The sequence below is a fragment of the Pleuronectes platessa genome, chromosome 19 (assembly GCF_947347685.1).
Source record: "Pleuronectes platessa chromosome 19, fPlePla1.1, whole genome shotgun sequence".
Classification (NCBI taxonomy): domain Eukaryota; kingdom Metazoa; phylum Chordata; class Actinopteri; order Pleuronectiformes; family Pleuronectidae; genus Pleuronectes; species Pleuronectes platessa.
Window position 1 is genome coordinate 1,197,413 of NC_070644.1, and position 123,273 is coordinate 1,320,685.

General features: G+C 40.1%; 3 protein-coding genes across 4 annotated transcripts; 1 reads left to right on the plus strand and 2 right to left on the minus strand.

Annotated features, from left to right (window-relative positions):
- Window positions 1-8,661: 8,661 nt before the first annotated feature.
- ajm1 (apical junction component 1 homolog) lies at window positions 8,662-42,869 on the minus strand. 2 transcript variants are annotated; one of them, XM_053411869.1, is made up of 2 exons: window positions 42,681-42,869; window positions 8,662-13,834 (listed from the first exon to the last, which is right to left on the minus strand). In XM_053411869.1, the coding sequence occupies exon 2, from the start codon at window positions 13,778-13,780 to the stop codon at window positions 10,514-10,516; it is 3,267 nt and encodes a 1,088-aa protein (XP_053267844.1). In that variant the 5' UTR covers window positions 13,781-13,834; window positions 42,681-42,869; the 3' UTR covers window positions 8,662-10,513. The 2 variants fall into 2 exon arrangements, with proteins under 2 accessions (XP_053267844.1, XP_053267843.1); XM_053411868.1 differs by lacking the exon at window positions 42,681-42,869 and adding an exon at window positions 37,119-37,251.
- Window positions 42,870-50,403: 7,534 nt separating this feature from the next.
- On the plus strand, window positions 50,404-55,502 carry LOC128425091 (major intrinsically disordered NOTCH2-binding receptor 1-like). Its single transcript, XM_053411587.1, has 3 exons — window positions 50,404-50,833; window positions 51,568-51,810; window positions 55,054-55,502. The coding sequence occupies exons 1-3, from the start codon at window positions 50,687-50,689 to the stop codon at window positions 55,252-55,254; spliced, it is 591 nt and encodes a 196-aa protein (XP_053267562.1). The 5' UTR covers window positions 50,404-50,686; the 3' UTR covers window positions 55,255-55,502.
- A 96-nt stretch (window positions 55,503-55,598) lies between these two features.
- slc12a2 (solute carrier family 12 member 2) lies at window positions 55,599-106,641 on the minus strand. The gene is made up of 27 exons (XM_053411585.1): window positions 105,610-106,641; window positions 88,337-88,456; window positions 87,041-87,116; window positions 84,862-84,957; window positions 82,882-83,021; window positions 82,258-82,368; window positions 81,985-82,093; window positions 81,711-81,835; window positions 81,423-81,507; window positions 81,159-81,319; window positions 80,904-81,011; window positions 80,683-80,806; window positions 80,345-80,446; window positions 78,481-78,636; window positions 77,770-77,869; window positions 77,021-77,132; window positions 75,072-75,212; window positions 73,877-73,983; window positions 73,151-73,230; window positions 72,667-72,810; window positions 69,873-69,920; window positions 68,744-68,866; window positions 67,601-67,712; window positions 64,962-65,048; window positions 63,370-63,505; window positions 62,698-62,765; window positions 55,599-60,519 (listed from the first exon to the last, which is right to left on the minus strand). Exons 1-27 carry the CDS (start codon window positions 106,177-106,179, stop codon window positions 60,384-60,386), a joined length of 3,477 nt encoding a protein of 1,158 aa, XP_053267560.1. The 5' UTR covers window positions 106,180-106,641; the 3' UTR covers window positions 55,599-60,383.
- Window positions 106,642-123,273: the final 16,632 nt, after the last annotated feature.

The following is a 123,273-nucleotide window of genomic DNA, read 5'->3' on the forward strand; positions in this document are numbered from 1 at the left end:
TCTCTATCTCCCCTGTTGTTATTGACAGCCAGTATGCAAGGTAAAATGTGTGTTGGAGGAAAGTCTACTGTGGCCAGACCAAGGTCAGATTTAAAAGTCAATGCTCAACCAATTAAACAGCCAGAGGAGCCTTGAAAATGTGAATACATGTATAACTGATTCAAGGTCAGAGTGTGAGTGTCCTTTGGCAAGATGCTGAACCCCGAACTGCAACTCATAGGAAAAAAAAAAAAGTGCTGCTAATAGATGCACTATGTGATTGTTTGTGTGAATGGGTGAATGGCAAACTGTACTGTAAAGCGCTTTGAGTGGTAATCAAGACTGGAAACACGCTATATAAATACAAACCATTAAACCATTGACCAATGACAAAAAATAATTTTAAAGTAGAACCACAAGCCAAGAATACAACTCATTGCAAAAAGGCAGGTTTAGAACAGGCACTGCACTAGTAGGAGAACGCACTAGGTCAATGAAATCACTTTCGCTTATTCTGGGCAAATGATGTGCCCAGAATAATGGCAGGGAAGTTTGTCTAACCTTTGGTGGTTCCATCAAGTCCCACTGAGGTCCCTGAAGGAGAGGGGTGGGGGTCCTATTACTTCATTAAAGATATATTTGAAAGCTTAGTAAGTTTAAATGAGGCTTCAGCAGTTATCATCATACCATATTGTTCTGTTTCAGTCAATTCAAACGGTTTCCAAAATGCCAATCACCGACATTATAAAATGAATCAGAAATTTGAAGCATATTATGAAAACCTATTTAAATCTGACTATGAACTTTGACCCAATTCCACTTCTATAATCAGTTACTTCAAAATGTCTCTACTGAACAAGTAAAAGAAGTCAAAACTGTATAGCTTTGCTATAAAAAAACACTAGGTGGAGAAGATTAGAACTTTATTTTACATTTTGGACACTGATTAGCTCATTCCTTTGAAAGGTAATCAATGCTCTCAATTTAACAAGTACTAATCAATTAGTAATGTGATACCAAATCCAGGACAAAATTATAGACCTATATGTTGAATTTATAATGACAATAAAATTATGAATTGACCAACGGAGCAAGTGAGTGGCATAAATATAGACAGGGAATTTATTTTAATTGTGTTTAGTTGCTTTAGATTTTCTGCTTTATTTCATTGATATCAAAAGATCTCTGAGGCAATATATATCATTAAAAACTTTTTTTAATGGTTAAAATATGAAGATGACACTGACTGAAAACTGAATTGATACAAATTAATGAATGACATGGTAGTATCCCAAAATAATAATTAAAAAAGATGATACTTAGGTTGCATATAAACTTTGAAAAACACAATTATACAAAGATTATTTCCTTTCTCAAATTAATGAACTAAAAAGCAGCATTAACAAATGGTCAGATGTTTTTCCAACCATAACTTCAGTTCCTTCAAAACAATAATTTACGCAAAAATATGTGAGGTTTATAATAACCATGAAGAAGAATCCCTGGATAATTATTGAAAGTATGAAGTCTAACCTTTTTTCATCATTGTTTACACAACACAGCACACATCCAAGCAAACATCCAAAAGCATGCAGGAATGGTTGAAAAGGAATGGTGGACTGTTTAAAAATGGCCAGCAATGAGTCCTGATCTCAATCCGATTGAAAATCTTTGGGGAGAGCTTAAATCTGCAATTGGGGAAAAGAACCCTGCAAACGTTCTAGAGCTTGAACAAATTGCAAAGGAAGAGTGGGAGGAAATACCAGCTGAGAAGTGCAAGAAGCTTACAGATAGCTACAAGAAACGTTTGGAGGCTGTCCTCACTGCCAAAATGTGTGCAACCAAATATTAAAGAGGGGTGCCGTTATTGCATCACATGATGTTTTTTCTGTTTCTTCTTTGAAATTACAATATGCAAGTTGAAAAAACTGTTTTCTGATATAAATTTGGTACATTTCCATTTATTTCTGAAGATATTGTAAAGGTTATTCCAAAAATGAAGGGGTGCCAATAATGGTGAGCAGGACTGTACCTAGAATTCCAAACAATAAAAGTTGTAACAACTACTAGTGCTATCAAAACATAACAAAACAAGGTCAATTTAAATGTTTATCTAAAACATGAAACATTAGTTTAACTGGTAATACTTGACTGTATCCTTCAATTTGTGACATACAGACACATTATGGTAATCTATTAGCCTTTGTAAGATAGGTGTGGACAATGCACTCTCGCAACACAACCATACTTCACATTGAGGGGGTCACAAATGTCAACTGACTGTGGGAAGGGAGGCAGGTGCCTCCTTGTCTTCTGGACACCTTTGGTCTGCTATCATCTGGATCAGTTTCCAGTTGATGGAAGAGGTTGTACCAAATTAAGATTGAATACTCCCGCCTAGCAATCACCCTATTAAAAAGCAAGAACATTTCTGATTGATCAACCATCATGCAAGTGTTGAGAAGAATATGGGTGCTATCTCATTCATAATAGCTTTGAATCAGGTCAAATTTACTTATTTGGGTTGTTAAGTAATGATTGTCTAACTAAATAATAAAAGCTGTATGGTATTCTTTATTTAAAGATTTTTTCAACCTTAATTTGAATAAATGGTACAGACCTCTCTTAAAGAAGTTGGATAAAAACAGAGCATTATGATCCTCATGAAGAGAGGATTTATTGCAGGCCTGTTGTTTTATACTCATTACACTCACATTAGTTTTATCTTTGCGGACCTTATAAATTACATTGGCAAGACTGTTTTATAATTTTAAACTACTTTACATATAACCCTCCCGACTTAAGACTGACCGGAAGTAGAACTTCTGCCTCACAGGACAACTTCAACAAGAGTAAAGCTCTTTCTTAGACCAAACTGATTAGTTTCTTTACGCTTTGTGTGGGATGTACTGCGCCTACATTGCAAATGTAGAAATACAGAGACAACATGTTTTACATTGTCTGGGAATGCAGTTACTCATAAAAAAGAAGTCCTCAATTCCATTTAAGCTTGACCATGATGGTAGCATAAAACAAGTGAAATATAGTTTTTAGGTAGCTTGATAAAAGACCATTTAATGTCCCGCACATGCCTCTGTGACTTGGCTTATTTAATTTTATTATAGCCTATTTAATGTGGATTCTAAGAAATCACTCACCTTTAGTGAAACAGGCTTCACTCAAATAGGAGGGAAGATGACATGTGAATGAATTAATATATTCTTTATATTATTACTCATCCATGTTTATATATATGTATGTTATATTATTATGCTTTAAATATTTATCTTTATTTTATTGAAAAATCATATTTAAATGAGCAATTGTCCATGACCTACCTCTTCGGCATGAGACTAAAGAGAATACCTCAAGCTGGATCAGGACAAATCCACATAGAACAAAGCCACACTATAACTATAAGCAGTTGGCAATGGAACTCTAGGAGCATTATACTGCTACCTTCTGAACTGGAGTGTGGACTTAAATGTTTTGTTACACTAGTTCCTACCAATACTTTGATTTGGCTGGACTTCTTCATATATCCATCTGAGTGCAAAGAGAAAAGCCAACAGTTCCCCTGTAAAAACTCATAAGTGATTGGTAACTTTTTTGTATGACATGACATTGAACTCTGGGATGATAAAAGCGACTCCAGCTCTATTGTTGTATGTTTTTGATGCATCAGTGTATATTTTAAGATACTCAGGATACTCTCTTTCTATATCTATATTAACTTGTCCTCTTTTTTTTTATTCTACAGGGTACATGTCAACCACCAGCTGTTCAGGTACTAGTGTGGGTTGTCCACTAACCAGAACGTTTGGGGCTCAATCCCCGTTTCCCCTCATTGGACAAGCTACTGTACCCCAAATTGCCCCTGACAGCTGTGCTAGGAGTGTATGATTGATGTATGAAAGAGAAGGTGATCCATATATGCACTGTTTGAATATGTGTGTGTAAGAAGGTGGATGGCAAAACCCTACTCTAAAGCATTTTGGGTGGTCATCAAGATTAAAAAAGCGCCATATAAATAGAGACCACTTATATCTTAAACTGCATTTCCTACTGTCCGACTAAAGCCCCTTGATCTCTTTATTTTATATTTATTTTAAACCCACTGAGCTGGATGATATCCATTACAGGCTTTTAGGTTTAGCCAGAATGTGAATTACAACTCCTCTCTTCTAAGTGGCAATTCATTAATCTCTACTTGCAACACTGAAACTGGAGTTGTTTTATGGCACCACAGCAGTCTGATACCGAATTTGATCCAACTTGAAGCAGTTTAAATAATGGTACCATAATCTCCAACTGCCATAATTAATCCACTACATTTAGTTGTTGATGCTGGCTCTCCACTCGCTGCCCTTTAAACATCATACAATAATCAACACTCTTAACACTTTTCAACCTGATTGAATATATCAGTAAAATGTAAACATTTCCCATTAATTCAGGATGTTTCTTAGCAATGGAAATGATCAGAATGTCTTCAGGACAAAGGGCAGTTAAAATATGATTGTTTTTTAAGATTGTTTTTTTAGATCTTGGTCTTGTTTCTCACTTTACCCCAGCTTAGGGGTAAAGGGAGACAGACCAGAGAAATCAAGGGGGTAAAGTGATCCACTTACTTTTTCCACTTTAAAACTACCATAAGAACACATAAATTAAGCACATTTATGATTATTATGATTCATGTGATATCTTGCACACCATAGCTTACCTGCACATTGTTTCTCTGTCCAATTGGCCGGGGCAGGGATATTGTTTTTCTCTGCGAATTCAAATGCCAGTTCACTTGTGCAAGGCCATGGAACTGATCAGCTAGTTGTTTCAAGTGTTTGGCAAGCTCCTCCTCCATCTCATCTGTGAATATTCTCTTTACCTCAGCTACTGCACCCCAGGCTACTGATTTTACTTCCCCTTTCTCTTTTTTCTTTATGAATCTTTTGAGGGTTGTCTTATCAATATTTCTATCCCTTCCAGCTTTTCTTAAGGACTTCTTTCCTTGCATGACCTCAGCGGCTAAACTCTCCATCTCTGGGAGGGGTGCTTGGCCCCAGGTTGTCTTCCTGGTGTAATTTCTTGGCATGATGGCTTTTCTACAATGTTTATGGCATTAAAAATAAAACATATGTAATATAATATAACACTAGAATATGTTTAAGACTAAACTTAACTTGTGCTACATGTCTCACTTTACCCCAGAGCATTTGTCTCACTTTACCCCACAGCCATCATTTTAGAAAAAAAACATCTCTTAGCAATTCAGGCTAATCTTCAGATAGCATCAATCACATGGTTTTATATGTTCGAAGTTCATCAACATATATGATAAAAGTTTTTCTACCTGGATCAATTTTTTTGTACACAACAGTTGATTAAGTTCAAAGCAAGAAAATTTACTTTGTGAAAAAACATTCTAACCACAGCACCAGCACCAACTTCTCCTTCATGGCAAGGGTGGAATGGGGGTGACTTGAAAACATAATCATCACATGACCACAAATGTCTTATGTTGCCTAGATACAGGGGGTGTCTCACATTACCCGATGTCTCACATTACCCCGCTCTCCCCTACCCTTGAATGCACTGATTGTAAATCGCTTTGGATAAAAACGTCAGCTAAATGAATTGTAATGTAATGGACTATGGCCCACTATATTGTACTTCTCAGTTTTGATACTAAGTGGCTCCCAACTCACCCCTGACCTGCCAGCTGTACCCTCAGAACGCCGCCACGCCCCCCCCGCCCTAAGCGACGCGATTGAGGTGCACTGTCAACATTCCGCTCCAGGGCAGGGGGGCGTGGCGGCGTGAGTGGCCCAGACCTTCAAATTTTTTTCTGTATGTGGCCCTCGGGATGAAAAGTTTGGACACCCCTGTCGTAGAGGTAAGTGGGGGCTAGATTGTGGAGAGCTTTATAGGTGAGGAGAAGGTTTTTGTAGTCGATGCGGTATTGTACAGGGAGCCAGTGAAGTTGGATGAGTACAGGAGTGATGTGATCCGATGATTTGGTACAGGTGATGATCCGGGCGGCCGAGTTCTGAATGATTTGCAGTCTGTTGATGAGTTTGGTGGGGAGTCCGGTGAGGAGAGCATTGCAGTAGTCGATGCGGGATGTGACAGATGAGTGGACCAGGATTTCGGTGCTGGACTGGGTCAGTGATGGGCGGAGTCTGGAGATGTTGCGGAGGTGGAAAAATGCAGTTCGGGTGATGTTTTGAATATGGGGTGCAAATGAAAGCGTGCTGTCCAGAATGACGCAGAGGCTCTTGACTTGGGGGGAGAAGGGTACAGGGAATCCGTCGACGATGATGGGTAGAGCTGGGGTGTGTTGGGATTTGGTGATGATGGATTTTGAGCCGATGAGCAGGGCCTCAGTTTTATTGCCGTTTAGCTTTAGGAAGTTCCTGCTCATCCAGCTCCGGATGTCATCAAGGCAGGTGATGAGGGAGGTAGGAGGGATGGCAGCGGTCGGTTTAGAGGAGATGTAGATCTGTGTGTCCTCGGCGTAGCAATGAAAATGGACACCATGGTGACGGAGGAGTGTGCCCAGGGGGAGGAGGTAAATGGTGAAAAGAAGGGGACCCAAGACTGACCCCTGGGGCACTCCGTGTGAAACACCCGAACACCCAGACTTGTGGTTCCTTAGTTGCACGAATTGTTGGCTGTCATTGAGGTATGATGTGAACCAGGAGAGTGCAGTGCCAGTGATTCCAATGCCAGCCAGGTGGTCCAGGAGCAGAGGGTGTGAGATGGTATCAAATGCTGCGCTGAGGTCGAGGAGGATGAGAATTGGGATGACATATTCCCGTTTGCAATAACTTAACACCATATCATGGTATATGCCTTCCCAACATCAAAATCATAGCTATTAAGGCTTCTTTATTAATCTGTGCTTTCCTTATTTTATTATCTAAACACAGGGCTGAGTCAGTTGTGCTTCTTTCTTAAAAAAAAACCACACAAATATTTTTTAACAATTAATCCATATCCCGATCCTTCATAATTTTTTTCATGATTTTCCCTCAATGTGAAGTCAAAGCAGTCAGTCTATAGCTTCCTGCTGAGCTTGGATCATTACCCGGTTTGCCCTCTACCTTATCGTAACTATTGACTCTCCATGTCCATACATTCTCTGTTCTATTTTATGACACATGACACACGGAGCTTCTTTTTCCAGCTTCTCCTTCCTCTTCTCCATCCCTATCCCCCTTCCCCGGAATCCCTTTGCTTTATCACCAGCAGATCCAGGGCCTCTGTGGGCGCACCATGGATTGCGGTTTGTGGATCGCGCACCGGGGGTCGCGGTGGTGGATCCAGTGTGGCGGATTCTGTGTCGTGTGGGCTGATGGTGGTGGTGGTGGCGGACCCTGTGTCGCGTTGGTATCGGGTACGGGCATTGGACCAGGACCGTGGCGGCGGCTCGTGGTGGGTGGTGGTGGACGGTGACTGAGGACTGGAGTGGCGTTCTGGTCTGTATGGTGGATCGTGGTCCTGCTGGTTGCTGACCATGGACTGTGATTGCAGCGGGACTGCTTGGCATGTCATGTTGGGGTTGTCCTTCGGGATGCTTACCCTCATCAAATGCTGCTAGAGACTTTAATCTTTAATCTTGAAGACTTTAATCTTGATGATGTTTTCCTGCACGTGGCATCTATTGCACTTCTGTCCGTCCAGGGAGAGGGATCCCTCACATGTGGCGCTCTCTGAGGTTTCTACGTATTTTTACCCTGTTAAAAGGGTTTTTAGTAGTTTTTCCTTACTCTTGCTGAGGGTTAAGGACAGAGGATGTCACACCCTGTTAAAGCCCTATGAGACGAATTGTAATTTGTGAATATGGGCTATACAAATAAAATTTGATTGATTGATTGATTGATTGATTTAATCATCCTCTGAGTCCCCACTTCTATTTGCCATTTTGATCCAGCCACAGTTCAGCTTATGCCAAATACCACCAATTTAAATCTCGCATCAGCAACTCCTCTCACTAGGCTTCAACTTCACAACCCTCCAGTCCCAGAGTCAGTATCTTTCGCTACAACTCACAGTAAAGTAGTTACCATAATACATGCATTGTTACCGGGCCACAATCTCAGGCTAACTCAAGTTCACCCAAGAGACAGTAATTATCCAATTATCTAAGGCAGGGACCTGTCTAAACCCACCTTGGGCAGTGCTCTAGATATCAGCCCTCACATTCTCATGGCCTCAGACAATTGACCTGTCACTATTTGAGTCCTTCTAGGTTTTAATACACTTATTACAGATGTTTATGACACTGGAATATGCTATAGGGATTAAAGAATCAGCACTAGGCTGGTTTAAATAATATTTTTTAAGATCGATTCATGTTTGTTCATGATAGCAATGACTCTTCCATGGTCGTTGCTAACATGTACCAAGTTAATCACAGAGTTCCACAAAGTCCTGGGCTGGGATATATACTTTTCACTTAAAATATGCTTCCCTTGGGAATTAGTATCAGAAAGCACATCATAAGTGTCCATTTGTATATTCTTATTGATAAATTTAATAATTAAATGAACAGACCCTACAGTACAAAACAAATTTTCATTAATGATCTCATTATCTCTCTAATTATATAAAATTTAAGTAAACTAAATTCTGTACAAAGAGCACATCTCGACTCTGAAATTAAAACATCAATGACTCAGCTGGCAGACCTCAGAACAGAGTTCCATTCCATTTATTAGTTATGTTTTATAAATAGACACACTCAGTCACATACGTTGAAAGTATAAAAAAATACAAGATTATAGGATTTTCTCGACATGTGAGGTCTCATTTTCGTTGCTTTTTGATTTGAACAACTAACAAAATGTAAAATTCATTTGATTTTACATACACAGCATAGTAGTCTTCACTTTCACAAGTCCATTTGTCAAGCAAGTTACTATCACCACTATCATGTTAAATGAGATCAGAGCATAGAAAACAGAATCACATACAGTCAGGAAATTTTCACTGAATCTGTACAGCACATCCTGTCAGCTAAAAAAAAAAAATTCAAATATAAACTGTATGTATTTCTTCTAGTTTCATTATACATTTCCTTGAAAACTGTAAGCTATGCTGATTTAACAAGGAAAAAGGTTTAAATGGGGAAACATGATTGACAACTGTCAGAAAACAGCTTATTCATTTTCAACTGATTGACTAATGCTCCTGCCCATCTTTCAGATGGGTCGTTTGTTAATTAGGTCAGTTTTGAGAAGTTTGAATATTTCAAACATATAGTATGTTCCAGTTAGACTGTTGATTTTCAATTACTGTAAGTTTCATATCATCATCAGTATGCTTTAAGGAAATATGGGATTTAGGATGCTACAAAAATAAAATCAAGAAAGTGGACTAAAAAGAACGAGGCAACATGGATAAGTTGCATTGATAAAGGTTTCTAAAACCCTAACACTGAAAAATTGAATTTTTCAGATTTTCTAAAACAAAAAATGGGCAGCATAAATCACACATAGTAAATCTAGTGCAGCACAAATACACAACAAATGTCATCTTCAAGCATTTACATACCATATAGCTACTGTGCCAAATCTGGCTCAACATGTTCTAAGGACAATAACTTCTGCTCCTAATTCATATATTTTAATTTGCAAACATATTGAAAAATACAACTTCAGCGTTCTAGGAAATTGCATGATTTTTTGGTATCATACCAAGTTTTCTTTTTGTAATAGATAACTCTTACTATTCACAGTGTTGAAAACTAAACAGTACAGGCCGACACATTGTGTGACTGGTAACTGGCACCATTTCATATCTATTGAGGAGGTTGCTGTCAAGTTCAGCACTGCTCCAGATTCCAGTTTGCATTATTACAAAACTACAGAAATTCACCTAAAAAGTATGCCATTAGACTCAGTAGGGAAGAAAAGGTCAACTCTCAATATAGTTTTCTTACCCAAACAACGATTATAGATGTTTAAAGTACTTTCCATTTTCATCATTTTCTTATGATGAGGATTTCAGTTGCAATCAAAGGTTCCAACCTTTTATCTGAATATAATATAATTTAATATCAAATAATATCATAAAAGAAATCCTTGTACAAGAATGTGGTACTAACTCAAATAGCATCTTTGCATAGAAAGTACTTATGTAACTAAGAAAATAATGTTTTTTTCTGAATGGGATATTATTGAAGTATGTATAGATATATGAAGAAAATGACTGTCATTAAAAGAGACTAAGCTACGAAGAACACATAGTAGTTGGTAATAATAATTAAAAAAATCAAAACCAAAATTGTTTGTTATCCCTCTAAAGGAAATGTGTTGTAACAGTACATCACCCTTTAAAAAGATAAAAAATAAATTGTGTGTACTGAACTCATTCTCGATCTGACAGGAATTATTCTGATAAAGACTAATACTAAGACTAAATTCCATAACAAAATATTTGTCTACAAATGTTTATAATTAATTGATATCTAAATATGCATAACAATATATATATGTATTTCTAACATATATACTTACAACAAAAGGCATACTTAAATAATGTCATCAAGGAGATGCGGGGCCCCTACCCAGTCTAATGTCCTTGGTTCAGAGCCAGCCATAATCATGCACAAAAACTGTTTACCAGTCCTTTTGTCAATGGGATAAATAGTAGTGGGTGTGAACCTTCTGTTACGTTCCACAAACTCACAGAGCTGTTGATATACCTGTGGGTATTCATGGCGTAAGAAAACCCCTCGAATTCTTAACTCTCGCTGTATATTGATAAAACAGATTTCCCTGGCCTTTCTGCCTTCCTCTCCGTCTTTGTCGATATCTGCTGTTCCTGGGGGTGGAGTCAGTATGAGTGTTTCCATGTCACTTTCTTTCTTGTTAACTGTTCGCTCAGGGCTAAAAGAAGCCAGAGCAACCTTTGCATATTTTCTGACAGTCGGAGCTTGGTTCCTTGGTGATGGCCCATCAGCCAATATGTCACCAACAGCGATTGATACATTCAGGATGAAGCATTCATTTGGGTCATACTCTTTACCAGCTTGCTGAAGCTCCTTACAGTACTCCCCTAGGTTGTCCTTGAAGCTATCAAGCTCTCGAAGGGATAGATATGTAGGAGACATAAGTAGACTATCAAGGCCATACTGCAGGAAATTACTAGATGATGCCGGGTTTGGAAAACCAAGGAAGAGAACCCCTCTACCTCGAGAAAGGTAACCAACTTTGGCAATCCGGGAGAAGGCTTTGTGGACTTCAACAGTTTCACGGCAGTGTTTGATGATGTGACGGCATGTGCTTCCAATTCTTCCATACAAGCAGCTCTCTTTATGAATATCCCAGTCCTCTCTGCGACAGTTTCGAGAGCAGTAGTAGGTATAGCAGCTGTGGCAGGATTTAAAATATAAGCAAGCATTGAAGAGGGTTTCTGTCCTCCGACATCTGTTGTTTGAGCACATCATTGTATCATCCTCATCTGGGCTCTGATCTGGGGAGCACTCATCTGCACTCTTCATTGCATCACTGGCCCCATCCATCTCTTGAAAAGGATCAGGATGTATTTTTATTGAGGTTGGCTGCTTGTCAAGAGGAGCTGGTTCCTCTGTACCTGCCCTTGAACTTTTTCTGGACAGAGATACTGCTTCTTCCTCATCAATTAACTTTTTAAGTTGATCCAAAATGTCTTCGCTTGCCCTTCTACTCGGTGGCTTGTAATCTGTCACAAGATCTGCCAGAAGTTCATCAAGTTGTTCTAGGCTTTGCTGTAGTGAGGCATTGTCATGTGTCTTCTCTTTGGTTGAGCTTTCAAAGTCACAGGGAGACAGTTCTTGACCCTTGGTGCTTCTGGAGTCAAGAATGTCCCATCTAGTGGACCTACCTTCAGCCTTATTAAGGTTCCCGGTTCGAATGTCATTATCAGTGATTGTTATTTCTGGAGTGACAAACCAGAGTTTACTGGTACTGCCCTTTGAAATCTCTGTTGGGCTTTTGTCAACGAGTGAGTTATCTGACATTGATAAGGCTGCATAGCGTCTTGGGGAACTGGAGAGATTAACTACCACTGGCTGAGGTTTGTCACCTGTGGCTTCTGCAGGCTTCCTGGAGTCCAGAAGATCCTCATAGCTCTGACCCCGCTGCACAGGAAGAGGTTGTTCCTTCTCTACATGATAGTTAAGAATATTATCCCAGGACCTTGAGTAAGATTTAGAATCTGTGCCAATTCTTTGAGTTTCTCCACATGGGCTGGTATACCAAGGTGCTAACACAGGCTCTTGCCGAACTCTGGTTGGAGTGACTTGAGATACATAAGAGGCAGGATTGGTGGAATAACCAGATGCATCTGAACCATACCAATCATCAGTTTGAGCCTGGATAACTCGAGCATGTCTTCGGCCCTCTGTGTAATATGCCCTTGCTGGGATATGGTGCTCAGGTGGATTTGTATACATGTCACTGGAATAATAAAACCTCGGTGGAGCAGTCTGGACCTGATAAGACCTTGGATCATCCCCGTAAAATATTCTAGTTGGAGGTGTCTGTATGATGTACGACCCTGGTTCATTTGCTGTATAGGGTTTGGGATATCCTGTCTTCACAGAGTATGGATAGGACTCCATTTCAGGATAATATGGTCTTGTAGCTACAGCATGCAAAGTTCGAGTCCTTGGATCTTGCACATATTGCACTTTTGGAGTATATGTTTGTCCTGGTGTGTAACGTTCGTCCTGAAAGTAAGAACTTGGTTGAGGAGGAACAGTAGTAACATATCTTCCTGGGTTGTCTGCATAAAAGAACTTGGTTGGCACATTAGGACTGGAATGAGCTCTTCTTTCCCTTCCATAGTAATCACTTGATGAGGGCATTCTTTGTGAGTGAGTTTCCATGGGTTGTAAGTAACTATTTGGCAAGCTGCGGGAATAAGGATACATTTGCCTACTCTCTGTACCTAATGAGTCAGTGGGGGTTGGTGTTCTAGAGTAGGAGAAATGGCGTGGTACAGTGAGACTCCTACTTGCCCCACTGTGGTGCCTCTGCCATTGTATGTCCACTTGAGATTTACACTGTTTCGGTCCTGAATGATGTAATGCTGCGTCATCAGGTTTGATGTCCACCCGACACCTAACATGAGGGCTAGTTGCTGGTTTATCTAGTACTCCATCCTCTGAATTATCAGCAGCAAAGTGAGGTGAATATCCACTGCTGTCACCCATTTGAGGCTGTAACTTAATGGGATGTACTTCATGCATATGGCCCCTAGTTGCCGCATATGATGATTCCCTACGTGGGGATACTTCTGGTCTCCAGCGAGAGTCTCTTGCAGCCCTTAGGGATTCTCTACCCTTTCTCCCTGAAGATGAGCACCCTTCAAAAGACACAGGAGTGAGACTGGTCTGGACCCGGGGGGCACTCTTTGACCTGGTCCTTCTTTTTTGTTCAGAGACAACTAACTCACTGGCTATATCAGCAGCCATTGGTTGAGAAGTTAACCTATTGCTAAAAATGTCTGGAGCAGAAAAGCGGTATCTCTGTTGCTGGCCCAAAGCATTCCACGCAACATCTTGGTTGGCTGCATGCTTGTCAGCCTTCCTGTATGGGGACTCCATTGAATATTTGTGTGATTTTGGGAAATCCAATGACTTACAGTCAAAGGTATAGCAGTGCCTTTTATTGATGTTACTCTTACTGTCCTCCAGTGTGCTGAAATTTATAGCATCACATTGCAAGGACTCGAAGTGGGAAGAAATGGGAATCACTTCAATATCTCGATGCACAGTTGATAGGAGTATGTCAGGTGGGTCTGTACGTGTCATCTTAAAGGGAATCCTCTATTTATCTCCATCAAGTTGCTGTAATGTTGATTTCACCTGGAGAGAAAACAAAGAACTTCTGTCAGTGACATTTGGACAGACATTAAAAAGCATACTAGTATTCTTAATGACTGAAGCGCTTTACATTACAGTTTGCTCTTCACCCATTCACACAGATTCATACAGTGCATCCATTAGCAGCACTTTTTTGTTCTATGAGGGGCAATTCGGGGTTCAGCATCTGTCCAAGGACACTTCGGCATGCAGATGGGGAAGACTGGGATGGAAATGCCAACCTTCTGGTTGGAGGACATCAGTCTACCACTCAGCCAGAGCTGCCCCTACGACACCAATTCTGAAATATTAAACAACCTTGACAATATTCACACAAAAAGATAATATCATGTGTAAATATTGCAAATTTAAGCTTTCATGAGGAAACATATTGATGGATTTGTCCATAGAAGTTTGTATTGATGTTCTGATTCAGCAGCAGGATTTTGTGTTACATAGTACTCAGATGACTTTGGTCTGCTACTGAGAGGTTGAAGATGGAGGTGAAAACATCAGCCAGCTCCGTAGCACATGCCCTGAGGGCCCACTCAGGGATAGTCTGGGTGTGTGAGTGCATTCCCAGTGTGCTGCTTACGGAGGTCTCGAAGCGGGGCGTAGAATTGGTTGAGCTGTTCAGGAAGAATGGTGTTGGGATTGCTGATCTCTGTGGTGGTGCCCTTTTTACTCTGTGATGTGTTGCAGGCCCAGCCACATCCGCCCGACATCAGCAGTAGAGTATAAGCCGTCCAGTTTCTCCTTGTACTGCTTTTTAGCCTTTTGATGTTTTTTCTCAGTCTGTACTTTGCTGTTTTGTAATCCATCTCGTTCCCCGATCGCAATGCAAGAGACCGGGTGTAACAGAGATAGGAATGTACTTTATTTATTTTTATTTATGATTTGTATTTGTACATTTTATCACCTGTGGAAAAGCTCTGTGCTGTTTTATAGTTTTCCTTGAGAAATGACCGGTGTAAATTGCATGTTGTATATATAAGTACATTGCGCTGTTGATATGAATGTTTATATGTTTTGTCAATGTTGTAATTTAATGTTCCCGGAGATGTATGTTACGCGATGGTGCCGCCAGCCTTTGAAGTAAATTTATTCTATTTTGTAGGCTGAAGAACAGAGCAAAGAGAGGTGAAAATAACCACAGCAAATCTATATGTTGGTTTCTACAGGTATGTGGTTTTCCTTTTTGATTTAATAACTCGACCAAAGTCACCTTTCTACATTTACCCGACAATGTGTCACTGCTGTATATGCTGCTTATGCTTGAAAAAATGTTTGTAATTGCTTCTGTGTTGTAAACTGTGTTTTATACATACGGAGAGAAAAGTATGAACAGTGTGGTTTTCTATTACTGAGGGCTTAAGAACGGAGCAAAGAGAGGTGAAAATAACCACAGCAAAACTACATGTTGGTTTCTACAGGTTTCTACAGTGAATAAATAACCTGAATCCATGTCCTGAGTTTAGAAACTTCCTGAGCTTTATGGTGGGCACAATGTAATCAACACAGGTGCTAATGTACCCAGTCACACATTTAGCCACCTCCTGTATGTTGATGGGAGAATCATCCAGTGTGGCTGCAGCTTTAAACACATCCCAGTCTGTCTGTGAGAAACAGTCCTGCATGATGCTCTGTTTCTGAAGACCAGAGTTTAACTTGTTTAGTCACTGGATTTGTTTGTTTGAGTCTTTGTCTGTGGGCTGGGTACAGGAACAGGGATATGTGGTCTGAGAGTCCAAAGTGGGGGTGAGGGATAGGTTAGTATGCAACACGGATGTTGCTGTAAACATGATCCAGCATATTCGATCATGTGTGGGAACGTTTACAGGCTGGAAGTATTTGTATTTGGAGTGCACAGTCCGCATTTCAACAAAAGCAGCTCCACACCTACTCTTAAATGTAGAGAGGGTGTCTGCATCCCAAACTGAAACTGGGAGATGATCCCACAGGAGAGGAGCTTGATAGCTGAAAGCTCTGGCTCCTACTCTACTTTTAGAGACTTTAGGGACAACAAGTAAGCCTGAATTCTGGGAGAGCAGTGCTCTAGTGGATTGATAAGGTATTATCAGCTCAGGTATTAAGGAATAACAATAATCAAGTCTGAATGTTACAAAGGCGTGGACTAGTTTTTCTGTGTCTTTTTGAGAAAGGACATGTCAGATTTTTGAGAAGTTACGTAATTGAAAGAAGGCTGTCCTAGAAATTTGTTTTAAGTGAGAATCAAAGGAAAAACCGGGACTTCCCGTGACGTCATGACCGAGGAAACAGCCTGATCCAGAAGCTCCCGGAGGAGAACTTTTTAAAAACCAGCCAAAAATGTTATAACACTTTTGTTTCCCATCTAAACTACTCACAACAACTAACCATGATGACTAGTGTTCGAAGTGAGACAGAAAAGAAGAACCCCAAAACTCCAAAACCCTACAAAGACCAACAAAGTCAAAGTGACTCAGGTAATGAAGAGAACATGGCGGCTGTGCTAGCCGAGTTGCGCACATTCAGAAAGGAGCACTCTGAAGACACCAAAAATGTATTAGCAAGAGTAGAAACTCCGCTCAGTGAGGTAGCTGAAAGGACGACACAGCTTGAGCAACGAGAGACAGAATACGAACAAAGGCTGGGTGCTGCCAAAGATAAGACACAAAGACATGAAAGACCCTTTCGCTATTTGCTACAACGAGATGCTAGCCTAACAGCAAAATGTATGCATCTCGAGTCCAGAGCGAGACGCAACAATCTCTGTATATACGGAGTAACAGAAGATAAACAAAACAACGATATGCTGAGGTCAATCATCGTCAGATTCCTCGACTACAGAACTAAGAAATGGGTCATTCAGGAAGCATGGAAACACCGAGGAGGAGTGATATATAAAGGGCTGAAGATCTTCTTTGACCAAGTCTACACGTCTGACATCCAGAAGAAACGTGAGCAAGTAAGGGAGGTGATAAAGCAGCTTAAAGAGAAGAACATAAAAGCTCAATCGCCGTTCCCTGCCAAGCTGAAAATTCACCTGAGGTCCGGAGCAAAGACCTTCATGACACTGTCGGATGCGGCACAAACACTTGATGGGATCGGTATCCATGTGCACCTTGACGAACGGGAGACGTTCCGGGCGTCTCCCGTCCCGTTTTTTTTACGGAATAGCTGGGCTGAGACTTCAACATCAAACAGAGCGAACGTGATGACCAATGCAGATTTGAAGAGCTTCCTTCACGGTAATAACGAAGGAACAAGTAAAAACACACTGGGCTGTGAGTAGATTTTGAAGGAAATGAAGATTCAGCTTAGTTGGTAAGATTAATATGTTCTGGCTAGTTTTATCATAGAAAGTTTATTAACATTATGTAAAAAACTAGTTCTCCTCAACCGAGGAGCCTTTTCTCTTTTGTTTCTTTACACTTCACTTTGGCGAGCATTACAGGCTATAGCAAAGATGTCGGACTTGAGTGTAGGCTAGTCGTACTGTGTGCACACCCCCGGAGAGAACTGTCACAACTCTTCATCCTTGTTGAGACTGATTTTATGTTTGTTAGATCAGCCTGGTTTTTGGAAGTCTGCTTCTTCCTTGTTTTGATTGTGTGTTCTTGTTTTCCACAATGGTGGATATTACATGTGAATTTTATAATTATGCAGTCACAAAAGATGTTTTTTGAATACGGGTACAGTGCCTTGCATAAGTATTCACCCCCTTTGGACTTTTCTACATTTTGTCATGGTATAACCACAGATTAAAATTTATTTCATCGTGAATTTATGTAATGGACCAACACAAAATAGTGCATCATTTGGAAGTGGGGGGAAATATTACATGGATTTCCCAATTATTTACAAATAAAAATCTGAAAAGTGTTGAGTGCATATGTATTCACCCCCTTTACTGTGAAACCCCTAACAAAGATCTGGTGCGACCAATTGCATTCACAAGTCACATAATTAGTAAAAAGGGTCCACCTGTCTGCAATTTAATCTCAGTATAAATACACCTGTTCTGTGACGGACTCAGAGTTTGTTGGAGATCATTACTGAACAAACAGCATCATGAAGACCAAGGAGCTCACCAAACAGGTCAGGGATAAAGTTGTGGAGAAATATGAAGCAGGGTTAGGTTATAAAAAAATATCCAGAGCTTTGAACATCTCTCTGAGCACCATAAAATCCATCATAAGAAAATGGAAAGAATATGGCACAACCGCAAACCTACCAAGAGGAGGCCGTCCACCCAAACTGAAGAGTCGGACAAGGAGAAAATTAATCAGAGAAGCAACCAGGAGGCCCATGGTTACTCTGGAGGAGTTGCAGAGATCCACAGCTGAGGTGGGAGAATCTGTCCACAGGACAACTATTAGTCGTCTACTCCACAAATCTGGCCTTTATGGAAGAGTGGCAAGAAGAAAGCCATTGTTGAAAGGGATCCATACAAAATCCCGTTTGGAGTTTGCCAGAAGCCATGTGGGAGACACAGCAAACATGTGGAAGAAGGTGCTCTGGTCAGATTAGACCAAAATTTAACTTTTTGGCCTCAATGCAAAACGCTATGTGTGGCGAAAACCCAACACTGCCCATCACCCTGAGCACACCATCCCAACAGTGAAACATGGTGGTGGTAGCATCATGCTGTGGGGATGCTTCTCTTCAGCAGGTACAGGGAAACTGGTCAGAATAGAGGGAAAGATGGATGGAGCCAAATACAGGGAAATCCTTGAAGAAAATCTGATGCAGTCTGCAAAAGACTTGAGACTGGGGCGGAGGTTCATCTTCCAGCAGGACAATGACCCTAAACATACAGCCAGAGCTACAAAAGAATGGTTTGGATTAAAGAATGTTAATGTCTTAAAATGGCCCAGTCAAAGCCCAGACCTCAATCCAATAGAGAATCTATGGCAAGACTTGAAGATTGCGGTTCACAGACGGTCTCCATCCAATCTGACTGAGCTTCATCTTTTTTGCCAAGAAGAATGGACAAACCTTTCCATCTCTAGATGTGCAAAGCTGGTAGAGACATACCCCAAAAGACTTGCAGCTGTAATTGCAGCGAAAGGGGGTTCTACCAAGTATTGACACAGGGGGGTGAATACTTATGCACCCAACAGATGTCAACTTTTTTGTTCTCATTATTGTTTGTGTCACAATAAAATTTATTTTGCACCTCCAAAGTACTATGCATGTTTTGTTGATCAAACGGGAAAAAGTTTATTTAAGTCTATTTGAATTCCAGTTAGTAACAGTACATAATGGGAAAAAGTCCAAGGGGGGTGAATACTTATGCAAGGCACTGTATATCTCTGGAAAATATATGTTAACTTTTAAAGACAGAATGAAGGGGTACACATGGATAAATTGATCATAGTGAGTTATAATGTCCATGGACTAAACCATCCTAAAATAAGGAAACAAATATTCTATCAGTTAAAGAAAATGCAATGTTCAGTTGCATTGCTCCAAGAAACCCACTTATCCGAGAAAGAACACATAAAATTAATGAGGGAATGGGTCAATTTAGTGTATAGTGCCTCAAATGGGAAAAAAAGAGGGGTGGCGATTTTAATTAGTAAAACTCTGGCCTTTAGTGTAGAGAAGGTGGTGCAGGATAAATCAGGAAGATATGTCATGGTGGTTGGAAGTGTTGGAGGAACTGAGATTTCCATTTTGAATGTATATGCTCCAAGCAAATACGATCCAGGTTTTTTCAAAGAAATTGCGAACATCATTTCAGACAATTCAAAAGGTATGCTAGTAATTGGAGGGTACTTCAACGCAGTGCAAGATGGAAAAAAGGACAGGAACCCAATAGAAAAAGGACCCCAAAGTCCAAAAACACATACGCTGAATAATTTCATCTCTGAACTGGGACTTGTAGAACCATGGTGAACTAAAAACCCTAAAGGGAAAGATTTCAGTTTTTTCTCTAATGTACACAACAGTTATTCAAGGATTGACAGCTTCTGTCTTACTCAACAGTACATTTATAAAGTAATAGAATGTCACATTGAACATATAACTCTGAGTGATCATGCCCCAATCATACTGAAAATAGACCTGGGCATGTACTCTTTCTTCAGATATTGGAGGTTGAATGTATCTCTACTGAACAACATAGAAACAGTGGATGATTTGAGACAACAATTAAAAGAATATTTTGAGACAAATGATAATGGAGAAGTTAACCCGTTAATTTTATGGGAGGGAGCAAAAGCAGTTATAAGATTGAAAATCATACAGATATCATCACAACTGAAGAGAAAGCGACTAGAGGATCAGTTTAGCCTAGAAAACATGATAAAGCTCCTAGAGTATTACTGCCTCAGAACTTAAGGAGGCAAGAAAATCCTTGGATAACCTTTTATCTTATAAAGCAGAGGGAGCTCTACGATTCTCCAGACAGAGATATTATGAGATGGGCAACAGAGCCAGCCGCCTCCTAGCTTTCCAACTTCGCAAAGCTCAGGCCAACCGAACTGTCTCTAAGGTTGTTCATCCAACATAGGCAAGAACAGTATCTCATCCCAAAAAGGTGGCAGATGCATTTGTATCATTTGACCAAAATCTGTACAAAGAACCCAAATCACAAACAATAACAGACAATACTATCAATCAATCAATCAATCAAATTTTATTTGTATAGCCCATGTTAACAAATTACAATTCGTCTCATAGGGCTTTAAAATGGTGAGACATCCTCTGTCCTTAACCCTCAGCAAGAGTAAGATAAAACTACTTAAAAACCCTGTTAACAGGGTAAAAATACATAGAAACCTCAGAGAGAGCCACATGTGAGGGATCCCTCTCCCAGGACCGTCAAACGTGCAATAGATGTCAAGTGCAGGAAAACATCATCAAGATTAAAGTTTTTTAGCAGCATTGATGAGGGTAAACATCTTTAAGGATAACTTCAATACGATATGTCAAGTAGTCCTTCTGCAATCATAGTCCATGGTCAGCAGCCAGCAAGATAATGATCCATCATCCTGGTCGGATCCACTATAGTCCACAGTCATTGTCCACTGCCGCTTATTAAGATCCATCATCAGGCGCCGCCTCGGCCGTGGTCCACCACCATTATCTCACTCCAACGCGACAAAGGATCCGTCATTCCCACTACGATGAGCCAGCACGATATAGAATCCGCCATTACTAGATCCACCATTGCGACCTCTAATGCACGATCCACAAATAGTAATCCATGGTGCGCCCTAATCTGCGGGCGATAAAGCAAAGGGACTCGGGGAAGGGGTCAAGTCAGTAACATGTACTGATGAGATATGACTTACTTCAATGTGATAGGGATGGAGAAGAGGAAGGAGAAGCTGGAAAGAGAAGCTCCGTGTGTCATGTGTCATAAATTCCCTTTGCGTCTTAGCATCATCAGGGGTTTTTGCCTTGTAATCAATGATACAGGCTGAACTTGGGGGTACACTGAGGCTCAAGGTAAATCAGACTGGCTACTGGTTTGTATGGTAGTACGATGAAAACAATGTGGCCCACTCAGTAGATCAGCCATCAATACCTCTATGCCTTTTTAAACTAAACGCTTCCTATTTTACATAGGACAAGTAATGTTCTGCCCCATTAATTAGCTCTAACTATAAGCTTTATCAAAAAGGAAGGTTTTAAGCCTACTCTTAAACGACCAAACGGTGTCTGCCTCCCGAACTGAATGTAGTAGATTATTCCACAGGAGGGGGGCTTGATGGCTAAAAGCTCTGGCTCCTACTCTACTTTTAGAGACTTTAGGGACGACAAGTAAGCCTGAATTTTGGGAGCGGAGTGCTCTAGTGGGTTGATAGGGTACTAACAGCTCTTTAAGATAAAAAGGTGCCATATTATTCAGGGCCTTGAAGGTGAGGAGAATTTTAAATTATATTCTAGATTTAACTGGAAGCCAGTGTAGCGATGCTAATACTGGAGAAATGTGCCCTCTTCTCTTGGTTCTCGTCAGGACACGTGCTGCGGCATTTTGGACAAGCTGTAGAGTCTTTAACGACTTACTGCTGAAGCCTGATAGTAATGAATTACAATAGTCCAGTCTTGATGTAACAAAGGCGTGGACTAGTTTTTCTGCATCTTTTTGTGATAGGACATGTCAAATTTTTTAGATATTACGCAAGTGGAAAAAGGCTGTCCTAGAAATTTGTTTTAGGTGTGAGTTAAAGGACAAATCAGGATTAAAGATCACTCCCAAGTTCCTGACTGTTTCATTGGAAGCAAGGGCTATGTCATCTAGCGCACCTATATCTTGAGATAATGTATCTCTATGGTGTTTAGGGCCAAATATTATAACCTCTGTTTTATCTGAGTTTAATAAGAGAAAATTGCGGGTCATCCAGGTTTTTATGCCCTTGAGACATGCTCGAAGTTTAGTTAATTGATTACTTCGTTCAAGTTTTATTGACAAGTATAACTGGGTGTCATCCGCATAGCAGTCGAAATTTACCGAATTTGTCCTAGTGGAAGCATATATAATGAGAATAAAATTGGGCCGAGCACAGAGCCCTGTGGAACACCATGGTTAACTTTGGTGCGCACAGATGACTCATCATTAATTTGCACGAATTGGGAGCGATCAGAAAAATAAGATTTAAACCAATTAAGGGCGGCTCCATTAATGTTAATTAACTGTTTAAGTCTTTGTAATAAAATTTGATAATCAATTGTGTCGAATGCTGCATATTTGGTCCAATTGAGTCCAGACTAGACATGTAAGACAAGAGTCGCGACCTGAAGACATCTACACAGAAATCGGGACTTAAAATCACAGCGTCCCCTGGTGGCAGCAGGAAATGTCTTGTTTTTGGTACGTCTTACACTTGGATGTATTTCTCCTCATCCACTTTGCGAAACCATGTAAAACTGTGTCAAATGGGTCTCAAGACATTGATAATGAAGGCATAAGATTACTGTGACTTTTCATCATACGGATATTAATCTTGGCATCGAAGTTCATCAGCTCGCCATGACACACAAAATCGCTGTAACTTCCGTGATCATGGGTCCATCTCCGTCAAACTACATGAGTGTATCAACAGCCCCCCCCTGAAGATATTCAGATGGTTTTAAGGAAAGGGCGTGGCAAAATAACTGACTAGCGCCCCCTAAAGTGCAGCCCCGGCACTACGATTGGCCGACATCTACAAAAATCGATAGGGACATGTGTCTTTTCATGACAAAGAAATAAGTCTCTTGGATAGATATGCTAGATCAAACAGGAAGCCCGCCATTTTGGATTTAGTGGCCATTTTTGATTTAGTGGCCATTTTGCCCATATTCCACATTTTTACTTTGACGCACTTGTCGTAGAGCTTTCATCGGATCAAATAAAAATTTAAACGAGTGTTTCAAAACAAGATGGAGATCTAAAGTTATCAAAATTTTAACTTTTCTTCATACCGTGTGACCATGGCGTGGTGGCAAAGTTTGCCATCAAAACATTGGACATATTTGGTCCATTCGAGTCCAAACTACACATGTAAGACAAGAAGCGCGACCTGATGACATCAACAAAGACACTATGACTTAAAATCATAGCGCCACCTGCTGGCTACAGGAAGTTAAGCGTTTATCTTGCAGTAGTGCGCAAATGCATGCAACGCGGAGACGAGCGCTTGGTCATCGAACGTTCTCTTTTCACCGACCGCAACAGACTTGAAATTTTCTGAGCTCGGGCCCGTTAGTGCTACAACGTAGCCCTAGTTAGATAATGTATCTCTAAGGTGTTTAGGGCCAAGTATTAGAACCAAGGCTGTCTCTGTGCTATGATGAGCTCTAAACCCTGAGTGAAAGTGCGGGAAGACCTTCATCCTGATGCACCACCTGAAACGCCACAGAATCATTCACACGTACAGCTGAGGGCCACAAGGACCTTTGAGACTAAATCCAACTTACTCTCATTCTCTTACCCTTGACTTTCTATATTAATGCATATTTCCCTATGCAAAATCCATCTGGATGGATTTTAACATTTTATTTTAATATTCGATTATTCATTACCAATCCTAGTTGCAAATACAGAAATGAGCAGCAAATACAGAAAACAACATCGGAAGTGTTTCCAGGACTTCCGAAGTGGACTCCTAAAAGTGATGGACACATCTGCTTGTTGTTGCTGCTGCAGTTTGGAGTTGGTAAAGTCAGTGATCTTGGAAAATTTGCTAAACTTTAAACGTTTTTTGGTTTATTTTATTAAATAACAAACTTTATTACTGCAGATGCAGCCTGTTAACCCTCTGAGAGACACTGGGCTTTATACGATCTCAAATATCATGTTGTCTTTAGAGCGTCATGACTCCTCAACGGTCTGAGCGAGAGACATGCCGTCTTCTCCTGTTACACTAAATAAACCGCGCTAACAAGCCAGCCCCTGTTCGTGAGGCAATGTATTGTCGATATTGTGCAGGGGTAGGAAACCTTTACTATCAAAAGAGCAATTTTGCCCCCTCTTCCGAGCTCTGATCGCACTGTGGGTCTCCGTGCGAGTGGGCGGGGGCATTAAAAAATGAACGTGATGCTCACTCACGTTTCACTCACTTGGAGCATTGGAGACTTTCCTGCGGTGTAGCCGGCTCAAGGTAAGCAGCGAGATAATATGCGGCACAAGGGACAGGGGGAGCGGCGGTGACACGGTGCGATCCGGGGGTTTCCGATGCGGCGACGTTAGCTGATCCCAGCCGCTATGCCACAGACACTACATCAGCACTGCTGGTCTTGGCTTTGTAGTCTGTGATGGTTCTCAGTCCGGCCTACATGTTCCTTGTGTTGGAGCCCTTGTAATGGGACTCCACTTTGTCCCTGTGGAGTCTCTTAGCACTGCTAATAGCACTCCGGAACACGTACCTGGATTTCCTGTATTCCTCCAGATCCCCTGAGATGTAGGCAACAGTCCGTGCTTTGAGTTTAGCATGGTCGTCAAAATTAATTCAGGGCTTTGGTTTGGAAATGTTCGTACAGAAATCCTGGGTACGACGTCATCGATGCATTTGCTGATGTAGCAGATGATGTACATGTTGATGTCATCATCCTTGAACACGCACCACTCCGTCGTGCTTTCTTAAGTTGCAGTGCGTTGAGCTCTCAGGGCCACCGTATTTAGCATCAATTGATAGACTGGAGTTAAAAATAGCAGCAACTCCACCTCCTCAGCCAAATTCTCAGGGAATGTGTGTATTTATATGACTGGGGGAGTAGATTAATTTAGGCTGACATATTCATCAGGATGCAGGTAGGTCTCACTGAGCGACAATCATTTTATTTTTTTATTTAAGTCTGTGATCTAAAATAGCCTTCGATGACAGTGATCTTATGTTTGAGAGTCCACATTTAATTGTCTTTGTTTGGTTTGTTAATGCAGAGGTTGTGTTAATTTTTATCATATTTCTCTCTGGAATTCTCCCTATGTTAATGTTTGATCTAAAATAATATTAAATTAAAGTATGAATATAAATACAAGAGTCTAAATCTGTATAACAGCAGCCAACACTGGTTATTATAACAACAAACAATACAGTGGATTTATTATTTAGCTTAACAATTTGTGTTGAAGTGCTTTAAATTTGATATGTTTAAATATTGATAAAATATTTTTAAATTTCAAGTTTGTTCAAGTTTTAGGAGGACAGTTGGCCAATTTAGGAGTAACGTCCTGAGTTACAGTCCCCAGTTACCGTATGGAGTTTCACGATGGAGTTTCAATACAGACTAACGAAGACTTTACTCCATAGTGAGCACACCGACACGGATCGTCAGAAAAAATAAAGCGTAACCACTGGTCTCGATCAGTAACATTCTTAGGAGGAATGTGCACAGACACATTCTCTTCCTTGCATCCCTCGATGCTGCAGTGTTTCTTCAGAGTTGTTTTTTGTGGTTAGCCTGTGGTAGCTAACAAGCTGCTAGCTCAGCAACATGCCAAGTGTTGAGTTTGGTGGGGAGTTCGGGTGGTCGGTAGCCTGACGTTGTCATACTCACAATTCTAGTCAGAATGTGAGTCTGATACCGCTCCATTGGGCTGTGATTATGGGGCGTGTGTTTCAACCGAACCAGAAAAAAATTGCCTCTTGTCTCAATTGGATAGACCTACAACCAATCAGAGCAACGTAGTATGTGACGTATATGTTAAGCGACACATTGTGAGTTATTTACTAACGCCGGGTTCACACCGGACGCCAACAGCTGGCTCCCATCCACTCCCATGTTAAACCTTTGTGCGGGTCACACCGGAGGCTGAAGCGCCGCGCCAAGGCTGCCTAGCACCGTTTAGCGATCGTTTCGGCGTTGAGTCTATTTCTTGCGCTTGACGCGAGCGTATTGCGACAGGAAGCACACTGAAAAAAATTTCTAAACGTTATTGATGACATATTTTATATGATATAAATTATCAAATATGCATCCCATACTTTGAATTCCCCTTCTGTTGTCCTGGAGTTTTAATTTTACCAATGACATTATTAAATGTCCCCCTCTGCCCATCCACTACAGCCACACAAGCAGTGATGAAGATAAAAAGAGAGAGGGGGGGCTACCTATTCTCCACATAGGCTTGATTCGAGAACACGTTATTTACCCTCGACACCCGACATTTAACGGAGCAAACAGCGGAGGAGTTCTTCAACATGGATGACATTAAATTAATAATTGAAGTGGAGAAGTACAGTGAGTTTTATGATCCTCGGAACATGCTGTATAAAGACAACACCAAAAATGACAAATTTTGGGATGCTGTTGCTTAATGTTGGAGCAACAAGTAAGTATATGCTTGAATACTACTGGATCAACGGGTGATATTATTAGCGCTGCCCGGCGGTTCTGCGTCACTTCAGCATCCAGTGTGAACAGCCAAGCGCTGGCGCGATAGGGATTAGCGCGGCGCTTTGTTCTCGCCTCCGCGTTCTCTGTTCCTCTTTCAAAATGAATGCGCTGTCGATGTCTTCTAAAACAGACTCAATGGCAGCATCTACACATCTCAGCTCTCCAGCGGCAGGCATGTTTGTTGAAAACGAATTCAACCCAAGCTCACTTCGATGACGTGGTTGATTACGTTACTGTTGATCATCTGTCCATCATCGTATAAAGCCCGCCCTGACAATCTGATTGGTCCAAACAGTTTCTGTTAGGGCATAATTTCTCCCCAACGGAGCGACTCCAGACCGAGCTTCCCGACCTCAAATGTTGTGGGCGGGGCTAAGGTCGTCTGGCATCCAGGCTAGGTGGTCGGTATTATGGATAGAAAGTACGAAACGAGACGTTTCGATAACACATTTCTTACAATGGGCGGCTGTGGCTGAGGGGACACTTCGGCATCTGCATGCCGAAGTGTCCTTGGGCAAGATGCTGACCCCCAAATTGCCCCTCATAGAACAACAAAGTGCTGCTAATAGATGCACTGGGATAATTCCTAAATATAATACTAATAAATGTGAAACTGATGTGTATTCTTATGCAACTTTATTAGCAGCGTCCTCGTAACATGCTACCAACAACACAACAGTTAGTAGCAATGAATAAATCACAAATAAAAAAACTTAAAGTGCATGAAACATATAACTAACCACAACGCTAAATCAGTGGGAGCCCTAAGCCTGTTTCTCTGCGACAACGCGGTCCCATCTAGGGCTAATGGGTGACAATGACACCCGAAGTGTGTTGCTGATGTCCAGTCTACTCTGTAATTTCGTTTTGGTTGCCGTCACAGCAGAAAACCCTGCTTCGCACAGATATGATGTCAGAAATGGCAACAGAGTTTTTAGTGCTGTTGTGCCGATCTCAGGGTATTCCGCCGTGACTTTAATCCAGAACACCGGCAGAGTTGTTTTCTCGAACATACTTTTAAGGCCACCGTCATTTGCAATCTCCAGCAGCTGATCTTCTTGCACAGACATGCTGGATTCACCTGGTTTGTTGACAAATGGGTCCGACAAATACCATGTGGGTTTGTGTTTAGCGAAAAAGTTACGTGACCGAGACAAGCATCTTGACATGCGTAAAGCACGAGTCATAACGGAGAGGATCCGTTCATTTTTCAAAATAAAATGCATTCAGAATCAGATAATAAATAAAACGGAAATATTGTAAGTTGTATATTCTTTCTGTGCGGCCCGGTACCAAATGACCCATGGCCCGGGGGTTGGGACCACTGCTGTAAAGACCTTTGAGTGTCATCAAGACTAGAAAAGCGCTATATAAATACAACACCATTTACAATGGACTGAGTGAAAAAGTCCGCGGACCGACGCTTTTCATAATTTGAGGGTCCTTACTGACCCCCTTCAAGTAATTACGGATATTAAAAGCCCAGAAAATGTATTTTACACAATATGGGCCCTTTAAGAGATGCCTGATAGACACTACACTAGTATAGCCCACCCACTGACCCGTGTCAAAGTGGGTGGTCATATACCAGTGTTAATGCACAACATGAACATATTTTTCCATAACTATAATACGTAAAAATGTGCTCATTAGAGAACAAACCACCACTGAGGTGCATGTACAGTGGCCCAGAGAGGTCAATGCCCTTCAGCTTCAGAAAACGCAAGACGTGTTTAGATATTTTCATCAATTTGACAACATATGTGCTGCAAATACTCACAACTGAATGAATAAACATGCTGCAAATAAATAGAGATCTCCTGCACATAGACAATTACACTACATAGATGCACAACACATTAGCAATAACAAAGAATCTTCACTTTCTGTCTGTTTTGTAACAATCAGTAATTACAGCAAGAAAAGGTGTAGAAATATTTGACGCATATTTAAACTTTCTAGTTTGGTCTTTGATGTCCCTTCCACTAACAACATGGGGTTTATAACCTATCCTACAGTATATGTTAAAAAATAAAAAAGGCCTTTTTGTAGGATGGCTTGAGATAGAAAATGTACTTGGTTACTTGAAGTGAGTGTTACTCTAGCTTCACATTCTGGTCTGCCGACCTTTCAGATGGTGTTCCTGTGACATCAATGACACACTTAAATCAGTAACACAGAGTATTAAGAACTGATTACTGCATCAAACTGGTATCTCCATTCATATATAGTGAATGACTATGGGGGGTAAGGGATACAACTGCTCCAGTGGAAGAGTAGCAGTGTTACTTATGGTCACTGAGCATAGTCAGCACTGGCTTTTATGGTGCATTGAGGGTGTTTTCTATGAAGCTCAACTCTGCACTGTAACACTGCACCACTGGCACTGAACACCCTGGAAAATCCATTCATCCAGAACCTTCCCCCAAGGTACACATTCACACTACACACCGACTCACATTCACTATAATATACAATTATTATAATATTATGTCAGGTTTTGCTGTCTATACTGCCTCAATTTTCATTTTGATTCTATGTGGTCCCCACCCTGCAAACATCACTAACCAAAAGCAGAAGGAAAACCAGGACATACTGGGATTTTTAAAGAGGGGATATCTATTTTCAGCTGTATATTGTATGTACTACTGCTGTATTGGAGCAAGGAGCATAGGAAGTTACTTATTCTTTCTTCTTTGTTCAGTATATTGGTGGGTGGCAACCAATGTCCAGGTCTTCTTCTACGTTTAGGTTATTGACAGGTTGCAAAAGAAGTGAACGTGCATTACCGCCATCTACGGTGTTCTCCTGAGCCCTAATTCTTCTTCCTCTTCTCTCAGTATGTTTTGCTCAATCAAGCCAATTTTAGTTATAAAGCACCTGTTGTACACAGGGATAGATTAATCAAAATGCTGTACAGGAACATCAAAGGAAAACGTAAAATTTCATTAAATAGATTAATTTGTATCTGGCTAAGATCAAGTGTGTGAGGAAGAAGAACAATATGAAGATCAGTATGGAGGCATTTTTTTCGGTTGTTTTTTTACATCTGAAGAAGGGGTTCCATTTACTTCAGTTGTATTCGATTTGGCTTCAACACTGTTTCCCCATTTAACTCCAAAAGTGTTTTTGGGACTCAAACAGTGCATCAATAGTAGTGAGTAGATAATGAGTGAATTTAACTTTCCTCGGATAGCTGTCCCTTTAAGGTGATTAAATGCTGATTTTGTGATTGCTTTAATGTGTGCTTTAAAAGTTAGGTCGGAATCAACTAAAACGCTAAGGTAACGTGCTCCTTTGTGTGTAATCTGTTGTCTTTTAGGTGAGCGGCAGCAATGAGTTGCTAATCTGTACTGCCAAATACAATGTTTTTCGTTGTTGAGTTTTAGGACATTTTGTGACAACAGGGAGAAACTATTCTATTGTTTTTATTGTAACTGCCTACTGTGAAAATTGAGTCTATACAAGAGAATTGCAATAATAACTATTTTAAAGACAAATCCAGTTCTCAAATAAGCAATTTTTATAAAAGGTCTGGTTATTTCTCTGCTATTTACATGCATCAAGGCACAAACTACAAAATTAGAATCGCTGATAATTTGGATTTGAAAAACCTACACTGAGGTGTATGATTTACCTTAATCCTCAACATTATTTAAAATTATATCAAATAAAATATATCAAGTGAAATTGTAACCATGTCATCATTACACATGACTATTTACATTAATATTTAGTAGGCGCTGAATTTATTCAGTCTTCAATGCTGCTGTAGTACAGTTCAAATGAGTCATAAAAATCTACTTTTTTTCTAGACTAACAACCATTGTTTGATGAATGCATAATTTTTATTTGATACACTGCTTTCTTTTTAAAGGATGTGTATTTAACCTCCATAAATGTAAGTGTGTATCTGGTAGGTCTGCTCGATTATGGAACAAATCATATTCACGATTATTTTGGACAATATCGAAATCACAATTATTCAAACGATCATTAATGTGCCCTTATTCTGAAGTCTATGCTTTATTCTTTAAATGACTGGACCGGAAGTACCAGTTACTTCCGGTTCCGGTAAATCAAAATGTCCCCATCTGCCCCCCCACTACAAGCACACAGACAGAGAGAGAAAGAGAGGGGTTGGGGATGGCTATGAGGACCATCATCATTTACCCCCGAACCCCGACATTGAACGGGTTACATACAACAAAAAGCAGAGAATCGCAGGTCCGGTGTGAACAGCCAGGCGGCTGCACGCTGAAGAATGGACGCGGCGCGGCCGCTACATTGTCTGGTGCTGTTGCTCGTCCGATTTTTTGAATCCGAAGTGTTCCCATACAGGAGAACTTTTCTACCCTTTTTGTCGATCTAACGGGGCTGCCCTCCCTCTGCCATTTTCCACTCGCGCTGTTTTTAAAATACCGCCGGTCACCACTTCACGGCTGCTTGAGAGTGAGAGCCAGTCAGCTGGGCCACTGAATGCTTTGGGGGAAGGACTGAATTGCGCATTCGCGTCTCTTTCGAAAAAAAATGCAAAATAATCGTTTCAACTCGATTATAGTAGTTTGGAGATCGTTTGACCCAATAATCGTAATCACCATTAAATTTCGATTAATCGAGCAGCCCTAGTATCTGGTTCACTCAAAATGTTTTACTCTCTCAATTGTTTCTACTGACTGGATCATTGAAACCATGCAAAGAATTAAAGATAGTACTTGAACTCCAATGTTTACAATTCAGAGCTTGTGATCAAATGCTTGAGACGGCTGTATTATTTCCATTAATTTAGATTTGACCTTTTATTAGATAATTCAATATCTACAGGGAGGTCTATTATATACTATGCTTTTTGTAGTGTGTACCATGGAACACTTGCAGGAGGATGTAACATAATGTATCCCAGAGATCACTAAATAGCAAGGTCAGTGAGGAGAGCAAAAAACCCGTCTTTCACTATTTTGTTAGAAGCAAAATTAGGTTAGATGCCTCTCTCCTGCTCATACTAAGTAACTGTACACTGTGTACAAAACAAAGGTAGTGATGCTTAGCGTCATGCTAAGAATGGTTGCAAGCTCCATTATAATTCACTCAATGGGCTTTGATGTTTTGTGCTCTGTGACCCGTGGCACTGCAAAGAGAAGACATTTTTATTATTCAGGTTCCTTCAGCAATTAACCAGTAGTGTGTGTACTTGACTTAATAACTAGCCTTAACCCTTTCTAAGTTAGCCAAAGAAAAATTTATTATTATAATCATTTATAATTTTTCCTGTTTTCAAAATCAAAATGAAAGCTGCTCAACATTGTATATTATTGTATTTCGTTTTTCTTCTAGCGGCCATTCCATAGCTGGCTGCAGTATATAGAAAGTCAAGTGCATGTTGAATAATATTTTCTCAAAGATGGTTTATTCTTTAGATGCTCTTATGACATCGATGTGTGTCAAAAAGTTTGTTTTCTGATGCTAAGCTAAAGACAGGGTGAGAAGCCATTGCGACAGCTGAGAATGATTAGTGATCCGTCCAGTGCATGTATTGGCACCACCTTCACACCAAGATCACTACAGCACACTATTTTGAGGATTTTCATGACAACAGCTCTGCAAATGTAGTGAAGATAGTGAAGAATGGATTTTTTTTTCTTTTTCTGACAGGCACAACTTGCTAAAGGGTCAACAAGTTAGACTAACCCAGTTTCACAGTATACCATTGATATTTATCATATCATGTACATTTGCTTTTCTTAAAAAAGTGGGATCACTTTGAATGTTCCAAACATTAAAGACGATGCAAAGCAGCTGTCAAAGAAGTGCACACTTTAAACACTTTGAGAACACTATTCCTCAAGTATGTTTCCCATTAATAACTTAAGTCCCTCTAATCAGTAATCCTAAAAGACGTTATCTCAATATCTTACACATTATCGAGCCTGACTCTGCATCGTCTGTCCATTAGATAGCTAAAAAACAACAAGTGACTTACAGACACACACTGACCCTGATCTGACCACAGAAACAAAGTGAATTCTTCAGGCAAATAAGAGAGATGGTGTGTGTGTATGTGCGTGAGAGACAGAGAGAGAGACTAATTACCTTTCTTTATCTTCAGAGGAGTGTAAAGAGCCCCAAGATTTACAGAGCAATGGAGTTGGAAAAAAGATTGTGGCTGCCGTTGCTCACTGCTGGAAGCGACAGTGGCCACTCCGAGATGCTCAATTAGAAATGGGCCTAAAGACAAAGGTGATCCACTGGCAGTGAGAGGTTAGACTCACACAAATTAATTTCCCAAGATATGTTACAATTCCCAGGAATCTTTCCATGGTCTTTCTACACTCTGGAGTGTGCACGTTCTCGACTCCCTCCACCTTGGTCTATTTTCAGTCCATCTTTAGATATAGAGTGTCCCAGATATTTTATTTCCTCGAGTCCTAGGTTGCATTTTTTCTAGGTTCAGTTTGAGTTTCTTGGCACATTTCCAGAACTTCTTTCAGTCACTTGTTCTTCAGTGTCATCCCACACCAGGATGTAATCGAACTGAAATCATATTGATATGATATATATATTCATTAATTCAGCCCATCCTGACTCTCTTAAATGAGTAAAATAATTATAGCAGCATTCATTCAGTCCTTCAGCCCTTTCTCATTCCGCTCACTGTCTTTTCCTTCACACAAACACAGTGTCATTGGCAGGGGCAGACTGGGATAATAATTCAGGCCGGGAATTTGACTCCTTTCCAAGCCACCCTTTTCACGCAAAGCATCAGGGGCCTCTTTATAACCGTTGCATACGCACAAAACGGGGCCTGAAACTTGCGTACGCCACTTCTCATGCAAGCATTGGGATTTATAAAATAAAAAAAACTTGACGGGAGAATGTGCGCAGTTGGTGTTGAACTGAAGCAGATTATTGATCTCCTTCATCATTAACATTGAAACCAACAGCGTTCTCTGTGCTTGTGCGACCGGTTCAATAAGAACTTTCATTGGAAAAATATATAAAACAACTTAAGTCACTATTAGTTTTTAATTATATCTCACTTTCAAACTTCTTTTCTAAATACTTTCCCAGAGTGGAAGTTAGCATCCACCGATGTGTGAAATAATCGGTCCGATTGCTCTAAATATATAAATACATGCAGTGACACGTGACGGATGCACACAAATGGAAGGATGAGGAGGAAACGAGGGTTCAGCGATGACTGATCAGCTGAAATAGATCCTATAGATCTGTGATCTTAGATCTCTGAGCTGAGTCCAGTATTAGATCGACCGATGGAACCAAGCAATCCCAGTACAAACACAAGTTCATAAATAGAATTCTGTTAAATTTGATAGATTGAGGACATCAAAGCTGTGTCTGAATTTAATAATGCTGCAGTTTTGGATGATTAAAATACAAAAAGGTGATATAACAAGTTCCCTCACAGTCTGACATTGGCAGCGATTCTTTTTTTGCCTCCACCTTTGAATTAGATATTTTTTAAATTAAGGCTCCATTCTTTGTATCGTCCTCACTCAGTGTATTATCAACAGCAGCAGCGTATTTTTTTTATTAATCACTTCACTGCTGTCCAAATCAATCGCTCTTCATCTCAATCAATCAATCAATCAATCTCCAAGATTCAAGAGTTTTATTATCAAATGCACAGAGATAACATTAAGCAGTCGCTGGCAATGAAATGCTTGAGTCACAGGCTCTCTTTTAACAATGCTCAAGAATAAAAAAAACTAAATCAAAATTTGAATAAAATAGTATAAAATAGAATATCAAAAAATTTAAATATGAAATAAAATATATATCTAAATATATATACAGTTTAAGAAAGAAAAAAACAGTAGTGCCATTTTGTGCAATAGTGCAAATATGCCACTGTGCTTATTTAGTGGAGTTATTGCAGTTGGGAGGAGTTTAAAAATCTTATGGCCAGGGGGATGAAACTGTCTCTGAGCCTGGTGGTGCGGGCCCGGATGCTGCGGTACAGTCGGCCAGACGGCAGAAGGCAAAAATGTTTATTGCTGGTGTGAAAGGGGACTTTAATAATCCGGTTGCTCTTCTTCCTGCACCGCTGGGTGTAGAGGTCCTCCATGGGTGGTAGCGCCATCCTGGTGATTTGCTGGGCAGACTTCACCACCCTCTGTAAAGTCTTACGGTTCAGGGTGGTGCAGTTGCCATACCAGGCGGTGATGCAGCCAGTCAAGATGCTCTCTATGGTGCACCTGTAGAAGTTGCAGAGAATCCTTTCATCCATGTGGAGCTTCCACAGCCTGCGGAGGAAGAAGAATCGCTGCCTGGCCGTCTTCCTGATGGAGTCTGTGTGATGGGTCCAGGACAGGTCATCACTGATGTTGACCCCGAGGAAGCTGCTGACTCGCTCCACCGTGGTCCCGTTGATGGAGAGGGGGGCGTGATGGTAGTCCACGATCAGCTCCTTAGTTTTGCTGACGTTGAGATGGAGGTTGTTGTCCTGGCACCAAGATGTCAGGGGGATGACCTCCTCTCTGTAGGCCTTCTCATCGTCGCCGGTGATCAGGCCTATGACAGTGGTGTCATCAGCAAACTTGACGATAGTGTTAGGGCTGTGGGTGAACACGCAGTCATGCGTGAACAGAGAGTACAGGAGAGGACTGAGCGCGCAGCCCTGGGGGTCACCGGTGTTGAGAGTCAGGGTGGAGGATTTGGTGCTGCCGATCCGCACCGCCTGTGGTCTGCCCGTCAGGAAGTTCAGGATCCACTCACAGAGGGTGATGTTGAGCCCAAGGTCTCTGAGCTTGGTGACGAGCTTCAGGGGCACGATGGTGTTGAATGCTGAACTGTAGTCGATGAACAGCATTCTCACATATGTGTCCCTCTGGTCCAGGTTGGAAAGGGCAGTGTGGAGGGTGAGGGAGATGACATCTGCAGTTGACCTATTTGGCCTGTAGGCGAACTGAAGAGGGTCCAGAGAGTCAGGGAGGGAGGAGGTAATGAATTGTTGGACCAGCCGCTCAAAACACTTCATTATGATGGAAGTGAGTGCTACTGGGCGACAGTGGTGTATAAAGTATTTGAAAACCATACTTGAGTAAAAGTACAGATATCTTACCTGAAAGTGACTTCGGTAATAGTAAAAGTCACCCGTAAGAAAATGACTTGAGTAAAAGTCTTAAAGTAGCTCATATTAAATGTACTTAAGTATCAAAAGTATCTGGTGTTGAAATGTACTTAAGTATCAAAAGTAAAAGTACAAGTACCAAACTTAAACATGCTAAGTGTTTTTTATGGTAGCCCTATACAGACACAAGCAACCCAAAATAATTCTACTAACTTACTATTCTAACTAACTGAAAAATTATAACAAAAATATACATATAAGGTATATTTCTAAACATTCAAACCCCAGATGCTGAGGTTCAAATAGTATTGGACTAGTGCATCTGATCTTCTAGGGACAATAAAGAACCAACACAACAGAATAAACAAGGGCCTCTTAAGTATTCCTAAGATCAATAATAGACCACAGTATAACCATTAAAAAATTGTTAACTGTAAACATCACTAAACTTGGACCTTTCACTTTCTAATCAGCAGCATGAATGATACACAATGCCCCTTATGATAGCTCAGCAAAAGGAAACAAGTTCTAGGCAAACAAAATAAGATAGTTTCTCTTTCGTTAACAAACTGCAGAGTGCTAGTACAGAGAAGAACAGGACAAATTTCAGACCGAATAATAAAGACTGAACTGAAACGAGCTCCTGCATTAGCACCTGGATAATTCTAAAGGGAATAAATGGATGGGGAATGTGCTCGCATTGATCACATCCCTGCCCTTTGTACACACATCGCTACTCCCAATTGGATGGTTTAGTGAGGTCCTCAGAATGGCCCCTCCAGAGTCGGTCATGGCCATGGCGTAATGCCAAGAAGACGATCAAACTGGAAACTAGAGGAAGTACAACTCGTAACAAGGTTTCCTCCGGACGATTAGGGTCTTGCGCTGGACTACCCCCCCCCCCCCCCCGGTAGTCCGGTTGACGGCTTATCTCCCGTCCCGCCCTCAGGTAATCCTCGCAAGGCACCGTCCGTTCTCGTGCAAACATGCACAGTCCAGATAATCCAATATCATGATGAGAGATTGACAATTATATTCAGATTTTAATTTGTAACGAGTAACGAGGTGTTCAATGTCAATGTAACGGAGTAAAAGTAAATCTTTTTTCTTTTAAATGTAGTGGAGTAAAAGTAGAAGTCCTGATGAATATAAATACTCAAGGAAAGTATAGATCCTCAAAAAAATTACTTAAGTACTGTAACGAAGTACTTTTACTCTGTTACTTTACACCACTGCTGGGCGGTAGTCATTCAGGCAAAGGATTTTAGTTTTCTTGGGAACAGGGACAATGATGGTCTTATTAAAACATGCAGGAACTACAGACTGGAGCAGTGACAGGTTGAAGATGTCTGTGAAAACATCTGCCAGCTGATCTGCACACACCTTAAGAGCTCGGCCGGGGATGCCATCAGGTCCAGGTGCCTTGCGTGGGTTAATCTGGTTAAGAGATCTCCACACGTCTTCCCTGGATATGACGGGGGGGGCAGCGGTCCTCCTGGGCCTCTTCGATCTACACAGCCGGGGGGCTGCTCTCAAAGCGGGCGTAAAAAGTGTTCAGATGCTCTGGGAGAGATGCAGACACAACATCAGCACTTCTGGTCTTAGCTTTGTAGTATGTGATGGTTCTCAGTCCGGCCCACATGTTCCTAGTATTGGAGCCCTTGTAATGGGACTCCACTTTGTCCCTGTAGAGTCTCTTAGCACTGCTAATAGCACTCCGGAGCGCATACCTGGATTTCCTGTATTCCTCCAGATCCCCTGAGATGTAGGCAACAGTCCGTGCTTTGAGTTTAGCATGAACGTCACCATTAATACAGGGCTTCTGGTTTGGAAATGTTCGTACAGAAATCCTGGGTAAGACGTCATCGATACATTTACTAATGTAGCAGACGACCGCGTCCGTGTACGTGTTGATGTCATCATCCTGGAACACACACCACTCCGTCGTGCTGAAGCAGTCCTGTAGAGCCGAGTCTGATTGGTCGGTCCACCGCTGAATGGTCCAAGTCACCGGTCTGTCACGCTTGAGTTTCTGCCTATAGGAAGGCAGCAACAGAACTGAAACGTGATCCGATTTGCCAAATGGGGGGCGGGGGAAGGCCTTATACGCACCCTGGAAGGGAGTGTAAACATGGTCCAACGTGTTTGCGACCCTTGTTTCCTTCGTCGCCACCATGTTCCAGGTACTGCAGGTAAGCAGCGCCATGGGTAGTCTCCTTTGTTTGTTGTTGGTGGCGGTGAAAAAGTGTTTTTTTACCGTCAAACCGATGAGCAGAAATTGTTCTCTATCGTTTATAATGATGATAGGGCTCGCTTTACCGGAGTGCACAATACAAAATAAAGTAGAATAAATAACAACAAGATAGAAAAAAGAGCAGAGCTGTGGGAGAGCACGAGACACGGCAGGCTTCCTCGGCGCCATCGTTCACCAAGTGACAAACAACTCAGTTTCAGAAGGTTTCGCCTCCTTCTTTCATCGCTTCATGCCGTGATTCTGTCATGACTCACCTTGGAAACCCATTGGTCAGCAGGATAATTGAATATTCATTAGTTGCTTTGCATTGGCCATTTATGGTTGGATGTGGGCATGAAGAGGGTGGGATATGAGGTACATTAACTTGTGAACGTTCCCAGGTGGACTGTGATTGTTAAATTCATCAGCTGCTAATCAATCGAATCAATCAAATTTTATTTGTATAGCCCATTTTCACAAATCACAATTTATCTCATAGGGCTTTAACATGGTGTGACATCCTCTGTCCTAATGGCTGCTGTACAACAATTTCAGGTGGTGGCACTGTAAGAATGAGACGAGAACTATGTGCGTAGCTGAGAGACGTCACGTCCGATGTGCTTACGTTGGTTGCCAGATAGGTGGATTTCAAAGGTATGTCGACTCAATTGTGGTTCCGATATTATTGCTAAAGGTGGCCAATTGGATCATTTTAGCATATGGCCCAACCCTGGTCTCTACACCATCCTGTCCAAACTGCAGGTCAAAATCACAGCCAGCTCATTTGGATAATTTGATTATTTTCATTTCACCATAATGAACACAGACACAGAGTAGAGGTGCTGATCTTGGCAAGACCAATAATTGATTTGCTTCCTAGTGGGAAGTATGCTTTCAAATTCATAGCATAACAGCTGTTTTGTTACTGAGTTGTTTTATATCAAGATAAGAGAGCTTTTATTCTGAAATGTGTAAAAATTCCTAATTTTATGAAAAACATTGAATGTAAAATCTTCATTGAAGATTACCCAGTTAGAATGAAATAAAACGTGTACTAACTTCACTCTGCACGATAGACTTTCAGCACTATAAAAAAAGACATGTATATTGTAGAACTTTTTTACAATTTAAATTGAGTTATGGTCAGTAATGGTGGAATATGTGAGTAGGCATATTGTATATCAAACAGTCTTGTTGTAATCATAGTCCATGATCAGCTGCCACCACCATCACGATCAACAACATCAAGGCTTCAATGAAAAACAACAGCTCACCACAAAAACAACATACTTTGTTCACAAAACGCACTAAAATCGGTTTGTATTGGGACTATTTTTTCTGTATAAAGTAGTCCCAGTGAATAAAACAACAGTGAGATTTGTGAAAGAGAGGTTGGCTGTAATTTTTAATTGCCATCACTAAATGCTATTGTATTCAGTTCAATTGCATTCAGTGGCCTTTTGGGGCAGCAGCACGTTAACACCAGGCCAGAAGAAACTGGACAGACAAGGTGGATTGTGATCGCAGTGGCAACTGATAACTCACATATTCACAACATTTACTGACAACCCCTTTATCATTAAAACTGTCGTTACTGCTCCCTCCATTTCTCCTGGAAATGTTCTTATGTTAGAATACTTTACATTGATACACTTCTCTATGTTGTTATTATTGGTATTTTGTTGATGTGCTCTGCTACTCGCTGGATCTATTGCACATTTATGTGTTGCATTTCCTTACTCTTGCTGAGTGTTAAGGGCAGAAGTTGCAGCACCTTCTTTAGCCCTATACAGGGTTCATACACATTTTGACCAGTGGATTTCCATGACTTTAAACCAAATTTCCATGACCGAACATTTTGTGAAATCTCGGTGTATTCACGAAAAAGTGACAATGTAGTATTCAAACTAACAATGAGAATTCCAAGGCATACAGTATACTTTAAATTACACAAACCCAAGTATGCCTGCTTATATTTTAGCGTATTTCTTTAAAAGCATATGAATTATTTAAAACTCAGCGTAAATGAACTAGGGATGGGCATTCAATTAAATGGTCTTACTCGATCGTTGGGAGAATTAACGATCGATTTTCGATTAATCATTAATATTTTCATATTAATATTCACTATTTATAGGCTATATTAAAATGCAGTGAAAATAGAAAAAACAAAGCGTGTTTCCTCATTGAGATCTTTATTCGAAGATGAACAACTCTTGTGGCAGTTAAACGGGATCTGTTCACTGGTAACACTTGAAAATATGCGCTGCTGTACTCTAAACTAAGCCCCGTTTGGAGCTAGCTGAATGTGACGGTTCTCGCCCACTCAGTCAAGTTATTGTCACGCCCGAACTCCCGGAACCCCTGACACAGACCCGGGTCTGTCCGGGTTCCCCTCCAGGTGGACTGACGGTCCGTGTGCGGACATGAAGCCGAGCAGCGCAGGTTAGCTCCGGGATACTTTCTCCAAATGCTAACATCCTCGCTGTGCTGCGTTCAAGGCAACTCGGATATTCTGACGTCCTGCCACATAGCGAACATGCAATAGTTTTCATCCATGAACAAATAATGTCATCGACGAAACTCATCGTCTATTAATTATGCCCATCCCTAAAATGAACAACATGAAAATATTAATATAACAAAATTCCATAACTTTTCCAAAACTTTTGGGAGATTATTTTTTTCCATGACTTTTCCAGGCCTGGAAAAACACATTTGAAAATTCCATGACTTTTCCAGGTTTTCCATGACCGTACGAACCCTGCCTATATGAAACAAACTGTGATTTGTGAATATGGGCTATACAAATACAATTTGATTGATTGATTGAGTATTTAGGAAGGCCATCTCAGTCCTAGGATACTACCTTGACCCAGTGTAAGTGGTGGGAAAGAATTAAATTACAGCTTATCAATCATGTCTTATGGAAAACCAGTCCCACCCCCTGCAGGACACCAACAAGTCACTGGGAAGCTCCTTCAATGACAGACTGATACACTCAAAGTGTCTGAACCACACATCTTTACTATCATATACTACTATATCTATCTTACCTCGGTTATAAACTAATCTAAGGGTGCAATAATAATTGTATCTGTGCATTGTCAGTGTCATTTATGTGAAAACCTGGTCAACTGGTTCTGTTTATATTGTATGTTATTCAAACTAAATAAAATGTCCTTGTGTCTATATTGTGTCTTTACTTATGTATTGCTTTTACTGAGCGTTGTCTCTCTCTGAAAGGGGCATCAGGAAAGCAGCTAAGAAATCCTGATATGCCCAATAATGTGTTACAATATTCTGCTGCAGATTCAGATTCACACATCAGCAACACATAGTAGCATAGATCAGTGTCACACTGCCAGTGGCTGAAACAGATTATTTGAACACACCAACCGATTATCTGAGCACACCAACCCATATCAGATCTTAAAGAAGCAATTGCTTCTTTATGATCTGATATATCCGTTGCAACATGGTGGACAATCCCAAGCAACAAGTCATAATATCATTTTGAGGAGAACTTTTACTTGATAACAAATACCACCTACGGGTAGCTGTGGCTCGGGGATAGAGTAGGTCGATCGATCCCTGTGTGCCAAAGTGTTCATAGATGCATAAATGCACTGTATGAATGTGTGTGTGAATGGGTTAATGGCAAACATGTAATGTGAAATGAAGGTCATCAAGACTTGCTTAGCATGTATGTTAATAACAGTCCAATGTCAAGACCATGCTATCAAAATGTATGGGAGAGAGCCACAGATGCACTTTCAATTGTCAAAAAGCGTCTGGGAGGTTTGTCTCTAGATTAGGATTACACTTCGACTATGGGTTGAACTTCTACAATGCACGTTCACGGTATTACACTAACCTCTGACGTCATCAGCTGATATCACCATAGCACAAGATTATTAGATTTATTTCGTTGGAAAATGTTACAGCTGACACATTTCATACAATTGTCTGTCTTGATATCTTCCACTTCTAGGATTGCATCCTTGTGTGATTAGTTATAATATATAATATAATATGGGATCAAAAAGCCGTCCGAGGCAACCACGTCTTGCTTGTCGCAGTGTGCATGGCAACGCTCACAGGCTAGCACAAAGCTTGCTTATTTATACAAAATGCGTTAATAGGAAACCTATCAGTTCCCATTATATAGATGTGAAGCATCAATATGCTGGTTTAATCTTGACAAAAACACAACAACCCACACGATATCAGTAACAGTGCAGGGTTTGCAGTGACCTGCATAAAGGGAAATGAACATGGGTCGCGAATCGAAGTATCAAGACCGAACAAACGTCGCATTGACTCGCTGAGCTAACAAACCGAGCGATGTGTCCGCGGAGAGCTGCTGCTGCTGCTGCAGACAGAGCTGCTGCCTGGAGCCACGATCCTGACCAGGATGATGCCAGTTTTCGAGCCCGTGAGCAGATTAGTCCAACAGCCAGTGAGGAAATGGCTTCACTAGGCAGTAATGAATGGGAGAGGTAACCCACCGCATCCCTCCGTGCGTGAACATATCACAAACCAAACGACACACTTTTCCACAGCACGTCGCAGCAATGTCAGATCAATCAGAAAGCAAAACCACCTTTGCAGGTTGTGGAGGCAAAATTCATCATTTGAACTGGATCTCCTGCATCCTCCCCGTGCACAGAGCATGACGGAACCAAATCGCTTGCCCGACGATCTCTTACCGCATCAGTCCGGAAGTCAAACCAGTGCTCATCCATTTCTGAGAGGCGAGGCTGCACAATGGTGGTTTCCCAATGACGACATCGGCCAAGTGCGAAAGCTGAAACTACAATATCCGTCTTTTTGGTCAGACTACATGGGTTCTCCCTGTGCACCTCCCCATTGCTCCAGCGATGGCGCGACCGCGCTGCACCATCCACATCTACGAGTCTGCGACACTCCCCCCACCCCTTCCCTCCTCCCATCAGCCTCTGTCTTCCATCAGTCTGTTTGAGAGGAACAGATTTCCTACTGCAATAGGAATCTCATTACAGGACACAGCAATCAATTATCTTCTGGTGGCTTCTGCTCAGACTCAAGGAGAGACTCTTGAGTGTGAACATATGTTTCCCAGAGACCCCCGTCTTCTGGTCAGTAACACCCATAGCCCCTCTGCTCCATCTGCATGATTGGCCCCTGCTGTGACATCTTTTGTTTTAGCAACAGGCACAGGAGTCTCGAAGCAATACACATCTGAGCAGAGGAAGTTACGAAATATCTTAGTTCCCTTCCCAAAAACCCACATGTTACAAGTCTTACTACAGAATAATATTCCCTATATACTAATCTGTTCTTTCATTAAACCTATCTAAATACAGAATTTCCCATTACACTACCAAATATTGCTCATTGTGCACAAGCATCATCAGATAGTGTCAACATTAGAAGGAGTTTGATAATTTGGGATGCAGAACTAACTGGTGAGGTTTAGGACCATGGCCTATCAGGGTCCCTATCAGGCACGTGCACAGATATGTTGGGGGGCAGGTGCTCAAACCCCCAAAAAAGGGCACCCATCGCCCAAATTATTTATGAAATTAAAAATAATAATAAAAAATAAATAAAAACACAGAAGGATATTTTTAACTTATATATTTATTTTTGTTAACAAACTAACTCAAATGATCAATTTGAATACATAAATAAATAACAGGCAAAAACAGACAAAACAAAGCCATATTGAATAACCAAATAATATGTTAGGGTTAGGGTTAGTGATGTGATGGGCTCCTCTGGACCAGGTAGGGTTACTGATTCTCCCTCATCTGTTTTACAAGTTGATGGCCTGATCCAAGATAAAAGAGAGCTGCTACCCTGAGTTGCTTGCTGCAGTTCCCTGTCCTTCTGCTTTTGGAGTCTCTCTTTTCTTGGCATTATGCTGCAAATTTTGTAAATGAGATAAATCAATGTTATGCATAATTATCAAGAGTGACTTACATAATCTCTATAAAGCTGACAACACAGTACATACAATTTTTTTTACTGTTTTCTGACAGAGTTGAAGCATAAGCAGCATTACACTAATAATATACCACAATTTACCTCACCAGACTGTCATGTAGCTCAACTTAAGACCTACCTTTCATTTCAATAATTACGATTTTAAATGAAACAAAACTAGTGAAATTTGTAGAACAGTAAAACTGCCCTTAAATAAACTGCCCTTAAATAAACTGCACGCCCGCCCGCCCGCCTGCCTGCCCGCCTGCCCGCCTGCCTGCCCGCCTGCATGCATCTCTCTCCCTCTCTCTCTTCATTAAACATGACAAACGTCAAGGCTTTGAAATCACAGAGTTTTTTGTTTGTTTATTTTTTGGGAAACGTCAGACCAGTTCCGACGTAATGTTTTCAGCGGCGCTAATGTTGTGGTTCATTTATCACCAAACAACGTCGGGGGATTGCACAAACACCTTCATCACCTGTTTGTCTGATGCTGCGGGTCAGAGAAGAAGTGGCTGCAGCCGTTTGGTGCTCAGCTGCATGAGGGCACTCTTCTCATCCAGGGCAAAAGGGCCAGTGCTTGAGCACCACTAGGGGTCTATCTGTGCACGTGCCTGGTCCCTATAATACACCAAGAGGAAACAGAATATCTCCCGTCAATCTTCTTTCCGTTGGAATGTAACGACAATCACACAGGACCCTCATCTTTTTTACAGCAATGTAAAATATGCTCCATTAGAATTGAGCTAAAAGTCCTGCATGAAAAAATCTAAATTATATAGTCTGTACAAAAAGGCACAAGAACAATATAGCAAATGGAGCATAGTCTAATCAACATATTTTTCTCAAAATAGTAGTAGTAGTACTTGTAAGAGCCCTGGCCACCACAATTATTGTAAATAATTAAAACTGTACCGTTTGAAAGTCTTTAAAAATCTCTGATTTGGAAAATGCTAAATGTAAAAAGGTGGTTTTACCACAGGATTGTGGGTTGTAATTTATAATTTAAAGGTCCAGTGTGTACATTTAGATGAAAGGGATCCATTTACAGATACTTAATATAAAATAATCATAGTGATGTTTTCACTCATGTGTTTCATCTAAATTATACAAATTGTTGGTTTATGTACCCTTTTATATTGACATACTTTATAATTACATGGGGGGGGGGGGGGGGGGGGGGATCCTCTCTATGGTGGCCGCCACGTTTCTTGTAGTAGCCCAGACTGGACAAAATAAACACCCTTTGAGTTTTTATGAAAACTGAAGGTTACCACAGTTTCTCTCTCATGCTTGGAAGGGAAGCGTGAGGTTAGGGGTATTCAGCTGCAACATGCAACTTCACCACGAGATGTCACCAAATTATACACACTGCAACTTCAATACATTTTTTTATAAATTGGTCAAATGATCAACACCTCACAATCATAGTCTGCATATATACAGCGAAGCCAATCAATTTTATCTGTATAGCGCCAAATCATAATATACATTTGTTCAAGGCACTTTACATAGAATGTCAAGACCTTAAAAATTATAGAGAAACCCAGCTGTTGCGACAAATGAGCAGCATTGTGGAGAGAAAAAACTCCCTCGTTAACTTGAAGAAACCTCTAGCAGAGCCAAACTCAATGTGGACAGCCATCTGCCTCGACCGGTCGGGGTGACCAGGGAAAAATGGGGAAGAGAGGAGAGATGGGTGGAAAAGAGGGGCGAGACAGAGAGAAGGGTAAGAGGGCTCAATGGATGATGAGAGTTTCCCCAGCATTCTAGATCTATAGCAGCATAACTAAGTGGTGGTTCAGGACTCAACTGATCCAGCCCTAACTATAGGCTTTATCAAAAATAATTGTTTAAGTTTACCTTAAATGTAGAGATGGTGTCTGACTCCTGAACCCAGAGTGGGAGCTGGTTCCACAGGAGAGTAGCCTGGTAGCTACTACTCTTACAGATTGTAGGAACCACAGGAGAGGCTGTGTTTTGGGAGCGAAGTGATCTATTTGGATAATAGGGGGTTATGAGCTCTTTGATATGTGAATGGGCATAATTGTTAAGGCCTTCATATGTGAGGAGCAGGATCTTGAATTCTATTCTGAATTTTACAGGGAGCCAATGCAGAGAAGCTAAGACAGGAGCAATATGATCTCTCCTTCTAGCATTTTGGACCAGCTGGAGGACGGCTGTGGCTCTGGGGTAGAGCTACCAAATGTCGGCAGTTCGATCCCCAGTTTCCCCATATGCATGCCGAAGTGTCTCTGGGCAAGGTACTGAACCCCCAATTGCCCCTCATAAAACAAAAAAGTGCTGTCAATAGATGCACAGAATGAATGTGTGTGTGAATGGTAAACTGTACTGTAAAGTGTTTTGAGTGGTCATCAAGAGCTAGAAAAGAGCTACAGTGAAGGAAATAAGTATTGGATCCGTTGACGATTTTGTAAGTTTGCCCACTGACTAAGAAATGAACAGTCTATAATTGTAATGGTAAGTTTATTGTAAGATACAGAATATAAAAAAAATATCCAGAAAGTCACATCATATAAAAGTTATAAATTTATATGCATTTGATTGTGTGAAATAAGTATTTGATCCCCTAGCAAAACCTGACTTGGTACTTGGTGGAGAACCGTTGTTGGCAAGCATAGAGGTCAGATGTTTCTTGTAGTTGCTCACCAGGTTTGCACACATCTCAGGAGAGATTTTGGTCCACTCCTATTTGCAGATACTCTTCAAATCCTTAAGGTTTCAAGGCTGTCGCTTGGCAATTTGAAGCTTCAGCTCCCTCCACAGATTTTCTATGGGATTAAGGTCCGAAGACTGGCTAGGCCCCTTCCTGACCTTGATGTGCGTCGTCTTGAGCCACTCCTTTGTTCCCTTGGCCATACGTTTTGGGTCATTCACATCCACGACCATTTTCAATGTCCTGGCTGAGGGAAGAAGGTTGTCGCCTAAGATTTCACGGTACTTGGCCCTGTCGATCCTCCTCTCGATGCGGTGAGGTCGTCCTGTCCCCTTAGCAGAGAAACACCCCCAAAGCCTAATGTTTCCATCTCCATGCTTGACTTCGGGGAATATGGTGTTCTTGGGGTTATAGTCATCATTTCTCTTTCTCCAAACAAGGCGAGTCCAGTTGATGCCAAAGAGCTAGATTTTGGTCTCATCTGACCAAATCACCTTCTCCCAAGCTTTCTCTGAATCATTCAGGTGTTCATTGGCAACCCTCAGACGGGCCTGTACATGTGCCTTCTTGAGCAGGGGGACCTTGCTGGTGCTGTAGGATTTTAATTCATTACAGCGTAGTGTGTTACAAATGGTTTTCTTGGCAACTGTGGTCCCAGCTGTCTTGAGATCATTAACAAGTTCGTCCTGTTTAGTTCTGGGCTGATCCCTCACTTTTCTCATGATCATCAATACCCCATGAGGCGAGATCTTGCATGGAGCCCCAGACCGAGGGCGTTTGATGTTAATTTTGTGTGTCTTCCATTTCCGAATAATCTCACCAACATTTGTTAACTTCTCACCAAGCTGCTTGCCGATGGTCTTGTAGCCCATTCCAGCATTGGACAGGTCAAAAATCTTGTGCCTGACATCCTTAGACAGCTCGTTGGTCTTGCCCCTGGTGGTGTGGTTGGAATCTGACTGATTGATTCTGTGGACAGGTGTCTTTTATACAGATAACGAGCTGCGATTCTGAGTACTTTCTTAAAGCAAGAGGACTAATCAAACTAGTGTATGGAAACCATAATTCTTGCTGGTTAGTAGGGGATCAAATACTTATTTCCCTCAATCAAATGCAAATCAATTTATAACTTTTATATTTTGCGATTTTCTGTATTTTTTAATCTCTCACTGTTAAAATAAACCTACTATTACAATTATAGACTGTTCATTTCTCCTGATATAAAGAATTACAGTGATCGAGTCTAGAGGTAACAAATGCATGGACTAGTTTCTCAGCATCCTTCTGAGACCAGACGTTCCTAGTTTTCATAATATTGCCCAATTGGAAGAAAGCTGTCCTAAAGACTTTTTTATGTGTGGATCAAATAGTAAATGGTAAATGTTTTTGTATTTATATAACGCTTTTCTAGTCTTGATGACCACTCAAAGCGCTTTACAATACAGTTTTATTCACCCATTAACACACACATTCATACAGTGCATCCATTCGCAGCACTTTGTTATTCTATGGGGGGGCATTCAGGGTTCAGCATCTTGCCCAAGGACACTTTGGCATGCAGATTGGTCGGACTGGTGATCGAACTGCCGACCGTCAGGTTGGAGGACGACCAATCTACCCCTCAGCCACAGCCGCCCACGTATTACAGTGTTAAGTGTCTCATACAGGTTCACACTGACATCTTTATGACATAATAATCCTTCCATTTTGGTTCTAGAGACCCAACCACTGAGTAGCCAATTTATTTGCCCTTAAGAACAACTAACTTTTCAAATATTTCTGGTGTTAACCGCCTCCTGTGCGGATGGAATATTATTCCTGCAAACGAGAACAGCCTCTCAACCGGAGCTGAAGAGGGGAGGGTTGTGTTAAATTGAACAAAAAGGAGCTTGATAAGTGGTTACTGCTGAAGAGAAAGCAGGTCTTTTCTGGTGTCCTCCAGAAAACGAAGGGTCTCTAACTCCGCTTTGCTGTAGCATGTGATCTCCTGTCTTTCCTGGACTTAAGCTGAGAAAGCAAAGAAGTCATCTTCCTCATCATCTTGGAGGTTGGAGGAAGCCGTTTCACTTTCTGCCACCAGGCCAAGACCTTCAGCTGAGTGGGGCATAAGCTGGTGGATTCGTGTCCTTTCCCCTGACAATCGTGGTGGTAGCCAGCGCATTTTGAAGAACGGGTGAACTCGAGAAAGTATTTTGAATATTTTAAATACAAAATTACTACACTCTAAAGTATTTTGTTACAAATTATATTCGATTTTTTTATCGGCCCTATCAAATACAAAGTACAAAATACTCAAAAGTAATGAAATACATATTTCAAATACAAGTAATAGAAATACTGCCCATCTCTGGTCTACCTCAGGGTAGTCCAAACTTTTTATCCCGAGGGCCACATACAGAAAAAAATACGAAGGTCTGGGCCACTCACGCCGCCACGCCCCCCTGCCCTGGAGCGGACTGTTATCAGTGCGCCTCAATCGCGTCGCTAAGGGCGGGGGGGACAGCTGGCAGGTCAGGGGTGAGTTTGGCACCACCTAGGGTCTAAACTGAGAAGTGCAATACAGTGGGCCATAGTCCATTACATTACATTTAGCTGACGCTTTTATCCAAAGCGACTTACAATAAGTGCAATCAACCCAGAGGGTACAAACACAGAACAACAAGAATCAAGAAAGTACAATTTCTTTAAAAATAAAGCATAAGTAAGTGCTATAAGTAAGTGCCATTAAAGTGCTACTAAATCTACTAAAAAAATCATTTCATACCCTCTGCAGAATGCTCACCGCACACTGTATGATTGTCTGACCTTCCTTGCAGGGCCGCTGCGTCCGCTCCACCTGTGGCCAGCGCCGGTCGGGCATCTCTACGCTCCTCCACGGCTCCTCCCGTAACGCCGCATCAACTCCACCTGTGGCCAGTATGGGTCAAGGGTCATGTCACTCCACCAAGGGGAAGAACCGCTATCGGATGCTCCGGGAGGCCGTCACCATCTGCTTAGGGGTTCTTCCTCGTGCTGAGCCTTTCCGCTGCTGTCCGCCTGCGCAGACCCTCCTGCCTGAACCGCCATCCTCTGTGTGCGAACAGGGGTAGCTCAGTGTCCGCTGTCCCGTCGAGGCAGCTCGCTCACATCACCTCGACAGCAAACAAAATCTGCCTGACTCACTCTTCATTCGAACACCTCACATACAAACTCTCTGATCCCAAACCCCTGGTCATCTCAACTCTCTACCCCAACGCTCACTATCTCAATTCTAGCCTATAACCCCCTTAGCGCTCAATAAATCACTGTCTGACATGAAGTCTCCTTCCTGCTCCCTGGACCCCATCCCCTCTACATTAGTCATAGCTTGTCTCCCTACTCTACACAGTTTAGGCTTTCGTTAAATTGTTTATTTGCCAATAATTTATCAGTAACTGCCAACAATACATTATCCTGTATTCCACAACTTATTACATTAGCTAGTAGCTCATGCATATTGCAAGTTTTTAAGAGAGCCCTGCGACAAAAGTATTTTTCTATGTAAAGTGACTGTGTTATGATGCTGGCAGCTGAAGGAGTGGAGTATAAAAATACATTTAGTTGGACACATTCTACTTCTCTTAGCGCATCAGTTAGCCAACAACAATGACCAATCAAGTCTTTATAAATAGTAAACCTCTCTCTCTCTCTCTCTCTCTCTCTCTCTCTCTCTCTCTCTCTCTCTCTCTCTCTCTCTTCTCTCTCTCTCTCTCTCTCTCTCTCTCTCTCTCTCTCTCTCTCTCTCTCTCTCTCTCTCTCTCTCTCTCTCTCTCTATAAGCAATGCACTGTTGCCAAAGCATAATTACGATAATAATATTAAAACTACAATAATGTATGAAGATATACTCAGGTGGGGCTTATCGCACCCATCAAAGCCATCCAAAGAAGATGCAGGTCTTAATGGACAGATTGGGTTACACACACCTGCAAGTGATACAGGGTCATAACTATCTTGGTCTTCATGAATTATTACAGAGCTATTAGGTTTCAGTGAGCATGTCCATTCAGTCTGACTGCAAGCAGGTTAAACAGTGTGGACCAACAGAGCCAGGATGGACATCTCTGTTCTGCCCAACAGCAACCACCCAGAGAAGTTCCTCCAGCTTGATGTAAGGATACTGCCAGCCACACATGGAATGTTCCATGTTGGCTCAGCTATGTCCAGTCAAAGACACTGGCAGAACAGGGTCTACTCCCAGGTACGGAATATTTCTCAGCCACTATTACTCAGACGTTGTGAAATACATTTACTCTTAGCGCTGTAATTAGGTCTCTTTTGTATACTGTTACTCATACCTCCTATTTGTAAACAACTATTTCACGCTTTTGTTGTTTAACAGTATTTCTACTCTTAAGTAGCGAAAACACAGTACTTACTGTCAGGGAAGTGTGCACAAACTTGTGTGTGTATATACAGTGGATATAAAAAGTCTACACACCCCTGTTAAAATGCAACGTTTTTGTGATGTAAACAAATGAGACAAAGATAAATCCTGTCCAAACTTTTTCCACCTTTAATGTGACCTCTAGCGTGAACAATTCATTTGTAAAACAAACTTGATGCTGCCACCACCATGCTTCACTGTGGGTATGGTGTTCTTTGATGGATGTGCAGTGTTGTTTTTGCGCCAAACATACTGTACCTTTTGGAATTATGGCCTTGGTTTCTTCAGACCATAGCACATTTGATATGTCCAACCTTTTGACTGGTATTGTATATACACGGATAGATGGATAGATAGATAGATAGATAGATAGATAGATGGATAGATGTTGTCAATTAGATGCAACTGCAATTATCATTGACTATTTAATGCAAACATAAGAAAAAACTATTTTGGCTACCTGTACAAATAATATAAGCGCTGTTTAGAAAGTAGAGAAAAGGTACAGGTGCATGTGTTGAGAGTTCAAGGCCTCATTGTCTCCACAGAGAGAGCAGAGGATAAAGAGTGAAAAGAGGTCTCTTCCCTTCCCAGAGGGTGTGGTGTTTGTGGACAGATACCTGGAGAAGCACATCACACCATTCACTCTGAAGTCCAACATTAAAAGGAATCCTCTGTATACAGATTTAAGATCGATGGACAGAGTGGATAAGGAGAAGTCCAAGCCCTCTTGGACTGTCAGGGAGTATTGCACTCAAACTATCCACGGCAACCTCACCAGCTATTTAAAGGTAATTTGGCAGTGGTTGATTGGCAGGATGTATGGAAGTATGGAAATGGATTGGTGCAAAGCCAAAAGAGAAAGGCAGATGCACAACCAGAAAAATTATGGAATTTAAAAGTCTAGACTGTGCTGTCTGTTAATTAGATTTTGTCAACATATAATCTTTTGGTGCTCTGTAAAAATAAGAGAGGAAAAATAAACGAAGTTGTGACATAGTAATGTAATAGCAATACATGGGAGGCCGAACAAGACAGAGAAAGACAAAGGGACATAGAAGGGGAGAAATAAGTGCTCAGTGCATGATGGGAGTTCGCAGCAGTCTAGGCCTATAACAGCATAACTAAGGGATTGTACTCCACATACGTCTGTCTGAATGTTCATCTAATCAGCTTCATACTTAGCATGTCTACAGTAAGTGCTAGAGAAAGGCCACTACCGATTATGTTGCGATTTGGACAGGCCAAACATTCAATATAAAAAAGAAAATTATAAAGAGGTGACTAGTTCTAAATGGATAAAGTAAAGCAGTGGTCAGTAACTGGGTCAAACCAAAAGTGAACATCCCCACAAGGTCATGTTGATAATTTCATTATTTTAATTTCACCATAACGGACGAACACACAGTCAACTGACCCACGACATGCACATCTCTTTCATGGCAACAAACTTTCACAGAAACACTTACTGTTAGGAAATTTGTCTTCAACGTAAAAGCAGAGCATTTGATTTGTTGCTGCAATGCTTTATAATGAGCAAAACTACTGAGCTTTTGTTTTGAAAAGTTTTAAACTTTGGTCTGAAGATGTATCGATAATTTGACAGACCTCGGAAATTGTTATGTTGTAAAGAAAAAGAAAAGCAGGCATAATAAACACAAAGTTTTCCAACTTCAACATTCACAAAAGATTGTGTTACATCCGCTTAATGTGTTGAGCATAAGCAATAAGGCAAAAGAAACCAACAAGGTATGTAAGCAATGATTTTACTATTTATTACAAGAGTAAAAAAATCCTTAGGCCAATCAGACTACACTTGGTATTGCATGTAGCCCATCAAAACGTCTGCCTCGATGAGGATCTTCATTAAGGCTGATCTGAGATGCAGGGAAGATGAGAGAACGGCACCGTCATGCCAACAAGGAGGATCTTAATATCAATATGGTGGAATGAGTCATCATCATCAGAGTCCTTCACAAAGAAGATAAACATAAGAGCACAATGATATCTCATGAATTAAATATCACTAATGTTTAGCAATTTAGACGGAAAAGGCTATAACTAGTGTATACGTTTACTAGTGTAAACGTCTTAACAGTTTGAGCTCAACAATAGAGCACTTATCCAGCCTCAGAGGACTGGGTACTCAGAGAACGTAAATATTTGTGGAAGATTAAAACCACAATTTTCTTGGAAGTGGATCAATATCTCATTGTTTTAAATGTATAGATAAAACTATGCCCATATGGTTTAACAAATAATTGTACAAGTTCCTGATTAAGCCTACTTGATACTTTTAGATACACTTAAATTAAGAAAAAAGTTACTTACAAGAAGTAGAAGTGAAGAAGTCTGTCGTTGTCACCAAGAATAATAGTAAGGCCTCTGTGTGAAACAATGTGTGAAACAATGAAAGTACATGATGGGTAGAAACACCAACCTTGGTCTCTTATGCGATCTGTGAATGGATGCACAATGAACAGCAGATTTCATACCTGCTGTGCTGATTGTTAAACTTGTTGGCACAAAAGCTTTCATAGATATTATAATTATAATCCTGTCAATCGTCTGTTGCGTGTTCGTTTATCCTCTTTTTTTCACCAGCTCTATAGGATATCAGCCGCACTCTCACACACGCTGGTTTCCCATAACATGCAGTATCATATCTCGGGGGACTCATTAGTTTCCAGAAATAAATATATTTGTGTTCACGTAGTCATGACTGGACCAAGAAGAGAGACTTACATGCAGGAATCAGGCAGAGCTCCAAGTTCAAATCAACTGTCTCAGTCCTAATGCCTGCAGAGGACATACACGGGAAGGTAGTCAGCAATGCAAAGCTTACAGGGAATCCACAGGCAAAGATAACAAAATTCTAAATCAAGCAAAACCTGAAACAGCCGGCCCTGGCCAGCCTCTGATCCTTTTCTTCAGTCAAAGATCAGCAAAGTCATGCTCCTGGTCTCCAGGAAGCAGTCAGGTCCAACATCAGCTACAGGTCTCCAGTCTGCACTCAGCCACCACTAACTTCTGGTCATCAATCTGCAATCTAGCCATCACAAGTTCCTGGGGGGTGATGGGGTGGCTGAAGGTTTAGGCTGAATAAAGATGGACAACATGACTGCTCCCCTTAAATTAATCTAAAGTGTCTTGATCATTCCCTGGTGGTTGGCTACAGTGGAGTTTTTAATTCCCACCTCCTCCATGACCAGACTAAAAAGTCACAGTACACATTTTTATCTCACTGCTATTTGACGTTATTAAAACAGAGAGAAACATCATGACTGACAGCTCAGAGACTGAAACATCATTGGTCCAATGGATGTATCTGAAGGACCGAGTTACTGCCGCTCCATCCCGTGATCGCTATTTTGCAGACTGTGGCTCCAAGTGCACAAGGTGGCAGCATTTGTATCCGGGATATTTTCATTTCATTTTTTCATTTTGGTTGCATTTTATCATATTCTGTATGTATATTACAATTAAAAGATTAAACATTGTGTGCATTTTAAAGGCTAATACCATCATAAGACTTGACATAATAAACTAGGCAACTTTTAGCCTTCTTGTTGAACAGCTGTGGCTCAGGAGGTAGAACTTGTCAACCACTAACCGCGTGCCAAAGTGCACTTAGGCAAGATACTGAACCCCAAATTACTTCTGTCTGGCAGTGTGTGATAGACAGTGCTGCACATAGATCCACTGTATGAATGTACGGGTGGATGGAAACACTGAAATGTGCAGTGCTTTGAGTGGTCATCATGACTATAAAAGTGTTGTTAAAATTAAAAATGCCAATCCCAATGTTATAAATTATAATAACTGACTTAGATTGAATCTTCAAATAAGGTTAAGACTAAATGAGGGTTGAATGGTGGTAAATCTTTAATTAAGTTGAAATTAAAAAGTTAAATAAGGCTATATTAGGAACTGCACATAACCTATATCAATCATTGCATATCAGCAATGTAGAGGTATTTATTAAGAGGTTATTTGTTCTGATGGTTTAAGCAATATTTAGATTTTCCTTGCAGGAGGAAGAGAAGACTGCTAAAGATATGGACTTTTGGCTCGAAGATCTCTACACACCAGGATTTGACTCTTTACTGAAGAAGAAAGAAGCAGAACATAAAAGAAAAAAAAATTGTAAAATATTTTTTTCAATAATTTTGTCTCTGTGTGCGATACTTATTGTTATTATAGTGCCAGTTGTGGTCTTACAGAAGAAAAACTGATGAGTATATGGATCAATGTGTTGGAAATACTTAACTGACTTTTTTCTGACCTCCAGTTGTTTCACAATGCTGAAGTGATGTACACGGTACACTGAGACATTACTCTTTGGGTAGAGGAAGAAGAGAGCACATATCTGACATGACTGGACCCGATCCTACAGTGATTTTGTGGAATCAATGATTTTAAAAACACGAGGCTATTTAAGGACAAAGCGGTTTGTTTGGTGTTTCTAATAAAGTGCCTCTTGAAACGATCTGTTTTGTAATTCAGATACCTTGCTTTTATTATTTTGTAACTACTTCCACTACTTCTTTACAGCAAAGCAGACTTCAAAGGTAACGGATATCATTTGATTGATTTATTGCATTAAAGATGTACAAAGTATTGGTAATCATGAATGTTAAAATTTTAGAAATAGCATATATGTTACTGTTTACAGTACAGTGTATCAAAACATTACAGCTATAACTGGCTAAGTCGATTCAATCCACGAGTGAAAGCAGGAGAAACAGGTTTGATCTGCTTATATCATCGTGTCTTTTCTTCAGAAGGGATTGAAAAGATAGAAATACACTGATTCAAAGAGAAAAAGAAAAAAAAGACAAAAGACAGTCTGCCAAAATTAAAAGGCATCAAATAAAAAATAAAAAATAAATCAATCTGCAAATTAACTTACAACTAAAACCAAATTTTTCAAGACAGAAATATATGCGGAGAAATGTCTAAACTAAAATAAATATTGTTCTCCATATTGAAATTTGACAAATTTCCCACTCCCTTAGATTATAAAGTTTATTTACAGGTTATTTTAGGTTTGAAATGTGGACAAGAGTTCCATCACCATTAAGACCAGTTCATGATATTTTTTACAATATTACCGATCATCATACATGACAGATGGATACTGGAGAGGAAGGGGGCTTTAGCAGAAAATTACATGCAGAGATTAGGAGACGTCAAATCGCATGGAGGCTGACATCTGTACAGGTAACTTTTGGTTTCTTCATAGAAAAGAGTATATCATTAGACTCTATTTATCAGGACAGAAGTGAAGAAAACAAGACACAAACACTATTATTTGGTTGTAAAATGTTGACAGGAGGTCTTTTGTTTCATTTAATGACACAAGACAAAGATCTTCTCCAGGTTGGACAGATACATTTATATATGTGTATAGATAGGGGTATATATATATATGTGTATACATGCTGCATTTTTTTCACTGTAATATTCAAATATAGAGAAACCCGTGCTCTTGTTTGTAATAATGCTCTCCGACAGCTAGGGAGTGTTAGTGAGTCACAGCAGAATAATTTATAAACTAAATATACAATACTTTTTTAATAGTTTACAATAGTGCCCCCAAATGTCAGAATCTTCCACTAGCTCAAAGGTATTTTTAACCCTTTCAGCTTCAAATGCATTTTAGGAACAAATTTGGCAAAAAACTGTTTATGAGATATACGAATTGCATCATGCATTGGTTTAGTGGTTAGGATACAAGTAACCACTGAACTTTTGCCTCTTTGTATTATCAAACAATTATGCAATAAACTGTCACTTGATAACAATTAATATCCTTTTGGTCTATTTTAAACTTGGTCTCTTCTTTCAAAATATTATTTATGCGTACCATGTTCAGATTTTCTACAGGTACAACCTAAACAGAATTTAGAAAGAAATTATGACTTTGGGGGACACTTTTGGATGCTACAACTTAACCAAAGATGATCTTTGACTGTGCCTTCAAAGTTATATAAAGGTTGACAGCATATTTGGAAACTACTTAGGGCATATTTAACACTCTTGAGCAAGAGTATTTACACTACCTGGTCAAAATTTTACAACACCTCAACTTTTCCAGTTTAAAAAAAATAAATGTTTAAGTAGTTTTTTGTATTGAGCAGTTCAACTCAAGTCCAGTGAATAACATACAATTGTACAAAAGTAAATGAGTTACTTTTACAGAAAAAAAAGTGATATTAGCTAATCTTGATAGAAAACTGGCCTATAGTATTAACTATACGGCAGCATTGGAAGTTTATACAAACTAATCCTATAGAGGCGCTTACAAAGCGTCTGTAAAAAGGCAGTGTTACTGTTACTAAACCAAAGCCCATCCTCTACTGCAGTGATGCGAGCAACAACCCCCCAAAAAATGTAATTTCCATTTAACAAAAAGAGCCAGAAGTATGTTTGTCTGCTCAACTTAGATTAGGATGTAAAATTTAGTAAAAACTGGATGTGGAGGTGCTCTAAAACTTTGTTGGTTGTTTATATGGTTAATGTGTAGGTAACTGGCGATTACACACACACACACACACACATATATATATATATATAAGCACAGTTAAGCTGTAAGTACACTGCATTGTGCTGAACTTCAGTCTATTTAGGAAACAGCTCATAATGAGAAAGGAAAACAAGGGAAATGATGTATACTATTTCTTAACAGTAGTGTTCATTATATAGTATAATCAACCAACCAAAGCATTGTGTTCTAAATTCATCTTTAACATTTGCATACAGTAAAGGATAGAATCGATGAAGTACAATCTAAATGCTACTGCTTGTTTCTCGGGGAAACCGGTAAAACAAGAACATTACAAATAGAGAACCCCGTTTTATCCAGTGGGTTTGTAGCAGTTTCTATATCTATGACAATAATCGGTCAATAATGAATAACCAGTGGTCACAATAGACCTTCTTTCTAAACTGGGTTTCAGTTATGGTTCCCTTTCACTACTTGTTAACTATTGATGTTAACAGTGGAAGTATGGGATTATCCACAAAGCGCTGTCGTTTTTTATGAAAATGATCCTATACACACAGCTTAGACCAACAGCTATTCAAATGGTATTTTCTTTTTTCAGGACAGGTCCCTTAAATAGAACATTTATGTGGGCAGCCAAATTTTAGACATGTTCAAATGAGAAATTGCATCTTTGTTATCTGTTATTGTGCTTCAACAGTCAATGTTGAACATTGCTGCACTGTAATTTCCTTTGTTTTTATCTTTCTATTTTCATGAATAGGAAAACAGGATTTCACCTCATATTTTTCTTCCCCTCAAATATTTTTCCTAATCCAGGTGTATATCTGCCTCAATGTGTGCTGCACAGGGAGAATTAGCATATCCGCGCTTACTTCAAAAGTAATGGCGGCACTTCTGAAATTCACATTTCGTTCAGTCTGAACACAATTTTAAATTGAGTTAATTTAACCCGTCCAAAAAGTGGCAGTAGCAGCTTAGTAACAACAGAAACCTGTTTGAATTTAAGAGGACTATGCAAGAGCTGTGTGGTTATTATATAAAATTATCTGCAGCCTCTTGCCAAGTGAATATTGTTTATTACCATGGTAGTGCAGGGAATACATTTGGTTTATTTAAAACATTAGTGTTCTAAACTGTGAAACAGTCTCGAATGGCTTTGATTGGAGTCATTGTACCCTTGTGTTTACAGGCCAGTGTTCCTATAGGAAAGAAATGTGCCTTAAGTTCCACCTCAATGAACTGAAGCGAGTAGATATTTTCATGTGATGAAGCGATGGACTTCTATTAGGTGTGCTTATGCAACACAAGCTCATCTGCATAGAGGTATATCTTTACTCAGTCTTGAGACATTCCAATGTCACATTCTTCCTGTCAGCAAATCTTCCCATTATGAAGCTTGCCCGTCATTCTTTTTCTCTGTCCACCTGGGCTTTGTTGGAAAAGGGGACCAGCAGTTTTCATCAAACAACCACAGACGTACATGAGTGCAAAACTCAAGTCTATTGTGCCACTGATGTTGACTAAATGGAACGTGTTACTATCTTTTGACTGACCACTTTAACCAGCAGCTCACAGGCCTTGAGTAAGCTATGAAAGATTGTTATTAATGGACTGCTATCTGAATTTACCCAGGGACCATCCAGCCAGTATGGCTTATATGAGAAAATAAACTCATGACTAGCATTACGAGCTAGATAGTTCTAGCATTAAGGCAAGGTTTTAACTAACTTGTTGGGAAGAGTGATTTCCTTACATTGAAAGAACCATACATGTAGACACAGAAATACAAAAACATGTTTAAAGAAAAGCTTCATTTAGTCAATCAGTAGCTACAAGGGGGAGTTTGCCTTTCCACCTGACATGGCTAATGACAAACTAGATTCACATCTATTAACGAGAAAAGAAGTTACATTTAAGAACCATATACACATGGTTTAGGTACTATGCCTATAAGATAAATTTGGTCTTCAGTCAAGGAGCTGAGACTTTCGTAAGAATAGAAGAACAGCTTTGAAAAGGAAGACCCAAACTTTTACTAAAAATTTAAATACAATGGCCCAATATAAGCATGTTGATTAGGGTAAGATAGAGGGAGAGAGAGAAATAACATACGAAGTCTTTATGCAATCAAGTGGACACTTTTCATTAAATTCAGGCATCTATATGCATAAATACAGAGCTTAACTAAGAAGGAATCACATTAAAAACTCAATAAAGCGAACTATTATTCATCAAAGTATTGTCAATCTGGATAGAGATTAGAATTAGTTTATCTCATTCAGCTGGAAGGCACATCCATAAGGCTTTAGATGGTGTTGCAAAGCATTCTGCATGGTTCTCTCCCAACATTTAAGGAAAACAACAGGGTGATTATTGCTGTATCACAACTTCAATTAAATTAACAAGTATGACATCAAGGTATTCAATATTGTGAGAACAATATGATGATTGTACACAACTGGTTTGGGGCCTGAGAGAAATCAGCTTTAACAAAAATGACATTTTCATGAGGAAATTAGAAGAAACTAGAGCTACAAGAGAAGAATCCTGACATCTTGGAATAAATATCAAGAAAGGAGCAGACTGGGCAACCTTTCAGCCTCCACCCACCACAACCCATACATTCCTCTGTCACTTGTAGAGCATTTACACACATGTCAACCAATTTTCTCTTCCTTCATTTAATTCGTATTACCAGCATTGCTTTCACCAGTGGCTGTGATTTAATTTACCGTCTCTGAAGTGTATGTGGTGCACCTTTAGGTGTGGATGGAACTGGGATGTATACATGTCTGCTCCCAGAAGCAGAGAGGGAGGTGAGGCTTAAAAACTTGATGTTTCTTCTCTGTGTGTCTAAGAGTAGAAGGTGAGGACGCTCTGGTGGTTTCCGCGCACCAGCAGGATGGGCGGCAGCTCCTTGGACAGTGCCTCCAGCCAGGCCATGTAGAGAGCACTGGACACTGTGCCCTTTCTGGCCAACGGAAGGCTTCTGCACAGAGGAAGCGTAAGAGAAAGGATAATCAGTGACGCTGCACATATTTTGGCCATTTACACATTGATCATTTTTGGGCTATACCAGAATAGGTTTACCTGCTGTAATGATTAAAATAAACTTGATCTGTCTCAAAGTGTTACCTGATGTTGTTTTCACCCTCTGTCTGAAACACTGTTTTAGTTCTTGGCCCGCCTCCTAAAATAACTCCCTCTAACGCAGACTTTGTAACTTCAAAGAACTTTTACATCCACAAAAATAGCTATAACTCACTGAAGGGTAGAGAGGAAAAACCTGATATGCATATTATACATTGTGTTTGTACCAATATGATACCAGAGTTTTAATATTTGATGCCAAACTAATGATTTGATGTATAACAACAATAAGTACTTTTTTCGATTAAACCTGTGTTGTTTGGTTAACAGTTCTAAGTTCTTGACCTTTATCAGGATGTCCTAAAAAGACAATCAAGCACCTACAACTCATCCAATATTCAGCTGCAAGATTTTACCAAATCAAAAAGACAGCACATATCACCATTGTTTTTAAATCTCTTCATTGGCTGCTAGTAAGTCACAGGATTGGTTCTAAAGTTTTACCGCTCATTTTTAAATCTCTGAATGGAGCCGCTTCCTAATACATAATAGACATGATATATAACCAATACGAGAATAGATAACCCCACGTGAACTCTGAGGTCACTGGGAAGTGGTCTGCTAGTGGTACCCAGGTTAGGATCTAAACATAGAGAAGCAACTTTTAGTTTCTATGCAGCCCAACAATGGAACCAACTTCCTGATGATGTTGGTAGTTTTCAATCCATTGCAATTCTCAAAATCAGGTAAAAAAAAAGGGCCTTTTCAACTAGGGCTGCAACTGATGGTCGATTAATATTTCGATTATTGAAACGATTAATCGACTAATTGGATTATGAATGACACAAATTCGCAATTGCTCTTATTTAGCAAACAGCTTTTAAATTGAGCTTGAGGTTGTGATGACTGAAAATAATGACAATAAAGATCGATACTTCATTTAAAAATGTCTTAATAAACTTTGCTGCATAGTAGGGTACTATTGATACAAAAACTAAGAAAAATCAAGTTTTTGTTCATTTAAAACCAAGGACAGGCAAAGTGCTAATATAATTTGTTTTATTTAAATTCAAGTTTAACTTTTTCCAGTGAACCAAGAACAGGCCCAGTGCTGATACTAAAAATAAATTCAAAATCAAGTATCCATTTTTTCTGTTAATAAAAGGACAGGGAAAGTATCAGCAATAAAAACATCAACAAACATAACTACAGTCTTCTTTGGACTGCATAATTGTGATTAAAAAAGACGTTTGTCAGGCAATAGGATAACATTAAGCTTTTAAACTCGTTATAGCCATATTTTTGTAATGAATTCTAGAATCCTGCACACAGGTATATACGTTTATAAAGCAAGCTAGATAACAGGCTATCTTACCGAGGCGTGTCTGCATCGTCTACTTTTACGATGTCAAATGTGCCTCCTGTTCAAATGCCCGTGTCCTGCTTCCATGGAGATGAGGTCCGCATTACAAATATTGCTGGTAGTTTTTTTTCCGGCAATGTTAATGTTGAATGTCCCATACTTTTGACTTTCTGGTACGCGATGGAACGGCCGCGGCCGTTGTCGCTATTGCACATGCGCGACTTTCAGAGATAAGAAGGGAGCGAGATCGCTCACTCCTGAGCTACATCCATCAGCACCTCCGGTAAAACAACGTTTAGTTCAGCTGCACAGCACGAAAAACATGCGCAATGACGTAACAAATCATCGATGATTAAATTCATCGATGAAGCTGCTTTACAAGATAATACCATCTTAATATAATATAGTATAGTTCCATACTAAATCAGTTTTGATTAACCGGCTACGTACCACAAGCTTGTAAGGTAACGGTAATTAAACCTCTGCTTAAAAAGCCCACTCTTGATCTAGAAGTTTTAAATAATTTTAGAGCCATATCAAACCTAATCTCAATGTATGACGTTGGTGGAATAGACACAAAGAAAAATATATTTGTGCGTGTGCTTGACAGTGTGTAATTCATTACTAAATTAAATGTCAGTAGGGCAAAAGTACTGTTACTGAAACAGTTCACAATGGACACGCACACGCACGCACGCACGCGCACACACTTACATGACGATGAGGGCAGCTGTGCTCGAGTGCTCTTTCAGGAGCTCGTTGAGTCGGATCTGACGATTAGTCTGAAGAGCAAACAAACACAGGTTCAAACATTCAGGTTTCAACTTACCAGATCACTATCACAAAATGCTGCAGAGTCTGAGCCACAGAACAGCTCACAGTGCTACACTGTTACCCTGCATGGAACTGTTTCCACTCACACTATTTATAGGAGCAGCTTAATTGGGCAGTAGTGCTCTAGTATTCACTCCCCTGACATTAGCTTATGCTGCAAAGGTTTTGGAAGATATATCACATTCAACATAAGAGCAGTCTAAACTCAAAAATGGCTGTAGCTTCCATTCAAGTTTATCTTGAGGACTCTCCCTCAGCCCAACTCTTGTTGGGTTGTGAACTTCATGCCATCATTACCACATGATTGTTGGTGATTTCTTGGCTAATGTCTGCTCGCCATTTAATTTACCATCAGTGACGAGTGACCTCTGTCCAACACGCTGTGCTTTCAGTGCAGCGGCAAAAGCCCACGTGAGAACTTGTGGGGCCGATCTAATCCAATTCAGAACATTGAAAATTACAATATTGGTTGATGGCCCTATTCAGTACTGACAACGTGTTAAAGATATACAGAATGACATGGCGAGGTATAGTGAGGGGTAGCGTGCTGACCTTAGCACGATATAGCTCAAGCTCGTTGTCCGTGATCCTCCAAGGTTCACTGTTCTTTAGCCGCTCTGCTGCCTCCTGCTCCATGTCGTCTTCCTTCAGGCGATATGGCTCGATCATCTCCTCAAAGGCCAACACGCTGTACAACAACCGTTTGATAGTTAATTGGAGCAAGTGGGAGAACAAATTTCCTCTTTTAGAATGACTTTCCATCTATTCTTTAATTACCCAAACATATTAAGTATTTTTTCCTTCCCTCCACTTACCTCCAGAACATACCAACCAACTTCTGTATTTACAAATACAATTAGGTAATGAAACTAGTCAGTAAACTGCACTTTCATTTAATGGTTTTCCATTGACTGCCCATTAATCTAGTGGTTAATTCCATTATATAGACCAGACCACATTGTAAATGGTAAATGTTTTATATTATATAGCGCTTTTCTAGTCTTGATGACCAATCAAATCAAAATACCATCGACATCACACAAATATCTTGGGACCCTTACAGACTGAGATACAGAGGTAGACATGTTTGTAATACATGAATCCTATTTTTGTAGTTTGACATAGCTTCTATCTATTATAATGATCATATTTATACAAAACATCGGTCAAGTGAAGATAGCAGCATTTACATAATTATACAGGTTGATATTTAGTGGTCACAGTGGAGGCACGAGCTGACTGTAATGTTTGATTGTCCTGTTCCTGATTTATTTTTGGGGTTGCCTCTGTGATGCTGTTATCACTTATAACAATGATGGACACCTTTACAAAGGTAAAACCCAAATAGTAGTTTTTATGTAGCTGGTTATGTAGAATACAATTCATAATACATTTTAAGTCATGAAGTCATGTCTAAAGTCATATGAACCTAAACATATATAACAATAACTCAAAGTCAAATGTAATCTGACCTCATTTGAGTGTCAGGTTGTAAGGTGAAAGATTGTTCTATTCATTTTCAGACAGAATCTGTTATTGAAGATCATGGTTTCTATACAGTGTTATCTTTACACAGAAACTTTCCACTTTAGGATAGCAGGTGGGATGTGTCTGCTTCTAGCTTAAAGTTAGCAGTGTGTGCAGTTTCATTTCATGTCAGAAGCCTTTTGAAATGTGAAAAACAAGCAGGAAGTGACCTCTTCATTGACGTAGCATAGCAAAGTTTAATTAAAATGAACGGGGTTTTGAATGAAAAGTAATAATAGTTTACTTTCAACAGGGATGATTATGACACAACGTATACTGAGGGAATTACAGCTGTAAAAAAAGTGCATTGTACATTATTTACTATCGTCATTGTAGCAACTTCACCCACCTAAATGTGTGTTTTTTCCCCTAGCCTGTATTAGCAACTGTAGTAACTAGCTGTAATTTGAACAGCTCTTGTTTAATATTATATATGAAATATGTCCGTTAGAGCATGTATGGTTAGTAAAGGTAATGATGGCTAAAACCCTGTTTAGCCCTATGAGATGAATTGTAATTTGTGAATATGGGCTATACAAATACAATTTGATTGATTGATTGATAAAACTGTGTGGCAGAAAAGATTTTATCTTTGAAGTTTATTGAAGGAAACTTACTGCTCCTTCTTGGGCTTGGTGTTTACGTCACCCAGCACAGTGATATCCGAGAAGTCTATCCTGAACTTGCTCAGCAGAGTGGCCATCCTGCAAAAAGCAAAAACAAAGAGCTTTGGGATAAAAACTGGAGACCATATGTAGACATTTTAATCTGAGGAACTATGCACCGAGTCCTCCTGAAGGCCAGGGGAAGCGGCTTTGAATATCTCTGTTTGAAGATTGTGGGAGGGGGCAGGTAGGGGAGGCATTCTCAGTATGAGAGTCATTTCCTTTATCTTCAACTTCAAAGAGGCCAAGTGCTTGAAATCATTATCCATCACATACGGTGAACTTTAAACCAGGAGTTTATGCTATATTGATTCTGTAATAGTGTCATGTTCTCAGAACCACATTTCAGTCTTGCACGATTTCAACAAAGGACTAAATTCTACTGTGGAAACTTCTAGTGATAATTTTTGTCCCGGATGTGTAGCCTTTTTATGATCCCACAACCTGAGGGAAATTGCACACAGAGATGTGTGCTCACACACAGAGATAATAAGCTAGGCTTCTGGCACCTAGCTTATTCTAATTTTATCCAACAAAAGGAGGTAGGAGGCAGCTGCAGGGGACAATGAGAGACAGATAGAGAAAAGAGAGGGGCGAGAGAGAGAGGGGGGTGACTTTTTGCTGAAAACTGTCATGAAGGTTTAAAGATAATATTTCAAATGTTATACTCTCAAAAAGCTTTCCAAATTTTGTGAAACAGAGAGGGAAAGTTTGGATATCCATATCATGTGCAGAGCATGGTTAGCGCAGCTTGGCCTAAAACCTAGAACCAGAGGGAAACAGCTCGACCAACGCTGTCCAAATGAAAAGAAATACAACTTTCAACACCTATGAAGCAGCTCCTCTCTGAACCGGGGCTGTTAGTTCTCTGCTTTTGATGAAAATTCATTTTGGAAATTAAGGTTGTCGTTACATTGTTAAGCTTCAGGGAATATACACATACTATTAATGTTTGACGCTGTGGAATACTACCAGATCTCTTGGAAAGAGACTGAATTACTTCTGAATTACTATTTCTTTTCGACAAACACAGTTGATCCCTGATTCACAGAAACATACCGACACCTCAGAACAGTCTAACTTTGGTTCTCGCAGCTCCACAGCGGACAGGAACAAAAGAAACAAATTCTCCTACTGAATGAGATTTCAACTTCTTAGCTATAAGCTAATAACATGGAAAGCAGCGAAGCTTCCCTGAGTCTTAATGTCAATCAAGATGATGGTGAGATTGGTCATATTTTCATCACTGTAACTTGCCACAAACACACTGACTTGTCTTTGACTTCAACATATAAATACTTGGCCATTTCTCCTGGGGAGCACAAGATTTCTTGATAGTTGCCATGCTCTTTGTAACAATGACACATACTAACTACGTATGTTCACCATGACTCAAACAAACGGCAAACAGCCAGGTGGGACCATACTGTAATTTGTGTCTTTTGAACATTGTTATGTTTCCCCTTGTTGGGGTATATAAAGCCAAAAATATAGCACTTTGAGCATGATCTACAAAGATCCCAAATGAAAAGTGATAGATTACATGTGCATTATAACAGATTGCAAATGTAATACAATGGAATTGGAGGTGTAAAAACCCATATAACAGGTTGTGGGCCCGTGGAAGAGATGTCTCTGACCAATATTGAGCAGCAGGTGCAGTTCACTTTCTGAAAAAAAAACTGTTCTCTCAGTCTTCTTCCATACCCTCTCCTCCTAACCACAATAACTGCAGCCATCTGTGTGCAACGCTGTGCTGATTAGCACCTAGCTTTCAAACGTATTAAATATAGATGCAGTCACAACCACTGCAATTATTTTCAGGCTTTGTAAATCACATTGCGTGTGCAAAATTAAAGTATTTTCATCTATTCCTCCTATTCATTAAGGCAAACATACTAAATGGACAGTGCGTGATATTCTGCACGCAATCCTCAGTGCGCACTATAAGTATATCAGCTTTCATGTTTTTTGCGGTTGAAATCAAGTTTGCAAACGTTTTTGCATGTGTGGGTCTGTAGTAGATCAGGCCAAAAGTGTCATGTCATTAGCAGCTGAACATAGAAGCGAGGTGCTGAAAGGAAAGCAGATGGTTGCTTTATGAGAAGGCTCTGTAATGTCGGTTCTAATGTCACTCCTACTATTACTCTGTACACCATTTTTACAAATAGCAGTGATTAATAAGCAGTGAATAATAGCAGTAGAAACATAATCCAAACACCAGGACAGTTGTAGCTCTTTTCTAATCTTGATGGCGACTTAAAGCTCTCCACAGTAGAGTTTTGCCATTCAAACAAACATGTATACAGTGCATCTATATGCAGCACCTTACTCTATCATACATCAATCACCAATTGTCGGAACAGCGGTCGAGGGCAATTTGGGATTCAGTATGTGCCAACGACATGTGAATTGGGAAAGACTGGGCTGACCCTTTGGGTAGTGGGCGACCCACTCCGTCTCCTGAGCCACAGATGCTTCAGTTCTACAAGGTTTCATATGTGAGTGTTTGGTTACAGTGGGAAAAGGTGAATATATTTGTGTTAAGTTTGAACTTGGCCTAGTGGATTAGGAGTTTGTGCAATACTCACGCTCGGCGGTCATGATCAATCCTGTTGATCTTGCCTCCAATGAAGACGCGGATCTTGCAGTCCTTCCACCTTTTCTTGTTAGTGAGCAGGTAGGGGATGAGCAGGGTCAGACCTGAAAGGGAGATTAGGTCAGATTTGCTCAATACAGTTTAAACACTGGCCGTGTCACGGGTCTCAGTGGGATTAGGTCGAAACGTCAGCGTTTCAGATTATTTACACACTTTTTTCATGAGCACACAGGATTTTGCCCTCATGTACTGTTTTTAAAAAGGCTTACTTGTTGGGGGAGATGGTAAAGATAGGAAGAGGAGATGCTCCAGATGTTAGCCCCCTATGTACAGACCCCCTGACCAAGCAGTTTGAGTCACTGCTAAACAACTAAGACACTTCCCTTCCGACAATTCAGAAAATGGTGTTGTGTTTAATGTCCGTTAGTCAGATATATTACCTCTGCCCAACATCATTTAAACCATCATCCAAGACGTCAGCTAAACAGCAGACCAGACTGAGCCAAATGTGAAAACAGTTTTTGCTTGCATCAAAAAGAGTCCACCTCTTTTCAGGTAAAGGTGAGGAGGCTGACATGATGACTGCATATCAAGTGTCACATTTTTCAATATGGTGAATACATCAACCATGACTCGGCTGTTCATCACATATTTATTGACAATAGAGAATGAGCCGTTAACACATCAGCTATGAAATGTAACTTTTCATCGAAGACCAACAGTCCCATGTATTAATTCAGGAATCTTTGTGTCAGTGTTGATAGAAGTCTGCTAAACTCTGTGCTACATACTATACTTAATGCTCTGTATATGTGTATGTTTGTGTTCACCACATGATTTTAAGAATGTTGACAATCCACTGTATGTCTAAAAGAATGCTTTGTGAAAATAAGAAAGTTAGTATTTGCATTTACCTGAATATATGATATATATATATATTATAAATGCCAAATTTCTTGAATTCTTTTTGGTGTTTTCAGACTTGAGAAAAGAAGTATAGTTTAAAAATACATTACCACATATACAATTATTTTACTTGGATAACAAAAAGTTAATTCCTGTTTTCCAGCTCTACAAATATTTCTAAAACCTGCAAGTGTGAGCATGTGTGTTTCATCTATTCTCCCAGACTCACCTCCGTCATCAAACAGCCACCAGACATCCACTGTGCCCTTCCCTTGTTTCTTCTGAAACTGCTGGCTGGCCTCCAGCAGTCTCTGGTCAGACACATTCAGCGGCACTGTTGGACTTCTCTTGTCTACAGGGATAGTTACATAACACATGAACCACAGCGACAACCAACAGAGAAACATTCAATCAGATGCAAGATAAAAATGATTTCTAAAATAATTTATTGGGACTGTTTGGTGTCCTGAGAGTATAAGTTGAGCTGGGAAGTAACCAAACATTCAAAGTGAACAGTTTTTTTGTAAATTTGTGGATAGATACATATGTGGGGTTTGGCTCTGTGAACTGCTAAGTTTGGCTGTCAGATAACATTGGCTTATGTTTGAATAACAATACAAATTAAGTGTGATGATGAGCACTTAAACATATCAAACATTTCTAAACAAAAATAACCATTCAAAACCTCACCACTACAGCTTTACAGAACTTTAAACACTTGATAATAGGTACTATGTTTTTAAAGCCTAGCCAATTTATTTTGTTTGGGCTTGATGAACCACAGCAGAGACACCATCAATTGAGCAACAAACAGGAAAGGGAGAGAGACTGTGAAGGGCTCAGGAGTTAGCTGGACTGGGCTGTAGACATGAAAACAGAATAGAAGTTTTCACCCTGAAAGAGAAAACTACGGGCGAACTGTCACCTTCAGAGAAAGAAGAAACAGCAGGTAAGAGAGCGAAGAAAGTTTGGAGGAAATTGAAATGTTGGGACACACAACAAATACTCAAGTCTTGGATTGAGTTAAAGGCACTTTTACAGACAGGAGACTTGAGTTAAAAGCTGGAGAGCAGAAAAAAGAGAGGAAAAGATTAAATGTTATTCCCTAAAGCCAAGTAGCCAGCAGGCCGGAAACACGTTACAGACTGAGAGAGAGACAAGACAGAGAGACAAGACAGAGACAGCAGGGTGCAGGACGGTATGTTAATACAAGAGGAATTCAAAATATACTGTGAAAAAAAGGATGATGAAAGACAGTGCACGAGGAAAGGAAAATATGACCTGAGAGGAAAGAGAGAGAGAGCTAGCGACGACAGAAAGAAAAGATTTAAGGCAACCCAATAAAGTGGATTTCCTGCCTTTTTTCAACAAGGGCTGGGTTGTAGCTTTGCCATCATCATCGTCATCTGGGAAATTTGAGACAAAAGGAGAGAGAAATAAAATCGTAATTGAGGTATGATGTTGTTTTGATGTGCCAGTGGCTTCCAACCAAGGATTCTGAATCATGAGTTCAAACAAAGTAACGTAAAAAGGGACAAAACATCAACAATGAAGGAGACCTGCAAACAGTAAGGTCGTCGAGGAGAACCATAAGCTATGGGCTCTATGCTACTAGACTGACATGCACAACCATGGAAAAGCGAGAACCTTCGCTAAAGTTTTATATAATTTCAGGAGTTTTAACAGCGTTTTGGAATTTTCCCCCTGGCTTCTGTGAATTTTTTAGGCCTGCCTTTAGCAGTGAAACTTGCAGCTCCCAGCAAGTACTTAATAGTTACATTAAGCCGTTTTCAGACATGACCTGCAGATGAAGTCCGGAGAATATGGTTTGGACTTTATACTAGTTTGCCTTTCACACATGCGAAACACAGAGGAAAGTTCTCTGCAGAGACGCGTTTCCAACAGCAACAAATCCCCCATATTATTAAGGCAAGAGGTGGTGCAAACAGATCCAGCAGGTAGAGCAAGGAAGTAACGTATTAATTCAACTGCAGGGATAACGTGATTATGTCACGTTAGCAACTCTTTCGTCAGCTCTTATTGCCACAAAATCTTGTGACATCTTGGTTGGTTTCTTCTACGTGTATGGCACTATTCATGCAGAGATATTTCGTTTTCTATTTTATTTTTCATTTTGAGTCTGTTGCGTGTTAGAAGCGTCAAAAACCTCCTCACCCGCTCGCTGTGATTCCAGCAGGGGAATTCCTGCTGTGCGCTCACATTGGATTCTGCTGCCTTTTTGCTGACTTAATACAAGGGGTATAAGTGAAGAAAGTCCGCAGATAATTTGGAGGCTCTCACTCGGAAATTAGCATTCAGACATGCACCTTTTCCAGAGAAAGTGCAGCGAATCACTGGAGTTCAGTGCATGTCTGAAAGCAACTTAAAACTGCCTTCCACTGGCCATTTGGTAAGCAGCATAAAGTAAAAGGACATGAGAGTATAAAATATGGAGAAATCTGTTTTTTAGTTTTTTTCAAATTCTCAAAACACAACCAATCCAGTTAGGAGGGGGATTCATAATGAGCATTAACTCCACCAAGAGGAGGAAACTGGTCGAACATTCTTCCCTTGTTTCCTGTGCCTGTAAGCTCTGACTGGGACTAAGAGGATTACCCAAATCAAGGCAGCCATCTTCAGTTTGCTACTTCTTGTACATTTTGTTTCACTTCTTATCTCATCCCATTAACACCAACTCGTTCTAAGTGTGTGTGACCCTGGCAGTTTGGACTCAAAGTAACTATCAGATGCAAAATAAGACGAATAAACATTGATAAAAATATGCCTTTTTCTATATTACTGTGGTGAGTTATTAACATTTCAAAAGAAAGTTTGTATTCCGCTGTTATGAACCAAGTCAGTCTGAAGGTCATGGTAGGATGCTGGCAGTAGGTGGTAATACCTTCTACACAAGGGTTAACAGGTTGAACTCAGCATGTTATTCATTTTCACAACACTAATTCCATCCTACAATAGAGACATACACACTGTGACTTTCTACTTATAACACAAACACATATGTATTCATTAGACTCTACTTTTCTTATACGTCACATTTTATACCACATCTTATACCACATTTAAAGAGACAGTTCCCCCAAAAATGAAATTCACTCATTTTTTACCCACCACTAAGCCGATGAAGGGGTGGGGGAAGTGCCTAAATCTACAAAGTAAAGGAGTAAACAGTGTTGCAGCAAAATCCAATACAATGGAAGTAAATGGCGACCACTTTTTCAAACGTGAAAACACAAGATTACACTGTAATTTACAGGTTTTTGTATAAATGTCAGGTGTAATCCTCCTCTTAGTTACTGCAGCAGTAACAGCAGCTATCGCAAGTTCTCACAAGACGGCATCAGTAACTATGAGGACGTGAACAAAAACATGGAGTAAATGAAACTGTTTCGAGTTGTAGTTGAATGTCAGGGTTTACAGACACTTGAATGAGTGGTCGGCATTTACTTTAGTTGTATTGGATTTGGCTGCAACGCTGTTTACCCCTGAAACTCAAATACTCTTTTTGTTTACTCAAACCCTTCACCCACCCCTCCATCGGCATAGTGGTGAGTAGATAGGGAGTGAATTTGAATTTTTAGGTGAACTATCCTTTAACATTAAAGAGAATAAACTGAGTATACGGTGGCAAACACTTTTTTGACCATGTATGATGTATGTAAATGAATGAGGCCGTCGATGGGAATTTTCGGTTCTACACTTCACCCAAATTGTGAAAACTGTTTACTTGTCTCAGAGTTGTGTGGGTGGCACTTGATGGTGATCTCGTTCTGTGTCCGATTCTCTCTTTCACACGCACACACACAGACAAAATGACCCAAGATATCTGTGGACTAACAAACTGGGCCCAGTGGGAGAACTGGGGTCATTGGTCATTGAGGCAACTTCCTGTGTCAGTGTGTGTATGTGGAGGCAAAATAGGGAGGTTGTTGATGGATTAAGGCTTTGTGAAAACAATGTTAAACTTATTTCCTGGATGAACCGCTTACCAACGTCATGACCCCCCCCCCCCCCCCCCCAACAACTTGTAAATAACAATCAAAACAGTTTTTCTAGATAGTGATTGGTAGATAAAGGTGGAATATGATAATATAAGTAAGCGAGAAGAATTATGAATGAAGCCGGCTTTCCAACCTTTCTGTATAGCTGGACTGTTCTGGAGGCTAGTGGCCTTGGAGGACTGCTTCGATGAATCAGCGTCAGAGTCTTTGCTTGTGTCTATGGACACAATGACATCTTTCATCACTGAAGACTTCTCTTGGGAGGACAACAAGTCATCTGTGAAGAAATGGAATGAAAGTAAAGATGGAGAAGAAAGGTGAAGAAAAGGTAAAGGAAATAAGTCAAGAAAAGTGGGTTTAACGCGTGAAAGTTAAAGCATGAAAGCAGATTGAGAGTGTGAAGGTTGGGAAAATTTATAAACACGGTTTGATTAAATGTATATTTGTTTATTGTATGTGAAACGAACAAGGTTTACTGCGTTGTTGATAAGTTAATTATTTTATTTAGCATGTTTTGTGACATTAAATAGGAATTCTGGAAACACCCTATGTAGTCCGATCACATTGCAAAATAATTCTCCGAAACAATGTTGTGAGTGTAGAGAAGTGTCTGCTACCTTGTCCTTGGATATGGGAAACGTCCAGACCTTCTTTCAGTCGCAGAATAACAGCTCCAAACTGGAAGTCGAAGGCATCGCTGAGAGGGAAAAAACACAAATGAAAGTTTCACACCAGCAGAGGACAGAAAAGGGCAAAATGCTAACTAATCTAAACAGAGACTCAAATCAAAAACACACACACGATTTGAAAAGAAAAGACCTCAAGAACTGTGAAAAGAAGTGCACTCAGGAAATAGCATGTTCAAACATCTTTCTCAATCCTGCAGGCTTAACCGTGTATGTACATTGTCATGGTTTCTACCTTGAGGGAGAATTTAGTGTATCAGCATATTAGCTGTAATATTGGTATTGCAGGGCCCCGACCTTCTTTCACCTTCAGCTTAAAAAAAACTGTTTATCAGTCAGCTCTAGTAAAGGGCTTAAAAAAGTTCAGCTTCCTAAACTCCACCCTTCTGACTTCAAAGTGTTACTATCAAGTTACAAGCTCTATTTATTGATTAGATATAAGACACCTGCATATGTCATATGGACTTTAATTTTGCAACACCTGAACCCACTTTTATAAGTCAATTTTTTTAGACCAGGATAATAAGCTTAGCCTGATTCAGTAACTGTTTAACTCATTCCAAAGTTTCCCAGCTTTGGGTTTTCATGTAAGAGCACTGGCAGAGGACACTGACTATATTCACTTAAGCTTTGATAAGTTGTGGGATCTCTACTCACTGGATCAAACTAATGTAGGTCTCCACGTTCATCATGTCACCGTCCCTCCAGTCATTTTTGAAGCCAAGCACCAGGGTGTTCGGCTTGAGGCGACCCAGGCCAGCAGCCTTGACAAGGACAAGAATAGGAAAAACAATCAATGAAATCGCTACTTTTTTCAAAAAGTTGTTTCTATGATACTGTTATTCTGGAGCAAGAAGTTAAAAATATTACAATTGGACTATTCACTCTGTCACTGTTGAAATTTGTAACTAGATACACTTTATTCCCTCTCAGGCTTGAGATGAAAACTTAGGCAGTAAATATCTCACCTATTTGAAAAAGGGTGTCAGTTTAATTTCTCTTCAGCAGAAGTGCAATAAAGGTTTTAATGCTCTAAAACTGGTTGTAATGTCATAGGAGAAGGGATAACTCTTGTGATATTGAATTTTTTTTCCTTTCTTCTTGTCTACCAATTCCAGGTGTAGGGCCAAACCAAGATGAATGTAGCCTACTAACAAGTATTCAGAATCCACAGCCTGATATGCCCTCTCAGAGAGCTCCATCATGGTCAAAACATTTTTTTTAAAGATCTGATCCACACTGTTGCACTGGAACATAGTACTCATTGAAAACACTCCCCTGTAGCCAGTAACACCTACAAGAGCACCAAGCATTGGTTAATTTGCAGCTTAAAAAAAAATACCATTCTCATTGAGTCATCTTTAAACTATTCACTTAGCGAGGAATCTCTCCTTAATTTTTTTCCTATTCATCCATCCTTGTAAGTTTCTTGCTTGAAAGCAAGTAAATGGGCCAATTCTGCCCAATGACACATTGTATGTAATACTAGGCTATGAGCATAATTCTAACATGATTTGACATGCATTGAGATCCAGTTGCTGAGCCAAAATTGTATAAAACTTATTGCCTCAATGAATAAAATTATCCCAAACCTAAGAGATGTGTACTCATTAAAGCACAGACACAAACAGAGGAAACGCTGCTGGTTGTCTGCACTTGTTGTACAAGGCTACGAGAGGCATGAACAACGTTTTCCGGAAATTAATCTCTGCATGTAGACGACCATCTTATCTCAGTGCCGTTGTTTGCAGTTTAGTCAGGGATTCTTGCTCATTGTTGCCCATTGTGGGAACTGATGAGTTTTTCTGTAATATCCTTTTTCTAGCACTATTACAGCTGTGCTGTTTCCTACCTGGAGCAGGTACTGTGTGCCCTGCCTCATGTCCTCAGCAAATACTGGTGTGTAGAAGGCTTTGGTCTCATTCTTCAGCAACCAGCGCTGGTACCGGGACTGCTCTGTGGAAATATCTTTGAAGTTTGGTCTTCTGGAACCCTATAGGAAGGTAAGCATGCACACACAAACACAAATATATAATTCCACACCCTCACCTTTAGCATCCTACAAGTTTAGAAACAATAACATGATAAATGCGGGAGTCCAATTGTCCAGGTTTATATGTCACAGGATGATCAATTTAGTCTGATTTTGATCACAGAATAACAAATTCAATCTGTAGAACAAAGTCCTCCTTTGAATCTCCTCATCTGGGATTTTGTTTATTCCTGCAGAAAAGAGTTCAAAGCCACTCTTCAGCAAGAGACTGCAATGCCATTAGCTGGGAATGTTTACACCATTTAACTGCTAAGCTTTTCTCAGCTCTAATGGAAGCACTAGAAACATGCACGAGGGCACATCAGAAGCCCCTTGTTGACTGCACAGAGCCTGCACTCATCTTATCAAAACTGCCCTTCCATTGTGAAATCTTTTTGGCTGGCCTGGATTAGTAAAAAGATTTTTACTTTTGTAAATGGGACTTGAACACGTATCAGCTGTATTACCACTGTGGCCCACTGATGTGTTAATTTCTGAGTATTATAGTGTGCCCGAGGGAAAAAAGGGTAAGAAATCCAACCACTGTGACAATGTTTGAAATGGAATACCAGTTTCAAATGATTAAATAATACTTACGTGCTGGTGGTGCTACTTTTATTGACTTGCCAGTTAGAAACCAACAGTAGTTGAGAGCTTGGTAAGTCTAGTCAGATTTAGAAGTTAAAACTGATGCACTAACACTGATGCACAGCGGGGCTCAGTTATAAAAAAACAGCCTTTGTGGCAGAAGCAGTTGACACACTTGATGTCGCTGAAGCATAATCAGACGGTTTAAAATAGCTGTATTGAAACACAATTTGACAGTTGCCCTTCTCTTGTCAGTTTCTGGAAAGAAATATTTAACACAATCTCAGATATAAGCAGCATACAAATTGAATTAAGCCCTCTGACTGCGCTATTCTGGGTTCCCTCACCCACATTACAATTGACCAAAATGAATAAGGACGTAATTGCTTTTGTCACTTTGTTAGCAAGACGGTTAATTCTATTTAGATGGACATTTCTGTACCCCCTACTCTTGCTATTTCGGCTAAAGATGTTTTGAATTGCATAAAATTGGACTCGCACTCAATGGGTCTATAAACAACTTTTAAACAATGGTAGGAGAATGGATCTTGCTGTGATCCCAGAATGATGTATGTTTATGTATATGTATCTATATGTATTTCAATTTTACTTTCTTCATCTGTCCTCCTTGGATGGGGTGGGGGATGGGCATGTATGAATACACAAGGTCTCGGTTGTCAGGAAGGACTTTATTGGTTGCGCTGGTTGGACTTTCAGTGTATTAACATACATGTATATTTATTTTTAGCGTGTTAATTTTATATTTTAGTTTTTTTTGTCGTTTTTTCTGATTTATTTATTTATTTTTAGTGTCGTTTTGTCACTATTATTTTTTATGTTTTTGGGGGACTTGTATTTATATTGGATAAATTACAGGTGAAAATATTCTGTAACTGTTGACCTATCGAAAACCCAATAAACAAGTTTTCATTCCAGCTGATGGAAGGAAAAGGGTTAAAATACAGAAATCATTGATTATAGTGTATTTATTAGTTCCAATTCATAATAACACACTTAATGATCCTAACTACTGCTGACTTTGTGACATGTACTCAACATGGATACATTGTATAGTGTATCTAAAAACAAAATTCCATAAACACATCTGCAGTCGGTTTTTTTCAGAACAATAACCACAAAAGGCAGATCAAGAAACAACAGAGTATATTACATCTACTCACCGTGCGAATATGACCACAGATCATCAGGCCTACATTCTTGGTGAAACTGTGAACCAGGTCCAGAAGAGCTGGTCGAGAGTTGGGGTAACCAGTCATCACCAAACATTGGGGTCTACAAACAGACATGTACAAGAGAAGTCATCAGTGCATCTTCATTAATTTCAGGTTTTACTCTCTATGCCTCTCTGCCTCTCTGTCTCTCTCTCTATATATATATATATATATATATATATATATATTATACACACACACAATGTCATAATTGTATCTTTTGCAATGACCTTTACAGAATTGTTACTCTTTAAATTTGCGGCTACCTTTTTTTCTGACCCTCACAGTGGCCCCTAGTCTTCTTAGCACAGGACAAAAAAAAACAGGAGCAGAGTAGCGAACATCAAAGCAAATATGCTAAGCTCCATGGGATTTAATGGAGGCGTTGAGAGTTGAAAAGGAGCTCAGGGGAATGGGCAAGTCTTTCTGAGGACACCTATCAAATGCCTTTAATCTCCTGCTTGGTTTGCTGCCATGGGAACAGTCCAAATGCACACCGTCACTAATACATTTTGTTATTCAAAAACAACTAATTTGATTTTGATTCAATCAAGGGTGGTCTCTACGTAAGAGTGAAGCACAATTGGTTGCTTTAAAAGTTGGGATGATCATTGGATTTAAGCAAAAACAATCTACACTTTCAATTTCTCATAGAACGCTGCCTAGTTCAGTGTTAATGGCAGTAATTAGGGTTATACCTGAAGTTCTTGATGTGGTCCTCCACTCCACTGAGGTGCAAAGTGTGTGTCAGAGATTGGTGGTAGGTCAGAGCCTGGGTTGATGAGCCCCAGTTCACATCTGGAGAGGAAGAGGCATGCAGGCAGTAACACACAGTGCAATTAGGAATTGTGTTTACAGGTCATCCTGCTGGGCCAAAGGCTGCCTGACTCATGTTGTGTTACAGGCAGTGAGAAGGCCTCATATGTGTGTGTAGCTGCATGTCAAACTGAGCGTGCACACAGGTGCCCAGGGTCAGCTTTTTGTTTGAAGAAATGCAAAGATGTGTAGAAGATCTTTTTTTTTTGGGGGGGGGGGGGTATCAGGGAAGCAACTACATACAACAGCTACAGACAACTTACATAAAAATTTCATCTGTTAAAAACTTCTCATTTTGGTAAACTGTCAACAGGTTAATCATTTTTCGAAAAAGCCACAACCGAGGCCGGTCCAGGATGTTCGTTGTTGAGTTTAGGGTAAAAACTGGAAGCAGACACTCTCCAGAACACTCAACATGAATAGTTTAACTTGTAGTGTTCTGCATGTGTGACATGTTTCCTATAAGATCAGTATCAAATGTATCAATATAAAAAATCTAAAAAGACAATGTCATTTCATAAGCAATTGGGAATGTGAGCTAAATCTTAACAAACAGCACAGGGTGCAGTGACTGTTTTTAAGTTATTACTCACCAGGCTTCTTGTAGCTGACATAAATATAGAGACCCAGAACAATGACGTTAGTGAGGAGGGCCGCCCACCAGTTGATGACAAACATCACCACACAGCAGAGTACGGCACCAGCAAGAGAAACCCACATGTTGTAGTATTTGAAGCTGGGACGCCAACCTGCAGCAATGAATACAAGTAAGAACAGAACAAGAGCAAAGTACATTCATAAACAGAGCAACCTTGGAGAGCTAGTAAAACTCTGTATGGATATTAAAATGTTAAAAAAATATATTATTATGGTAAACTGAGGAAATGCACTTCATGTTAAGGTAGAAGTCTTTTTCTCCAAAAATGTTGTAACAGACCACATCAAGTCAGAAGCGACCAAGGTCATCCTCTATGAAAGGAAAACTTTTCCAATATTTTTAACATGGTCTTAACACCGCTGTTAAGGAGTATGAATTAAGTTAAGGGTTAAATAATGAGAGTTAGCAGCCTGTAAGAATGTAGACCAGTAGATTATGTCAGCTATTAGGGACCACATGTTTTTTCTTGGTTCCACAGATACAAGTCTAACTGAATTTTAGTGATGGGATACATTGGGACTGTGTGTGGTTACATAATGACAGGGTCTAAAACAATCCACAGGACATAAAGGGTACATTGATGGTGCTTTTTTTCTCAGTACCATGCAAAGATTTAAAAAAGTTCCTGAAAAGGCCGGAATAACAAATGGGTTTACAGTTCATGGTTGCAAAGGCTGGAAAAAAGTAAATGTGTGTGTTACAGCTGGCCTTTAATTGAGTAATGTACCATTTAAGTCCAAGTTATAAAATGATCTGCTTGGAAGAATTAGAAGCACATAAAGAATATGTACCTGATGTTCTGCTAGAGCTTTGGTATTGAGGGGGAGAAAAGCACAGAGCTTAATAAAAATACTACATGCATTTAATTCAGCTAATCATTCTACAGCCTTAAGTGTCAGTTAATCCAAAATACAAAACTCACCATACAGTTTAGTTGAAATTATCCATGTTTTCTTATATCTGTGTTAGATTTCTACTTTTGTATCAATGCAATGGAGGAAAATGGAATCTTAGCCCCTTCCAAACACATTGTCCACATCATTTTGGATAAGGCAACTTTTTTAATTAAGGTTAGGGTTTATTAGCATTTGTTTTCTAAACAGCAATGTTTGAACCTGAATAATCGTCTCTTATCGATCATAGTTTTTAATATTTGTGACTAAATATAACAAAAAGCCGAAGATTCCAGTTAGAAGGTGTCGTAGGTGAGAAGCCTGAAACAGTTTTGAATTGCAGTAAAATTAATGTTGACGATTTGGAGCTAAAAGCATCCGGAACATTGACATAATGTAACAGCACTTCTTTATCCAAATACTACAAGTGATATTTTAGCAACTACCTGAAAATGTAAACTATGCTTTCATTGTGTGTGTCTACAGTATCCATTGATTTCCCTTTTAGAACCTGAATTTCTCTCTGCTATACACTTATTAAAAACATTCAAAATCTTATAAATGATCAGCTGACTGCTGGTGCATTAAGGTGAAAAATATACATTTGACATCAGAAGTTCTATTAGCTTTTCCTGAACATGACCGGTCTCATGGGCTTTCAAAAACTGTCTCTAAGCTCTTTGATGTGATCTGCAGCTCAACTGCTTCAAGTAATTCCCTCAAGTAATCAGTTCCCATCATATTCACTGTTACACAGCATAAGCCTCAAGTCTCTGCTACTGTGTCTGATGATCTCCTGTTTGTGAAATTAACAAATAACGTCTACTTTGAGACGTTGCTCATTGTCTTACTTCTGGATCTAGCACCGTTTACTTAATATCTCCCGTTTTCGGGGCTTGATCTTACCTGGTGAGTTAGCCAGTGAGGCATGGAACACAGAGAAGTTGATCAAGGCATAGGACGCCAAGAAGAAGTTGGAGATGATGGGGGCAATTACATTCAACTGAGCTGCAACATGAAAACAACAATCAGTCAACTCACAATTGGTCAAAGCTCACCTGTATTTCCATATTCTTATGTTTAACAAAATTCTAAACCTATTAAGATAAATTATAATGTTATTTATAATTCAAAACATTTAACATTTTGGACCGACAGCATTGCCTCTATGTTGTTAGTTTTTAGTCTATAGAAAGTAGTGTTTACTGTGTCAGAGTATAAATGAGCAGTGTGTGCAGCCATACCAATGAGGATGAAGGCCAGTGCTATAAAGAAGGTCAGGATGTAGCCTCGGAGAGGCTCATTATTCTTGCCGTAGCCTTTAGCAAACATGGCCAGGCCGGGGTAGATATTGTCCTTACACAAAGCCTGTGGATAAATCACAGCATGTTTTAATTGTTCACTTAAAAATAACTGCACATGAACAACATTGTATATCATTGATGTATTTTAAGTGGGTTGTTACCTGAAAAACTTTAGGTGCACTGACTAAAGAAGCCAGAGCTGAGGACAGAGTGGCAGAGAAGATACCGGCACTGATGATGGGTCCAAAACCAGAAACCATGCTCATCACCTAAATAGAAGATTAAATGCATTTTGAAATTGTTGAAACCTAATAAAACCGCCAGCTCTTGGAAGTTTGCCCACCCCGAAAACTTTTTTTCAACTCTCCTCAGTAGCACAGTTGTCAGGGTGGGGTTGGTTGGTGGCTGGGACATACCTGGAAGTCATTCAGGAGTCCATGGTGGCAACTATATTTTTCAGTTTGACAGGAGGAGAAGTCATAGCCGAATTTGCAGGCGGCATCAGTGCAGTTCAACATAAACTCGGAACTGAGAGTGTCATTCACATTTCCAGTGGCTTCCCTCACAATACAGGAACCTATCGATAGGAAAGTATAAGGCACATATTAAAACTCTGCAAAGAAACGAGATTAACCTAAAAAAGTGACGATTCAAAAAACTACAGAGATAGAATACTGCACCTGTTGAAACAGCAACACCCAGGTAGACTATTCCTGTAATTAATATGGCCAGAAGGGTTCCTCTAGGAATGGCTAGTTGTGGGTCCTGTAATAAACCACCACAGCTCAGACTTATGATGGCAAGCAATCTATAACAGCAAGAATCTTTCAATCCTCATCATAAAATGGATTTCAGATCAATTCCAATTATTTTTCATCAAGTTTTGGTAATATGCATTATATCAGGATAAACTTTTAGGATGGATCATCATCTAATTCCAGGGGGTTTGTTAACTACTGGTGACTTACAGAAAGGTCTCCTGAAATGTTTGCTCCAGCCAAAATACCAGTGGCTGCAGGGAAGAAGATTGAAAAGACGGAGAAGAAGGTTTCATCTCGGAAGTTGGGACCCATATTTTCCCACATGATTGCACCTGACAGGAAAATAAAGTTTTAATTACTGAAACACCGACAAAGCCTTTAGTGAAGCTACTGCATTAGCTAACATCCACTGTCATGAATATAAGATTGTACAGATGTTAACTCTGCCAAATAAGAAGTCAAAAATCAGGATGTGTCATACTGTCATAGCCAAAGAAGCCAACAGATTCCTTTGCTTTGACTGGTATGAAGGTTCCAATGAAGTAGTTGATGATGGCTGTAATGAGGACAAATAGCAAGAAGATCTGGGCCTACAGAGAAGCAAATTAAACAACAAATTAGTCACCACTGACAAAGGTATGAATGAATCACTGTGTCTGATAAGATCTTCTTGAAGTGATTTTTCATGATGAGTCATAGCACTATCCAATTCACATTAGCTTTTATGGTATAAGAGATCATATCCTGTTTATACCTTGGCCTCCCATTCCATTCCTGCTACAGAGATGCCCAGGAGAAGAATTACTGTAATGGTGCCGATGATTCGGACATCATTTATTTCATCCATCATGAGGGCATCTGCACCCTGAGAGACAATACAAGGAGTTATTAAATGGAATGACAAAGAACCTCCTATTCTTTGATAAGTATTATTATAGCTACTTGATATTACAAAAGACACATTCAAAGCTACACAAAGTCAAATGGACTTGCTTGAGTGAATCTCTGAACAGTGTTTCTGAGCGGAGCTAATGTGGAATGGTAGTAGCAAAAAAGAGGGAACTTTTTACTTCAAAGAGTATCTTTTGAAGATGTTGATATTGTGGTGGTTGCCACAAACAAATCAGAGTTAGTGTAGGTTTAAAAATACTTAAGATTCAGTGTGAAATTGTAGCGTGACAGAAGATGTCAGCTAAGACGGCTGTCCTTCATATGTGGCCCTCGACACATTTGCATTTACAAGGCACATTGAAGAAGCATTTGGGTGCATTCACACCTGAACTTAGTGCTGCCCACTTGTGATTGGATCACTCAGAATGTATGTTAATACTAGGCTTAAATAGGTTCTAAAAGTACCACATGGTGCTAAGAAACTTACTTGAAGAAGTTCAACAACAGTTTCAGCAAAGCCCACCACATACATGGCCACAGCCACTGCATTCGCAAAGGCAAATATCAGACCAATAGAGCCTCCAAACTCTGGACCCAGACTCCTTGAAATCAGGTAATATGCTCCACCTGGAAATACAAATAAATGAACAAGATGTTAGTTCAAGGTAACTGTTAAATAAATTTGGAATAAAATGAGAGCATGGATTTACTATTTTAACTTGACATGTTTATGTATGCAGTGGGATGATATTGCAATTATTTGCAAATAAAAGTAATGTACAATGGAATAACTATCGACAGCCTATCACACATGACCTGTAAATATACAAACTGTCAGGAGGTGGGTTAAAGGCCCAGTGAGTTATTTTCAGTGTTTCCAAAGCTTTCTCTTTAAAACACTTTAGATAGTATGAAGCCAGAGGTAAAGCCTGAATCATCTGCTAACAGGCCCACTTTAATCTGTTGTTTATGTCAAACAGTTCCATCCGAGGTTTCCATGAGCCCCGTTAGCACAATGACCAATTAAGAACTCTACTCTTGTGTGACGTACTGTCGTGGCCTCACCAGTTCAACAGCAGGGAGAGGTCCCCAGGGCAGCCATTAATCCACATTTATTTTGTTTCCAGGATAAAATATCAATCCGTTTGAAACAACAGGTCTGGCTGGGCATGCTACTTCTATCTAATATCCAGCTATTGGCGTCTCGTCTATAATCACACGCTTGCCTGCAATAAAGCAGCTTAGATTTGCCCCGAGGCCTTGCTGGAGAATTCATCTGAACATAAAAAGTTGCACTGTGTTGTAAACTGTTCAGTTGTGTCACACTGTTTTGTGATATTAAATGTTTTAGTTTGATGGCCCCATGTCCTAATGGACCACACTATGGTCTGACTAGTCACCCAGTGGCTAGAAATCTAGGACACCAATGTGAGAAACCTATACCACCAAATGTCACAGAAAAATCCAACTTATCGATTTCAGTCTTTAATATATTAAGTCTACAGACAGCTTCAGAGTTATATGTCTTGTTTCTGTTCTCTGCCAAACCACCTTACACATTGGTTAGATTGGGATTGACACACACACACACACACACACACACACACACACACACACACACACACACACACACACACACACACACACACACACACACACACACACACACACACACACACACACACACACACACACACACACACACACACACACACACACACACACACACACACACACACGTCAGGTGTGAACAACTATACTTCAGGAGTTGTGAAATATTGGCAACTGCACTTAACCCTAATCGGTAAATGTGTTTCTTGGGCCATTTTCAGACATGACCTCCAGAGTAACTCTGGAGAATTGCGTCCAGATTACTTTTCCCTTTCATTTATGAACTATGCAGCAGGAGGTTCTCTGCTTAGACACATTCCCAACAGCAAAAAATCCTCCAGAAGATTCAGGTAAGGGGTGGTGCAGCAGGCAGAGGCAGGATGCAATGTATTCATTCTGCTGCAGAGATCGTGGGTTTTTGTTTACAGCACATCAACATAGGCGTTGGCTTTTATCAGCACCAGCTCTTTTGATATCTTCATCAGTGTCTTCTGCATTTAAGGCACTGCTTCATCCATTGATATTTGTATCCCTTTTGTATTATTCATTTTCGTGTTAGAAAATTCATCAATCCCCACACTCCTGCGGAGGAAACTTCAGTTCTGTCTGACTAATAAGAGGTTATGTATTCTGTATCAATGCATAGTGTACACTCATTCTGACAGTTCAAATAAAGCTTTAAAAGCAATACATGGCCACGATGAGTCTATGTATACCTCTTAACTGTAGTTGTGATGTGGACTCTCATAAACCAATAATTAAAAATATATTTTACATTACATTTGTTCTGTCTCAAAGTAAGAAAGAATACCATCACTGACAAAACAACTAAAATATAGAAGAAAGTTATGCATACCTCCTCGTACAAATCCATTTGTGGCAATGGCAGAAGTAGAGAGACCAGTGATGGTCGTCACTGCAGTAGCCATGGCAACAATCAAACAGGCGAGACCTGCAAAATAAAACACAGAAAGAACTTTACAAACCTCTTGAACTGAAAAAAATGTGCAACACTGTTAACAGTTTTCGAGCAGGCCGTCCAATCACTCTGAGAGTTCTGTGAAAAGTAGCAGCTCCGCGCCTTTAGACCAGCTATGAAGTCTGATACATGTGTCACTGTGTGGTGATATTTCACTTCAAAGTGGAGAATTATCAACAAATTCTGGGGGATGTGGTGTGTGAAGTGAGAATGTCAGTAAATACAGGCTGTGTTCCACACTTGTTGGTAGCATTACAGTTATATTTGACGTCATCAACTCAGGAAGTATGTGTTATTTGTTACCTCTAGACTGGATAATGTAACTCTTTACTATCAGGATGTCATAGTAAGTCTCTGAAAATCCTGCAGTTGGTACAAAGTGCTGCAGCACGAGTGCTGACAGGAACTAGAAGGAGGGATCATATTACACCTGTCTTAGCCTCTCTGCATTCAGAATACAATTCAAGATCCTGCTCCTCACATATAAAGCCCTTACCAGTAAAGCCTTCAATATCAAAGAGCTCATAACCCCATATTATCCAAATAGATCACTTCGGTCCCAAAACACAAGCCCCTCTCCTGTGGAACCAGCTCCCACTCTGGGTTCTGGAGACAGACGCCATCTCTACATTTAAGGTTAAACTTAAAACATTCAGGCAGATGACCACCCACATCGAGTCTGGTTCTACTAGAGGTTTCTTCCAGTTAAAAAGGGAGTTTTTTCTCTCCACAGTCGCCAAAGTGCTGCTTACAACTGCTTGTATGTTGTGATTTGGCGCTATACAAATAAATCTAATTGAATTATGTCCATTCTTTGTCACATCAATGTTTAACACTGGCTGGAGAATCCCAAAACACCTGAACCCTCATGAATGCTTTTTTCCCCTCTGACATGAAAGTTCTGCAGTTTGTTTGCTTCTTATTTAGTTATTTAGTCGACAAAATTATGCACAAACTACTGTACGAACTCCCATGAAACTTGGTACAGTGACTTGGCCAAAGTTTGGCAGAATTTTCAGATTGCTCAGGGAATAATACATGAATTTTGATGGGGGGAAAAAGATCACACATAACCAGAGGATTATGTGTATATATGTGTGATTGTGTGCACTTTGGTGCAGCTTTATTAAATTAAAGAAGACTGTTGGGCCTGGGCCACCACAGCGTGTGTAATTGATTGGAAACACTGGTCATTAGTTTGTCCTGAGTTGATGTTAAACTACTAGCAATAACTTTTAATTCAAAAATTTAATTTACAATCATCTCAAGATCTGTTAGTGGCGGTGTGGCCTAGGGGGTAGAGTGGTCGTTATCCAAGAAGAAGGTTTGGAGTTCAATCCCCACTCTTCCCCATCTGCATGCCAAAGGTAAAGATACTGAACCCCTAAAATGGCCCCTCATAAATGTTGTTATAGTTATATTGAAAAAAAAATTGAGAATCATGATAAATTTCTTAGAATTGCATTAAACATTTTTTGTTTGATGTTACCATAAAATGTATTAATATACATGCATTGTCATAAAGTGGTTATTTCTATAAACTATAGATTCACAATTAAATGGTCTGTATTTAAATTGCGTTTTTCTAGTCTTGATTACCACTCAAGGTCTTTTTTCTATGAGGGGCCATTTGGGGTTCAGTATCTTGCCGAAGGACACCTTGGCATGCAGATGGATCGAACCACGGTTTTCTGGTTGGAGGACGACCGCTGTACCTCTCAGCCACAGCCGCCCCAAAAAAGTGATGTTTTTAAAGATCAGTTCCAATGTAAGAACTCAAGAATGTTGTCTACTCTACAGTATTTATTCCTCAGTGTGGCATTGCCATGCAGGAGGCGGTCTTATACTCTCTACTATTTCTTGTGCAATAATGTTGTTACACCATTAACCACAGGCTAATTGCACACAACTTTACATGTCCAAAAAACAAACTGAACATTTGCTTTTGAAGGAAAGTTATTGTAAATTTAACAGAATTTTTTTTTTTAACAGGCAACATTTTTTTTTAATGTAACTTATTTAAATGCTCAGCTCTCCAAAAATGATCTCTACTTACCAATTCCAGCCTGACCAACGATCCATGACATGCGGATGAAGAGCATCACACCCCAAATGTTCAACATGCAGCGGACCTACAAGGAGGAGGGACTGTTACTGTGTATGCATGAGAGGGGACATGTTCAATAAAATCACATAAATGGGATTTTATGGGGACGATTGAGAGAAGTGTTTATTTGTGTAAAAAAATAAAGAAGTGAGAAGCATTCTGCCAGTGAGAAGAAGGTAACCAAAAGATGTGAAATCTACCACCTAGAAGTCCTGTGTGGTAGCATTAGCTGCACACTGTATGCTTTTGTTTGTAGCTCTTTTTATTCACAGTTAGTCACAGACCAGGGCTGAGTTGCTGGTGTGTTGTCAGAAGACAGGTAAAATAAAAACAAACATTTGAGTATAGTTGCCGACAAATCTTTATGTTTGATCACAATGTTCTGGCTTTTGTTCATACCGTATTAACGTTACATTATTGCGTTGCAGGTGATATGTGTGCTATTACACAATATTATTTAAACTGTATGTTGGGCAGATGACAGTCAGGTAAGGATTTGAGTACTGTGAGCGTGAATTACTGGTGGCTCAGTTAGTGGTTGGTTGGAGCTAAAAACACTAAGAAAGAAATCACTTGCAATGAGAAACATGTGGTTTAAGGTACAGTCAGCCGACAAGGTAATTTTTATAGCAACACATGTCTGAATATCATAATACTGCTTTTATTTTGACATGACTAGTCCTTACTTCCTCACTAATATAAACCTTGCACCGCTTCTCATGTCTTCTGGTCTCGAATGGCTTTCATCAAAATATTTTCATAAAAGGATCATCTTACAGTGTGAAGATGTACTTGTGCAGATTCAAGTTCAATTCAGATGCAGAACAGATACTTTCATTAAAAATTACTTATAAGTTTATCATTGTTATTGTGGGGATTTTTTTCATTATAAATCATCTAGATTGTTTATTAAGCTGCCTTCAGGCATGCACTGAAACTCCAGATAATCTCCTGAAATGATTCAGATGACCTGTATGTGAGAACGCAAATGTCAGAGACACCAGTCATTTTTCCTGCCAGCCCCCTGGTAAAAACTTTGGATAATGTCCAAGTGAGCCCATGTGAGAACACAGCAGGAGATTATCCAGCGAGTGGGCTCGCTGATCATGTTTTTCACACGCAACTGATTCAAATAAAACCAAAAAGAATACAAATAAAGCAAACACAGAAGAAGACTCGACAAAAGTAGACATAGTAAGAGTTGCAGTAGTTTACAACAATTTCTACATTTCAATAGTGGCTTACCAGCACTCCCTTAATCCAGCCAAATTTGACCACTCCTTTAGAGTCGGCTGCTTCTTTTGCGGCAGCTTCCTCAGCCGGGGTCAGCTCATCACCATTGGCAAACCCATCTTCAAATGGCTCCTAAAAAGAAGAAAAATAAAATCACAATTAAATGTGGATCACAAACATAGACAGTGAGTAGAGGGTGATGCTGTCAGCCATAGCCCACTGAACCAACAATTTTAAACCTGGATTTCATCCATGAGTACTCATGGCAACCTTTGAGCCAGGACATACAAATGAACCCATACAAGACCACATTGGGGGTATCTTCAAGGTTGAAATCTGAGTTTGCAACACAACAAATCTGTAGTGTTGTAAGTGACTAAACATGAGGTGAGATTTTCAAAATGATCATGGAATGTATGTGTGATAAGAGTCACATTCTTGCCAACATTAGCTAAAACACTAAAATAGACAGAAGCACAGAGAGGATGTTTTACTACCCCAAGTAAAAACAAATACAAAGCCTTCCTCCTATTCAGAGACAATGGTGTGATGTTGGTGGCCTTCCTGAGTACAGTCTACTGTCCTTACTTCATTTATAGCACTTTGACCTTGGGATGAACACAGGATGCCTGACGTTATTACAGAATTTCCTTCTTCCGCTAACTGGGAGGAATGTATATAAAAATGATCCTGTGTGGTTCCCGAACATCCTTTACACAGTAGACCTAGAGGCTGGAATTCTTATTGTAAGCTCCAATATAGTTAAGGTGGGGTGGAAAAAAAACATACTGAAAAGGTTCCTGTTCTTAGCATCAATTTAGAATCAAATTTTATTTGCATGGCCTATATTCACAAATCTAAATTTGTCTTTCAATAAAAGGAAAAAAAATAAGCTTCAGAGCTTAAGCAGAAGTGTTTATGTTTGAGCTATGCAACTCTTCAGAACAGTTTATGTGCTCCATTACACAAATAACAACATTGCTGGCTTTGTATTCCCAGTGGGGAGTTACCAAATAGTGCAAATGTATAATGGTAAATGATTTGTATTTATATAGCGCTTTTCTAGTCTTGATGACCACTCAAAGTGGTTTACAGTACAGATTTACCATCCAACCCCACTTCTTTCTTGTAATTTGCCCTGTATAATTTCATGGAAATTAGTTGAGTATATTTTGTTTTGTATACTTTTTAACTTTTCATCTGGCAACAAGGCATCAGCTAACCAATAATTAAATCATGTTTATGTGAAAGGGGAGGCAGATGCAGATGGCTGAACAGGTAGGTGTTTATTTGGTTGTGGATATTATTTCCAATGTACTTCTCGTTAGTACTGCAACGATCGCTAGCATGGCATGCTAGCACCAAAGCATAAAACTGAAATTGTTGTTGCTCAGACAATCATGGCAGCACCAAGCATGAGGCACACCAACGGTCAATGGTTAATGAAACGCAAACCTGTGAGTCCAGTCGTACTAGTATGCCTATGCTTCTGGAACCTCAATTGCAACATGTAAAAGGCACAAAAGATGGAGAGGAAGCAAGGTCCAAGGCAGCTTTTCTAAACTGGCACTACTTGGTGGGCTACCTGGGTAAACATCACCTAAATATTTGCCACACACCTGTCTCAGTTGTGTGCACTGCAGTAATTAAGTGGGGACTAGCATCAACCAAGAGCCAGTATGTGACAACTGTGGGGATATCAGTAAATTGTGGCATCTAGCGATACTCCTACAATGACAGCTGTTTAGGGGAGATCTGCAAATTGTACGGTAGAAATACCCTTGGATAAACTCTGCATGAACAGAAGGCGACATGCCACTGGCCACCACAATGTCCGTAAAATTTTCATTTTAGGTAAGAGTGTAAAAACTAGCAGTGTGTTAAAACTTTCTTCACAACATGGGTTTAAATTCCAGGAACGCCATGTATTTGACACTCCACACGAGTGCCCCTGCATCCCAGCTGAGCAGCAAGTCCAATACTGAGGGTATATAATCAATGTTATAACAAAATTAGCACCAAACAGGCAGGCTCAGCAGATTTGGTTCTTTGACTAAGAAAACCTAATTAAAATTAATGTCTATCAGTATAATTGTATTAAAAAAAAAAAGAAAAAAAAAAGGAGACAAAAACAATTCACGACTGTTAAAAGCTTTAAAGAATTAGATTGATATTCTCTGGATATCCTGTTCAAATGTTCAATATACATTCCATGAAAAAACATCTCCTCTGGTTATAAACGACCTTGGGTTATGGATCCCCTTACACCGTGTCATTTTACAGCAGTGGAAAGGAAGTGCAATGATATTACTGTAGCCTGCCAGGCTATGTGAATCGATTAGTGCGCATGCCCTCAGGATCTATGTCCATTGATGAGGACGGTAATGTCCACATCCAAAGAGAGAGAAGTTATACATTTTCATTGGTGCTTACGAGGATGGGCATTGCATAGTTTATAGTGGTTTAATTTTAACCACTGAATCTTAGGATGCTTTTAGACACACACTGAACTCTGAATAATCTCTATAATAATATAATAATTTATCGGGAAGTGGATGTATGTGAGAATGTCAGAGTCAGAGGCTTATGCCCTGCCTCCTTCATGTTGCAATACTGCCCCAAATGCTCTGGAAATGCTTGTAGTGTTGTAAATGTTACTGACCAGGAAATATCCTGATGTGCTCTTCATATGTGAAAGGCAACCTCAGGATCAGAGGGCTTATTATGATATGACCCTCCAGGCTTCATTTGAGAAGTATCTAAAATACGGTTTCCATGGTTTCCCTCGGGCCTTAAAGCAAGGTCTAAGATAGTGGAAACATGAAACTAACGTGAATGGAAATCTCTCAACAGAGAGGTTCTATTACAATAAATAAGCGTTTTAAATTATCTAAGAGTGTTGAGCCCCTGGCACATGTAGAGCTGAGCTCTGGGAGGGGGGCCCTGAGCATCACTCTACATCACTTCACCTGAGCCACCTGTCAGCATCAACCCCCTGCCTGTGTCCCTTCAGTGACACAGCAAAACTGCTGCAATCTGGCTGTGACAGTTAGACAGGCTGTTGAGAGCAAAAATCCCTCTTCAGGTCAGGGTCATGTTATGATCAAAGTGCATGTTTAGACTGGAGGGAGCCCTTTTCCTCAATGGTTTATCAAAATTGTATTCATATCATAATTTTAGGATCTTGAGGACTTGTGATTTAATTAAAGGGCAGATCAAGGAATGTTTTTCACTTGCTTTACTAGCAAGATATACTCTTAGTCTTGGTGGTTGTATGCACTGTCCAAGCACCGTTTTAGTTGTACATGTTGTAATTAGGGCAGTATACCAAAATTCTATACTTTTGGGATACAGAATATAGCAGTATCACCAAGTATCTGGAACCAAATATTTGGTCTTCTTTTTTAAAATTTTCAAAATAGATGACATTAAATGACATTAGCATTTTGAGCAAACAGCTCCAGCTAATTTTTATGGCGTAACGATTCAAAAATAAATACATCTGCTCTTGAAACAAATTATTGAAATAGATGGGCTCTGCTAATATAATTATGCAATAATGACACCAATGCTGCCCTTGTGTGGCGTTAGGGACACTGTCTACTAGGGAGCATTTGTTTGGGGGATTTATGGAACACGTCAAGATAGATTCTAGTTCCTGCCCGTCTATTCTTATCATCTCAGAGGGAGACAATTTACCTAATATTTTGAGAATGAAGAACAACTGTTCTGGTATATTTGATTATTGTCTTCTATGGATGCTTTAAATAAGGATTTAATCTAACCTTTGGGGCCTGTCTGCTTTGAGCAACTATCTTCTATAACAATTCCATTGAATTATTGTGAAAGCATTGGCTTTTCAGCACCATCTTCATGATCAGTAGACATTCTGAAAGCCACATTAACCTGTCAGCTAAAACTTTGACTTGGACGGATGTGATCCATTGAGTTAATTTGTCACACAAATAGAGTGGGCTGAGCTTGAACAAAGAGAAGCTAAAACTGAGAGGCCCAAACGCTTTTGCTCTTTGTGAAACACTCTGATACGAGTCATTCTACAGAACAAAAAATACAAAGCATAAGACTGACACAAAAACCTGAACAAGGTTGAAGCAACCTCGAAGTTCTGATGTGCTTTTAGTTTACATTATTTTGTGTATGTTGGGGACCAAGAGTCCGTGTTCAAATCATCCTACCACAGCAGTTGCACATAAAATTTCTAAAAATCACTACACCACATGACATCATATTCTTCACAAAATTTGATGTCAGTGAAGGCTTGAAGAAAAGCTGCATCACATATTTTTTATACTAAGACAATTTGTCACTGAGTCACCGAATACACAGCCCAGTGAACAATGCAGTCGATACAGGATGAGTTGGTGGAGATTATCTACATGGCTGACGCAACACAGAGGCTGGCTTTGCACAACAATGACAAAGCATCAAGAGTTTAGCACGGCAGGGCAAACTGTATCATAACTTGCCACGAAATGGACTATTTTTGCAATCAAGACTCGAAAAAGTTAACAGAAAGTCAAGCACAATTTTAGGAACAAATTCAAGAGTTAATTATCCTTTGCAACCCCACGGCAGCTAGGAAGGGCAAAGCTTCATATCCAGGAAAGAGCTGGCACGTTCTAGGGACTACATATTAAAGAATAATTCATAATCCACATATTATCAGGACTGACGCAACACATCTAATCATAGAATAAATACAGCTCCTGTTTGGGTCAGTGAGGTATGGGCTACACACCACTTCACGGAAAAACAGACCTCACTGCAGGCACTAACCCTAACCCACTTTCAAAAGAGAGGATTGTGTTGGGTTACGTAATGATAGAGCACTTTTGAATTAAAAGCCACATGCTGAAGGTAACTTACTTCATGGCTACATATAAATAAATGTGTTGAAAGTCATTTGTGTCAAGTGTCTGACACATGATGACGTGATTATTATTTTTTATCATATATGATTAGTATTGTTATGTCATTTCAGTATTTAAGACTTTTTTTCTGATAAAATGAAATCTTAAGAGTTGTAAAAAAAAAAAAAAAGATTACTTGTTACTTAATGGATAGGAAATTATTAAGATAAAATTATTAATTTAATCATGCTGAGGTAACTCATTAAGCACACGCCAAATATTCTCCTTTGTTTACGGGTGTAATGGGGGTTGCAGCATCTTTACAGCTTTCTTAACTTCTAGTGGCAGTGGTGAACATCATTCAACCCCAGCTGATACCAATTTCATGCTGACAGACCCGTACCCTCCCTGCATGATTCTATCAGTAACCGCGAGGGACGATCAGATGTCCAATACCTCAGAAATCTCACCATTGTTGAAAAAACTCCCACCATTCAGTTCATTATTCTTTTACTGTGCTGAGTCTCTCCAAGAGTTAGATTCCCTGCTGAGGCCTGTTGATGGAAGTGAAATGGCCTGGCCTCACACTGCAGAGATTCTTGTTTTGGAATTGTGTCAAATTACTATTAGACTCTGAGGCTAGTGTGAAAGATGTGACGAGTGAGGCACCTGCAAACAATGAAGAGCTTTGTTGCTGAGCAAGGTAAGAGAATCTATGAAAGGCCTGTGAACAAAAGCAGTTTCTCAGTTTGGCCTCTGAATATATAGTCCGTACAAATGTGCGAAGAGAACGGGGGATCCCTGCTGGATTCCCATCGAGCAAGTGGGGTGGTTGACACTTTTAATAGGCAGTAGACACAAAAATGAAAAATATAAAATAAATTCCTGGTGAAATAGCAGTATCATACATGTAAAAGACACTGTGGATGATTTCAAGAGAGTTTGTGATGATATGAGCAGACACCCATGTCTGTGTTTTATATAAGTAAATCATGTAATCTCCGCAACAGAGTAAATACGTCACTTCCTGCCTCTGTCTGCTGCATCTGTCTGCTCCACCTCTCGCCTGAATAATGCAAGGGATTTGTTGCTGTTGTTAACGCGTCTGTGAAAACATCACGCTGCTTTGTGCATGTGTGAAAGGCAGACTGCGTTTATCGCTGTATTCAATTCTCCGGATTTTTTCCCGCAGGTCATGTCGGAAAGCGGCTTTAGTTTGAAATGGAAGGGACTTCGTGTTAGGCACTGGAAGCAGGCATAGGCCCAAAACAAAGCAGAAGTTGTACTTTATACCACATGTCAGCTATTGAATTTGAGACTTACTCGGTTATAACTCCAAGGGTGTGTAGGGCCAGACCCCAGAGTGAACTGACCATTAACACAAAGGCCTGTATAAATCAAGGCCTTGTGGAACATTCCGATCCACCTGTGAGTACTTTTACCTGGCAGTTTCGAGAAGCCCCAGAAGGTTTCAAGACCCCCGCAGGAACATTAGGACCCCTGCTGGGTCTGAAGAGCCCAGGGGCTGACCACCAGATACTGGAGCCGAGGGTAAGACAAAGGATTGTTAAACTTTTGGAGGGAAAACTTTCTCCAGCAGGCCTAAGAGTCTCCCCCTGGTGGTGGAAAATGTCCTAGGGAGCCTTTAGGACCCCCGCTGAGTTCCAAGCCCCGCCCACTGAGGTCCAGCTCTGACAATTCAATTGGCTGATAGCCGTGACCAACTCCTCAAGGAGGAGGACCTCTCAGGTAGAATAAAAACGCTGAGACATCAAAAATCTCTGCCATTTCCTGCTCTCTGAAGACGTCAATAGACCGTTCCCGGTCTAGCTAGATGATTTAGTTGCTAAAGGAGGCAATAACCACAAACGTTTGTTTTATTTTCATTTTCTTTTATCTTAAGTCGAAGCTTATTTTGAAAGACTATTTTTGTTTTTAACTTGAAAAGGCCGCGCAGAGGAACTCGCTCGCAGGTCGAGCTCAGAGACTTTCTTTTCCACAATCCACAACTGCGACACAGCGGTTAATCCCTGCAGGACAAAGCATCATTCTGTCGCAGAAGGATGAAGCAGCATCCCGTCGAAGAAGACGAACAACGTTTCATCCCGTTGAGGAGCAAGAAGAATCCGCTCCTATTCGGCCCAGCCGACGCAACAGAGGAACCAGCGCCACCGAGCTTGAGCGGCCACGATCATTCACTGGACTTCCGGAATATCCGCGCGACACGCGCATGCAACACCGTGAAGGTCACAGTAAGAGGCTTTATTGTCTGGGCAGAGACTAGTATTTATACTTAGCGTGTCATTTTATTTGAGTGTATGTTTGTTTGTAGATCGCTGATCTGTTTTCAGTCCGTGTTTAAACGCGGCGAAACGATACGTCACTTCCGGTTCCTTGTTTACTTTGTCGAATGTTTTAAAGTGCCTCGCGCCGTGACAGAGAGCCTCCGGCAGCACTGTTATCGTCCGACTAAGTTTGCAGAGACTTAACCTGTTAAAAGATCGGTACACAACTCCAATTTGTGTACTGAGTGGTGAAGTCACTGTAGCTTGTCTCAGAAGATGTTTTCTGATGTCTCTATCTCTCCCTCTTTCTCTTTTCTCCTGAACCTGTTTTTACACACGTCCCGACCTACACTTACACATTTAATGTTACACAGCTAAATCTTGACTAAAAGAGCCTAAATTCATCTCGACGCCATTCGGCGCCAGAACCAGGAGATAAGAAATCTCTTTGTCTAAAAAGTTCCTTTGTGTAACTGGCGACCGACCGCCATCTTGTCTTCGACCTCATGTCGTCACCGGGGTCATAAACCTCCATCTTGAACGTAACATCTTGATCTCGGCCAGACTACGTCACCACGTGATCTCGTCATTACGCCATAGCCACTCCCCTTTCTCTTTCTTACACACACACAGAGACACAGACAGGCAGACACACACAACCACACACACACACATGGATACTCAGTATTACATGTGTGACAATTATGATAAGTGCTGCTGTTGTCATCTTTGAAATATTGGAGTTTGTTAAATGAAGAATCATTGAATAACCTTAACTTTATTTCCCTTTTTAATAAATACTTTTGTAATTAAAGTATTTGTATTTCTGTGATTATTTGTACATATGTATGTGAATACAGCTGGATTACTATAGCCTGTGCACGAACTTAAAACCCTTCATTGTTTATTATATAATCTTTCATATTAAATATTGAGGTTATTAATATAACTTATATCCTTTGAGACTGATATTTAAAGATTGACTTGTTGGTCCCTGTAAACAGGGTGGTGCCCCGCAACGATAAGCAATGATTACAGATTGTATTATTCTTAATTGATAATTTTATCGTGTTCATTAATTATTTAACTATTATTAATGGATAACCGTATCATTTCTAATTAATTATTTTACTATTCTTAATTAATAGCTTTATAATTTTTAATTATTTTTAATAAATCATTTTTATTTTAATAATCATTTTTCATGATTATTAATAATTAGCCAACGTCAAATCTACTACTACTATTGCACAACAGGTGGCTGTCAGAGCAGGACAAGATCTTAATTCTACACAGCTACACCAGCATCTTACACCTCTGGTCAGCTACAATAAACCTGACCTACGGAAAGGCAGTGAGTTTAAAACAAAGGTCTGACCCATAGACTGTATATAAAGATCTGACCAGAACAGACACTGAGTGGTCTTCCTTCTGCAGTTCCTGTTGCAGAGGACAGTAAAAGGTCAAAATCAGTGGTCGCCAACCCGTCGATCGCGATCTACAGGTTGATCTCTGAACTCTCTAGACTCACTGGCAGGAGTTGCACCGCAAATCAGCTGTATGTCGGTAGTCAGTTGTTCACACGCGCTGTGTGTCTGCTACTGGCAGAGGAGTAGTCTACTGCATTTCCTTCACTAAACATTGTATAATGTACTAAAGTAAATGTCAGGACTCTACGGTATGAAGTAGGGCTGCAACTAATGACTATTCTGATAGTCGATTAGTCATCAATTATTGAAACGATTAATCGACTAATCGGATTATGCATGACACAAATTCTCAATTGCTCTTATTTAGCCAACAGCTTTTAAATTTAGCTTGAGGTTGTTCGAGGTATGTGATGACTAAAAATAAAGACAATAAAGATCGATACTTAATTAAAAAAAAAAAAGTCTTTTAATAAACTTTGCTGCATATAAGGGTACTGTTGACACAAAAGCAAAGAAAAATCAAGTTTTTGTCCATTTAAAACCAAGGACATACACAGGTATGTATACGTTTATATAGCAAGCTAGCTAACAGGCTATCTTACCGAGGCGAGTCTGCATCGTGTACGTTACAATGTGAAACGTGCCTCCTCCTCAAATGCGTGTTTCCTGCTTCCATGGAGAGTAGGTCTGCCATACAGATATTGCACGTAGTTTTTTTTCGGGCTATGTTAAGGGTGAAATTCTCCAGAATCTTCGTCGAATATTTTGTTGACAACGTCGATTAATCGTTGCACCCCTAGTATGAAGCAGTGTATCTTCTGGTCTGTTGATAACAATCAAAGCCCCAGTTAGAACAAATGAAGGTATTCACAAAGTTAAACACTGGAGTGCTTTTGAAACTGGTTTGAGTTGTAATGTATGAATTTATGTCACAAACATAAATGGTTACAGCACTATCTGTATCAGCTTCAAGGCAAAGCCTTTATGTAAAAACATTGTGCTGCAACACATATTGCTGAACTGAGAAGCTAAATATGATATTGATATTAATGTGAATATTGGGCATTGAATAGATAAAGTTGCATAACTGCCTTTCTTTGTGTATAGTTATGTTTGTACATCCAGCCTTTGACAGAATTTAGCAAAAAATAATAAATATGACCCTCTTAAGTTTTACCGTGGTCTTTTGGAAGATATCAGGGTGGTAGATCTCAGGTTAAGTTTGGAATTATAAATTGATCTTAGGTTTGAAAAGGTTGTTGACCACTGGTCTAAATGGTCTGTATGTATATAGATGACTACTCAAAGTGCTTTATAGTACAGTTTTTGCCATTCACCCATTCAGGACAATTTGACAAGTGGAAAGGGAAGACAGATCAAACCAACAACATTCTGGTTAGAGATAGGACCCGCTCTTCCCTCTGAGCCACAGCCTCCCTAGATCAACAAGTTGAGCAGCAAGTGAGTCTTCTGTAGCAGTACACAGTATACAGAACAACTCCAAAGGTTTCCACAGGACTACTCTATCTGTAAGTTGTGTTTGAATACTTGTCAACTACACAACTCTTCGCGAAATGAATAGGACCCTAACATTCCAGTGACATTTTTGGTCCCATGACAAAGAAGATATTACTAAACTTTCCATCCCCCATGCTTTAAACACATGTTTACAATGTGGACCACCAAGAAGATTTTTATATGTAAAATGAATGCAACTGTACTGTCGACATGTGCCATACATCCTGTCATGTGGTTGCCATGTTTGCACACAAACACATGGTGCAGCTTGTAAATATGTAAATAAAAGGATGTCTGCCAACTTTCCATGATGCCAACCATGGTCTGACAGGAAGTTTTAGCTGGCTGTTTCAATGAGCCGAAGAGGCTACGGCAGTCACATCAAGTTGACCTCCAAGCATCTTTGTTCAAACAGTTCCCTTCTCAACAACAGGAATGTTAGCTATGTAGAAATGTGATGTGTTAACTGATCTACACAAACAAAGCTTCCCATTGTCAGAGTGTCCCCAGTTCAAGGTGAATAATTAAGAAATGGGAGCCTTGACATTCTTCTGAGCAGGTTATTGAAAGGCACAAGAGACTACTCTCATTTCCTGTTGGGAGACAAGGCTAAATTAAATTAAATGAACTGCTAAAATGATAACCTGTGTTGGTTATTTAGATCTTGATATTTATAATTTTTTAAATGTTGATATATCCAGTATGATAACAGAGTTGTGGATTACATACACAAAGAAAAAAGTGTAATGAACCAAGGTTCTCAAATATGAATAGTTGTCAAAACAGATGTCTAAAAGTGGTGTCATCTGCAATTGGCAAATTATTTAAATCAAAACTGCTCAGAATAAGAGTAGACCTTTTAAATAAGCTACTTTTAGCCAGACTCTTGCTTGGCAACACAATTTCTAGTCAAATTTGCAATGTCCAAAGTTCACTGTTTGCTCTAGTATATTTTACAGATAGAAGTCTGTACTGCTGGCATTGACAAGATTTTCTATTTTGTATCAGTGTACCAATTTATAGTAATGAGTTTGTTGTGCCACTCTATAGAGACGGTGGTATTTGAGAAAAGGATGTCAGCATTCACTTCTCATACTATTGAAAATGGTGCATGTGCTTCGTGAAGTGCTGAGCTTAGCAGTACTGGAGTGGACAGTCGATCTGTAGGGCAGTGCAGAGTAACAGAAAGGAGTGTAGGCAACAGGAAATGTGATTATGAAAGGTCATTAATGAGTAGCACAAGATTCCACTTTTTTTAAGCAAGAAAGGGAATATTGTGTGTACCTACATTTTGTGAAATATGGCTAATATTGAGTAAAATGTGCCCCACTGCATGGATACCGTGTAATTGACAACTAATACCATCCAATGGTTGAAGCTCACAGGTTTAGGTTGGCATGCAGTTGTCTCAAGCTCTCTCAAAGAATCACCCCCCACTTCTCCAAACTTTGTTTCAACATGTCAGATACACAGGCACGTAAAAATAAGTATTGGATACAAAGAGACACCAAAATGAAAGGACTCAGGTCAGGATCGGCGGCAAACCAAATGACTTTCAGTTGTGGTCACTGTTCAACAGAAAATAAATGTTTATACTTGTGATATGTCTGAGAGGCCACTTTCAAGCTAAGGTCAAAAATTACAGTCAGATCATCCTAACGTCACCCTATTTACTCTAAAAGTCTATGGCTTGATACAACTATGCAATATGTCCCAGCCTTTTCAGACACAGTGGAGCATCTATAGTGGAGCAACACTGAGCGTCACATCAATATTCAAGCACAATGTGTTCATGCTTGGCTGCTCTGGACTGAATAAATCTGCCCTGTCACCTTTCCTTTTCAGACTTATCAATATGGAACTACAGCATGCTGGTGTGGCTGCCGCCTTTTCAGGGACCCAATATACCAGAACCATGAGACATTCCTGCATTTACCTGCTTGTGATGCTCCAATCCACCCAATACAACTAAACTTATGCAGTTTACCACCCATGCACAAAGGAGGTTAAGTGGAGAAGCGGAAGTGTTCAGCCATTATGTGGTAGCACCCAGTCTCTTAAACCACTTTCATACTACATTGAATGACTCATTGATTAACGAGGGAAAAAATCCATGGGCTGCTGTCAATTGGTGCGGTGGAATTTCCATTCCCTATTTTGATCAGGGCATGCTGTAGAAAGAGATGAAAGCTATCAAATGCTAGACTTTATAAACTGGCAACACCAGGGTCAGTATGACCTTCAAACAACCACAACCCCCTGAATTTATAAGTTCAAAGCTATTTTCAAGATATTAACCCAAATAGTGCCACCTCTTATAGTTTTTGTTAACCACATGAGCTAATGAAATCATTTGATAGATATTTGCTGGCGTTAGTAATTCAATGGAAATGAAACTGACTCGACCCCTAACACTGTACTAGAGACTTGACATTATGATCCAATGTATTCTGACCACTGGAAACAACAGGAGCTCTCTTTCAGCTACACAACCTTGAGAACATGAGATCTGCTTTTCATCACCAACTACTTGACGGCTGGATATGGGATCAGCTGCTTCGGTTATTAAAGAACAATGGAGGGATATTGTTCTTCACCATTTTTAATTTACATTGCAATTGGCGAGGGCTGGTTCATGTACAAAGGCATCCTCCTAATGTTGAGGCACATACCAGTCAGCCTCTTGTAAATTCAGAAACTAGCCCATACCCATATCTTTGAGAGATTACCATAGAATAGGCTAACTTGGCCCAAGACACCAGGCTTTAAAAATACTTAGCAAAAACAACCATGCCAGTAAATCTAGTCGGGCCAGCAGATATTGACTACATATACCCACAGCTGGATGCTGCTTTTGTAGTCAGGCAACACACAAACGGCACACTGTCATGTGAACAGTCAACCAGTATTTTGATTCACAAACAGCTCCATACTCTTACTCTGGTCCCCGATACATTCACAGCTTGTTACTGCTGATACAATCTGGATAATTCACTGATTGAAACCCGGAAAACAGTTTCAGTTCTTGAAAACTGATTAAACCTTCTTTGTAAAAGACCTGGTCACGAACAACTTGCACACTAGGGCTGTGTTTTACTACTCTCAATTCAGCAGCAACATGCATAACCCACTGGGTATTGCATCACATCCTGTTTACTGAACAGCTTAATGGGCATGTTTATTTCCAGTAGTAAGCATTGCTCAAGCCCGCCAATGTGCTTCTCAGTTACATACAAGTAGGTAAGGTAAGTAAAGGTTTTTGGGGTTAATGATCATGTTGATAGAAGACATTTTAAGAATTGATCTTTTGAATTTGGTTTATAAATTGTTACAATACAGATTGACAAATGACGGTGGGCAATTTAAATAAAACATTATGTATATAAAGCTGCTTAATTTTCAGAAAATATATTGAGAGACCGTATTGATACATATAAGACAGAATAGATTTTATTCAATCCAGAGCATTGGATTCCACAAAAAAATAAGTGCTTACGTTGGGTACTGGTATGTCACATTAACAAATACAAAAAAAAATTTAAAAATCATATTTTGTCATAAATATAATTAGTTTCTCTTACTGAAGGTATATAGCCACTTTCTGTTGGTCGAAACAATGCTATTGTTTTTGGTTACACATTGGTAACTTAATCTTAGAAAATTATTAAACATTATTATTCACAGCTGACTTTGTTATTTTCACACTGCATAGTAAAGATGACCCTGTAGCTGATTTTGGTTCAGTACCAACAAATATTTTTGGATGTGTGAAAGATAATTTAACTGGAAAAAGTGTGTGTGAGAGCCAAAATATAATATTTTTTCTAAAGAAATATAACCCTCTTTGCTGCTGTTTAGATAATTTTATTCCCAGAGTCATATCTCTCAGTGGAGTGGTTATATTGCATTCTACGCTTCCCTAGAACAGCCTGATATTTCAGCTCACTAACTTGATAATCTAAAAACAAGGTCAGTGAGATGAACAGCACTTTCTCAACTAGTACATAACAGTCACAATGTCTTGGCTCCTGGACAGTAGGCTAGACAAATTCTATGAGCAAATACATCCGCCAATGTCTGACGTTCCATTTTTAGGCGGACTAAAAGGACTTCTCATTCATGTTGCCTCAAAGATTTTTTTAAGTTCACTCTTGACAGCCATTATCAGGCAGATTTCCATGTCGTTTGGAATCCAAACAAGTGAAGGTGCGATATGAATCAACAGAGAAGGCACATAATCTCTCTTCAGAAACTGAGCGTTAAAACAGGCCATTAGAACTTCTATCACAACTATTGTATACAGTCACCATGGTAAGACATCATGACCTGACAATAGGAGTGTTTATCTTGTATCTGCGACACTTTTATTAATTTGTTCTCTTTTAACAAATTTACACAACAAAATAATTTAATGAAAACAAAATCAAACCCAACTACAATATTTCTCCACTAAATGACAGTGTCAGTGCATAATACAGCAAACTACGCTAGGTCCAAACTCATCTACTCTTCAATCTATCTCCTCACCACAGGGGGCCAGGGACGCCCCCACTACAGGCTGATGGGCTTGGCATGGGGTCCTGCAAGCAGTCAAACATGATGCATCCCTCTGCTTTCCAGTGTATGCCATGTGTCACCGGATGCTTCATTAAATTTGTCGAGTTCCTCCACTTACATGGAATTGTTTTCGAACATGTCCTGTGCATACTGGTTTTAGAATCCTTTGGCATAATATATACGGCCCCACTTTCTACCATTTAGCTTTAGGCATTTTGTTGTTGTGCTGAGTTTGAGGGAGTTACTAGCTAAATGTAGGCAAACTATATGTGCTGCAAGAGCGTGTTGCCACCAGTTATGTATAATGTTACAAGCTACATCAGGCTGAAACCTGTAGCCTGTTATTGGCCTGGCTATAATGCACACTACTCTAGCAGGGCTATTGGTTTAATCGATTTTGCCAAAGAGCATGTGTGTGTCTAGATGAAAACAAATTAGGTACACAAAAAAGTTACAATTTCTGACATACATATTCACTCATTATTACCTACATATTTATAGTGTGTATGTGCGTTTGCACATGCATTTGCCCCTATTCTAGGAGAGTAAAATACGAACACTATAGAACCCAGTGTTCTGTTAAGTACTGTACTTGTATCTCTGTAATGAATGAAGCCAGCTTCTTTATTTAAAGCTCTAGTCCATGACTGTCAGTGTTGGAATATAGACCATATAGACACAATCCTCATGTGACCACTTGCACAGTGTGTAGTGATCTCGGACTGGGCCAAACTTTGAAACATAAGAGGGACTCCACTAATTGTTTTTTCTAATGATAGGTGATATCTACACTGATTTATAGACTTCTGTCTTTTTCCAAACCATAGATTTAATACTATGCATTTCTCATGTCTGAGACAGTCGTACTTCTATTAAAATCAACAGTGTTGCCATCAATCAGTGAATTATAAACCTTTGTTCTGTTACTGTATATAGCTAAACAAACATCAGGATACATAGAGTAAACACATTTCAAGATAACAGGTGTGCATGGTACACCGACGGAACTATATTAGTTATGCATTTTTTGCAGCTTAACTAGCTTAACTTGTGTTGCAATGACCATGTTATGGCTATACTACAACACTGCATGCACTCAATGCGCAGTAGTCTTACTACGCATGAAACGGGGAATGCATAAACTCTGAGCAACAATAATAAGCAACAAGAAATGTTATGAAAGAGATTCATACAGTATAATTGTTATACTGTAAAATATCTTATGTGGAATTTACCTATTTAATAACCAAATTATTTATAAGATGCTTTTCAAAAATACTTCAATTTGAAAAACTCGAAATCAGTAAAAAAAAAAATTGTAATCAAATGTATTGAAATCAAAATACAGTAGCAGCATCGACCTTAAACATCAGTAGGGCTACCGTTCTGAAATCTACAATTTTTTATTTCCAATGTAGAAACATAATTGGGGAAGTTATTTTCAGAAGGGTGACCAAAGATTATATATAGCATTTCATGAATGGCTTCTACTCATAGTCCTGATGTTAACAGTGATGGCACTATAATAGCTCCCTGTTCCAAAATGAGCAACCAGTGCTAATTCACCAGGGCTATGGTGAATTAGCCATGCAGGCTACTGCTGCCACTTTGACATTTATCAAACTCTAACCTTGACAATTTAAGGCAACTCAGGGACAGATAAATACTCCACTTCACTGTGCTTGAGTAAAAACTACAGCGATATAATGGTTAGATCAGCAAAATCCTCTTCAACAACAATCTTAGGTCACATGCAGTTAAAACCCAAGTGTCCTTCCAAACACAAAACAAAAACAATTTCACTGAAAATAACAGGGGAATAGGGAGATTTCCGTTTAGTCAGCTGTTGTTGAGTTCAGCGAACATTTGTATAATGGAGCACGATTGAAGCTAAAACTGAGTTAAAGCCACTGAGACAACTGTGAGCCTGGCTTGTTATACCAAGTGCATATGAATGGGAGCAACCAGGTTATGTGACTGGTGGAAAACATGAGGCAAGTGGGGGCTGTTATAACAGCCCATTATTGACCATGGTGTGTGAATCACATGTTCAATCAGATATGAAAGAGATTTCCATGCACGCACAAATGTCTTTATATTTGGTCTTCTAACAAATCGTATGTAAAAAATGTCAAAGAGCTCATTGAGTTTTCACGACAAATCACAAAATTAGACATTTGCAACTAAATTGGCTTTTAGTCTTTGTGTGCCATTCACAAGATAATCACCTGACCAGATCCAACAAGCTCCAACTGTAATGGATTTTAATAGGCTTATCGCTCAAGAACTAAATCAACCAAAACCTCTGTGAGCTGTGCACCTGTAACACAGCGAAAAAACTTTTGATCGACATCCATCTGTTTTCACAGATTCTATCTAAGGTGGTGAAGGCTTAAAGGAAACGAGCATGTTTCCATTACACCAATGCACATACTACCAATATCTATGCAGAGCACATGGACTGGAATTAACTGAGCGGGTCTATAGTATTTTATGATGGTGTGCATTACTTGATAATAACAACGTTGTGAGCTTATTTCTGCCTTAACAGTGACAGCGGCAAACCCAGCCGGAGTCTCGACTGTGTCAGTCCCTGCTCTCGCGGACCATGTGTGGAGTCTTACCTTGTCCAGCTCGTCGTGCAGCTCTGATAGGGTGGGTCTGATGAGTTTGTCCCCCAGAGGTGCTGCTGTCTGTCGGTAGAAATCGATGTTCGGCACGGCGTCGATGGTGTTGTGACCAAAAGTCCTCAGGTAATAGGTGTTGGTGTGGGTGTCGTAGTGATAATGATGCTGGCCCCCCGTGGATGAATGCAAACTCGTCTCGCTCATGACGGTGTCCCCGTTCTGCAGCCCATCAGCCGGCGCTGCATCCGGGGAAGCATCGAATCCCGCTGCACTCGGATCCGCGAAATTCACCACCCGAAACCGTCCTTTGGCTTCTTCGCCACTGGTCCCAGGATCCGCACCCTGACTCTCCTGAGGGGCCTTATCGCTGGATGGGACCCCGGAGGAGGCGTCGGAGTTGGGGGACTTGTCTTCGGTGGCACCCGCTGCCTCAGTGACAATGTCCACCTGGAATCGGCTCTGACTGGGCGTCGGACCGGGCGGCTTCTGACCCGGATCGGTGGCTAGAAAATCATTTTCTGTAGGGTTGGTCTCAGCCGGGGCTGTAGGCGCGGATGTCGCCGACATGGCACAAATAACACCACTGAAGGTATGAACCGCACAGAAAAAAGCAACAAAATGTCCCCTTAAAACTTACTGGAGGAAGTGCGGGAGCCCGGGAGTCGCCCTGTGACAAACGCACTGGCTGCTCACTTTTAAGGAAGAGCACGCTCTGCCTAGGCTCAACAGACGTGAGGCGGACGAACGGAGAGCGGAGGATAGCTCGTTAGCTAACTCTCAACATGAGGCTACAGGCTGGAGACTTCCACACACTCTTCCTCCTCCTCTTCTGTCGCAGTAAACCCCAAATTCCTCCGGTTACTGCCGCTCGCTCGGAGCATCCGGACTAAATACCGTCCACCTCTGGTCTTTCTCTTGTTTAGGGCAGGATGCTGTTGTTGATCTTGCCGCAGCTCCGCCTAGACTCCCAGAGCTGCCCCTCGCTGGTGTTATACACACTGCAGTCGGCATCACAAGAGGGTGGACTTCATCGTTCAGGACGGAGATATCGCGAGAAAACATCACAATGCCCAAACAGTGGGCGGGGCGTTTTTTAGCCCCCGTAGGAGGAAGAGACTGGATGAGGGAGGGGGCGGTGAAACTGCACCAACAGGCCCACTAGCACAATACCAAGGTGGTCCAAAGCGTTCAGAGTTGGATTCTCTCACCACACCTGTGCCTGAGGCCCTGCACACATGTCTACCTCTCCTGATTTAGTCCGATCACACACAAACATGGCTCAGTGACTGCAGTGCATTATGGTCCCCCAGGACTAACCTGTGTAAAAACATCAGGCAGCTGTTATTCTGTATGAGTATGAGACATTTCAGATTTTGATTTGAATCTGCACCAAATCACACACTCCCTAGATCCTCGAGTTATTCTCAACCTATTTCAGAATGTTAAAGAAAGTGAAAAGAAAAAAATCCTGGATCCACCCCTTGATTCGGACCCACACCCAAATGTAATGTTTTCCTAATGGGTCATGCCCCACCCCTTCAGTTGAGTGGTTTTGGGGTATTCCTGCTCATAAACAAACAGTCAAAAACATGGCAGTGGTAATTATGAATTGGGAACTTACTGTCCGAAGGGCACGCATAGAATAAGTACATAAATCAGGAGGCCTATTGGAGTAAAACTATTGAACAATGTAAAATACTCAGTAAAAGAGTATTTTAAATTCTGTCTTATTCATTTGTGTAAAAGACAAAATGAAAACTTACATTTACATATATTTACATACTGATTATCAAGTAATTAGACCGACTATCAAGTAATCATGGCAGTCGGTCTGGCTCACAGTTTTTATGTTTTGGTTTCCTCTCACTGCTCTCAATGCGTTCTTTCCAGCCACAGCAGGAAGCTGTTTTTAGAGAAACAGCTGTGAAAAGACACTGTCCACTACCTGCTCAGCAGCAAACAGCAGACAAACACAGTTAGAAACTAGCTGATGAACACAACGGTGCATTTAACTGCTAAATAGCCACATATTTTTCTCAGAAAAGGGTAGAGACCAAAAAAGGAGCTTTAACATTTTTTTATAAATCAGAAAATAAATATAAAAATGTTAGACCTACCTTCACAGGAATTCAAGTTCTCCATCCCGGAGACAGATATCCATCAGTCTACAGAGATGCCAAGTATGAGATTTGTGTGGATAGATATATTATTTTAACTTCACAGCGAAAAACCCAGAGCCAGATCTGAAAGCACAATTGATCTGTTTGTTGTGATATGTTGCTCAGGCTGTTTGTCTCATATTATGTCAGTAGGGGACATTGATTAGTTGGGAATTCACCTGGGATCAGATTTGGTGAGTAGAGCTGTTCTAACTAATATAACAAATTACGCCCTGAAGAGAATAACCCGGTATGTTCACATACTGTATGTTCAACAAAAGAACAGTTTCCAGATCAGTTACAATATAACTCTCGTTGAAACAATAAATGTATGGCATTGGTTCTACTGTCGGAGTTTGTTTATTGATGTTAAAGTTACAATAAGTCAGTTCTTTATTGGAGCTGTCTATGTGATGGAATCTTCCCTGAACGATGACTAGTTAGCCATCAGGCCACTGACAATATTATTTTTTGGGTTTGTATAAATCAAAATGTGTACATCTTTATCCTCTGTAAACTGATTTGGATCTGTTTAAAGTGTTTACAATCACACCCCAACACCACCTTTCTGAAAGTGTTTTTTTACTTAGATCTCTGCATTCATCAGGTGGACCCAAAAATAACTTCAAATTAAAACTATTGCGGGGGCGATGCGTATTCACTCACTGTGTATACCACAATAAGGCAATGCTACATTTTTTTGTAATAATGCCATTTCCTGACATAATGACATAATATACACCAATTATATATAAATGATGATGAATGACAGATTAATCTAAACAGTCTGTTGATTGTGTTTCTAATCTAATAATTTGCAAATTGGACGAATTACCCCACTATATAATTTCTATCAAAGTATCTTAAAATAATTTTCAATCTATATGAGCTTTAGATTGTGTCCATAGACCTTTACGATGCATAGATACCTGAAACATTTTATTATTAAACTATGTAAGACACCAGTTTCTGACTTGATTGAGATTTCTTCTTGACATCACAAATCATAAATGATGTTCTCATCAACATAATGATACTCCCTAACTGTCTAAACAGGCAAATATTTAAGAAAAAGTTGACCATATGAAATATCATATACATGGCATTCTTTGCCACAAGAGGTCATACTAGCATCAACATCTACAACAAAACAAATGCTTCCTCAGCTACACCTCCCCCTCCCTACATGTTGGTTGCTGGGGAAGTGAAAATGGCTCCTCAACACACAACCAGATGCACAACTACAAAAGGATTTAAACTTTTTTCAGTGCCCCCCAACACCTGGATACACATTTTTTAAAACTTGTCCATGAGTAAAGACAAATTTTGCTCAGACATACAGGGATATTTCAAACAATAGCATTGCATTTTTTTTTGTCAATATTTGGTGTTTATTGCTTTCCTCTTTCAAAAAGACAAAGTTTTTCCAGTTTGGTGTTAAAGAACCTACAAAACTACTTGGGTTTGACACGACAGACTTTGTCACCTGTGTTTGGGGATATTCCGCCATTCTTCTCTGCACATCCTGTCAAACTCTCTTCAGATTGGATCAGGGGTGGTTGATGGGCAGCCACCTCCTGGATTGTCCGTGGACCCTAAAATATATGACATCGGTGATCTTTACATGAAAGTGCTTGTTGCTTTTTGAACAGTATTGACTACAACATTTTTTGAGCTTGTCATGCACTATTTGTGACCCAGAACTGTTTCAGCATATTAGTTATGCTGTCATATCATTTCTTGGTCTTATGTTGCCATTGACCAAGGGCAAAATAAGTATGCAATGTCAGGTATATGACACAGTGCCTCGAGTATCAGAGCAGAACTATCGTTTATCAAGCAGTCTTGTAGAGATCATAGTCCATGGTCAGCAGCCACCACGATCGATAGTCCACAATCATGATCCACTGCCGCCATCAAGACCCACCATCAGCTGCCACCTCAATTGTTGTCAACCAGCACTATCAGATGCCAGCACGATTCAGGATCCGCTATTGCAATCACGATCTCTGATAGGCGATCCACCATCATAATCCATGATGTGGCTTCAGCTGTGGCCCTGGATCTGCAGAAGATAAGGCAAATGGACTCCGGGGAAGAAGTCAACTCAGTAACATGTATTGATCAGATTTTAATTTCTTTGATGTGATTAGGAGGGAGACAAGGGAAGACAAGCTGGAAAGAGAAGCTCCATGTGTCATTTTTACCCCGACATTCTAGATCTATAGCAGCATAACTAAGAGCAAGCCTAAGACAAGCCTGGACTGGCTTTTACTATAAGCTTTATCATAAGAGAAGGTTTTAAGCCTACTCTTAAACCTACAGATGGTGTCTGTCTCCCGAACTAAAACTGGGAGATGATTCCACAGGAGAGGAGCTTGATAGGTGAAATAAAAAGGTTTAAAAATTTAACAGAATTTTGTGTCATGAATTTGTAGACAACCTGACCAAAAAGTGACTCTGAATTTTGTTGCCATGATGGAGAGACCTGCACCCGTGACCTGGTCTCAGTCCGATATGATCAATTTGAAATAACCAATTATTCAAAAGGATCCCACTTTACCCACTTGCTGGCCTTTGCTGTAGTGTATCAGAGGATGTAGACGTATACGACCGACTGTTAAGGCATGTTGCCTCCTCCAGGTCTGTCAATGGTGAATAAAATAATTAATATTATGTATGAATCCATTTATATATTTTGAATCATAAAATGTTTTTCTTTTCACATCACTAAAACAAACTTTGGTAGGTCACTGTCTGGCACACTGAAGCCAAATGGGGTAGCTGGGAGGACCCCTAGATCTTCTTGTCCATCTTCTGTGAGGACTCAGTGCCCTACTGTAACCACCAGCCTGACAGCAACCTCTGTACGAGCTTCTATCTATTTTTTAGGGTTGTCCCTGAAGGAAGACCTGAGCATCTGTAACTAGGTTTGTGGGACCAGTAAGCCATCATCTCCCCACACTACTACTCCATGTGTAAATCCCACTGTGTCAACACAAACAGTCTGAAGATATTTAGACTGGTCTTTGTGCCAACCCGTAGGCCACCACATTTGTATTTCTAGTTGATGTGCTGTTACACAATGCTTTTGGTTTATATGTCTGTAACAATTTTTCGTTCATTGCAGATTCTGACGTCTCCTGTAGATCCAGCCTCTCACAGTCCTCGCTCCGATGTTGATCGGCTCCTCACCGCATGTGCTAGCATTTTCTTTACCTGGATTTGGTGCAGTGGTGTGGTTCTTACACATACTAAGATTGAGGTAACCGCAGAAACTGCTCAGAGCAGCGTAAGTTGCCCTAGCAGCAGACCATGGGTTGACAAGACCAAACTACTTTTCCTTCCAGGGAAAGGCTCTCCGACCCATGGCCTTACTATAGCCATTGACAACTCCGTGGTAGCCCGCTTTAAGACTAATAGAAACCTGGGTGTGACACTCGATGGTCAACTCTCCCTTACGGCCAACATTGCTGCAATAACCCGCTCCTGTAGATAGATGCTGGACAACATCAGGAGAATAGACCCTTCTCACTCAGAAGGCGGCAAAGGTTCTGGTCCAGGTTCTGGTCACCTCTCGCCTAGACTACTGCATCTCCCTCCTGGCAGGTCTACCTATTACTGCCATCCGACCTCTGCAGCTCATCCAGAATGCAGCAGCTCAACTGGTCTTTAACCAACCGGAGTTCAATCACTACTCCGCTCCCCGCCCCTTCACTGGTTACCAGTGCTGGTCGTATGTGTTTCAAACCACTATTACTTGCGTACCGGGCTGTGAACAGATCGGGCCCAGTCTACATCCAGGACATGGTTAAACCTTACACCCCAGCCAGTCCACTCTGCTCTGCATCGGCCAATCGGCTTGCTGCTCCCTCACTGCAAGGGACACCTAGCTACTCAACTAAATCACGCCTGTTTGCTGTCCTGACTCCAAAATGGTAAAACAAGCTCCCAGTTTAGTTACACTTACATGGCACTTACATGTAGCACTTGTAGTTTGGCTTTCTTGAAGCAATTGTTCTTACTTGATTCTTGCTGATCTTGGTCCATACCCCTATGGTTGAATGCACTTATTGTAAGTCGCTTTGGAGAAAATCGTAAGCTAAATTAAACGTTTGGTGATGGAACCACGAAGTTTCTACAGATTTCACCAAGTTCCCCCTAAACTTACCCTGATAAACCAGTAACCTCGCTTCGTAGTACAGGCCGCAGATCTCAGAGAATCAATATTGTAATCTGAGATTAATTAATTTTCTATATCAGCGTTGGATGACAGTGACCTTTTGGTTAAAGCCATTTTGTCCTGACGACAATCTTTTGGTCCAGACTTTCTCTGCAGTTTAACTTTCATACATGCACAACCAAGTGGGTGGTTGTCAGCTCAGAACCGTTCTCAACAGCAACAAATAATCCGCAGGATTCAGGTGAGGGTTGGTTCAGGAAATGACATAAATGAGTTTGTAGCACATTGACACAACACTATTATCCCATACTCTCTTCAAGTCTTCATCAGTGTCTTCTACACATGTGACACTGCTTTTTCATCCTGAAAAACTTGTTTTCTTTTAGTTATTTTAAGTTATTTTGTAACTCCTGTGTTAGCAGCATCATTAATCAATCAATCAAATTGTTTTTGTTTGGCCCATATTCACAAATCACAATTTGTCTCATTGGGTTTTAATCATCAACCCCCCCGCCACTTGCTCACATTGAATCCAGCAAACCCCTGCTGTCTTCTCACATCGACCTCTGCTGAATTCCGGACTGGGAGTCAGGGTTAGAATAGACCAACAAATATGTTGAAGAGTTCAATGAGATAAGAGCTGATGCCAGTGTCTGTGTTTTGTGAAGAAAATCACGTGATCCCTTCAGCAGAATTAATCACTTCCCTTATCTGTCTCCTGCACCCACCCTTACCTAAATATTGTGGAGGATTTGTTGCTGTTGTGAACACATTTGTGCAGAGAACCTACCACTTTGCGGTGTATGTGTGAAAAGCAAACTGCGGGTAAAGTCGGGACCCAATTCTATGGACATTATACGCAGGCCCAACAGTCCCACAAAAGCAAAAAAAAAAGCGCACACTTATAGACAGTCCCCCGCATCAGACCCCTAAATATGCCAGATCCATTTCATCAAGATCCATACAGTATTCTCTGTGAAACTGGTGAAAATGTCAGTAAAGCAATTCCTCCATATCTATCTGCAAAATCATTGTGAAAGGGTAATGGGTTAATTCTTGAAACATATCCAATCCACAGAATTTTGTGGAAATCTATTGAGTAGTTTTTGAGTAATCCTGCTGTTCATCAAACGAGCTAACTAAGAAACAAACTAGCAAACCAAATATTGTTCATAAGTGAGGAGAGAATAAATGTATGGGAGTATTCTAGAGCATGTTAAGCTTTCAGGGCCCCTCATGAAGCAAAGTATGGGCCGATGTGCAGAAAGATTGAGCAAAATAACATACAATAACAAGGAAATTATTTTAATTATACACAAATATGATATTTTAATACGCTACCATCTCATGGTGCTCCACGACATCCCCCATTAGGTCTACAGTTTCCGAGCCGGGTCTGGCTGCCCGCTTACAGTGCAGCAGGGTGTCATGCTGATAATAACTCTGTGCCAGCACACATCCTGTTTCTTACACCCTTTTCTGACCAAAATCTAGTTAATGTTTATCTATTCATTAATTAGTGAAATAAAATTTATCATATTCTACTTTAATTGATAGCAATGGCTTTATCCAAAATGCAGTCTTACAATCTTGAAACGTTTTCTGTTTATTTAGATAGTGTTATAGTCTCTTTCCCCCCTCCTCCCATGGAAAACATGCATTAGTTTGAGCAAATGTCGGAGTGAGAGCTCTTGACTTTCTGCGTGCTTTCATTGCCTGACACCCTCGGGTAAAATAAGCAGAAAATCCAGAGTAGGGGATGTGAGAACACAGCAGGAGATCTCCCGCTGGTTTCACCACGAGTGAGTGGGGGATTGATAATGCTTCTAACATGTGACAAAACTGAAAAAACACAGGCACGTCCTGCCTCTGCCTCCTGCACCACCCAATCGCCTGAATCCTCTAGGATTTTTTGCTGTTGTGAACACGGCTGAGTGGAGAATTTCCTGCTGCATTGTTCATGTTTGAAAGGAAACCTCTGGAGAAAGTCTGGACCCAATTCTCCTGACTTACTCTGGAGTTAATGTCTGAGAATGGCTTATGTGTTGTGAGAGAGGGCATACATTTTTCATGTTTCTGAGCCCAAAATGATATGGTCGGTTGAAGATTAATGCGATGAAGATTGGTGTTTTGTTTTCCATCTAAACCCAGGATGATTATTCTGCCCTCTCCAACCAGTGCCTCCATTACCCACATGACCAACTTGACTGAAAGCAGCTGACTGTTCTCAATCTTCTAATTCTGTTCTGCAGGGAACAAACAACAAGTGAAGCTGACAGCTTTCAAAATTGTTAACTAAGGTACAGTTCAGGGTCAGTATAAATACTGATGGACTGGCAGGAATCAGTAGTAAAAATAATTTCTTTAAAATATTTTGTGATAATGATTTTCTAAAATTGTTTATGATGATCAAGCAAGTTGGTAATAATGTATAAACACCTACTAATGGTTGCATCCCAGTGACACAGTATAAAAGGCGACAAAGCATCTGTCTCTGCTGCTGCTTGAAACCAACATGCTCAAACTGAAGCTAATTATAAACAAATTCCATGTGTTTGGTACACCTTACCACTCAACTTGGCATATTTGTTTCACTTCAGCAAACAGCTGCTAAATGGTTATTCACTTGTATAATTTGCATAGTGCCAAATACAGAAACATACATTATCTCAGGTCCCTAACCCTAAGCTTGAAAAATTATAAATAAACCCAACAGTTCCCACTTCAGGCATCCATTATTTTCACCATGTGGTCATTCATACGAGTTTTTGCTTCTATTCCATTTATTCAGCACTCATAAGTTTATAAGAAAAAATCGTTTCGGTTTTGATGGGTTTCAAATGCATTGTTCACTTTCAACCAAAAGTGGATCATGAGTACACATGGGGGTTTTAAGCATGCCTGTAGCACTTAATGCAATTTAGTCTCAGGAGTTGTGTTAATGTTGAAAATACAGTGATCAATTCAAATGTTATACATTATATATATATACACACATTGATGTGGGGGTTAAGGTGCTGGTGATATCACAGACTCTTTAAAAAGTTGTCATTGTAAACAAATATTCAGTTTTCCCCAAAACACCTTGGAGCTCTTGTCATTTACAGAATTTGCATCAGAGTCATACCCACCTCTTCAACCAGTATGTCATTTGTATGACCCCTGACCTGAGAGGGGAGGCAAATCACCTCTCAATAAACAGCCACATCTGATAAGCATGGTCTTGTACTGCACTCTAGAATGGTGGCTAACCCAATCTCTTAAAGTTCATCCAGATTAATTTAAGTATTTTAATATAGGGATTTATCAGCTCTTTTTAGGCCCAAGCTTTTTGTGTGAAATGTAAAGTCGTACTTTACAAAAATGAAAGGTTTCTGGTTTACTTTGATTGATATAACCCATAACAAAGTTTGGGGTCTTTGAGTCTACAACATTGTTCTGGTTCCCTTTGTTGTTGTTTATAGTCTTCATTTGTTTATCATTCAAACACACACACACACACACACACACACACACACACACACACACACACACACACACACACACACACACACACACACACACACACACACACACACACACACACACACACACACACACACACACACAAACACAAACACACACAAACACACACAGAGCTGAGTAGTGTGAGTGAATTTAGGTAGGTTAAATACCAGTCGAGCTGCTGCATTCTGGAGGAGCTGCAGAGGTCGGATGGCACTAGCAGGCAGACCAGCCAGGAAAGAGCTGCAGTAGTCTAGGCGCGAGATAACACACACACTCTTTGTGAAGATTATTCAGCTCCTTTCAGAGCCGCATTTTAGATTGCAAAATGTCCAAGTCAGAGTGTCTGGACTTTCTACTGACTCTCTTGTCGGACCCATGGTAAAAACTCTGGGAAATGTCCAAATGAGCCGACGTGAGAACGCAGCAGGAGATCCTTCAATTCACTACAAGCGAGTGGAAATGTTTTTAAGGTTTCTAACATCTCAGGATGGAAAAGCGGTGCCACACATGTAGAAGACCCAGAATAGGAAGTCAATTCGAGATAAGAAGATGCAGTAAACAGAACCAGCAGAATTTAAGCAATTCCACCTGTCTCTGCATGCAGTGCCACCAACCACCTGAATGTCTGAGCAGAGAATCTCCCACTGCGATGTGCGTGTGAAAGACAATCTCCGGAAAAAGTCCTGATCTAATTCTGCTGACATTCTCTGAAGTTCACATCGGAAAACGGCTTCTGTCATTTAGGTCATGGTATATTTAGGAGTAACTGTATACATGAATACTTGCTTGGGTTGGTTTGAGAAGTCTCACTTCTCTTACAAGAGGCTTCTCCAGGTTTGTAGGTTTTGGGTATTTAACCTCTGTAGTTCTTTACCTCTCACAAGAGTTGTTATGCTAAACATGCAGGTCATTGACCCCCCCCCCCCCCCCACACACACACACCCTGCCAACTAGTGTGTTGTTGTGGTCTCATGAGTTGAGGTTTGAATGTCTGTTGATACCTGTTAGTCATAGACCCACCCTTCTGTTGTGTGAGTAATTAGGTCCTTTAAATAATGCGAATGGGCATACCTGCTGGTCAGTGAATACTGCTAATATCCTTAAATATTTAATGCTAGTGATATGATTGTCATGGATGAAACACATTTTTTGCAGTGTACTTTTTATACAATGCAGGTCTAAACTATGCTATGATATTCACATCGACATAACAACAACCCAACAATTCCAACCATTAACAAGCACTAGCGACAGGAAAAAGCTTGACCAGAACCAGGCCACCTGAGCCTGTACTTTTTACATGTATCATTGTCGGTGTATATTCGCATGATGTCATTATCACTGTGTAATGATAATCCTCCAATAGTAACACCTTCAAACGTAGTGTATCATCAGAATTAATATATGTTTCTGTTTGTCTGAAGTGATCAGTTTTACAGATCTGCATTGCTATATAAAGTTATATTTGTTGCAGTAATTACATTTTTGTCTAACACCTGGACACAGATCCTGCCACTACAATTCAAGCATCTGGAAATCATTGTTGAAAGATTTTGTCATATATTAAATTTTTGCTATGAATTTGTTTTAAGGCTTTACTTTAGGTGAGTTTACTTATTTGGCAAATGTGAGTGGCTTAACAGAGTGTTGGGTGAATCTCTCTGCTCAGCGCATGTCTGATCTTACTGTAGCTTATGCCCAAAAAAAGCTTGTGTCTAATAAGTTAATCTTCTGCAAAAAACAAGATTTCCTGTCTTTATTCATGCTCAAATTAAGCATTGAAAGGGGCCAGTACAATGCTATCCTAACTGACAGAAATGAAATGTCAAAATATACGATAAATATAAGCCCAGGGCAGAAATTTTAGCAAAAAGTTATACTAATGATATAAGAGTGTTGAGAAAGATCTGACCCTCCTCCTGCTCTGTCCTCTCTCAGTTCTCTGTAAGATGAGAAGTGTGCCACAGGTTTCGACCCCTCTGGTTATTTTTGTTGCGACCATGTCTACATTAACACGTTGAACCCAGGCATACATACCAGTCAAAAGGAATTGGTTCTGATCTTAATGACCTCCACTGTCATTCCTCAGAGACATGTTAAATTACCATGTACCCTAGGAATGTCTGCAGCAAGAGTGGGAGACCGCGTTGTCTCTAGAGCTTTATATAAACAGTCTATGGTACAGATTGATGTTAAAAAAACTTTGTAGTCATCCTGCCGGGTTTATCCGCAATGAAGAGTTTAAAGTAAATGCTTTAAACAAAATGAAAATGAATTTGCTTATTACTGTTCATTTGTTTGTCTTGTATGGAAGTTTAACTGATTTACTGAAGTGGTTTTATTTTATTCATTCATTTCATGTTGACATTTTGAGAGGTCTTTTAAGCTATTGAAGTAATCTTCAGAGCGATTTTTTTAGGGCCCGAGCACTGACAGGTACTGACAGACAGTGAGTTTCAAATAATATCTGCTCAGCGTAAAGCATATTGGCATCAAAACAAATGATGTGCTTTAACTTTGAAGACAAACTTGACCAACACATAAAAATAATTCCTTAGGACAGCCATCTTCCAACTGCACAATATTCTGATACCTACTGTGGTGCCCAGTGAAAAAGATCAAAACACCATCTTATGTAAATCCTGCGCCTCCACAAGATATCCTGTCCAACCTTCAACATGTTATACATGGGCCCCAACCATCATTCAAGACTTAATACATCAGCAAAACTGTGTGAACTCACACTTCACATCAACAAAAGGGCTGGGTGGACAAAAATGGGTTGATATTTGAAACGTCTTTGACAGTAAGCATCTGCACTTGACTAATTTGCAAACATTCAATGTGGTACAGCATTTGTACATTTTTAACACTTTTTACATTTCTTTGGCTTCTTTGATCTATATTTGCAAAGAGCAACATGTGAACATGTGAATGCACCTATGCTTCACATAGGTGCATTAGGAATTCATACTTATTCCCAATTCCTACTATTGGATTTGTGTCTGTCCTCCTTCTGTTAGATCTTAGTGCAGCATTCGATAAAATTGACCATCAAATTGTATTACAGAGACTAGAACAGTTAATTAGCATTAAAGGAACCGCCCTGAACTGGTTTAATCATATTTTTGAGATCGATATTCATGCAAATTAATGATGAGTCATCTGTAAGCACCAAAGTTAACCACCATCAAGACTTTTCTAGTCTTGATGACCACTGAAAGCGCTTTACAGTACAGTTTTACATTGACCAATTCACACACACATTCATACAGTGCATCTATTCGCAGCACTTTGTTATTCTATGGGGGGGCCATTCGGGGTTCAGCATCTTGCCCAAGGTAACTTCGACTGGGGATCGAACCGCCGACATTCAGGTCCGATGACGACCACTTTACCCCTCAGCCACAGCCGCCCTGGTATATGACACCCAGTTATACTTGTCCATAAAACCAGAACAGTGTAATAAATTTACGAAACTCCAAGCATGTCTCAAGGTTATACAAACCTGGATGATCTGCATTTTCTCTTATTAAACTCAGATTAAACAGAGGTTATAATACTTGGCCCTAAACAGCTTAGAAATACAATATCTAATGATATAGCTGCGCAAGACGACATTGCCCTTGCTTCCAATGAAACAGTCAGGAACTTGGGAGTGATTTTCGATCCTGATTTGTCCTTTAATTCTCAATTAAAACAATTTTCTAGGACCGCCTTCTTCCACTTGCGTAAAATCAAAAAAATCTGACATGTCCGTTCTCAAAAAGCAGAAAAACTAGTCCACGCCTTTGTTACATCCAGACTGGATTATTGTAATTCCTTATTATCAGGCTCCAGCAGTAAGTCGTTAAAGACTCTGCAGCTTGTCCAAAATGCTGCAGCACGTGTCCTGACAAGAACCAAGAAAAGAGACCACATTTCTCCAGTATTAGCTATGCTACACTAGCTTCCGGTTAAATCTAGAATATAATTTAAAATTATCCTCCTCACCATCGAGGCCCTTAACAATATGACACCATTATACCTTCAAGAGCTGATAGTACCTTATCAACCCACTAGAGCTCGAGCATTTGAAAACAGAATGTGTCACTGTGGACGGTGGGTTTCTGTTTCAGCTGTTTTGAAAATGTGATGTCAAAGTGGACACAAGTTATTAAGAAAAACTATGATGATAAAAATCTACTTAATAATAATACTAATTATAACAATAATAATGTAGAAATAGCTGGATCCTGCCTCTGGAATCACAGATATCTGCAGAATGAGGACATGCGGGCAGAGAGATGAGGAAAAGAACAAACTACAGGAGAGAACACAAAGTTAATGTAGTAATGTGATATAAGTGATATAATACAGGGGTCAGAAGTAGATTGAGAGAGAGAGAGGGGTAGAGAGCGACTGCACAGTGGAGGATGGGAGATCTGTAACAACAACCAGTACTTACTATCTGGCTCGGGTTATCAAGGATGAAATTTGTAAGTCTTAAATGTAAAGAGGTGTCAGCCAGAGACTCTGAGAACTATGCCTGCCAAGTTTTGCAGCAGTTCATGTTATATTATGTATCTCCAGGATCCCATTTTGCCATGATGTAACACACACATTAGGACTGACACACACGCACACTTTAATGGCTTTAAGGATATATTTATATATTTTATACATATTGTTACATATTGGAAATTTGGTTTAACACTCTTACCATGACACTCTTGAAAGAAAAGTGAACTCACGTGTTTCTGCAACAGAAAGATTAAAGATTACCGCAGGGAGTCCTACCACTTTCTATGAGTAGGGACAGTACACTGACAAACACAAAACAAGTCTGTTACCATCACAAACAGTATGCAGGTGAAAATATTTGTAAGCACACTCGCAGTTCTGAGCAGATGCTAAATGCTGTATGTATGTGGTAAGGTGTGAGAATGGACTGTTGTGATAGGATTAAAATCAACGTTTACAATTGAAACAGACCGCAATAATTCAGTCTCTGGAAACATATGATAGAATTCACCTACAATATGATTACAATCATGGATGCCTTTTTTGCCATTAGAGATGTGTGCTTGAACAAGGTATTTAAACTCTTAACCTAAAGCAAAACATATATTCAAATACAAAAAATGACACTTTTTTCAGTCCCCTGGATAATCTACACTGGATTAAGTACAGAACAGCACAAACGTAATTTTCCCCAATAAACTGAAAAGAAATCGAAAGACAGCTGTTCAAACCCTGGGCAAATAAAACCTATAAACTTTCTAATCTATGTGCACTGAGGGTCCCATTTGGGGATAGGCCGATACTGATATACTGTTATAATTTGGGTAAATTGACGCTCAACTTTCTGCAATAAATGCAGGGTTCTTGAAACAGGTACAGACTAAATTAACATCAGTTTCACATGACACAACGACGAAAGACTGAAAGAAAGGAATGAAAGCATGCTTTTCAGGAGAGTTCACGCCCAGCCTCTCTTCAATGTGTTACTGTTAAGGTGACCTCTCTCAAAATAATGCAGCTCTTCTGACTCAAGTCAATAACCGCTAGAACATCATTGACCAGAAACTTTGCATCCAAAGGCTCACTCCCACTGAGATTAGGATGGGCAGAGTGGAAAATTTCCCCCGGAGAACCTGGACACACTCTCTCTCTCTCTCTCTCTCTCTCTCTCTCGAGGTACCTTTACTTGTTGTCAAGTTACACACATGGCAGCACAACCAGCATTTATCCTTTCAGCTGGGGCATGGAGTGTTGAATGGCTGAACTTTGAAAAGTAAACAGTAAACATTATGAATGTCAATATTGATGGTGCTCTACGGACATTAAATGACACACAGGGCTCCTGGAGGCATATTCCATTCCAGTAAGAGTTATTCAGCGTGTGAGGAGCTGCAGGACGTCCTGAGGCTGCTTCACAAACACCTAAAACATGCTGCTCTCAGATCTGCCTAAAGCTTTTGACGTTAGTGACCCTTGCCAAGGCTATCTGTTCAATATATAAGCTACATATACATAAACACATCCTAATTGTCCACATACTGGCAGAGGAAAGTGAATTTGAAATTATTTCAGTATCGGTTTATAATAATAAACATCACTCAGGGGGATATTGCCTAATTTCATTGTCTCGTTTAGACCTTGGCTATCGAACACTAATAACAGTAAGATCCCATCCATCAACTCTAATTTGCATATGTACACAGTAGACAATTAAACTAGGAATGGAACTGGGTTAACAAATGCAGATAAATTATATTTCTAGCATGGAGCAAAATTTCATATTTCTAACGATGGAAAACCCTTATTTTCTCAATTTTCGTTAATGGTACATCTCTAAAGTTTTGTGTTATTTGACAACCATATTATTATATCACAGTGCTGCTTGGAAATCTCTTGGGACTTGGGTATTTACGACACTGAGTGAAAGCTGTTATACAGGAAGAATGTAATAAAATTTTGAGGTGGTAGATATTTCTTCGTATAGGTAGATATTTATTTTATGAGCAAGGCTCACAGTTCAGAATTTCAATAGGTTTTGTAAAATTACCTTTGACCACATATTTTGTATGCTTATCAAGGAGCGTTTGATTAGATATACTGACTTATTGTCAGGGTCTGCCCCTTGTCTGCACTTGATTTCACTCTGTGGACTTTTTGCATTTTCATAGAATTTAAATGTGTATTTGAGGTCATTGAACCTTTGACTTGTTCTGGATAGTTAAGGTGACTCGGCTTTGCTGTGGCCCTTCTATTCATGCGTTAGGACAGGACATCCCTTTGTCCTTGCCTCTGCAGTTGGTTTTCTGCTCCATTTCCTCCTATCAAGCCGGCTCCGCCTGAACACACCATCTGATATCCTATTATAAAAAAGATGTGTAATGTGTCTAGTTTAATCCTATGTTGTAAAACCCCAAACCAGGTTACTATTACTATTTCTGGCTATTTGAATCTGGATATTATTTAAAGTTCACCTGTGAACTTGTTCCCCCCTATAAACTTTGAGCAATATTAGCATTTTGAATAAAATAGCTTCTGCTCTGAATGGGTCAACGCAAGACTGCTGACTGTAAAACAGCTGTAATGTAAAACTGTCAGATGACCATGTGAAAGGTGAAAAGCGTTGTTCAAAGGGTTGAACTGGCTTTCCAAAGCATTTCAATAGGTTCAGCTTTAGATGCCTGGCCCATTACCTTAGCTCTTACTCTGCTATCACAGCTTCATGTTTAGCCACACCAACCAGCTGTTTCCAGCAAAAAATACTGCACACTGCCCAGCACTTGAGACTGTATTTATAGATGGATGAGGCATGGCAATGAAGATAATTTGGCTTTACTTTTGGTTGCTGCCATGTCATCCATTTTTGTAAATGCTATGCTCACAACCATAGAGAAGTGTTTCCAATCCAAAAACCTAACAGAGATCTAGGTGAGAGTCGCAGGCTGGCAAAACCATGTTTCGGACCAATTAGTTGGAAGTTAAAACTGAGGTGTAAGCTGTCTAACTTAAATTTTTTTCTTATAACCCAAAGTCTTTGCCTAGCTTGTTAAAGCTATTTCAGTCAGACAACTCACCTCATCCATTCACCACATATGATTACCTTGATATAATGATCAATTTGAGCAAATACTGTTAACTCCCCACTGCAGTAGCATACAGGTGGATGCTGGGTTGGAGGAAACGCTAAAATCCACAGACAGCAATACTGTCGGAGACAAACACATCTGATGACAAAAACCTTCTGATTGGAACTCAGACAATCTGTGTTTCTTTCCAAGCTCAGTCACTCCCACTGGGACCAGATCATATTTC

Excerpts from the sequence above, each read along its gene's own strand:
- ajm1 (XM_053411869.1), bottom strand. The coding sequence starts at position 13,780 with ATGACACGTACAGACCCACCTGACATACTCCTATCAACTGTGCATCGA.
- LOC128425091 (XM_053411587.1), top strand. The coding sequence starts at position 50,687 with ATGGACATCTCTGTTCTGCCCAACAGCAACCACCCAGAGAAGTTCCTC. Across the intron at positions 50,834-51,567 it reads AGAACAGGGTCTACTCCCAG|AGAGAGCAGAGGATAAAGAG; the intron begins GTACGGAATATT and ends TTGTCTCCACAG. Across the intron at positions 51,811-55,053 it reads ACCTCACCAGCTATTTAAAG|GAGGAAGAGAAGACTGCTAA; the intron begins GTAATTTGGCAG and ends TTTTCCTTGCAG.
- slc12a2 (XM_053411585.1), bottom strand. The coding sequence starts at position 106,179 with ATGTCGGCGACATCCGCGCCTACAGCCCCGGCTGAGACCAACCCTACA. Across the intron at positions 82,369-82,881 it reads CTGTTGTTGAACTTCTTCAA|GGTGCAGATGCCCTCATGAT; the intron begins GTAAGTTTCTTA and ends ATTGTCTCTCAG. Across the intron at positions 81,836-81,984 it reads TGGCTTCTTTGGCTATGACA|GTGCAATCATGTGGGAAAAT; the intron begins GTATGACACATC and ends TTTTCCTGTCAG.